The sequence below is a fragment of the Taurulus bubalis genome (genome assembly GCF_910589615.1).
Source record: "Taurulus bubalis genome assembly, chromosome: 6".
Taxonomy (NCBI): domain Eukaryota; kingdom Metazoa; phylum Chordata; class Actinopteri; order Perciformes; family Cottidae; genus Taurulus; species Taurulus bubalis.
In genome coordinates, this window is record NC_136594.1 from 28580345 (window position 1) to 28724523 (window position 144179).

The window sequence follows — 144179 nt, forward strand, 5'->3', positions numbered from 1 at the left end:
GTCCTAGTACTCTGAACTCTGTAGTAGTACTCTGTCCTAGTACTCTGAACTCTGTGTACTAGTACTCTGTCCTAGTACTCTGAACTCTGTGTACTAGTATTCTGTCCTAGTACTCTGAACTGAATTCAGATTAAACTTTATGGTCATTGCACAGTGAATGAATGTGTGTGAATGTGTAAATGATGACATGCGGGTCGGTTAAAGTGGTCGGAAGACTAGAAAAGAAATGTACAGTCCATAATCAATTATCTATGATATATTTATGATGCTTTTATGGCACACTATGACTATGACATACTGCGACTTTTTTTACTTTAATGTAAAAAAAGAGTTTAATAAGAGTTTTATGGCATAGTATACTATGAAATTATTTTAGGACATAGTATACTTGGTCAAAACAAAGTCATAGTTTACTATGCTATAAGGGTCATACAAATGTCAAACATTTTATTGCATACTATACGAACATCTTTTATGATGATTTTTGTAATGACCTTTTTAAAGGCATACAATGTTGATTTCATGATCTTTTTTATGGAATACTACACTGACTTCTTCGACCTACAATAACAAAAAAATACTATATTTTTATAAACAGTTATTTGTGTCAGAGATGTTGATGGCATGAGAAACTGACAAATGTCATTGAAAATATAGTATAATCTATACTATATTTTCAATGACATTTCTTAACACAAACAGGGATTTATTTGATAACTTATGGTTTACTATACTATTATATTTAAAGCATATTTTATTGCATACTACATACACTATGATATTGTTTGCCTCTTATTAGATTTTTTACTTTGTTATGATTTTATTGGCATACAATATATATTATGATATTTTTGGGAGATTTTTTGACACTAAATGACACACCATACTATACTATGACGTACATCTAATGAGACTCTTATGGCATATAGCTATGATGTTTTTAATGACTCTTTGATTGCAGAAAGTCTTCATCCAGGAAGTGTACACCTCCGAGTCAGGAGACAGGCAGGAAACATCACTGCAGACCCTTCGCACCCCGGACACAACCGGCTTGAACATGTCCACTATGAACACTATGAAAACAACACAACCAGACACACAAACGGCTTCTTTCCACACACATCTCTGAGAAACCCTGAACATCAGCCCGTAATGTCAGGACCAATCCCTGTGCAATAACACTAAACATCCACGGTAGCTGTCTATAAACTATTTCATAGTTTAAATACACAGTTTTAACATGTTAATATCAATGCTCAATGCATATTGTATAATCTGAATACTGTCTCATGCACATAAACCAAGCTGTTACATTAATGCCATATTTATTCAAGCACATTTTGCAACATTACCCTACTGTTTACAAAATTCTTTGTTTTAAACTTTACAATCTGTACACATAGACTTCCTCTGTCGGGTCAGGAAAAACTCCCCAAAAAACCTTTAACAGGGAGAAGAAACCTCCAGGAGAGCATCCGAGGAGGATCCTCTATCAGGATGACAGAAGCAATAGATGTCATGTGACCAGAATGACCAACGTAATTACAGCACATTCAATGCACATGACAGAAATTATTCATACAATGAGGAGTAGGCATGATGAAAAACTACCAAAAATAACAGCAGCAGTGGATGTAATAGAATAATAATGATAATAAAAGCAGTATCTTTCTTTATGTTGCTGAATGTCTTTCTGTGTAAGTACATTGAAAGCCACATAAATTCCATGCACGTCTTCACACAATTGTGATACTGACTTGATGCACCTAGTGCTGACAATAGATATATAAGGAGATGTTTACTTGTTGGTTTGAGGAAGATTGAAATGTCTGTTTGAGAAAAGGGTTCTGTGGTCCAAATCTCTTCAGACTGAAGTTCATTATCTTTGCCATTCTTTCTATTGGGAACATTTAACCATTTAATGTGATACCTTGGAGGATACAGTTGATCATTCTGCTTACATTATGACCAGCTGTGATCTGTACCACGTGTGCTCCTGTACTCGTTTTACCCATTCAGGGATCCAACCAGCAGCCGTCCTGTAACAAGTGCCCGGCTCCCCCAGGCCACTGCTGTTCTCAATGCAGTCGGAGAAACCGTGACATGGAGGGAGAACATTTCTGCATAAATGATCTCATGTGAATCCAACTCATCGTCTGAGTGAAAGAATATCCTTGTTGACATAACCTAAATGACTCGTCAGTGTGATGTAACTGAGAAAAGAACGCTGCAGAGAGCACACAAGTCTCATCCTGAATCAGTGAGTTCAAGTTCAAGCAAGAACGAGAGAACCGAACAGAAAGAGCGGAGCTGAGAAACCTCTCTTCTATCATTTGTGCTGCACGAGAGCTCAATACAGATTCTTCAATTACTTCTGCTCCACCCAGATATACCAGTCCAATCCAAACACATGTAGCACAGCAGCTTCCCTGTGTGTGTCTGTGGCTGAACGACACGTTGAGGCATTTAACCTGCATCCTGGTCCACAGACCTGCAGGTGGTCGACTGCTGCCTGCTGGCCAATCACTGATCATCAGCTGGTCCGAGTGACTAGTCTCTGCCCTAACTCTGCCAAGCGTTTTGGAATTATGGTCCCATTTGGAGTAAAATACCAGTGAATGCTTTAGGGCGGGGCTTCCTTGTGATTGACAGGTCACTACCAGACATAGGCAGTCAGAATGTCACTTCAATTCACTGGTTGTTAAAAACCAAGATGGCGGCGGACACAATTCCAAACTCAAGACTTCAAAAACGCAGTCACCTTGTTATGTACAGTCTCTGTATGTGACGCGTAGAGATATACAATAAATATAACCAAAAGAGATTCATTGTATTTTATTATCGTACAAAAAAAAATACAATACATTTTTCTCCTCAAAGCTTCCTCGCACACTTCAAACTCCAATTAAAACCGTCTTTCCAACCATCACCAGCTCGGGTTTGAGAGTTTGAAAGAGAAACTGGATTAATAACGAATATAAAAAAGAAGTAACCACCATATTAGCGTTTACCTGTTACTCACCAGGTAAATCATCCAGCAAGGCGATGGCATCGCCTACCGGAGGTTTCCTGTGTTTTATGAAACCTGCATGTGGGTGCTCATTTGAGCGGAAAATGTGTATCAGATGAGACACTCGGAGTAAATTAAGCCTTTTCAATTTAATTTGTGTTTTGCAAACTATTTTATATCTGTACTCAATAACAATATCACAAAGCTGCACTTCAGCTTTTCATTCTGTTTGCAGATGTACGACACAGTAAAAAAAACACAATAGTTTCAAGGAGTTTTATTCTTTACCGTAGAAACACTGTACATAAATTACTTTCTCTGAGACTAATATCGATGTACGGATAAGTGGAATATCTCAACCTTCAAATAAAAAAAGATAACCCATGAAACATTGTCAACTCGTCTGAAAAAAGATTGGTAGCATATGACGTTAACTCTCTGTGTAAAGTTCCTGATCTTTCCTTTAAAATGATTTAAGATGCCTTCCCAACCTTGTAAACACACATAGACACAAAGAAAACTCCTCTATGAGTACAGAGACCCACAATCAATGAGAAAACATCCACATCGATGTTTGATCTAGCACTGTTACTCATTAAAGTCACTGATGGCGATGCACTGTCCCTTTAAGGAGAAACGAGCAATAAAACGAGGAGAGAAGCAACGATTAGTTACTACTCACAGCAAACCCCCAAAGCCATGACAACAAGTTTCTATTGCAAGCAATACTACTACCTTTGACCAATTAAAGCACATGGTCTATGCATTATGAGTCACATTTTGCAGAAGTGAAGGGCTCCTGGGCCGATGGGACCAGTGTAACCGGGCCGTGGCACCGCGGTCACCCCGTTTCATCACAGAACGCTTATGATTGTAGTCTGACACTGTACAATGTTAAAGACCTTGTAGGAGGACGGGGATGAGAAGGAGTGGTTTTAGAACTGACCAAACAGATAATAGATAAGAAGGAAATGAAAACACAACTCAAAGTTTTGTTTAGTTCCGATCATGGTCCATTCCGGTGGTGGTGTAATAATAGTAGTAATAGTGGTATAGGTAATAGTATGTAAATGTTCATTTTTTATCCCCTTTTTGTCTGAAGCAAATGCAAGTTCATATATAAAAACAAAACAAAAAATCCAAACAGAAAATAAAGTCTTTTTTTGTGTCCCTCGTACAAATTGTAGTCCTTTTTTGTGCCTGTCCCTCTTAGAGAGAGTCCACAGCAGCTCCAGTTCCTTCAGCCATGGAGACAAAAGATCCGATTGCTCATGAGGTCTATGACCCAGAGGGACGGGTCACACCTGGACCCGCACAGATATGATACCTGCAACATCTGTGAGGGATCCGCTCTGACAGTTACAACTGTCTAAATGCTTGGGGGCTCATCTCGTCGTGATGGATGAAATGCTGTGTCGGCGGTTTGAACGAGTCTCTCCACCCCACTGGTTCACAGCCAGATCATAGCACTCAGGTTAGCCCCACCTACCACAGAGAGGGGGAGGGGCATGCGTGCAGGCTGTTTAAAGGCAGACGACGGGGTGAAAGAAGGAAAGTACGGATAGAAAAGAGAGAGAGAGAGAAAAGGCATCGGTCCAAAGACTAAACCTTGTTGCAGGCGCATGAAGATTGTTTTTAACTATCACAACTGCAGTTTGTGTTTCGGGTCATTTGTCAGTTGAAGTGATCGTTCACTATAAATCCTACATCTCAGAATAAAACTAATTTGCAAACATTGGGTCTTTTCAGTGGCTACTTTTGAATCGCAGGACAGTTCAGTCTGTGACATCCGCTTTGTGTTAAAACTGAACTTTGTGTTAGTCTCTGACAGTCACACAGGGTAGAGATGAGCCGTTGGTGGATGGTGTTACCTCCTCCCTATCTCGCTCTGCCGTAGGAACTGCATGTTGTTAGCGCTGTCGGCTAGCTCGGGATACTGCTCTATGGACAACACGTAGTAGCCATCGTAACCCAAAACCTTCCCGCTGCTCAGCAGCTGCCTTTTCTCTCCCTCCGTCCACAGCCGAACACCTTCTTCTCCGTCTCTCACCCGCTGCTGCTCGCGGGCCCAGGCGCTCGCCAGCGCCCTCTGCCTGGCGTGCTCCAGGATTCGCGCCTTCTCTTCATCCAGAGTCGTCCCGTATCGCACGTGCAGCGCCAGGGCGCCGTACTGCAGCTCCACGTCGGCGAAGCGCCGCGTTCTCCCGTTCATCACGGTCGTCGACTGGGACACGGTGACGTTCACACCGTTCTCCAGAGACTTCCTTCCCGAGGTGAGCCGCAGCGCGCTGAGGTCGTTCTCCGGCAGGCTGGTCTTGATGAAGGAGTGCGTGTCTCGTCCCTCCACTGTGTAATGTAGGTCTTCAAGGTAAAAGGCATTGTTTAACACTGCAGCCACTTTGATGCAGTCCTCATTGGCAATGTTCAGGGCGTTGGTCACCACGCGGCCTTGGATCACGGCGAGCATCACTCCCTTGCCAATCAGAGACTTGACCGTGGAGAACCACAGCCAGGGTTTGCCGTGGTCTGAATGCTGCCGGCTGAGCTGGATCTCTGGCATGCGCTCAAAGGACAGGAAGGCCTGAGACTGACGAGTCACCTCCTGCTGCACACCTGAGATAGACTGAGGGCGAGAGGAGCAACGTTTGACTTCCTGTGCTGCATCAACACATAACACGTTCACTACGCAGCTTTAAGGAACATTGCATGACAAGAATGACACAGTGTTTGGTTTAGAGGCGCTCAATTTGATACTCAGAGTGTTTCCAACAACGGCGTCAGCTGGAGCAGATTGTGAGCTCTGACTACACCAGAGAATGGAAAGCAAGAGTGTGCCGTCTATGAGGCGCTTTGGGTTTCATGTTTCAGATGGTAGGGTTGTGGCAAGCAGGCTAATCATTTCATCCATCAAATCTATGTGAGTGATTTTATGATGTTTGAGTTGAGAAAGCTCCAGAATATCACCACCTGTCGGGGTCCGAACCTTTTCTACACCATGGACTGTTTGTTTTTGTGGATATTATTATGTGTTGCAGAACAAGTTCAAGGTAATTATCTCAAGAATAGTCCATAACGTTCTATAATTATTATGCTTTCCTTCTTGCCAAATCGTGTTGGATTCCAGTAGGAAGTTAGGGAAGGATTAGATGCACTGAAGAAGAACAATGAAGACGTGCCATCGTGGTAAAGTGCTGGATATTCTTATGTATTTTAGAGACTGTTTGCTCTGTATTACTTTTCATACTACCGGTCAATATTGTTATGTGATTATTTGGACAATGCAGCACTCGACTGACGCTGGGGTCTTTTTACATTTTAATATTGCTTTTGCTCACTGTTTTGATATTTCTAAACCCACACAAAAAAGTGATACATGTATGTATGTGTCTCTATGTATAGTATTTTATAACTGTGGGCCTGGCCGGCCCACATGCAGTAATGGTCTGTAATGAAGACAATAGCACTCCAAGTCTCTCTCCTTTCGCTCCTCCTTTTCTGTCCTTCCTTTCGGAATCTGCCGCATCTATTTGTGTCTCTGTCTTCATCAGGCGTTCATGTTGCCGTCTTTATTTCACTGAATATCAGCAGTCTCTCTATCTTGGTGAAAGAAGAGTGACTTCCTGATAACCTTGTTATAAACAAGTTATACACAAGTGTATTAATAGCAACCGTCACAGTGGACGTACTGAAGAGGAAGGAGCAGAGGAGCGATGTATGACTCTTTATTGTCTCCTCCTCTTATTCTCACTCCATGTCCTCCTCTTTTCCTTCCTTTCCGCATTTTCTTTTCTCTATGAAATCAGGTTGTATATCTCACCTTTCACTCTCTCGTTTTAACTGCTTTGTTTATTTAGTTATGTCACTTGTTCCATGACTTTTCTTCTCCATTGTTTTTAATGTATAAAATGTACTTTTCTTTCCTGATGTTATTCTCTTAATAGTGTAGTATACATTTATGATATCTGTAAAATATATGTGTAGGGCCTTTTAAAAACAAATTGATGTCATTTTAAGTATTCCTCTTTTTCTCTTTATGGAGCTACACTATTGTAGGTGAAATTAAAATAGTTAAAATCTATTCAAATACTAGTAATAGTGTTAGAATAATACAGTCATGATCCCATCGGCCATGATGAGTTCAGTGCTGCTAGTACAGCAGGCTGCTCTTAACCTCCTAGCCTTTCTCTCTAACAGCCTCAGGTACGTACAGGCAGGTCGTCCCACAGCTGGCTCTTCTTCATCTCCAGGGACGGCTGCGTCAGGTCAAACTTGGGAATGGGGAATCCTGGGATGGCGTTGTGGAGATGGAAGCCAAATGTGACCAACCAGATATTGACATCTACAGAGCAAAGAGAAACAGAAAAGAAGTTGATGAGCATGTTGCTTAGAGGATCCTCTGCCTGGCTTTCCTCTTTTCCTGTGTTCATGTTGCCGTTCAGGACGTTCCTGTGTCAGCAAATAGCCGACAGTGCAGTAACATCACTCAGGGTTTCGGCCCGTTCAGGTTGACGTGCCACGCTTGGAGTCTGAGAGCGATGCACCTTTACGTCTATGATAGAAAACTCAAACTCTGGATCGCTTCATATCTCCGTGTTAAGTCTACGTTCCACCGCACCAGACTCATCTCACCACACTGTTCACTTTCACCAGACCTCAGATAGTGTTGGGCAATGAAGCAAAAGTATAGTGTGTGTTATAGCCTGCATTTCTAAGAATTCATAAAATCCTTCACTTCACTGTTCAGGCTGATGAAATACAAAATAAAACCCCATATACGTTGGCAAACATCATCCACTGGAGTAATGAAGTAATGCTGTTGTCACAGTTTCTTCCACAAACAAATGAAAGAAAACAGCTTTGACAATAGAAATATGTTTGGTTTGGGTGAGAGAGAAGCCCGGGTCGGCCTGCTGAACCTGCTGCCACCGCGACCCGAAGTGGTTGAAAATGGATGGATGGTTAAAAATGTTTTTAGTTCCTACATGTACTGTATTTACATATATTAAAAGTACTAACCATATTGAATAGAACTTTACAGGACAGTTGTTCTTTTCTAGCACCTGGTTTGAAAGCTACAAAGTACATTCCCTCTCCTGAGCGCTAACTTCCTGTTTCCTCGTACCTGTGACATATTCTTTGACCTGATGAATCTTGCTGATGGGGTTGTTGCCTCGGAACATGTAGAGGTTGAAGGGCTGCGGGTCTTTACCGACACGGGTCCATGTGCTGATGTCAGGAGTGGTCCACCTTGGCAAAGAAACACACACACACACTTATCAGATGTGACAATGACAAAGAGAATAGCCCCTCCCACTCAGACTGTAGAAGGAGTGAATACCTTCCAGCTGGGATGTCGTAGTCTCGGTCTCCAAAGTGCAGCAGTCGTGTCAGAGGATCATACAAGCCTCCATGGAAACCAATCACCAGCACAAAGTCTGGGTTGGAATCAAAGTAAACCTCCCCGTACGCCGTGTACTGCACCTACACACACACACACACACACACACACACACACACACACACACACACACACACACAGATGTATGATCTGATTTGGAAACACAAAACCAATGGACACACACAATACACTCACACACACACACCTGTTTGAGCAACAGTCCGTTGTTGCTGAAGACAGCCAGAGGGGTCCCGGTGTTGTCACATGCAATATAAAACTCCTCTCCACTGCTGATCTCCATAGCAAACACATGGCCCTGTGCAACAATAAACACATTATGAATATATATATATCGGTTAATGGACTTGCTGTTATTAGAACTCCACGTGGCAACAGGAGGGCTATAAATAATGGCGTCACCATTATTATGAATTATTGTAGGTGTGGGGAACTGTATTAATAACAATAAAACACTGTTCCAGGTTCCCTAACCTGTGAAGCATTCAAAGCACTTCCATGTGATAAAGTGGTGCTGCTACAGAGAGAACCATCACCTCCTCTCTAATTGAGATGCTGCACATTCACAGAGTTTTCCCTCCGGTCACTGGAGGGAAACCTGCGCCACACGGACCGTCATGAATCAAAAGTGACTCATAAATAGCAGTGAGTGGGAGGTCTGCTCAAAGAAAACAAGACTCCTCCACATGCTGCATAACTTGCCCGCCTGTAGCTAGAAACACTGGAGCACATTTGAGTTTGGTAAAATAAATTGTGTGTACTTTCCGTGTCAAATTTACATTACATTTCAGTTAGCTGACGCTGTACTCTATGCACCGTAGACACAGCAACGGGGAGCAATTCGGCGTGAAGTAGGACACATCGACATGGACCGGGGCTCAAACCACCGATCCTCTGATTGAAAGACGGGCATGCTAACCACTGAGCCACAGTCACCCAAATCCAGTATAAATTTGACCAAATACAGTATTCCAGCAATAATATCACCACATTCAGAATGATGCAGCTACCTGCAGGTCGTAGTAAAAGGACGTGATCTCGGAGCTGGAGTGGTTGTAGACGTGGGTGATCCTGGTCGGGTAGTTCAGGTCAGCGTAGAAGAACTGCAGGTGTTGGCCCAGGCTGTTTCTAGAAGCCACACGCCGACCCAACCCGTCGTAACGGTACTGGATGGTCCAGCTGGCCGCTTTACTGTAGACACGAACTAGAAGACCTGAATCACAGACGGTAGAACGGAAGAAAGATGGATGTAAGAATAATGAGACATGAGAAGTATTCATTTCAGTGGGAGCAAGGCTACACCAGTATTTAAAAGGAATTTAATTGGAATCACCTCGATCACAGGCCAAAGAAGCTTTGAGTTTGTGCTGCTGACCAATAGCACGCTGTCTTGGTCATTATGAATACCACTGCTCTTCTTGGCATCGAGTGCTAGGATTGGCCAGACGCTCGCCAAGGTAACCTGACTCAGATCCTATGCCGACCAATAGGCTATTGACCATAGCTACTCAAGGTCAATGGTCATTAACCAATCGTCTCTGCCTCAACCAGCTACACAGGGCGGGTCTTGGGAAGAAGCGCAGTGGGATTCATAATAACGCCGTCTGTCTCAACAGTGCTCACCTTGGATGAAAATGGAGAGTCAGAGTCAAAATGACAGTCAGCAAGCTAGCTCCCTCGAGGACCATGGCTATAACTGACTATCTGTGGCAAGTTCCCAGCTGGTACATATCCCCCAAAAAGCCGTCACCAAGCTTCTAGCCCAGCTCGTCTTCAGGACACACATATACACTTCTCTGTGTCACTTTCTGGTGTGACCAGGCTTTTTTATTACCATAATTACTCTCACCTTTGGAGTTGTATTCAAATATCTCGGCTCCTCTCTGTCTCAGGAAACCGTCTTCATCCAGTCTGTACTGAACGTCTCCCAGACGAGTGATTCTGTCCCTCAGGTCGTAGCGTAGAGGGGTCAACCGACCACTGTTGCCCGGGTTCAGCAAATGCAGATTCCCATTCAGGTCATAATTATACCTGGAAGGCCAGAACATTATACTATTAACTTCTGACGTCATCAAACGATGGGCTTTTCTCCGTTTACTCTTAGACCCTACCTCCACATCATCTTCTCATTGAGGGAGACCGTCTGCAGCTGTCCGTCAACGTCATACTCGTAACCATATTTGGTTGTGTTGGCGAACGGTCCGATCTTGATCTCCCGCTTGGTGACTCGGCCCATGTTGTCGTACTGAATGGTGATCCAGTACATCAGAGACCTGAAGATCTCATACTGGATCTCCTTGATGCGGCCGTGCTGGTCGAAGTGTTTGGTGTAGGTCATCACTGCAGTGGAGATGATCTGAGACAGAAACTACACATGACTGACCAGACAAGACATGAACACTAAGCAAGTGCCATTCAGGGTTGGTTAGACACACACGCACATTGACAACCAGCATTTGAGGAATTGGAGCCTTTTCATCAAGCATCTCAGATTCACTAAGACACCAGATTTGAATGCTGTGAGCCGACTGAACGGTTCAGCTGTTGTGCTTCTGCTGCACCGTTTAGTGGGAAGGCTGCTATCATCTCATGGTCCATCCCAATATGAATACAAGAAGACGACGTGGACCTCTAGTGTCGTAGTGATGCGAGCAAAGGAGGAAGTCAGGAGACATGTTATAAATGGGGTGTCCGTTGGGGAGACGGATGGCTCAAACAAACACATGACTTTCCTGTTCATGTCCCATGTGAAACCAAAGGTTCAGTTGACTTGATAAAAAGTGGGCTTATTTGAACCAAACAGGATCCTTTCCTAAATCTGACAAAGTCCTTTGTTGCCTGAACATAACCATGTTGTTTCTATTCCCAACGTTAACTTTTACTTTCACAGGTTGACAGGTGCAGCCTGAAGCATTAGTGATGATAAACACTGGTAACACCATTTCCATTGGTTGATCATATTCCAGTCCAGGAACTACATTGGACTTAAAAGACACTTATTTGAGATTTCTACACCAACTCTGTGAAAAGTGGGAGATTTCCTTTGAGCCATATTTACTTTGTGGTGGAAAAGAGATTTCCCCACAGCCTGCTGACCGTGTTATTCAACCACTACCTCAGCGACGAGAACATGTTCTGCTGCTACTGCAAAAAAAGTAAAGATTTTAATTTGAGTTTTTTTGCTTGTAATTTAAAGATAACATGGAAGTCACCGCTACAATTTTTTCTACCTTCTCACGGTTCAGTGTTTAGATTTCAAAACATTTGATTTATTAAGGCCTTAGACATATTTAGTTAACTATCTGAACAAAGTAGTTACATTTACTGTTCTTAATAATAATAATGTCAAATAATACGATCGGTCATGTCATCAGTGACGTAGAAAATGTTATGTTGTTCTTGCCATATCAGTCCAGTCCTCCTTGAAAGGATGTGGAGGATGAAAAACAGAGTCACACAATTAAGGCTTTAGCCTGTGATGTCACTATGTGTGACCACACTCCAGTCAGGAGGAGGACCATTGAGGATGTATGATGTTCTGTGCCTTCAAATTCCATATTAATATTGAAGTATCACCTCTAACTGCAACGACTTATCCACCTTATCAAGATTCATACGGTACTTTTTCTTACTTATCTATCATTTAAGGACAATTCAAATGAATGCAACCAATCCCGACTTACCTGATTGATATCATAATAGATGACTCCAAACTTCCCAAACTGCTCCACCTTCCCAGATATGTCATCAAACTGGTAGAGGTCGATTGGCAGCGGCGTCTCGTTGATCACAGCCTGCATGCTGGTGACTCTGAAGCTGTTGTCGTAGGTGTAGTCAAAGCGTGCGTTCACCATGCCGTCCTCGCTGAAGCGGAAGATTTGCCGGTCGACAAGAGGGCCGATCTGGCGATACCGGATGGAGCAGATGAAGCCTTCGCTCTGCAGGTTGACGGTCTTAAGCACACCGGCGGTCTCATCGTACGTGAAACTGACCCGCGTTGAGTCGTAGAGGATCTCTGCCAGCTTGTTCTGGAGACACGAACAAGAAGGAGCTGTATGAGTTCACCATCATGGCTTTGTATAATATCAGACCCTATTCATCCAGGATCAGCAACAACATCCGTTACATCTAATGGCTGCCATCAACTGACTGGAGTGGTCTATTCAAGCTGTCACAGTCCCTGCTCAATCTCTGCTGCAGCACCCTGGGGTGCACCTGACTCTGTCTCCTCACGGTCCAGCTGGAGATGAGCTCTCCCTGCCTGACTGTCAAGTATGTGATGCAGAAGTAGATCTTCTTTCCATCTATCATATATATCAATTATATATCTGATGATCCTGTTCAGGATCTTGGGGAGAAATGAATCTTCTTCAAATGTATTGCGTAACTATTCATATACGGGTTGACTGAATATGAAAATAATGATATACAACTTAAAAACAAATTATACATTATTTGAATAGTCCAAATTATGCAATAAATATTCAATTCTTATTTAAATGACTTAAAATGATTCATTGTAATAATAATTTGCATTGCAAAGAAGGATGAAGTATAGGAATATAGAGCATTGTATATATTAGTTATGTACTTGAACATTAACATATGTAAAAGCAGAAAGTACCTACCTGTCTACGATATTTGTAGAGGATGCGGCGGCCAGTGCCCAGATGTGCGACTCTGAGGAGCTGGAGACAGGAAACAGAACATCAGCTTTAGGGACGCATCGTGCTCATTTCAGGTTCAGGCTTGTGCTTACAGTTTCTACCACAACATGTTTACATGCTTTAATGTTCAAAGAACATTCTTTTTCTCATCCTGTCTTTCTATGAATATACCTGTATTCACCCTGTCTGGAACACTCCGCTTTAGCGCCTGTCTCTTTAAGGCCACATCCCCAAAAAAGCACAATATGCTCTGATTGGCTTGTGGGAAAAATATGGCGCACCTTTGTAAAAGTAGTTGTCAAGCTGTGGATGGTATATATTCTAATGACATGCATGAGACAGAGGAAGGGTCCAATTGCAATGGCTCGTTGAATCACATGTTTTCTTATCTTAATACCATGAACATGATATCCTTAAGAGATCAACGAGTCATCATGAATAAGCCAACCTGTCAGAATTGACCATGGTGGGAGTTACAGTCAAAAACAATATACTGTAGAGCCACAATGTCTGCAGAAATATAACGAGAAGCTGTAAAGAAAAAGGAAACAGAAAGGAGGAAAACTAAAGAATACTACTAAGTAATGCATTGCATTTTTAACACACACACACACACACACACACACACCTGTCCATCCTCAGAGTAGTCCACAGTGACGGAGGCGTTGCTCTCCGGCGGGCTGTAGATGTTCCGGTAGTATCCTATGGACCTGATAGTCTGCATGGTGTGTCGAGCCACGCTGGGCATCGTGACGGCTGACAGCCGGTCCCCAGAGTCGTAGTCAAAGATGTACTGGTGCTGGCTGTGCAGCAGCAAGACCATGGACTGTTAGAGAGAGCAGGACAAACGTCCTCAGAGCATTAAAGACATGAGAAGAGCACAAGGAGACCCTTTTCACTGACTGGGAATGGCAGTGAGCATGGCTCCACGTCTCTAACAGTATCCGATGCACGGCAGTGGCAAGGACAGAAGAAACAAAGCGCCGCACTCACAGATAAACAGCCTTTTGTTTTTGTTTACTGTGGGCAAATAAATGAATGTGTTAAGCTAGAAGCCATTTTCAGCATGCTCTAGCGGCAATGTAATACACAGGTGAGACACATTTACACAACGTTGTGGAACATCCTATATACAAATCCATGAATGAATAAATATAAAACTAATGATATACATATTGAGTGGTCGGGCAGAGAGGAGCCTCCATCATACCAGGAGAGCATAGTTGTGTTGTGTATGTCGTTTATACCCCATGGCATGTGGCTTGTGTGGCCAGAAAGCCGCTTGAGGCCGAGTATCATTCTCCGAAGTTTATGCACAACATGACGGCTCAATCTTGACAATGTATGAAAGTCGGTCTCCATCATCTCGTCACGAGGGAGTTCCTCTCCTCTCAGGAAGAGAGGAGGAAAACTATGACTGGAGCTCATCTGAGACCTGCTGTCTGAGTCCTGTTCAATTATTGATGAACTCAACATTCCCTGATTTTGCGTCTTCAAAATAAAAGGTGTTCAGTAACACACAGGACTTGTATTGTGAGGAATTTATAGGATCATGTGTTTTGGAGGCTGCTGGGTTCAGACATAGAGCGGGTCGTCTTCCAACAGGAGGTCAGCGCTTCATCCCGGCTGCTCCAGTCCATCCAGGGGTCCTGCATGGAAGCCCTACCATCCGTGTATGAACATGGGTGTGAATGGGTGAATGATGACATGGTTTGTAAAGCACTTTGAGTAGACTGGCAGGCAGAGGTGTCAAGTAACGAAGTACAAATACTTCGTTACCTTACTTAAGTAGAAATGTTGGGTATCTATACTTTACTGGAGTATTTATATTTCAGACGACTTTTTACTTCTACTTCTTACATTTTCACGCAAATATCTGTACATTCTACTCACTACATTTTAAAAATAGCCTCGTTAATATTTCATTTTGGTTTGTTTTCACTCCGGCTTGTCATCGTTCAAAAACACACACACAAAAAAACCTCTCCGCCCCGTTGCCCACAGACACGTGCTCAGCGCACACAGGTGAGCGCTGAGCACACACACACACACACACACACACACACACACACACACACACACACACACACACACACACACACACACACACACCAGCGGACACAGAGCGTCCGCTGGTGATATATAAAAATATGTCGCATGAAAAGTAGACCGCTATATCTGTGTTTTAAACGCTCCCAGGGTGAAGATGCAACAGCAGCTCTCCTGTGAGGAGCAACCGGAGTTCTCCTCGCACCGGAGCAGCTCTCTGAACCCGGAGCAGCTCTCTGAACCCGGAGCAGCTCTCTGAACCCGGAGCGGCTCTCTGAACCCGGAGCGGCTCTCTGAACCCGGAGCAGCTCTCTGAACCCGGAGCGGCTCTCTGAACCCGGAGCGGCTCTCTGAACCCGGAGCATTCTGTTTTGTTTGGCAAAAAAATGAAAAGCTTATAGTTTTCCACAATGAGCTATTTAGTAGTAACTAAATATGAGTATTTTTTTGCACAGATAGAACTTACACACAACATTGTCTGATGGGGCAATCTGATTTACTTGCAAGTGATTGCAATTGTCTTTATTCTGTTATTTCACACAATTATGTTATTTACAGAAAAAGTTTGAGAACCACAGCTTTAAGTGTTTGTGTCGGAGTCGCCGCCGCCGCCTATTTTGCACATTGCTATTACAATACTTATAGGCAACTAGTTATCATGTCTTCCGCTCCATGAAACGCATGTTAATGCTCAGTAGTACACATATGGTACTTTAATGTATTTGCATTGTAATAAAATGTGATCATTTTAAATGGGCATATATGCAGCTGAAACGGGTAGCCAAGTGCATCCCACATTTTTCAACATAACATTTTAAAACATTATAGACATTATGGCCTTTATAAAAATGATTGTTTTGGGGGAGGTGGGGTAGTGCACTATAGGCCCCTGAGACGCGGCTTAAGAGTTTGTCCTTAATGAAAAAAAAACATTCCCCTTACATTACTTTTACTTGTATACTTTTAAGTAGTTTTGAAACCAGTACTTTTACTTAAGTTAAAAGCTTGAGTTGATACTTCAACTTTTACAGAAGTATTTTTAAACCCTAGTATCTATACTTCTACTTGAGTAATGAATGTGAATACTTTTGACACCTCTGCTGGCAGGTCACACTGAAGTCAGACGGAGCGGAGTATCCATCTGGCACATCTTATCACTAAAGCCACATTAGTGTAGCCACGGCCTTTGGGGGGTTGAGACCAACTAAGCCGAGACCAAACCAGACCAGTGTGAGTGCCACACTGAGCCAACATGCAGACCATAGGCCCTCCTCTGCATCAATCTGAAGGATGCAAATAAATAAAATAATAATAAATAAAAACCCCACAGTAAACAAGAGGAGGAGGGGCAGCTGTCAACGTATTCTTTTTAAATGAGTCAAGTTATTGGTTGTATATGAAGGACATTTTACATCATTAACAATGATTGTCACATGTGACATCAATCCGACAATGCAAGTGATATCTCTTGTCCTGAAATAACTTCCCAGTCATCTGTTGGAAGACCACTCGACAGCTCATGGCGCTCGTCATAAATTATAGTATTATATTCATATTCAATCATATTATTATAATGTTGCTTCCATACGGATGCAGTTATGATGTTGAATGTGTGTCACTGTGTGCATGATGAGTTCTGCTTTTTGACACACAGCAAGTCTTCCAGCAAGGAGAGAAAGTGACAGCTGGAGGAATGAATGAAAAACAAGTGAAGAGAAGAGGAGCGTGTGCACGGAGTGACACCTGCAGCAATAGGATATGGCTCCCTTGCATTTTGGTGAGGCATATTTGTCACGCTCCCGTTGTGTAAAGGCCTACAACTCAACAATATGGGCTTTTTATTATGAGAAGACCATGTATATCATCAAATGTCTATTTCAACTAGTCCCATGCTGTCATATTAATTCACTATTTCTACATATCATTTGAATTAGAATGTTGTTTTTGTATCTTCTGTGAAAGGCATTAAGACAACGCTATACACCGGCTTACTCTTTGTTCATCTGACCCTGTTATTCATTGATCTCTCTCTCCTTATCTCTCAGACTGCATCGCTCCTGTTCCTTACTATGGTTCATGTTCTCTTCATCCCCAATAGATTGTGTTTCTTCCCCGTTTCAGTCTCTCTCTCTGCAGCGTTGACTGAGCTCCCAGCATCCTCGGCTCTTGTTTCCACAGTAGTAACGCTGTCTTTGCAGACTCCTGAAATATTCCTCTCTGTCTCTCTTCATCCATCTCTCTCTACCATTCCTTTCTCTCAGCTCGCAGCAACAAGGCCCGTTGCTGTTTAGTGTCTCTGCCTGTCTGCCCTCTGTCTTCCTGAGCACAGCCACAGAAAGGGTGTGATTTATCCTCACGTCTCCTCCTGCTCGTACGTATACTTTTTATCTCCTCTCTGTTGTCCTCCTCATGAGACAACGTGGGCGCTTGTCTGTTTTCCTTCACCTCCTTTCCTCACGTATCCTCTTCTCTTTGGCTGACAATTTGAGTGCATTATTTTCAGAGAGTTGCCAGGTCATCCTCAGCAGCTTAAGAAACCAAGTCAGTCATCTATTCCAGTGATGTTCAACCAGTGTGCCGTGAGACATCGTCAGTGTGCCGTGAGACATCGTCAGTGTGCCGTGAGACATCGTCAGTGTGTCGTGAGACATCGTCAGTGTGCCGTGAGACATCGTCAGTGTGTCGTGAGAGATCATCAATGTGTCGTGGGAAAATGTCCAATTTTAATCAGTCCAAAGAAATATTATTTAGTTGCCGCAATTCCATTGCTGAGCGTCTGAGCTGCAATATAGTGGCTGGCCTAGTGGTGAAATACTCTTCCATGCCAGTAAGTAGTGCAATAAGTACCTACATAACTTTTTTTGGTTGTTGATGTGCAGTGAACAGTGAAACAGATTGAAAAACACAGACCTATTCATTACCATTCAATGCCACTGGTTTGAATGGTACTGCTTGCCGATTTGAAACTACACAGATTATTGACTTGATTTTGAATCTGTGTTTTCAACCTGTAAATTCCATTCGTATGGAAACGTATTGAAAAGAGTCCATGCCAAGAGTCTACATATAATATATATATATATATATATATATATATATATATATATATATATATATATATATATATATATATATATATGCTGGTTCATCTCTGGCCTTGGGTTCCTGACCTGTAAACTAATGAGCCGTGCAGCTTCGACCTGCGATGCTCCAACCGGCTGAAGATTTATTCCAGCGACTATTGAGAGCAAGAGACTCTAAGAGAAATACCTCTGAGATTAAAGACTGGTGCCATAATGACCTTTGCTGCTACGGAGGAGGGTGATCGCAGCATCCTGCTGAAAGAGAGGAAGACGAGGAAGACGAACCTCAACAAAGAAGACCAACAGGTTTCGAAACAATACCGTTCCCATAAGTAAATGAGTTTGATGTTCTTAGGCCAAATCAAGTCAAATAATACAATAATCTTCGACAAGATCCAGTCTCCACGCATTGAGAGTAAATGAAGTGTAACCACGGCCGGATCTCCAGTCTCTTAGAAGGAAAGCAACACACATCTTTGTTTGACCAGAATGCATTGCAACACAGCAACCCTACTTTGAATGTGGAAAAAAACAGAACTGTGTGTGTGTGTAAGTACTCTGCTAGTTGAGTAGCATCTATCACAGTACCTCCTTGTGTGTCTGTGAGCATGTGTGTGTGTGTGTGTGTGTAAGTACTCTGCTAGTTGAGTAGCATCTATCACAGTACCTCCTTGTGTGTCTGTGAGCATGTGTGTGTGTGTGTGAGCATGTGTGTGTGTGTAAGTACTCTGCTAGTTGAGTAGCATCTATCACAGTACCTCCTTGTGTGTCTGTGAGCATGTGTGTGTGTGTAAGTACTCTGCTAGTTGAGTAGCATCTATCACAGTACCTCCTTGTGTGTGGTATTTGATTCTCTTAGAGTATTCTGTAAGAACACTTTTTTGTCTCATCCTTCATTAAATAAAAACTGACATTCACACTGTGACGATGATACATTCACACATCTGTTCATAATTAGTTTGAAGTAAAAGAAGTAAAGGTCAGTCACGTTGTTCCTCCTGCAGCTAGTGATGTGTACATGTGTGAGATGGACTCATTGGGTCAGCTGTACCTTGTCCAAGTAGCTGTAGCTCCACGTCTTTCCGTCAGCAAACACTCGGGAAATGATTCTTCCCTGACTGTCGTACTCCCACCTCTCTGTGGTCGGACCCCTCTGGAGGCCCGTCACCTGCCCCGTACTGACACACACACACACACACACACACACACACACACACACACGTCATAAACAAGCCATGTGTTTCCAGGTTAAATTGAAATGATGAATTTCCTATGTTAGTGGATTAATGCCGTAGTTACTTTTAAAATGTTAACGGGTCTTAGAGGCTGTTTTAAAGTCACATGTTCCATAATCCCATTTTTTAAGATGATCTTTTAGGCCTTCATTGCATAGATAGAACAGTTAGCTGCATGTCACCCTCTCGCTGTGAAGAGCTCACACTTGTTACACCTGAGAGTGGCCGGACACCTTCATTCATACAGTTTATTAAAATGCTAATCCTAGTGTGAACACAAGGTGTCACTATCACCATATGGGCAGACACTTCTTATATACCAAAGAAACTTTGTCAGTCACGATTCTTATACTTTTAGAAACACCATTCCATACAATTGAACATGCACAGACACACACACACACACACACACACACACACACACACACACACACACACACTATGACCTCAATAACAGAGATAGATAGATAAATACTTTATAGAATTATCACCACTATAACAGTGTCAACATAAACTGAAAATGTATAAGCTGTGGAAGAGTGTAATTAATGGCAGAGCTGTTGTACTGGATTGACTTAGACTATACAGGGTACCTAATAAAGTGGCCAGTGAGTGTACCTGTGACCCTGGGGAAATGAGTGACGGTGCTCACATCACTGATTACAGAAGGATTGACCAATACAAAGCTTTCTTTCTCCCCTCAACAGAATCTGCTGCATATGAGGGAACCTTTTGTTTTCTTGGTTCATTGGTGACAATGTAGTGCTGGGCCAAACCTTCCCTCCCTTAATGAAGTCAGGGTCAACAAGGTTGTTTCCAAGTACGTAATGTGTACAAACAAGTGCTGCTGAGGTCCAAAGTCATATGAAGCTATGCCTTTTAACTCCGGGCTTTTGGACATTTCTTCAGACACTGGCTTATAGTCTTTACCCTTCACGTCCAAGCTTTCTGTATTTGAGTGAAGAAAATACTAAATACCCCACAATAGAAGCACTTACCTGGAGTAGGTCAGGTTAACTGACAGTAGCTTGCTGCTGGGAACCCACAGTGTGGGATGGCCTTGGGTGTCATAGATGATCTTCAGCAGGAACTTCCTGTGGTCATCGTAGATTTTCTCTGTTCGCAGTGAGCGATCGTAGTCCACAGACAGCAGGTTCCTCCCGTTCACCTGGAGGGGTGCACACAAGCAAACAGCCACTGAATACAGGAAACATGACATGCTCAGTATCTGAACCTGATTAGATTACAAGCAGCTACGCTGAACCCCTGCTCTGCTCCTTCATGGTGTTAGTGAACATGAATAAAAGCCTAACACTATTCAAAGGCACGAATAATTTTGATTTCATCCCACAATACAAAATAGACCAAACCACGAAGGATTAAAATAGATTGGTGTGTTTATCCTCCTGGGAGCATGAATATACCAGAGCCATCGGCCTGTTATGTGAGGATGTGTCTGTGTAGATGAAGGCTCATGGAGTGTGCACATGGAGAGCCTCTGGGTTCAGGAAGATTTGCCCATTCGATGTGGACATTAATGCTGGAGCAAAGGTTGTACTGTATATCGTTACCAAGTAGGAAAGGAACCAAGCAGCATATTCCATCACCATCTGCACGGACAAACGTCTGTGTTTCTGTTTTTAGCTTAAAGATAATATATATATATATATAATAATATAACGAAAAGATGCTATAAGCCGCTTTGCTGTAGGAGGAGGCAGAATAATTCCCTGAACACATTAGCTACCGCTAATTTTTTGTTGGCTTGTTTTGTTTTTAAAATGGCTGAAGTTTCAAGACTGAGTTTCTCAACATGTACAGTCATGTACATTCACTCTCCTCTTCAAACCTTCATGCATATGACGAGCTGTCACGTTGCACATCCAGCGTGAGCACAAGTCAAGGGTCATTGGGTCATCCTATACAAAACATTGACTTGAACGTTCAAGTAAACTGACCACAGACAAACAAGAAGCCCTGGCGTTTAGTTCTTGTTCTCAACCTCCTGCTCAACTTTACATATTCCAACAAGCTTCTGATCCAGGAACCATAAAACACTGCAGCACCACGGCTCCTGCTCGACGCTCTTTATCGCTTTCTAAATGACTCGCTGTTTGTTCAAACACCAATTTACGAAGACAGATAACCCAGGATCTGAGCTCACCTGATGGATCCTTGAAGCAAGGGGAAATGCTAAGAATGGATTGTTTTACAGACCTGTTTCATTAAAGATAGAGTCTTGCTGGAAAACGTTCAAGTCATTTTTCTCCTCTTTTCATTCGGCCTCTCTCTCATTGGTGAATTAGCACCAGTTGAATGCAGAGAGGTGAATGAAGGGTATTGGGAGGTGGCTAGAGGCCAGCTGGATGAGACACAAGACGGGATAACAGCCAACAGCCGTGCTGAGTGTGAGACACCACATCAGATTAAACAAAGCATGTTGCCCATTGGCATGGTGTCACGTTCATAATGGATCAGAGCACTCTGTGACTTTATTTCAGCCAAACAGGACCTCAGATGGTCCCGTCTTCCCTTCAGCCTCGACCTGGACACAAGTATATGTACCTTTATACACAGAGAGAAGGGATTTCTGGGGTCTGTGTGCTGTACCACTGTTTTCAAACAGCGATCATAGCTATTCCTCCAGCAGCAGATTGTTTTTGTGCCGCGTGTGAAACGAGAACAGTGACTTGTTCTCCACGTATCTGCGGTGCCACTTCCCAAGATATTTTAACCCAAATAATGATCCTAAACCTAGCAGAGTGTTGTTCCCTCAACCCAACTACGGTGTTTCCTGTGAAGACGGAAGTTTATTTTGAAAAGAGTTTATGCAAATTATATCGTGTTGCTGGAAAACGCAACTTAAGTTGTAACTTCTTCCTTAGCTATACATGTATGATAGTTTCATGAGGATATGTTGCATCATCAACCAGCATACAGGGGTTTCTCCCTGTGATACTGGGTCCTCACAGTTTGAATGTGAACTATCCATTGATCTTATATCATAGTTTGATTGAATCCACGATGTGTCTCTCAGCCATACATTATTGACACAAATAACAGTGGAAGTCAAATATATCATGAATACACCATGAAGGAATACATATGGGATAACGATCCCATCACCAACTGTCCCACATTCATTCATTCATCTGTCAAAACATACCAGCGTTGACGTTCTGTGTCTGACAGCAGCTGCTTCATTATTTCAAGCTGCTAAAGCATGCAGCTTCACATTAGCTCACACGCTCAACGCACTCCCTCAGTCGGATTAGCACAGCACATAAAAACAGTATGAATATTAGCATTTAGCAGAAAGGCAGATCTCAGGTTCCCTGCTGTTCATCCACCCCATCATCATTACCGCCTTACATTGTCATCTGCTGCTGCGGGACAGCTGGACGTCATGGTGATCGTGAAGACACACACACACACACACACACACACACACACACACACACACACACACACACACACACACACACACACACACACACACACATCACTAATGTGTGGCTGACATGTACAGTGTACACACTGTATTCATGCTCACCTTTGCACTCCGGTTTACTGAAACACACCTACCTGCAAGTCCTTACTGCCAGCTCACGACACAACACTCCCATTCCCACTAGTGGACCACACATGCTGCTGCACTCATTAGGGCGTATTGGACCACGCTGAGAATGGCACCATTGTATGGATCAAACTCTCCAGAGGCCACATGACTGCAGAGTTTCTCCTATTAGGCTGGGCTAGTTAGAGAGCACTTCATGTAATATTCAGGCACTGCAGACACATCAATGTCCCTTCCTTCTCTCCTAATAGCGTGTAACAACAGACACATCAGAAACAGAAGCCCCTATGTAACCCACATCAAGCGGCTCAGAGGGACACAAGGATCTGACTGGTCGCTGAGCACGTTGCCTTCTAGCAAGAAGGTGCTGGACTTACATCTGATGCCCAGCTGGTTCCAGTCTGTGTCACCTGCATGTTCTCCTTGCATGTGTGTGGGTTCCTCCCTCTAACAGTTCACAGCAGGTGCATTTGAAACTCTGTAATATCTCCAGGTGTTAAGGTGCTGCTCTGTTCAGCATGTGATATCCCTCTGGTACTCCTATATGTATACACTAACTACATGATTAATACACTGACCCCTGCATTGGACCACATGGACCTTATGTTCTCTTTCAGTTCAGAACAGATGCCCATGTGTGTCGATCTGGAGTCACTCACCCTGAGCTTCCTCCCAAAGACGATGACCTTTCCGCGTGTCTGTTCCTTCCTGAACCTCCACTCCACCAGGTTCTGGCCGTTCTCTCCCGGCAGTGTCATGTTGCGTCGGGCTATAGTTGGGTTAGCAGCACCTCAAAATGGATATGAAAAAGACATGAATACCAACATCATCTTATGCTGAAACTACAATTACCGCCTCACAGTTCAGCCACCAGCCAGTCAAGTGTCTGTCCAAAACGTCCTCACTACATCATTTTATCCCATTAGACATTTGTATGAAATTCTCATATTATGACCATCAAATTCTAATAAATGTGTAATATTTATCGAGGTGGACGTTTTTGCCAAATGTATAGCGGTTCCCTGGAGGCGTTCCTGAGATATTGTGTCATGAGAATGAAAGGAGGGACAGCAATGCTGACGCCAGACGGGAAAAACGGACTAAACTCAATGTGCAAAAGAAGCAGTGAGTGATGTGCACACATGTTGCAGTTAAATCACTCCCAGTAAATTCATAGAACAATTGCTCGCTCCAGATTGTTCCAAACTGCATTGCAGTATCCTGGGTATCTTTTTATACTGCACTAATACCGCAAGCACTGAAATGCTACTGAGCAACTTTCTTTATCAAGTAAAACATATTGCTCATATCGCAGCACATGCCAGTCTGGATGTTGATCAGTTACAGAAGCCTCTCAGGAAGGTTTAACGTCCCCCATCCAGACTTTTAATGATTTTACCTCAAGGTGGGCTTTGTGTGTGGCTTGACTCTTCTAATGTAGCCCATTGGATGTGAGTCACATATCATATCCATTCAATTTAATTGCTACTAACCATGTTGCAAAGTCTGCTGCAGTGTTTTAGACCATCAAATGAAAATCAGCCTGCAGAGACCTGACACTTGAGTTGGTCATTAATCACAGCGAGCATCACTTGTGTATTTATTGGTGTGTTGTATTAAGTTATATTGCTGCAGTTCGGCAGGTCGGCTGCTAATGCAGGCTTGTAAGCCCAAATGTCTGCACTACATCACCATGCAATGATGAACAATGACATGAGGAAAAGCAGGCGTATTTATTATGACGGATCACCTACAGTACGTGCAGCACATGTCAAGCTGATTATTATTCTTATTAAGATGTAATACACAGAGTGGCTTTTAAAAAGTCAAAAGAACATGATGTATTTGAGTCTTTTAAACTGCTGCTTAAGAAAGTGGTCAGCAACACAGTTAAATACAGAAGATTCAGATATGATATTTCATGATACTGTATTACTATATTTCATGATTTTGTGTTGGAAAGAGGTCCTCTGACAGCGCATGCCACACAACAACTCTTAGATGAAAAGCATTTACATGGAAATCTGATACTGCGAGTGTAATTTGTAACTCATAAGCATTCAGCATGAATACAGCCTCCACCTTTACATATACTGCATGGTGGTAAGCAGGATAGAGTCATTTAACATGCGGCAAGGACTGTATTGTATTCATGCTTCAACATTCATCAAAGTGGTTTCCTTTGTGAACAACAGCCTAAACGTTTGTTTGCCACAGAGATTGTTTTCTGCAATAATCTAAAATCCAGTGGAAAAATCTAATAGTTTTTTGTGGAGGGAACCAGTGTGATGCTGAGTTCTGGGGCGTCCTCCACAAATGTGTCATCCCTGCTCCACTCACTATCAAACATTCAGGGTGATGTGCTCTCACTGCATACCTGCCAGGATATGAGGCTCCGTCTGGTAGTGTGTGTCCATCCCATTGGCATAGATGACCCGCAGTGAATGGTCATTTCCCACCTGGTAGCTGTTACGAAGCTGGTCTGAGAGACGGAGAGACGGGAGACCATTACCATGAAGGATCATTTCAATACTAACAGGGCTTTTATGTGTGTTTTCCATGTGGCAGATTTCAAGGGATCTCTTCAAAAACACTATCGATGCTAAACTGAGAGAGGAGAGCAAGACAATGCACGTGTGTGCGTGTGTGTGTGTGTGTGTGTGTGTGTGTGTGTGTGTGTGTGTGTGTGTGTGTGTGTGTGTGTGTGTGTGGTTGAATGTAAAGTACAATTCATTTCCGTCGGCGGTGTTTGAACCTGCTAATGGAGCACAGAGCAGGTATTAACATCGCCAGCCTCTTTTAATTAGGTTCCCCTGACCTCGCCGGACTAATGGCTGTGTGTGCGTATGTGTGTGTGTGTGTGTGTGTGTGTGTGTGTGTGCGTATGTGTGCGTGTGTGTGTGTGTGTGTGTGTGTGTGTGTGAGTGTGTGTGAGTAAGGGAGGTCGGCTCTCGCCTGGAGACATTTGTTCGTCTCCTCCCTCCTTCTGATCCTTCATTCATCAGGTAAATGATTCCTGTTTGACTGATTGTCAAATTAAAAGAAAAAAGAAGATATCTACTATTTGACGCATCAGTAATTCACCAATTTGACACAGCGATAAGTGTGCAGTGTTTCTTTTGTGACACATTATCTGTTCCAATTATTTTAAAATGTTCTTACCTTCTAATCAAACTATAATAAAACCTTTTTTCACTTCTTTTAAAATAGTTTTCCTCTTGATTTGAGAGCAACTACAAAAGTCTTTATTTTTCCCTCTTTAGATTCACTGGGAATCTTTTCGATTTGGAACTTTACCAAATGTTATTTCACATTAACACGGATGAAAAACACACAGCATTGGTTGTCTATATTACATCATTTGGGGTCAAGTAATTCAAAGATAGTTTAACCTTTCAAATCCGTACAAAATGCGTTTCCTGCAAACAGCGACTGGCCGCTGTGTTATTTTTCGATGCTGATGTTTTGGTTTATTATTGTGTTGGATCTGACCCTTCACTCCCACATCAATGCAGCTATAAAGCAATACAGCTCAAAAGAGAGGCTTGGTACAACATGTTTTTAATGGGGACAGTCAGCACACAGCTTTTTAGAGCCATGATGATGCATCGGTGTAAATGCTAAAATACAGCAGCTGATGAGCTTGTTTACCATGATAAACCTGATGTGATTTCACATAACCTGGGCCGCTTGCACATTGCACAGTTTAGATGACAGCGAAGGCAAAAGGATAAATAATGCACATGAATTGATGGAGAGGAATGCTACACTTGTCGATGGCTTTGAATAACTTATTACGTTGGGATCAATACTGCTCTGCCGCGAGGGAGACGCTGCTCTGTTTCCCTCTCATGTAGCTCGCTCTCAAACAAATCACTGCCGGCCACTCGAGGCTCGCTTCAACCGGCTCATTAGTTCAGATTTAACAAGGGCATCACAGCAAAGTTACTGTTTTCCCTCGTCGTTCAGGCCGAATGTCTGACATGAAGGATGAGGCAACTTCTGTTTTCCTTTTGCAGCTTCCCTCAAATCAAGAATCATCATTGACAGATCTCTCAGGTCTTTTCTTAAACGGTATAAAGGTGGAACATACGAGATTAGGAGCGATTCTATTGCCTCTAAATGGCTCAACATGCAGCGGCGGAGCTTTAGTGGGCGACTGTGGCTCAGCGGTAGAGCGGGGTCGTCCTTCAATCTGAGGATCCGCTAGTCCCTGTCTCCTTGGGCAAGACACTTAACCCCCAGGTGGCACCTTGCATCCTAGCCCCTCCCATCAGGGTGTGAATGGGTGAATGACGACATGTAGTGTTAAATAGCTTTGAGTGGCCCAAAGACTAGGAAAGAGATGTCCAGTCCATTTAGCTAGCGGCTTGTGGCAAACAGTGCTAACGCTTAAAATGAAAAATACAGCAAGAGTGCTCACAGTGTTTACCTGAGGGGGAAACTGCAGGGCGGCCATTGAGCTTCCGCTGTGTTTTCTTTTTTTTCTTTCAGTTATTAAGTAGTTAATGGTTATGGATTAGAACAAAAGCAGATCTTGCGGATGAATCAAAGGCATTAACATACTCTATCAATACTGTTAACTGTGGCTCAGCACACACAGTGGTCCCGTGAGGCCTTCACCGGAGCCAGAGGTAATATTGTGGAAAGCAATGACCATAAAACATTTTACAACATGGGTCAGAGAAATATAGTTTTACTGATTTTTAGGGGTGGGGGAAAAATTGATTCTTAGATTATTATTATTATGACTCTCAGCATTATGATTGCCTGTAACAATTCTGTGACGCCGGGCTGTTGGAGTGCAACAGACGTAACACACACTAGCTGAGCTCGGCTAAATGCTAGCAGAGCTTTGGTGACGGAGACAATCTGACGGCACCGCCTGGCTTCAAAGCTAAGGAAGCATTTCACCTCTTCTTCTTCTGCGCAACTCAGAGGAGGAGAAGTGAATCAACTTGTTTTGACAAGGATCTGCTGACAACAAGGCTCTCTGCTATGTTGCACGCTTTGGACCCGAGATACTACTTTCATCTCAGGTCACTGAGGAAAGAAGCTCGTAACATGCTATAGTGTCACTTCATCACTGCATGAGTATAGTCACATGTTCTCAGGGGCTCTTTGCCTTTAAGGAGGATGTGTTTGAAGAGAAGTCTTTATTATTTATTAGCTTGTTATGTCACATGACTCAGACCAGCTCAGTGCTGTGTCTTTACCACGAGAAAGCTGCTACAGGCCCAATATGTATATATATATATAGGTATGTTCCCGTTGGTTCTCTTTGCAGTGCTGGAAATGTACATCTCTTCTATTTATTACTAATATGGAATTAATAAAAGATAATGGAAGTAAATCTGTTTTTTAACCATGAATCATTACAAATACGAGAGTGAGAAACAATAAATCGTGTATATAAAAATGTTGATGCATCAAGAAGAATCAATAATAATCACTGAATCCTAGCCTCTGAATGGGAATCGAACCGGCGTCTACAGGAAGACCTATTCCACGATAGTGTGTCTGTCTGAGGATGTTTGCACATGACACCCTCTGATGACACCCTTTACAACAGGACCAGGCATCAGATAATAACAGGGAGCATAAAATAAGGAAGCAATAGATGTAATGTGAACAGAATGAACAACAACATGAAATCACAGCAATCCATATGACAGAAATGATGCTAGCAACAGTGGATGTAATAGAATAATAATGATAATAGAAGCAGTAATAGAAATGTGAATACGCACACACACACACACACACACACACACGCGCACACACACACACACACACACACACACACACACACACACATAAACCCTTACCCTGCACCAGCGTGTAGAAGGAGTCTATCGATGACAGGTTGGTTGTGATGGAAACATCCTCATCCCTCCCTGACGTCTCGATGTCCACAGCAACGGCCCCTGACGACATGTCGCCATGGAGATTGGTCACCACGCCGGTGGGGAAGGTCACATTAGTCAGACGACCCTCGCTGTCATAGCTACAAGGGCAAGGAGGGGATTTGGGGGGGACATTAATGTCTATTACTGTAGTGTGCTTTATGGAACCCTGTGACTACATGGACTCTACTACACACTCACACACACACTCAGACACACGCACACTCAGACACACACACACACACGCACACACACACACACACACACACACACACACACTCACACACACTCAGACACAAACACACACACACACACTCAGACACACACACACTCAGACACACTCAGACACACGCACACACTCACACACACACACACACACACTCACACACACGCACACACACTAGTAGAGACAGTGGAGTAGTTATGTTATGAATCTTAGTTCAGGTCATAGTGGGTCATAACATATAATATATAGATTTTGAAATACAGAAATCTAACTTTTGGCTTTTTGAATTGCAGCTTCGTGGACAGAGCGGCTCAGACGTGCAAGACATATAAACACAGTGATGCTGCTCACTCGTAGAAGGTGGTCCAGCCTATTTGGAGGCTTTTGGTGGCAAGCAAGCCACTGTTGCCGTGGTAACTAAACAAGACCAGTTCCTGACCCTGAGCCGTGAGAGTCTTCAGACCGCCGTTGGTCCCGATGGTCAGCCAGATGACCTACACACACACACACACACACACACACACACACACACACACACACACACACACACGGCAAACATCCCAGTTGGCTTCATTTGGATAAATACTGTGTTTTAGGGTCTTTCTTGAAACTTTAGTGAGATCCAAAAACAATATCTGGTTTATTTGCAAAAAGACTTGCTCATCTCACCTGGTTGTCAGGGGCGACCACACGTACAGGCATCCTGTTGGTATCTCTACGGATACGGAGGGTATTCCCACTGCTGTCTGTCACCGCGGTTACGTCCTCCTCATTGCTGGGAGGAGGGAGTGGAGGGAAATGACAAGTGAAGTGTTTGAAAAGGAAGACAACGAAGAGAGTGCCGAACAAAATATATTTCCACACAAACCAACCTGTAGCTGAAGTTGTATTTGTAGTCTCCAGTGACCAGAGACATGGTGAACTGGTGAGTCCCATTCCCATCAAACACGTAGAGCTCTTGGGAGGCTGGAGAGGCCACTTCATAGGAGCTGGGACCTGAAGCCAGAGAGCCTGAAGAACCAGACAAGCAGATGCTGTATCAGTTACTATATTTAATATATTCATCTATAGACGTTGGGACAGTTCTGCTGTCCAGCAGTCAGAGCCTCACGAGCTTCTTGAGTGTGAAGCCTCAGTTACTGTGTGGTGCTTCATCTTCTTTTTTCTATTATTTGATTGGGAAACACACGTGTGTTACACAGTATAGCACACTAGAAAAGTATTGCAGACTCTCAGAGAGAAATATGTCACTGAAGTACTGTAGCCCAGGTTTATGAATCATGCCTGTGCTTATGAAGGGACACAACAATAACAGAGAGGCTGCGGCGTCTGAAACAAGACAGAAACATCTGTGTTGCGCCCACCATGTCATTGTAGCAGTGGCCCATTACAGACTCTCTTAGTCAGGTCTGACCTTTCACAATAAAAGCCTGAGACATAGAGTACACAGACACAGAAAAATTAAGGTGCCATCTGGAACCGAAAATGGTTCTTCAGAGTGATGCCATAGAGCAGCGGTTCCCAAACTTTTTAGGCCACGCACCCCCTTCTACATCCCGACCGGGTTCACGCACCCCCAATCCCCCACACCTTAAAAAAAACGCAACAGAGCCTATTTATAGCCGCATAAAATCGGACCAATGCGAGAACTGTTTGCTCGCGCGTGGCGTTTGTTACAAGATGTAGTCCCCTGTATACATTTCAGTTTCACAAGGCGTCACTTTTAAAGAGCAATAAGGATGGCGAGGACACACGCACAGGCTCAGAGGCAGATTGCATTTCACATGTATTTACTTAAACACAGTAAGCCACGTAAAGAACAAAGAGTGGCTCATGATAGGCTCAGAAACAGATATAAATAAAAAAAAAGGAGGCTCCAGGGGTTCACACCACACTTTGGGAATAGACCCAACACATGAATGAGACTGCAATTGTTTTTGGCTGTTTTGTAACTCTTCCAATTTTGATCTAAAAAATGTAAGGGGCTTCTGACTTGCACTGGCATGCTGGTGTTCAGGTGGCGGCGCAAATAAGAGGCTTCAGACAGCTGTTAGCCAGAACCTCACTGCACAACACGCACTGTGGCTTCGGGCAATCTGCATTGCCAATCCAAGTGAAGCCCAGACCCAGAGAATTGTCATCATGTTTCCTCTTGTTTTTCCCAGTCTGATGCTCACTCTCGTCTCCTCTTTTTTCACCTTGACTCCGCGATGAGCCTCTGTGCTCCCGGTTTGTCTGTGATGTCTCTTCCTCGCTCTCGTCTCCTCTTTCTCAGACTCCCGGTCGGTTTCTTCTCCCGGTCTCTCCCCAGCACCTCTCCGTTTCTCTCCCTCCGGTTCCTCACTCTCTCTCTGTCCCTCTCCTCTTTTATTACTGATAGCTTCAGATGTCCCACCTGACAGCTTCCTGATTTCAGCCAGTTTAACATATTTTCATGGATGTTGCTGAATGAATGAAATGACGTTAGGTGCACAAGCTAGGCTAGCTAGTGTGTAGTAAAAGACAGTCTGGCGGCGGACCGGAAGTGCATCTATTTATTAAATTGTACGTTTTTAATTGTAATTAAATGTAAATCTTACAAAGGGAATTTTTATAATTAAAAAATCCTACTTAATTTTTTAAAAATTATGTTTAATATTAATTATTACACCATTAGACCACCATTACATTTTTCCTCCCGCACACCCCCTAGAGGCAACACTTTGGGAATCCCTGCCATAGAGGAACCATTTCTGGTTCCACAAAGAACCTTTCAAACCAGGGTTCTTTAAAGAACCATTTCCTTAAATAGTTCTTCAAAGAACCTATAAAGGTGCCTTCAAAAAATGGTTCTTTAAGGCACCATTTCTGGTTCTTTAAAGAACCTAAAGAAAAAAAGGTTCAATAAAGAACCATTTTCAAATGGTTCTTCAGCTAAATGATGGTTCTTTGAGTAACCAATTCATGGAAAAGATGATTTTCTTTTTTTTTAATTCTTAAATAGCATAACAAGATCAGTTTCCAGGATATTTTCCTAGAAAAAGAACAACATGCACAGAAATTCGGGCAAATTAATCATAAAATAATACAAACAGTTGTACTGCATTTCACTTTATTATTGTCAAAAAAAATGTTTAGACAATATAAAACATATACATATAAAACAAAATATATATAAAACAATATATATATACATAAAAAAACATCTCAGAAACTATTCTTGCACCTTCACCCTCTTTCTCCACACACACACTTATATATATAACAACATATATATAAAAATAACAAAATGTATATAAACAATACATATATATATATATATATATATATATATATATATATATATATATATATATAACACTTTCTCCATCTCCTTCTTGACTCCCTCCTCCTTCTCTCCTACTCTCCTCTCTCCCGTCCTGCTGTGCTGTCTATGAAATGTTTAGAGCATTTGCCACTCTCTGCACAGCTATAGGTACCCGTGTGTCTAGCTTCAAGATGAATGCCTCCAAAAAAGGAAAATGTTTTTTTCAGCTGACTGGGGTATTCAACATCATAGACTTTATAGAGGGCCAGCACAACGCCCATGGCCAAGGAAATGTCTGCCTCTTCATTGTCCACCAGCAGTTTCTGTCCATCCATTGTCACAGCAACTTCTGTGCTGTGACCCAGGGGCTTGCCATTGCTGTTGCTCAACACAATGGTGGGGTTGGGCTAAGTGGCTCCTGAAAACCAAACATTTGAGACTTAAAGCTGTATTCTGTAAATTTGTAATGTTTACCAATCAAAGCATTCTGCTATGCTTAGTTGCACATTAAATTATAGTTTGTTGACAATATTAAATGACTTGATCCAATTCATGTCATATTTTTTAAATATGCACGTAATTGTAATTTAGTCCTAAAGATATATTTCATATATTAAAATCCAGAATCAGGCAATGCATTTTTTGTACACATTTCCCTTTTTTTAAATAAACAAATTCAAGTTGACCCACACAAACATGCATGACTAACCTTATCTATTGCAAACAACAGTGATGCATTTTCCTTTAAGACTGATGGTAGGAGGAGTATGGCAGCATTCACCAACTGGCCTGTAAATGACAAATCATGTTTCAATAAAAGTCAACACTCTATTTAAGCCCCTCCCTTCCAAAAAAGTTCAGTCTGCTCTTATTAGTTAGCATTTCCAGGGCTAACTGTAAATCTGTAGCCATCTACACAGCATCACTGGCTGCAGCCGTAGACTAGGAACTGTTGCTTTCTAAATTTAGTTGTACTTGGTCATAAGACCTCCAATTTTATGAACATAACATGGCACTTAAACCTCAAAACTAGTACTCAAAAGAAGGGTTGACCAAATATATAGGGATAAACAAAGTCTTAGACTTTCAACAGTTCCCTGAGATAAGACATACTCTGCTTTGGCATCTTTGTCTGCCTCATGGTATTTGATTAAGACCTTCATGATATCATAAGAGACTTGCGTGGCTTACCATTTCGTTCAGCATCAGTCTTACTCTCATCAACAGAATGCAGACAAAGGCTTTTCAGATGGCTTTTTGGGGCCATGGACACAAGCTGGCTTGACAGCTTTTTAAATCCTCTCATGGCCAGCTTGTCCACATCGTCAACCTTAAGAACTAATGAGGCCTCTTCACAGAGCTATACAAAAAACATGCCAATTAAATGATTGAATGCCATCAGCATTCAGAAGCAAATATGAAATACTGATATTTTTTTCTATTCAAGCATTGATATTATAAATAGTATAATTCAACCTTAACATTAGTATAACTACTATTTACATGTGTTCAGGAGGACAAAACATTCACCTTAAATAAAGAAAAGTCTGTCTAGAGCCCATAATTGTTGAGACCCAAGGTCTCAACAATTATGTTAATATGATGCAGCATTTACACATTGGGAAATATGATCAGGACAAAACAAACATTCACCTTAAATAAAAAAAAGTCACACAGCCATAGGACCTAAAAATGAGAGGAACACCACCATAAATACGAATTCCAATGTTTTATCGTGAACATGAGCTACGCTCTCTCAAAGACAGAGAAGCTATCCTCGAACTTGTGATGGCATCAGGATTTTGTTTTCTTTTTTATACCAAAATGAGCTTTATTCTTTTGTAGTGTTCCCAGTTCTCAGATTGCCTCTCGACTCCCCCAAAGGATCTGAGGTCCACCCACCAGTCTCACAAAATCACATTATTCACATTATCATTATATATTGGATAAAACACTCACCAAGATTGGAAAAGAGAAGCAAGGGAATTCTTTAAAGACCTCTGCAGTGGTGTGTTGTTGAATATAGTTCTTTCTGTAGGCATTGGCGAATGATGTCCAAGTTGGGCCTCATCTTTTGGCACTCCTGCTTTATTGTTGCAATATGGTGGCTCGTACTTCTTTCATCCTCCCCAGCATCCAGTGTATCCGTTTGCTGATAAAGTTATAAACAATGACACAATTAGGGCTGAGCTGGAGCATTTGAAATCAGATATAACATGCTTGGCCTCATTAACCAAAATGTAAAGATGCCATTAGATGGTATTATCAGCTATTTGCTAAAACATTTATTAAACTTCTATAGATGAAAACTGTTTATCTTCACAAGGACACAGGGCTGGACATCTGAAGATCTCTTTCTCCCTGTGTTTGATGCCGAGTATTTCTCCCTCATTTTATCTATCTCGTCCATGTTCACCAGCGGCTTCCTCCATCCATTATCCATCCATTCACAAACATTGTTTACATGGATATTTAATGATTGGTGACAGTTGTCTGCCGCTACACCCTGGTAACCCAATCACCATGGTAACCAGTGACCTGTGTCTATGAAGCAATGGCTGCTCTCAAGTAAATCACAAATACAGAAATGACACCTCAATAACCTAAATAATACATCTTACTACTGGTAATGTCGGAGTATGTATATTTATAAATATTTTGCGATGTCTTACGGCAGTAATCGCAATATATATATTTAGCGCGCTTTCAAGGCTAATGATGTTGGCCGAAGCTAACTAGCGTTAGCTAGCATTAGCTCCGGCCAACTAGCAGACTAACAAAGGCAATTAACTAGCTAGCTAACATTACCTCCACAAATCAATGTTAGCGAAATCCACAAAAATAGGCAAATATGGTGCTTCCAGCTACTACAGGTACCAATAATATATTAGATGTATTCAAACACTGAGATATTACAAAAACGAGCAATAATTAGCCAGTAGCAACCTATACCATCCAACACTTACCTAGTTAACACAACTCTTCATTGGGACTTCTGGCGAAGAGATGTGAACGTCAGTTGGAAGTCGGCGGTTGGAAGTCAGCGGTTGACGGACACATAATTCATGAACCTGATTGGTGGTTTGAGTTGGAAGTAGGCAGGGCAGACACATAATTCATGAACCTGATTGGTGGTTTGAGTTGGAAGTAGGCAGGGCAGACACATAATTCATGAACCTGATTGGTGGTTTGAGTTGGAAGTAGGCAGGGCAGACACATAATTCATGAACCTGATTGGTGGTTTGAGTTGTCATCTATGGCTTTCCCCATAGAATGTTCTGGAACACAGCTATTGATATGGAAGAGGCTATTTTTTATCAGTATTTTTTATTTAAATGGTTTATATATTTAAATAAAAAATAAAATACTTAGTTTCATTGCTTATTTTATATATATATATATATATATATATATATATATATATATATATATATAATATATATATATATATATGAATGCATTGCATATATATAAATATATATGCAATGCATTCACGGTGTGTAAACAAATGTAATACAGTACAATTATACAGTGTAATATACACTATTATTTTTTCATACTGTAATCCTGCACATTTTCCCACTGCGGGACTAATGAAGGATTATCTTATTTTTTTGAACACATCATTTATATGTATTCTTTTCTTTTTTTTTAAATAAAAATAACTAAATATATACAAATATATCAAATATAACCTTGCAGCTAACTACCCCACCTCCAGATCGTGACAAGTTAGGGTTTCTTCCAAATGTATACCATCCCCCACTGTCAAATAACTCAAACATGAATTAAGAACCCTTTAATATCCCAAAGAACCACATGACAAGCATGTAGAACCATCCGATAGATACAATGGTTCTTCAGTAGGTGATGGTTCTTCATAGAACCACAAAGCCTTTTAAAGAACCATTTAAGAACCATTATTTTTCTGTGTGCACTGCATCACTGCTTACAGAAGGCTACTTAAATTCACGCAGAGCATTTCACAAACTAACGCACACAATGACTTGCAGTCCTGCTCCTTCTCCCTGTGAGGATCTCCACTGATATGAGTAGCAGTGGAGAGGTGTGGACATGTAGCGGCTTCACCTCTCCTGTTCGTGGCTTATCTTCACACCCTCCCCTCCATGCAATGTCAAAATATGTTTGTTTTTTATTTATGGGAAAAATGATAATTCTAAGTTCCATTGTCATCTTCAGTTTTTTGCCGCGCTATCGTTCAGTAACAGTTTGAGACGCTGGAGGCAGATATGGCTTCAGAGTCATCATTTTGGTATTGTAACACATAGACATACCAGTAGGGGGTTGGTTGCAGCGTACAGCTCGAATCCGGATGTTGCCCAGATCAGCCATGTACAGCGTCCCATCCGGAGACACCACCAGAGACGAAGGGCAATTGAGCCTAGCGTCTTTAGCATAGCCATCTCCAGTTTGATAGCAGTCACAGTTAGCATCGTTCTGCAAGACAGATGGAGGTCGGGAGTGAGTGAGTGAGTGAGTGAGTGAGTGAGTGAGTGAGTGAGTGAGCGAGTGAGTGAGTGAGTGAGTAAGCGTGTGTGTGTGTGTGTGTGGCAGGCAGAGAGAAAGAGGTAGTGAGACATAAACAACGACATTACATGAACAATTCAACTTGACTTGTGTCACTGCTATTGTTTTAGAATTAAATGACATATATTCTATACGTCATTTAATCCATTCTGTGACTGCTACACATTCATTGTGGGTTTGTTGACCTGAACTGAACTGAAATTACTGTAAGATATGAAACCAAAGAAGGACATAGGATGCTTCTCGATGTCAGCTCATCTGTATGTGAGTAGCTGTGTGCAGGACAGTACCTTGCAGTCACAGTCAGACGGCTCTCCAGCTAGATGGGTCATTTCTCCATCAGTCGACACCTGGTGAGGGGAAGCCACGAAGAGACATTTTACAACAGGGCTCTTTCACAGAAAAGAAAAGCACCCGGTTCATCGTCTTCATGTGTCTAATGTTCCTGCATCTGGGTTTTACATCAGACCTACCGGTGTGTTACTACTGTAACTACTGACTTAGACAGATATTCAAAGATTGTTCCTCTGATATTCAGGAACGTACTGACATGAGTGTACCGCTGACTGTATATTGCTGAAGATACCTGTCGGATGCGGTGGATCTTCTTCTCGTCCGTCTCTGCGATGTAGAGGACCCCGCTGTAGGACAAGGCGATGGCTGTAGCTCCCTCTAGCATGGTCTGGACCGCTCTCTTTCCCATCGTATATTCTATACCAGGAACCTGGCAGTGCATGGGGCGACCTGCCACGATGCGAACCTGAACACGTGCATTTGAAAGGTTTTGACAAGCTTCTAGCAATAGTTGATTTATTAACTTTCATGAGAAAAGGCACATGTAACAGGACATGTGTAAAACATGGACTGTGGTTGATGTGGGTACCTGTCTATTTTCAGTGATCTGCAACACAACGTTGTTGTCCAGGACGTAGATGGAGTTATCCATGGGATTGATGGCTAGATCTGTGGGCCATTCTAACCGAACCTGGATGTAGAAACAGAGTTTCACTTCACATGCGACTCTGACCGGAGACTTACACTAAACTATACTGGATTTTGCTTTCTGATCCTATGGATTATAATACTGATATACAGTGTAGCTGGTTTACAAATGATGTACTGTGTATAAATCAAAGCCTTCATGATCTCGAGGTCTGCTGCCTCAGTGAAGAGAAAACAAGGAGAGCAATTGCCTCAAAGAAAAGTTGCTCACAGTTCAACTGGACTTGTTCAAACTACAGAGGACTGAGGACAAGGTGTACATGACATGAAAAGTTATTTTAAAGTATGACAACTTTGAATCTATCAATAAATCTGAACACGTTGTTTATATTTAATAAACTATGTATACCACAACATGGGCTGTTTATCAGTTCACATATGGTGAAGTAAATGTCCCCTTTGTTAAACGCTGCATTCAGCTACGTATTAAAGTGACTGTACGCGTAACTGGAAAAAGAACAACATGAATCTACAGAAAGCTGCAGTTGAACATGTGTGGGCTGCCAGTTCCCCAAGTGAACTCAATAGGTCAACTAGATAACAGCCAGGAGTCAAACTGAGCTGAAGTCTGCAGCGGAGAACACACGGTCAGAGTTCAGATAACTGCAACTCTGCAAGGAAAGCAAGAAAAGCCCCAAATCACAGCCCTGAGCCCACCAAACAAAGAGCTCGACACACACTCTCCCTCTATCGCCAACACACACAGGGGCAAGTATTAGACCTGGAGGAAAACAGTTTAAACAAGGCACAATGTGTGTGTGTGTGTGTGTGTGTGTGTGTGTGTGTGTGTGTGTGTGTGTGTGTGTGTGTGTGTGTGTGTGGCTGTACGTAGGTGTTTTTTTCCCATTCTGAAGTCCATACCATGTATGTAAAATTGTATATTCTCACTAGAAATAAGCAGAAATAAGCTGTAAAAACCAAAATAACTAAATTAAACTAAATAACTAAATAAACTAAAATGAATTCAGGAAAGGTCAGTAACCAGATCATAATCACTGCAGGACCGCATATCACCTGCATTGAATCTCAGCAAGAGAGACCTGCAACTCATTTACTGGACACACATATTTCCAATGCAAGTGTGATATGGTATTATGTATATATATATATATATATATATATATATATATATATATATATATATATATATATATATATATACACTGTATATATGTACACACATATACAGAGCATACTTAGGTACTCTGATTGTCACCTGTCTGATGTGCATGCTAGTGTCGCAGGTCAAAGGTCGTGCAGAGGTCAGGTCGTTGCTGCCCAGCATTGTGGAGATGATTCCATTACGATCCACTTTCCTGATCATAGTCCCGTCCACAAAGTAGATCAAACCGTTTCTATCAACTGCGATGCCTGTCAGGAACACAAACACACTTCATATATAGTGATCCAGTTGATCATCAAGACACCAACTCCCTGATGATAGTGAGGTATTCTCCTGTGGGGAAAACAACAGCAGCTGGTAATGAGTAGACGAGGTACACAGCAAAGATCAGGACCCAAACTATTCACAGAGGATAGCCTGTTGTTTGAACATTGAGGTTTCAGGAGATAAATGCAGTGCTGGATGTAGGTCAGGAGGCCTATTGAATAAATGTGAACAGAAACGCACTGTAACAACCTAAAACGTGTCAAATAAACACGTCATCGTGGCTACAACACACGGTTCATGCTTGAATAAACAATTATTGTGTTTTCATGCAGTGATATTGACTCGCTTAGAAAATATCCTCATCCACACTTTCACAATGATGTTATGCCAACCATTAGTGACACTTGCAAATGGAGGGGAGCCTCAATTTGCATAAAATCTTTATTCAGCCACATTTATTGTCTGGGACATTGATGCTGTTGAGCTTTGAGGTGCAATCAACACAGACCCAGTTGTGAAGGAGCTATATCATCACTGTGGTATTCCCATGTTGCCAATGAAGCAGGAGATGGAGTAATGTATGTGCGCCCCACCTCCAGTCAAGCTCTTATAGCCACGTTACCATTACTATCAGTAACTGCACTCTCTGAAGAAATCTAATCTAATCTAATTTTTGGGGGAAACAAAAACTAAAAACTAGAAGCAGACAGAAGGGTCTACAACAACATGTGTTTGAAGGATATATCCAGGGTGTCAACCTGATGTGTAAAGATGTTATAAAGATAAACGCTAAAGCTACACTGCACAGTGCAGACGTGAAACAGTACATAACCTGTGATCCAGACTATTAGTCATGTTTCTATCTTTATTAATAGCTGTTGTGCGATTATTGTCTCAGATGGCAGATGGCCGCCCACCCAGGGCTTCTTTCTACCCGTCACTTCTTCCCAGTGAATGTTGGGTTCCTGTAGATTACAGTCCTCCTCGAGTATCTTGAGATAAGTTCTGTTATGATTTGACACTATATAAATACATGTAGGTCTTTATTTCCTAAACATAAAAGCAGCATGTGTACACATTCAGTATACCTTCAGTAGCTAGCGTAGCATAGAGGTGCCAGGACTAGTTAATGATGCGCTAAAGCAATCTGCTAACCGAGATCTTGACTTAGAAATGTAAAGTTTTAGAAATGTTAATCTCCTTCAACCTCTACGTATCACTATGACACATCGTTTAAACACGACTAGCTCCAACATGAAGACAATCTAAAGCGACTCCATCAGTCTCTGGTGCACGGCGGATAGTTGTCAGAACCCGGTCACAACTGGCCGAAGCAGCGCAATGATTGGCCTGTGTGCAATCAAGGGGCGGGACTTAGCAAAGGGACTTACAACACATTTAGTCATTAAAGGTTTATTCCAATAAATATCTTTGAATAGCTCCTAGATCCTATATTAGTATATATATATATATATATATATATATATATATATATATATATATATATATATATATATATATATATATATTTAGTTATTAGACATGGAACACAACTGTGTTCATCTCTTGTGTTTTGTGAGCGTGTTGTGTGTGTACCTTTTGGTCCCATTAGTTGTGCCTCTGTAGCTTTTCTTCCATCTCCACATCGTGCTTCATCAAATGGAGGGCATTGTTCACCTGTACCAGCCACTACTTCTCCATTACCTGAACACACACACACACACACACATACACATACACACACACACACACACACACACACACACACACACACACACACACACACACACACAGCTCTTATCCATTTTCCTTTTCCTTGCTATGTTAGCAGTATTTCAATCGTTGTGGATGAGTCTAGTCTAAATAACTGATTGTTTTCATTTAGTCGACATGGTGTTCTACTGGTGAAATGAAGTGCACGCTTACTGATGAGGTCACGGGCGCCGCTGAGCATCTTGGGTCGGTAGATTCGTCGAGAGTTGGTGTCCGACACATACAGCTGCCCTGTTACCGGGTCGGTGGCTAAATAGTAGCGGTGAGCAGGGTTGTTGCTATGGAGGAGGGGACAAGAACAGATGGTTTAGTTGCGCTGTATCTTTAACAACGTTAGTATCTCTGACACCAGGGATCGAACACTCAAACAATTAAATAAATACACCCAGTTTTGAACAACAGCCCCCCATGTGTCCTTGATGGATTGTTTCCTTTAAACCACCCTGCTGACACAGGATCTGTGGAAGCACCATCACAGAGCAGGTTTCCTGTTTGGCTCCATGTCATTATGATGGACATGAAGGAGACTTTCTGGAGCTGATGATAACGAAGAAGTAATGAATACAAGGAGGGGAAAGACAAGAAACTGGTGTATATTTACTTCCAGTGGAGTACGAGGTGGTTGAAGGGTGTGTGTGTGTGTGTGTGTGTGTGTTTGACACAGGGGGAATGAAAGGCAGGCCCAGTGTGAGCGTGTGTGTTGCTATTTCTGCGTACATGTTTTTGATTAATTTCTCTATAGAAGTAGAGAAAACTATAGTGTAGTGTGTGTGTGTGTGTGTGTCGACAGTTGGTTGGTTCCCCTGTGTCAGTCTGAACAGACCTGCGTGGGTGAGATGGGCCTCAACTTGTCTGTGACACACTCTTAATGATGCCTGCCACACTGTCAAGTGAAATCCATCACACACGCTCACACGCACACACACACACACACACACACACACACACACACACACACACACACACACACACACACACACACACACACACAGCAAGTGTCAAGCATCAGACCTCAACACACTTATATACATATGCACTCGCCTCTAGCCATGAGTCTCAGTGGTTGGTGATAATCAGCAGATGATCACAGGCTGTTAATTAAGACAGCTAAAAATAGACAGACTGTGTGTGAGAGACACAGGCAGTCTGTGCTTATCTGTACTTGTGAGGCCCCAGCGTCATGCATTCCCTTTTGTTTTCATTTATCCTTTATACAAGCAGAAACCCCACTTAGAAAGAAGAAGAAAGTATCCTTTATTAATCCCCTTGGGGAAATTCTTCTCTGCATTTGACCCATCCCTGGATGGGGGGCGGTGGGCAGCCCTGGGGGGCGCCCGGGGAGCAGTTGGGGGTTGGGTGTCTTGCTCAGGGACACTTCGACATGTGAGCTATGGGGGGACTGGGGATCGAGCCGGCTACCTTGTGGTTGCGAGACGACCACTCAGCCCCCTGAGCTACAGCTGCCCCTAAAATTGACACGTTTTCAAGATTCAGGATAGGCAGCACCACAGTCAAAACCATGGTACCAGCCAGACAAGAAACAGGAGAAGGGGTGAGGATTGATGGATGTGACGCTTGAATGAGGAAAGGATGCAGAGGACTGGAGAAGAGGAAGACTGAGGGAGAGAATACAACGTCTGACTGAGGGAGAGAAGGAATGAACAAAAGTGTGTCTGAAATAAAGTAAGAATGAGGAAAAGAAGGAAACAAAAGAAGGAATGAAGAATGTAGTGGATGGCTAAAGGAGAGAGAAGAGACAAGAACTCAAACAAGAGAGGAGGATGAAATAATTACAAATAATGAAACAGTCAAGATGGCGTGAGTAAGTAAACATGAAGGAAGGGCAATAGGTTGGAAAAAACTCAGTGACTTGAAATTGTGTTTTAATGAAAGTTGATTTGAATTGAAACTCCATTTGGATGAGTAGAAAAAAAAATCCCCTTTGGTGATTGACTGTGACTCTTTAACCTGGCTACAGGTGAATGTAAAGCAATACATGCAGACTAGCAGGGGGTATAGCCTGAAGGTAGGACAGATTGAAGATTCAAAATGTCTTCTTCACTTTTACATTAACAGGGCTTTTACCCAACGCTTTGACAGCAGAGAAGTCGGCCTCAAGAACATGTCTGTTATTACCGCAGACGGTGCCCAGAGGGCCGCCAGGGCTTGTGACAATAACTGAAAATGTGACCGCTCACCCTGCCATGAGGCTTTACTGTTAGTCTCCAGGAAAACTCAAGTGTCAAAGTCAGATTTCCCTCTGTAATGGACAAAGTAGTTAAAATTGTTAATCTTCTCGTTGCTCCTCACTCACTCAATCATCGCCACTTCCAATCGCTCCTGAAGGAGATGACAGTGCCTACAAAGAGTTGCCTCTCCACTGCCCGGTGGGTGGCTTAGTGGTTAGGGAGACATTTGCGGAGTGCATTGATGGGATCAAAGACACAGGCGAAAACCAGGCCAGCTCGTTTGATGCATGGAAAGCATTTGAGTCAAATGGGAGCCTTTGGCTTCTTCAAACACCAATGGGAGATGTCATCACCCAAGCCTGTCAACTCGGAGGACATCAGAGGGTACATTCAAGAGCTTTAGTGGGAATTCTCCACCAGGTTTCAAGATCTTTGGCAGTATTGGACCAGTGTTCTTTGTTGGTCAACCCAAGGTGAGGTGAACAATCTGGCTTTGGCTCCATTTAAATGGATTGTGATTGGATCTTGAAAAGCAGCACAAGTCCCTTTTTGAACACTGGACCTTCAACCAGGGACTAGGAGCCCTTTGAGGAACTCATTGTGCTCAGACCTCAGGGACCAGGGTCTACATTAAGATCCGGGGGCATTTTAGCCCCCCAAAAGGCCCTGGGGGGTTTCTGAAAGTGCAGGACAGATCGGGTTGGGGTTGCAGAGATGACCGTCGCTGATTGGATCATTTTAAGACACAGAAAGTTTATTCGATGACTCCTTTGAAAAAAGATTGTGAGAGAGAAAGTTATTTTATGAGTCTTTCATGGCGGTTTTCTTCTAAAGGACAAATAAATAGCCATCAAAAATGCAACAGATGATTCACTGTGGAGACAGACGCTCCTCTGCATTTCATTCATCCACTGTGCATCAGTAAATACGATGCAGCAGTGAGACAAACCCAAGCTGGATTGAGCTCTCTTGACCACTGTACAAGTGACAAGAATGGGCTCAGAGGACCTTTTAGTTCCTTGAAAAGTTGACAGGCCAGATGTCTGCCAGGAACCAAGGAGCTCACATTGCAGCATTATGGGAGAGCTTACCAGACAAGTTTGCATGTTGGATAAAGGAGGTGGCGTTTTACATTAATCTCCACTTTTGGATTTTTCACACTGTGAGACTGTGTTGAATCCAGCCCGCCGTACATTACATGCTTATTAACCAATGGCACACTGGCAACTGTTTTCCTCTACTGCAAGAATCAACTTCATACTTTAAGTTGCTCATGCACAGGTTACTGCCTGAAACTATTTCTTGTTTTTGCTTTGCCTGGATGAGAACTTTCACGACCTTGCATGAATTTGAAAAGGACAGCGAGACAGAGAGATAAAAGAAGAGCAGTAACCACGGCCAACATCTCCAACCGCACGTCTCTCCTGGCTAGGGGCTGCTGCTAAAGCGATGACTTCATCTGAGCTGACAACACAAGAATAGGCTTGATTTCATGTGAACACTTGTCAACATTAGAGAGGGAAAGAGAATGAGACTGAGGGAGACAAAAAAGAGACAAGGGAAAAAACTAAATGAGTGGGTTTCATTTCCATCAGGGCTACTTTCCTCTGACTCTTTGCTTTACTCTGCTCGTTAGATTAATAACTGAATGGATAATTCAATATTTCCCGATGATACTAGTTACTTTGAATGAGGGCCAAACCAACCAAACTCAGACCCAATCCGAGTGATCCTGTGAGCTAATTTACTAGCTGCTGTGTATGTCTGTCTGGTCCAACATCATCTTTTTGTCTGACCTTTTTTGACAGCTTCTCTCCATGATTCATTCTGCAGCTTTAAAGCATTAATGGACTTCAGGAAGAAATTATAAATGCTAAATTAGCCTGCTAACAGCTTGATCCAGCTCACTGTCTCCTTGATGCACCTTGGGCTAAAGACATCAGTGTAATCAGGTCTGAAAGCTGCCAGTGATTGTTTTTATTTCATAAGGAGATAAGAAGGATGAAAGAAATGTGCAGACTAGAGTCTGGTGCGTAAGCAGCGGAAATGGACAGTGGAATGAAAAGAAGTTAAAGGTTGGAAAGGATTAGTCACTCTTACCTATGTCTGAAATCTTTGTTTCTTTAATACAGCACAAGTAAGGAAGGAAGAAAAGAGCAAACAAGAGTTAGTAGACAGATTGGTTTCTAAAAGGTAATATATAAAATATACTGGAAAACCAGAAAAAACAGTTAGAAGTTGCATCATGCATCAGAATCAATAGGAACACGATTTCAGTGTTAGAATAGGAGTTAGAGAAATGAGCACTCAACAGTGAGCCAGATTCAAAGCACTAAAACACTGATCTTTTCTCTTTTAGCACTTTGGCTAAAGAGTAAGTACTTGAATGTTAATCAGTAGCAAAGTGTCCAATCTGGCCACGCATCTATTGCTCTCTTCCTTTATGTGTTCAAGTACTGTTCAAAGTCATCCGAGACCGATGATGTGGAGTTGAACAGTTGAGTGCAGGAAGGAAAGCGGAGGCAGAGATGAATTCAGATGCGAGGGTTTAATTAAAAACCAAGGGCTCTCAAGTCAATCAGTTCATTTTTCACAAATGTGTACACTGTAGGTCATATTTAGTTTCCCTAAAATCCACCAACATTCATACATTTGCAGAGACCCTGGGAATCCGTTGGCAGAGCTTTACTATTAAATGGGTCCTGAGTTCTCTGAGTGAGACCTTTATCTCTGTGACCCTCAGGGATGTGTTCTGGAGTAGGTTCAGATCCCCGATCTGGCACCAGCTATCCTCCCTCCCCTCTTACCTCAGCTCCATGACACTGGTAACATTCCCGGAGGGGAAGATCCTCCTGATGTAGTTGAAGTCTCCAACGAAGATGCTGCCGTCTGCGCCGCAGGCCAGAGCCAGGGGCGCCAGCAGCTTGTTGCCCTCTGCCTGCCCGTTACAGCTGGGGCAGGAGATGCTGCGGCGACGTCCGTTCCCTGGGACAGGACATTGAATACATGTTTCCTGACTGAAGCATTTGGTTTCTGTTCTGTACACAAAACAGACTGTCCAGTTGGGCGCTTATGTCAAATTCATTATATCCAGCCAGGTTGTTGAACATTGTTGTGGACCAAGCATCTATTTAACATGTCAAGCCAAAGAAAGACTTAAACATGTGGGATCGATGACCGTGCACCATCTCAAAGACCCAGGCTCTATTCCCTGTAACTTCAGAACAGTTAGACAAGGACTGCAGTGCAACTAACATTCCTAATTGGGAAAACCATGTGAATAAGTTGCACTTCCTCTGACACTAGATGGTGTTCACCTTTACTGAGTCCATGCAATCTACATTTACAGTCATCAGTTCTATAAAACACAAAGCCAACTCCGAACTATTAACTTGACCAAAGTGCTGCAACTATGAGAGCCTTTCAAAACAACACTGCTGTCTTAAGAATCCATTTAATAAGCAGAGGGTGAGATGCAGCCATAACAGTGTGCTCTGCTATTTGCACCTTTTTAAATGAGGTAATATGCAGACGTTTGGCACAACATTAGCCCCTATCTATGCAAATGAGCCTCATTGCAAAAACCGTCCAATTTCCAAAGATCAGCGCTAAAAGCCACGTGCAGTTACAGTGTGAACTAATTAGCATCCTCAGAGAGTTGGTGGTAACTGAAGGGCATTCATAAGAGGTGTCTGATCAAACTCATTTATTTTGGCATTCAGTGACAGGATGCAATGACAGTTGTGTCATGAACAATAAATGAACAAAGCTTCCCAACATGTCAATTTGAAAGTAAACAAGAAAGAAAAATAAACGAGGAACAATTTAAATAGGTTCATGATATAAAAGAATAAACACAGAACGTCTTCCCTCTCCCTCATGCATGTTTCCCTTCCCCTCTCTTGGTTTGGCCCTCTGGCCAGATCCTCCTGGCAGGACCTCTGGCTTTGGCTGACTCTCAAAACCGACTCATTTATACTTTGCCACATGAATACTTGCAATTACATGCAAAAATGGGCAAATTGCACTCAGCTGCAAACCTTTATGGACGTGTTTGCGCTGTGAGAAAGCAGTTACAAGTGATGGTGTAGCTCAGCGGCCGCAAGCCATTCTCTGGGAATTCACCCCTCAGTTTTATTTAAACAAAGATTTCCCAGCATTCATATAGTTTGGTAGTAGCAAGAGAGCAACTAGCACAAGACAATTATGTCCCATGAGATTCCTGTGGCTCTCACACTTAAACCATGAGAGCAAAGTGACTGACCGTCATGTCATGTCATAATTAACCCTGATCACAAACATGCAGCTTCAAACAAGTCAATTATACTTCAATCTGTATTTACCCATGATGCTGCTGATGACCGGGGGCTGCTGGGATATGAATATGTTCTCACCGGTGCCCTTGTACAGTATACCTGGAGGAGAGAAGACATCACGAAGAGTTAGAGAGCGCAGAGAGGAAATGCAGCCAGACCAATTCTACTTTGTATTAACGTCTGTTCTGTGATTAGAAGTTCCGGTACGTTGGAGTTGAGATTTCATTAACACAGCTGTCATTACAAAATGCTCTGAAATATGGCATAGATATCGTCCCCTTATTAAAACTCAGATCTGGCCTGTTATTGGGATTCTCAATGATGTGATAGTATATCCACTTGTTCATTGGACTCTGAAAGTGAGACTGATGTTATGAGAGTTCATGTTCATGACCAGTCAAGTTTTACTACAGGAAAACAAATGTATATTACAAATGGCAAAAGAAAAAAAAGAAGTGCAATTCGAGAAGCAATATTTATGCTCATTTCATGACATATTATGGATTATGGCTCAGTGATGAGCAGGGTCGTCCTTCAATCAGAGGATCGGCGGTTCGATCCCTGGCTCCCCTAGTCCATGTCGATGTGTCCTTGGGCGAGACACTTAGTTAGTCCTGATGGACAGGTGGTACCTTCATGGTAGCTCCTCCCATCAGTGTGTGAATGGGTGAATGATGTCATGTAATGTTAAAGAGCTTTGAGTGGTCGGAAGACTAGAAAAGATCTCTACAAGTACAGTCCATTTAAACTTGTTTGTACTCCCCACATGAACTAAAACAATGTTTAAAAGAGCACCGCTTCTCCCTCATCTTCAATATCGTAGAGAGTTTCAGCTAAAACCCGAAACTTGAAATGGAGGAATTCTATTAACGGTGCCTACATGGAGGAAAGTGTATGCATAAGTGTGTGCATGTACTGTATGTGTCTCTCCTCCCTATGTTGTTGTATACACCCTGGTCCCAAAGAAGCCCAGATGCACACAGATGTGTGGATGTGCTTGTGTTGGAACACGTGACAGCGCCTCTCTCCTGCACCACGGGGGTCCCAGAGCATCACACAGCATGGAAGATTAAAGCTGCTGCTGCTGTTGAGTTTCACTTTTAAGCTTAGAAAAACACATCACGGAAATCAGCTGTAGTGTAATGACCATGAAACTGTATTTAGATGAGAATCAGCCATCAGCTAGACGTGGTTCAATGCATTCCTCAGTATTTACTTAATGTATCTTCTACATTTACTGAACTTAAACAACGTAAACAAAGATTACTCTGCCTGAAGCGGAATCAAAGTACGAGTCAAGAGGATCCATTGTTTGGGCGACATCTTCTGGTGACACCACGCATACTTTAAACGACAGTGATTTTCAGATTTGGTAAGAAAGTACAATACGTAAAGTTGACTGAGGGAAAGCTCTAGAACTTCACAAAGAGAAAGGCTGATGTGAGAGCAGGCCACTGGGAACAATGGGGCTCAAGCATTGACCAACAATTTTAGATGAATAATTATATCACAGTGCACTTTTCCTTATTAATGTAGTAGGCTGGAATGTTGTGCCGTTGTTCTGGATGGGAGGTACGGAGGCAGCCAGCGGCTGCTTGTGCGCCTTAACCACCGAGAGATTTTTACAAACGCTAGCAGCAGTCCATCCGGGGAGAGGGATCCTCCTCTGTTGCTCTCCCTCAGGTTTTCTTCCCTTTTTTTTTTTTTTTTCTTTATTGGGGGAGTTTTTCCTGATCTGATGTGAGGTCCTGGGACAGGGATGTCATGTGTACAGATTGTAAAGCCCTCCGAGGCAAACTTGTATTTGTGATGTTGGGCTATACAAAATAAACTGAATTGAATAGAATGAAGCATATGGTTTAAAATATGTAAAGTAACCACTAAGTTTAATTATTTACGTAAACGCCGTAACTTGCCGCGGCGATCATAACGTTTCACGAAATCCTACATAAGTACCCCTTACAATGTCGGATTTCACTAAAGAACACATCCCACATCCCCGTAACCCTACGGGCTTGTGGGAGTCTAACAAAGCAATCACAATCATTATAAACCCCCTATTAGGACCTGTAAAGTCACAAAACGGCCAGAGTCTTTTTCCGGCGGACGTTTATGAGTCTTGGTCCGCCCACATTTCTAAAACCACGTCATACAGCACATGCGGAAGCTAATGAACGTTTCAATACCCAGCATGCCTGAATCGAACAATGTTTTGCCATAAAAAAATGTTACCGAGCGACACGTTTTTTTGACTGAAAGTCCTTTCTAACATGTCAATTCTTTGTTGGATTGTGCTTTTTGTTGCATACTTAGATGCTTTATGTCGTAGTCTTTCTGAAGATGTACAGCATAAGCATGTGGGTTCTTTTTAAGGCATTGAACCCTACATTTAAAAAAACTCGGAAAGCTCCTGATGAGTCATTTTGGGGGAATCTTGCTCAGACTCTTGACTTTTAATCATATTTATGCTGAAAATACATCACACTACAACTCACACCTTTCTAGTTCCTGTGATGCCGGGTGCTATCTAGAAGGAGGAGGACGAGGGGCAGGTTAGCTGACTCGTGAGGAGGTTTATGTGAATGAGTTGTGAGAGGATGAACAGAGGAAAAGAGAGGGATGCACTCGTTCTTCAAAGTGAGACATCAAAGAGGAACCTCCTGTGGTGAGCTGAATTATTAAAGCTCTGCTGCCATCTTGGAAAACCGGCCCACATTACGCTGCGTCCGTCTCCAGCTCCACGTTCTGCTCTCTATATGGATGCATACCATACACCCTACAATTTACAAGTCCTTCAAACCCAGCAGGGCACATCGCTATCGGCGCTTAAATCCCATATCAGTCGGTTCCCTTCCCATCAGGCTCCCTCTACATCCCTCTCCTTCCCTTTCCTCTATCCTCCTCTGCCTCTTTCATCTCTCCCTCCATTGGTAGATGTTGATTGATCAACAGAGGCCAAGCTGGCAGGGGTCCTCCCATGCTGTGCTGTGGTCGACTCACAGGCAACCAACTATTTGCCTGACTGGAAGAAATGTGTGTGTGTGTGTGTGTGTGTGTGTGTGTGTGTGTGTGTGTGTGTGTGTGTGTGTGTGTGTGTGTGAGAGGGAGGGCAAAGAGAGAGAGGGTGTGAGTAAAGATCCGTAGAAAGAGAGAAACACATCAAATTGTCCTGCTGTGTTAAAAGAGGGCAGTGAGGCTTTTTCACACAGCTTTCTAGATACGTGTGTGTGTGTGTGTGTGTGTGTGCGTGCGTGCATATCTGTGTGTGTGCGTGGGTATCTGTGTGCGTGTGTGTCTGTGTGTAAATGAGCACATTTGGCCTTGATCTCAAAACTTTTAATCTCAAAACCTTAATTGCTACATTCTTAGCACACCTGCTGAGGGCTGCTCGCTGATCTGATCTCAACCTGAAGCCCACAAGGTCACAATGATTTGGCTCAGGACTTTGGTGAAAGCTTCACTTCAACACACGATGTCCATAATCCAAATAATCCAAAACAGCTTGGAGGAGGAATTGAGAAAATGTGTTTTTCAGGACATGGTTCTTCTGCTTGTTCACTGAATAAAAGAAGGTGTGGAGGAGAAACACGAGGGCACTAGAATGGTGAAGTCACTGATTGGTTAGTCTCTCCGTCACTGGATGCTGCTGCTTCAACAGGAAGCGTCTGAGCAGCTGCTGATAAGAGACGCTGCTGTGCTGCAAGAGCTTCAGTGTGGTCAGCCACACAGTGACCCAGCTACCTGCTACTACAGTGGATGGACGATAGGTCTGCAGTCACACACACATAATACAGAAGGGTGGAAGGCAGTTAAATACTGACACACATGCACACAGCACATATAATGCATGAAGCACATTGAATAATGACTGGAGGTTGTCGGCACAGGAAATCAGTATAAAGAACGGCCTTGAGCCAATCAGTGGAATAGCTTCCTAATGGCCAAGGGCGCATGTAGGTCTGAAACCATTTCCTCCTCATTCAGGACCAGTGAATGCTCTCATCTTCTTCTCTGCTGAGGACAAATGCTACATCTGAAATGCACTTGAAAGAAAAGTCTGTTCTGAATATTTTGTTTATCAACTATTTGGGAAAAAATTATGCTTGATGGAAATCTCAGAATCTCTGTTGAAGGAGATGTTTTCATAACTAAAGCGTGTTCTGGAGAAGAGAGCAGAGTTCTGTCACGAGACACAGAAGCAACTCCACCGTTGTTGTTATTGTCTGCGCTCACATTGACGTACGGTACACCTGCTCTTTTTCTATTCATGCTTTTGGTTACGGTGGCAAATTAAAAGCACTTTCCTTCATCGATCGTCGGTAACATTGGTAACAATACAAAATGATATTTTCTTAATCAAAGGGGACTTTTTTTGCCAAGATTGATTTGAGTAAATTATAGATGTTTTGATGATTTTGAGATAGTAATGTACTTATTTGGTTTCGTTCACAATAGTTTTACACTTCTTAAGGCCATTTTGTTTTTAAGTTTACTGTCATAAAATCAACTTACTTAACACTTTTAAATGTGCGATTCTGTCACGATAAAAACCACACAAATGGAAACTCGTCTTAAGTTCAGTTATTTCAAAAGCAACACTTCCTCATGTTCTCTGGAGCAAAGCGTAAAGCACCCTGACTGTGGCTGAGCTGCTTAGTGGCAGAATAATAGAGTGCAGCGCTTCACGGGGCAGCTCACACACTCACACACTCACACTCACACACACCGGTGTATGAACACATAGACACACATGGACCTGCACACACTCACAAGGACACACAGAAAACACCCCTTTCAAAGCATGCACAAGGAGCCCAAGCAGCCCCAAAACACACACACACACACACACACACACACACACACACTTTCTCTCTTTCATCCTGTCTTATCTGAGTTGTTCAGCAGTGCTCACTACTCAGTGCTTACAGATCACACAACACCAGGTGTGTGTCTGTGCGTGTGTGTGTGTGTGTGACAAGCAAACACACACACACACACACACACACACACACACACACACACACACACAGTGTGTCTCTTTTCCGCTGTTCTTCTCGCTAACGGCCGATTCATTAGTTCATGTTGTTCAGTTAGAATCATCTCTCCCTTTGATTTGGTACAGCTATATGAAGAAGAACAAAGAACAAAGTATTGTAAAAACACAAGAACAAAGAACTCTATAAGAGGCGCTGCTGTTTATACGGTTTGGCTGAATCAAATGAAACAGAAATGTTCTGACTCATCACTCCTCCCTGCAGGGCTTCATTACGTCCTCCACGGGAAGTTGATTGGTGTTTAAAAGCTAAAGTGATTATAGATTTTAATTAACATGACATTTGCAGAAATGATAGATTAGCAACAAACAGGATTACTGCATAATGGAAACCACAGACTGACTGATATAATATTGGTTTTGTCCGAAATCCCTCACTCATTCATAATGCTACTCACTATCTATGGAGTAGTGAGTTACGTTGTGTGTGGACGGTATGAAAGCCGTCCACCGTTTTAAATATCCATCATATTCTGTTCGCCTGAATCAGACTGAAATTGATACTTTTGGTTAATTTCGGTTTAGCCTTTAGAGCAAATGCATCTTTTCTGTCTCAAGAACTTCTACAAAGGGAATCTTAGGTTTGAAATATTGCTGTTGAAGTTTTTTCCCTTTCCCTTTTGTTTAATCAATGATTTACCATATTCTGTATGTCAGCACTGCAGGCCGCCTGCTTTTTGGTTCACTTCATGCAATTGAGCCTTTAAGTCCCGCCCCTTGAACACAAACCATCCAATCGCAGCTGCTTTTGCTATTGAAGATTGTAAAGGTGAATACATCCAGACAGCTTTACAGGAACAATGTGGGTTCTCAAGTCTTCTGTATTTGTCACCAGACGATGTGGCGGGTCACTTTTAAACTGTGATATGTACGCTTTGACCTCTATCTTTTTAACCTGTTTTCAGCACCTGTTTGATATCCTGAATGTGTCTTGTATTGTACGCAGAGCAGTGAGAGTGAGGGAGGAGCAGCGGGCGGTTTAGAGAAGATTGTGAGCACGAGGGTTGGCTTGGGAACGGTTCTAGACCAGCTCTAAATGAATGGTTCAGTAAACAAAAGCAAATCAATAAAAAGAGAAAAAAGCAGCTTCACTCTCATCTTCATCTAAATATGAATATGAAGATAAAACTTTAATTTGACCAGAATAAATTCAGTTAATAGGAACGTAGCTGATCTTCCCTGTCAAAACAAGAAAACACAGAACAAGGAACAATGACATCGCTGCCCGACGTCAACACTCACGGTACAGTGTGATACATCTCACCATCCCGTGCACATCATTAGTGGAGCTACAAGGCAGAGTACAGAGAACGCACAGCAGCAGTGTTTGATGCTCTCTCCCTCTCTCAAACACACACAGACATGCTTATTCTCGTCCATGTGGTGTCTTGTTGTCTCAAAAGGACACACACACACGTTGTGTGTTGCAGTGTTGTCCCTTCAAGACACAAAATCACACCCACAGAGACCAGTACGCATATAGACAGGAAATCACAAATCACACCTGCATTTTAAACGCACACACTCACACAGACACACACGCACTGAATCGGGTGACAAGGTGTTGAAAGCCCAAGAGGACTGCAGGGAGAGAGAGATGAATAGCAATGTGATGGATGAGGTGACAGATAGAGGACAGCAAGGAAGGGAGGAGGGAGGAGGAGGAGGAGGAGGAGGAGAAAGAGGGGGGGGGGGGGGGGGGGGAGGGAGGAGGAGGAGGAGGAGGAAGGAGGAGGAGGAGGGAGGAGGGAGGAGGAGGAGGAGGCTTTATCAAGTCAAAGTGCCTTCAAAGCGGCTAAATGAATTTTTCTAAATATGTATCGTTCTTCCATGGAACAGTTCTTGAAAGGTGGGCTATCTGAAGGAAAGTAATCTCTCTTGAGATAAAGGATCATATGACTGTAAACAGCAGGAGACAGTGATGTATCCTTCACACAGCAGTACAACACACAGTCAGAGAACTGAAACAAGGAAAGGTCCAGTCACACTGCTGTCTGCTCCACATTCATATGGAAATGAATAAAGGTGACCTTCATTGAAGCAGAACTTTTGGATTTCATTTGTGTGAAGAATTGCTGAACTATCTCAATCGGTGTGTGCAGATTTGCAAAATAATCTCTAAATGTGGACTGACTTTTGTGAATGTGTGTTTGAAAGTGTTTTGAGATTTGTTCATGTGTAAAGAAACTGTAAATGCTTACAAAGATATTACCGACTGAAAAGTCAAAGCATTTTGATCCTGGAAATACAGACAACTCATCAAGTACAACTCTCATCTGACCCTTCACTAAGTCCCGCCTTTCAAACCTCAGCCTGGCCAATCAGGAGCTCGTCGTGGCACAGTGGGAAAGAGATGCACGTCTCTACAATCTTACTCTTCTACGTAAAATCTCTGAGCGAACATTAGCAGAGTACGCCTGCACATCATTCACTTGTGTTAGCACTATGCTACGCTAGCTACTGATTGCATTATCTCAATATAGTAAAAATTATAAAGGAAATTCAAATAATAATAAAGGAAGATAAAATGACAATACACAAAAACAGGCAGGCAAAGAGAGGAGACGAGGAGGGACTGGCGGCGGTCTGAACTGACTGTGTGAGAAAGCCAAATTGTGTGTGTGTGCGTACATTTGTGTGTGTGTGTGCATGTGTGTGTGAGTGAGAGAGAGAAAGGAAAGAGATGAAAGGCTGGAAAAATACCACTGGGCAGCTGGAACAAATCCAAGACGCCGAGGACCTCTCTCACACACACACACACACACACACACACACACACACACACACACACACACACACCACACTCTTCCGCCGCTCCGTCGACCACAGCCTGCATGATAACAATGGTTTTGACAAGAGCTGAGATTAACATACTTTTAAACTGCTATTAGCGTCGTCTCTTTCTTCCACATAACGACTGACGTGGAGAGAGAGGGAGCGAGAATAAGGAAGGATATGTTTTCTACTTTGAGATTCACATTTATGTAGAAAAGAAAAGTCTTCAACTCAGCTGTCACATATCAAACTTAGTTTTAGCAGAAGTGTTTGATGCAGTATCGGGTGTCATCATCTTGCAGCGTGGACATTGTGTGTGTGTGTGTGTGTGTGTGTGTGTGTGTGTGTGCACCTCCACTCAGGCCGGGTCAGGGGAGGTGCTGTCTGAAGGTACAGGAACCTCCAGGCTGGGGTTTGCAGGGATGATGTTCAACTCGTGTACCACTTCATTCATAAAACAAGTACTCTGGTATCGATTCAGGACCATTTTAGTTAAGCTTTGCTTTCACTTTCTGACACATTTAAAGAGAGATCGCGTGATCGCTACAAGAGAGACGGAGCGACAGAGCTGTTAGAGAATATAAAAGCTGTTTTCTGATTGTTGCATGGCAGCTTTGTTCTAACACCCAACAGACGGTTTACTGTGGAGACAGACACTAGTGTGCATTTCATTCATTTTCATATTGGATGGCGGTCACACAGAAATACAGGTGTGTTCACTACCGCGACCACCAGCAGCCCTCCAATCTCAAGGTATTCAGACCGCCATGGAAACGCAGACAACAACTGGCTGAAGGAAGGTTGTAGTGCTGATGTGAAGCTAACGTGAAGCTAACGTGAAGCTAGCTGCAGCGCGACAGTGTAGGCTGTGGTTCTTGTTAAGGCACCTACCGTTTTGTACGTCCAGGATGTGATGTTTATCCAGCGTCCATCCTCCCATGTTGGAAGCATCCAGCTCGTAGCCTTGCAAGATGGCCGTTCTCTTCTCCCAGAGGATGAGGTCCAGGCAGGACTCGTATTCAAAGCCCACCGACACTATTAGACACACAAAGCGCAAGGCCGGTTACTCCCTCTGCCCTTTGTCTGTGCACATGTTCAAACCAAATGGGAAAGTGGTCTGCTTTTGTAACATCCACTGACACTGCTGCTGGATCAATGAGGGCCTTCGTTCTCACAACTCGACTTCCTCTTCTGCGCTGAGAAGGTTTTTGTCTGTCTTTCTTTGTGAGGTACAACACTGTAGGATGGGACATTTGACACACACACACACCCCCCCACACACACACACACACCCACCCACACAATGCTGTGCTCTCTCCATTGCATTGTGTGAAGAGATGTGTGTGCATTCAATTAGAAGAAACAAAGATCTTCAGAGTGGAGGAAAGCTAAAACTGGTGATGTCTTTATCGGGTCATTTTGAGCCAATATGGAATTAGCAAATATCCTACGAGCAAATACTGAGCTGAGAGGAAGGGCTGGCGTGTTCTGGTCTAAATCAGTTTATAGATCGTATTTGATGCGCAGTTCTTCCAATGAATTCAACCTTGGTAACAACTTGGTTTTAACAGTTACCAGACCAACTATTCTTGTGGTTAAGCTTCCTTATTATAACTTATGAGCACCAAGTGTTACAAAACATAGCAGTAAATCATCTTTATGGTTTAATCACCATTAAGCCGGGCTACCATAAGCAATAACTCAGCGAGGAGTGCGCATGCTGGACGTGTCCCTCATAAAGGTGTCAGAGGGGTTAGCATACCATTATGTCCAAGCCAGTTAAAGCCTTTCTGCAGACGCTTTTTGAACTTAGCTGTAATTGTGCAGCTTTATGTGTGTTCAGGAGAAAATCCTTCCTCTCCACAGGAACTGTGTACAGAACGTTGTCATACTTTAATCGTGACTGCAGACCAGGAGTTATTTCCTGTTGAATGGGTGCAATTTAATTGTTGAATACATTTCCTCTCCATCTGTGATATTTTCTCCTCATTTCACTGGACATTTGTAGCCAGGATTATCTCAATCAATTCATATAACATGAACATGTTTGCACAGAAGGCTACAATGCAAGCAGCATTGATGGTGCACTTGCCTGCTTCACATCCAGGAGACACACACACCAATGCGGTAGTGCCTTAAACATGCATTCTCTCTACTGGCCAGCAGGGGGAGACTCCTCTGGTTGTATAGAAGACAAAGAGAAAATGACTCTACTTCTCACTTGATTTGTTACCTCAGTAAACTAATGATGTTCAGTTCGTAAAGATGGCCCATTTAGAGTCAAATCGCCCCAAAACAGGGTATGCTTTAGGGCGGGGCTACCTTGTGATTGACAGGTCTCTGCCATGACTTTGTCTGAGAGTTGTCTGTGTTTTCATCTCAGAAATCTGACCCTCTTACAGGGTTTTTTCAGACATGAATGTCCGCTTATGTCCACTTTTTCTATACGCGCTTAGTTCACATTCTGATGTACTGCATTACCCCGCTGCCTGTGTGTCATTCCATCTTGCAGACCGGTAACCTTAATCACACACAACCAATGCTCCAAATGAAGGAGAGAGAGAGAGAGAGAGAGAGAGAGAGAGAGAGAGAGGGATACTCATTTACTTTCTTTAGCCATATTATTGTACCAAGGCCAGGCACTCGAACCAGTGACCTTCAGGTCATAACTATACTTAACCTCCAGGCTTCTGCTCCCATTATTTCATAAAAAAGACAGCACAAAGTGAGTTAATTGTAAATCATGTGGGAAACTATAGTTGTCATTTCATTTCCCTTCTCTGTTGTGAACAGAGAGCTGGCATACAGAAGTCTGCTGGGAGGCTTTTCACACAGACGTGTTTCAGATCACACATTTTAGTTAATTAGCTTGGCTCGCCATCACCTTCAGGAGTGGTTTAAAGATGTCACTCTCTCATGTCAGGCCCTTGTGTGCTAACATCACGTTGACAGAGGAAAAGAGGAGCCTCAGGTTCTCAGAGCAGGGGCCTCTGGCTGCTCCAAGTCAAGGTTGAGCATCCAAGGTGATCATGCTTTTGTTGTTGTTTTGGAACAGCCTTTCACAAAGTCTCAGAGAGGTCAAACCAGTTTTAAAAGGTTCATGCTATTTTCTTTTAACTTTGGGTTGGCAGCAAACTCACCAACTGCCTCGGATAGTCCATAGACGCGTTGGCCATAGGCATCCGTCTTGTCCCAGATGAAGGTGTAGAAGAGATTTGGTTGGGCAGGGAACCATTTCTGGAAAAGGCGTCCCACCACTGCCACCATCAGGTGAACCTGGATGACCAGCACCAGACACAAAGGTCACTGAATGCTAGATCAGGTTAGGGTCCACTGGTATGGGACACTGAAGCTGCTAAAGGGAACATGCACTATTTTTCAACCTGGATCCTATTTTCCCATCTTTTTGTGTCAAAGGAAAGGGTGATTTTTTTTAAATGTATCCAATACTTAGGGAGAACACAGCAGATGTGTATTACATATCTCACCTTCATCAGGTTGAACGGTATTGATGACTGCGTCATGGTGACTTTGAGGATCGGTTTGTACCCCGCTGCCCTGGAGCTCAGGTAGATCAGGTTGAGATCGCTGCCTGGGATTGATGTGTCTTCCTGTAAAACCTGCAAAGGGATAAAATAACACAAAACACATCAGCACCCAACACTACCTTGCTGTCACGAAGCATCATATTTGTAAGGGATGGACTGCTAATTGGCTCTCAGCTCAGAGGAGAGAAAAACAAGCAACCATCTGGGACCATGACAGGTGTGCATATTTAAGAGCGTGGCTACTGTTCCACTCAATACAGTCAAGTGCGTGTGGTAGAGCCGGGTGATATGGTTATCAGAAACAGGTTCAAGCAGGATTTGGCCTTTCAAACAATTTTTCCTATCAGAACCATAATGCGTCCCCAATTCCCCCTTTTTAATTACTACTGAGAAAACACGCTGTAATACTTGATCAAAGTGATCAAAAATACCTGGACTGGCACTGTTTTTCTTCTACAGCAGCGTAATGCTAACTGTGTATTAAAGTCAACTGGACCACATAGAGGTTTACAATAAGTTAAATTCACTCTGATGCTGACAAGAATAGTCAAATTCCATGTATCATCAGACAATATATATATATATACAAGGCCAATGAAGCTGATTCTGATTCTAAAAGCCGAATGTTGCATCTCCAACAAAATAATGAAGAATACTGTTTGAACAGTCGGTATATGGTGCTGCCGGTAGTGGCATCACATAGATGGTATTGAGTCTGTGAAAAAATCATATTGGATCAAAATTGATCTTCCGACAAGGCGGATGAAAGGCTGCAGTGTGCTCTGACATGGTCTACCATTGAGCGAGTGAATGATTACACTTGACACTGGTTCGGCCACGAGCTACAGCTCACACCATGGCAAAGAATAACACAAATAATCAAAGGTGTCTCAGATGGCGGTGTCCTAGTCACTGCTGTGTGAGAACATGGTAAACCAGCTGCTAACGGAGTCTGGCTGCACATGAAACACTCTTTCAAGTGACGTCTCCAAACCTGAGGGGGTGCTTACGCATCTAAAAGTGCACATCGCCTCTCTGCCACCTTTGGAGGACATCATCTTAATGTGCATATTCTAGTGGGAAGACTTGCAGGTGAAGGACGAGCAGGACTGCTCTGATTCAGATCTAAACACACAGACATGCATATTGACACCTCCACGACCTTCTTATACCCGCGGTGAGACACCGTCTTTTAGTTTCACTTCCACTTCGGTCCCTGCTCACTCTCAAAGGACACATAACCGCTGCTTGTTGGGGAGAAGAGAGAACAAACGACGGATTCATTTACAGCCGTACGTGTGTTTGAGTATGCATATCATCTGCACATGAATGCGTGTGTGTTTTGATCTATTTCATCCATCTACGTGTCCTTGTGTTAAACCTGAGCAAGGTGAGCCCGTCTTAATCACCGCTCTCTCGCATAAAGCAGAGGACGCGTGACATGCCTCAACATTACTGATGACCACTGAGTGTCAACAGGGATGGAGCCGCCGGAGGAGAGGAGGGTAGCAGCATGGCATCACACTGGCAAAGTCACAGAGAGAGCAAGAAAGACATTTCATCTGGAGAATTCATCAAGTATGAAGTATGAAGAGCTTCTTTGGGAATTATTTTCATAGATTTGGCCATCACTTCTATCAGTTATGATAGCAATGTACATCATTGCACAGGGAAACGATGTGCATGCACACCTACGGCAAGCACAGTAGGTCAAAGTTGAAGCAGTGAGTCAGTTCTCACCCCTTTTTAAATGGCCTGCTGGGACTATTTAAAAATAAACTAGATTATGGCTTCAGCAGGGCCTATTCCTAACAAATCCCAAATATGTACATTGAGCTTCTTACTTGGATGCCTCTGACATTATCAACAAATACTTGACTTATGTTGATAAATGGTCAATGAAAACTTTGAATATGGCAGAAACCAAAAGCCTTTAGAAGTTAGAAGTCACTATGAATAAACATCAGTACTTCATACTCTGGCACACGAGGTGTTCTGGCCTCCAAACACTGATCTTCTTGCAGTCTAACTGGTTGAAAACCGTTCTGATATTTTCTTTGTACGGCCCACACTCAGAAAAGTGTGTCCAACCCTTCAGGGGAAATGTTTGACGCCGCCTTCCAAAGGGGTTCAACAACCTGGCTGATCACCTCCTGTAGACGTTGTGTTTCTTGCCCCTTGAGTTGGGTCCATTTCCGGTTACACTGGTTGGGCCAGGAGCACGAGCTCAAACGGGTTTCATGTCATGCTGAACCAGCATATGTCCTAATGACACAATTTGACAAATGAAAAGGAAACCTACATCAGCTTCTCAGTGCTACTTCCTCCGTGTAATGCACTAGTTTGAAGCAATTGTCAGGCCTGGACTGAAAGGAGGACCCAGATGCAGGGGATATCCGTACAGGCGCACTTTATTATTTCCTTAGATCCTCTTCGACGAGTGAAAAGACCATTAGACTGTGAACACAACTTTCTTACAAAAACTTCAAACATAAAACGCTCCCGAAGGAGGGAAGAAAAACAGGGAAAAAAACAACTTACGCACAAAAACATTCGGGAAAACTCTAACTAGGACTGTGAACGCTGGCTTTGGTGCACGGGCAAGGACAAACACTTTGGCACGGGACAGAAGGAAGACGCAGACTATAAGCACATGAGGGCAATGGGGAACAGGTGGGACCACTCAGGGATCAGGGGAGACAATCAGACCGGTGACACATGAGGAAGGGCAAGTGACCTGAAACGAGAGGAGAGTCAGGCTTCAAAATAAAACAGGAAGTTACGAGACAAAACCCCAGACAAGACAACCCTGTGTGACAGCAATAAGACAATGAGATTAACGTAATGTCGTGTTTGTTTATGAACAGACGGATGGAGCCACTGGTGTCTGGAGGCCGAGGCCAGCAACTTGAAGGAGATGTCAGTTCAGGGGAGGTGGGCGGGAGAAGAGGTGCACGGTGCACGTTGTGTTCGTCTACTAGGGTTACAGACGGACTTCTTTTTAGAGACGGCCCTGTGCTTCCATATCTCAGCAATTAACCTCTTGAGTGCAATACCATTATTACTCATATAAATGATGGCTAAAACTACTCCAAATGGGTTTATGATACAAAAGAACAACCAGGGTTGCAGTGTGTCATTGGTGGCTCGTCGCCTTAGAGCAACAAAGTGTTTAAGTGCTCGTACGGATTTCTTTTTTTCAGGTATTCCCAGGTTCTTTAGTTTCCTTTCCCACTACCCACATATCTGTTTGAAGGTTTGCTTATTCCACCAATGGTTTGGCTGGAGAAAAAATACACACATTTGAAGTTAAAAAACTAAAATACATCTTCATTTATTCCCATTTTAGACGCATTGAAAGGATAAGGAGACCTGTGATGAATTGAGTGGACTCCAAAAAAGAGAAGATTGGGAAGAAATATCAAAATGAAGCATAAAAACAAAGCTCCTCAGGGAATGATCCATTTGGAGTGTTCCTGTGTTATATTTTTCAACTGCACTATTGCCTTTTCATTAGCCGGGCATTTAGTGTTCATTACAGATCCATTACATCCCCTTTAAGACTGCCCTTTTCCCTGCCCTCCTCACTAATGGACTCCAAAAGCTAAGTAGCGGCTTTCCATTCATTTGCTTTTGATCTGCACTCAGACACACACACACACACACACACACACACACACACACACACACACACACACACACACACACACACACACACACACACACACACACACACACGTCACAAAGTTTCCTTAAGCCACACACTCTTTCCCTTCACTGCAGATAGTCAGGCCCATACGCTTGTCAAATAAAAAATAATAATAGAGCCCTGGTTCAAGGTTGTAAAAATATAAAAACACACATGGAGTTCTGTCATCTGTTTAATTTCCATGTAGGACTGGTGAAAGCAATGTGACGATAAAGAACCACACAGATGTGCTATTAGGCTTATAGAAAGTTAGAAGCAGGACACAGGCTGGGGCTGTGTGTGTGTGTGTGTGTGTGTGTGTGTGTGTGTGTGTGTGTGTGTGTGTGTCCAGGACAAAAGCTGTTAAATGTGTTAGCAGTTTCTCTGACAGTTAGCCTTCATATCATGGTAATGTGTTGGCTGTGCTAGTGTAAGTGTTATACAGAGAGTAGATTGTCATTAGCAGCTCTATTTTGCTCACTATCACGGGGGAAAAAAGATTATTCTCAAGCAAGTTGTGGATTAATCAGGAGCATCTTTTTTGATGATTTGTGATTGGACGTATGAACATCGTGTGTGATGGACCCAGCATGTGTATGTCACACTGGATTCTAAAATATGTCTATTTTGTCTGCATGTTCAGATCTGAGTTATGTCTGCAGAAGAAAGAGGCCTTGAACTAATTAAATGTCTCAATTATTGATACTTTGGGATTTCGGCTGATACCTCATGTATGCTGATACTTTCCCATTACTTTTTTTAATTCCCATGACAGAATGATTCACTGAGCATTCAAACAGCCTGAGATCATATTGTTATCAACAGCAGACACATTGGCTTTGGATATTGTTCTACTTACTTAAAAGCCTCCTCTGGGATTTCTTACCTGTGTTTCAGGTATGATGGGTCCGTACTCCGTTGAACTTCTGTAAAACGTAGAAAGAGGAGACGCAACGATGACAGGACTGGGTCTGATGAAGCCACTCAGGTCACAGCTGGGAATGTCATTCTCCTCCTGAAACAATAACGTGTGTATTTAGTCCTTTCACTTCCATCACTGCATTGAGAAACAAAGAGCTCATTAGTCACATACATCGTCTGTCGTTTTGTGTTTACGTCATCAAAAAAGCACGGCCAGGAATGTGCTCTTGCTTCATATAGTAATCAAATAATTATGTCAGTAACACTTCAATAACTGTGTGATCAGTCAGTGAAACAACAAAACGTCAGAGACGAAAGCTTCAAAATGTTTTTAAAGTAGCTGAAAATGATAACGTGTTGTTTCTGTCAGGCACTCATCAGTCCATGTGGTGATGACATCTCTAGACACAGTGGCACCGCTCACCTTCTTCATGACCAGCGTGTCCATTACATAGAAGACGTTCCACGGCACCCACACCGTTCTGTACTGAGTGATGAAGGGAGCGCGCTCAAAACTCAATGTTAGGGATGCGCCGCCATTGGCCAGGAGATCGAACCTGCATCACATTAAAAAAATGTAAAAAAACTAAATTCAAGTCAATGTATTTTGTATAGCCCCAAATCACAAATTATCCTCATAGTGCTTTACAATCTGTACACATAGACTTCCTCTGTCCTGGGACCTCACATCGATTCAGGAAAAACTCCCCAAAAACCTTTAACAGAAAAAAATGAAGAAACCTTCGGGAGAGCAACAGAGAGGCAGTACTGCATCGTCAATCATGTACAGTTTAAGGTGTTAAACCCTTGAAGAGGCACACACACACACACACACACACACACACACACACACGAGAGAGAGAGAGAGAGAGAGTCTGTGATTTACTAACCAGGCCGGTTGAAAGCAGGGTGCCTCGGAAATTAATTATCTCTCACTGGAAATCATCACGATTTTGTGATCAAACCCTTTTCATTCCTCATCTTAGTTGCCGGTTTTACGCACTTGCTCCCCGCTAACTAGTCTATCGCTCAGAGCGTTAACTAGTCTCTCTCAAAGCGTTAACTAGTCTCTCTCAGAGCAGTAACTAGTCTCTCTCAGAGCGCTAACTAGTCTACCTCTCAGAGTGTTCACTAGTCTACCTCTCAGAGTGTTCACTAGTCTACCTCTCAGAGTGTTAACTAGTCTCTCTCAGAGCGCTAACTAGTCTACCTCTCAGAGTGTTAACTAGTCTCTCTCAGAGCGCTAACTAGTCTACCTCTCAGAGTGTTAACTAGTCTGCTCTCAGAGCGTTAACTAGTCTACCTCTCAGAGTGTTAACTAGTCTGCTCTCAGAGTGTTAACTAGTCTACCTCTCAGAGTGTTAACTAGTCTGCTCTCAGAGTGTTAACTAGTCTACCTCTCAGAGTGTTAACTAGTCTCTCTCTCTCAGAGTGTTAACTAGTCTCTCTCAGAGTCTCTTTCAGAGCGTTAACTAGTCTCTCTCAGAGCGTTAACTAGTCTCTCTCAGAGTGTTAACTAGTCTCTCTCAGAGCGTTAACTAGTCTTTCTCAGAGTCTCTTTCAGAGCGTTAACTAGTCTCTCTCAGAGCGTTAACTAGTCTCTCTCAGAGTATTAACTAGTCTCTCTCTCTCAGAGCGTTAACTAGTCTCTCTCAGAGTATTAACTAGTCTCTCTCTCTCAGAGCGTTAACTAGTCTCTCTCTCTCTCAGAGCGTTAACTAGTCTCTTTCAGAGCGTTAACTAGTCTCTCTTAGAGTGTTAACTAGTCTCTTTCAGAGCGTTAACTAGTCTCTCTCAGAGTGTTAACTAGTCTCTCTCTCTCAGAGTGTTAACTAGTCTCTTTCAGAGCGTTAAGTAGTCTCTCTCAGAGTGTTAACTAGTCTCTCTCAGAGTGTTAACTAGTCTCTTTCAGCGCGTTAACTAGTCTCTCTCTCTATCAGAGTGTTAACTAGTCTCTTTCAGAGCGTTAACTAGTCTCTCTCGGAGTCTCTTTCAGAGTGTTAACTAGTCTCTCTCAGAGCGTTAACTAGTCTCTTTCAGAGCGTTAACTAGTCTCTCTCGGAGTCTCTTTCAGAGCGTTAACTAGTCTCTTTCAGAGCGTTAACTAGTCTCTCTCAGAGCGTTAACTAGTCTCTCTTTTTTTTTTTTTGTTTGAAATGAAACTAACAGTTGTGTAAAACCTATCTGTTATTTTGAGTGCTCACTGATATGGAGCACTCTGGTAAATGTAAACATACAGGACATTATGGATCAATACAGTACGCCCTGTCAACCAATCAGAATGCTAGATTTCATCTACCTGTATTATAAATATAATTTTGACACTTCATGTTAATCTTGTTATATTTTTGCCCATTTTGTTATATACATTTTATATATATATGTATATATATATATAGTTGTACTCTTTCTTGCTTTGTACTGCAACTGCTGCATAATGATTTCCCTTGGGATGAATATAGGTCTGTCTTATCCATATGCGTGGGTGAGCAAGTCTTTGCATGTCTTATGTTCTGTGTGCTTCTGTGTGTGTGTGTGTGTGTGTGTGTGTGTGTGTGTGTGTGTGTGTGTTTGTACTGGAGTGTGTGTCCTGCAAGAGTCGTATATTTCCACTCCTGCACAGATTCACACCTCTTCAGCTTGAGGATGAGGATGGAGCCTGCAGCCGAGCAGAAGATACAGAAGATGTGATCTAAGTACTTCCCCTTTGTTTTGTTGGACTAGTTTCTTATCAAGGGTTTAGTGATATATAAATATAAGGTAACCGCAGAATTTTCTTCAAAGGTTGAATAATGCATTTGTTGATTATTGGTTTATTTTTGTTTGCCCAAACAATGATGGAAATATGTTAATGAAATAGAAGGTTTTGCTACAAAAAGTTTGTCAATTTCTAATTGCTGCTCTACTTAAGTTATAATTCATGATGTATTATTATATCATGATTGTTAGGACAATTTAAGCTTCTCAGAAATACCATCAATTATTTTTTTGGCTTGTATATGAATGTTTAGAGAAGATCATCAGTGTTGCAGGGATATAAGAACCATGTTTTGTTATAAGAATTGTCTCATTTTCAACATACATATAAAACAGAATGTTACAAATATCCATATAAATAATAAATCAATACACACATGCCATCCTTGCGCGTTAAGGTGTATCCATGTTCAGCATAGTGGACAAACGTCACGTTGACTCCAATCAGAGGCGTCCCGTCAGCTGTCAACACCTGGCCTCGAATTATGGACACCAAGCTGGAGAGAGAGAGAGAGAGCGAGAGAGAGAGAGAGAGAGAGAGAGATGGTAGAGAGAAGTTATCTTTATTAAAGCTGCAATATTCATCATTCATAATTGTTGCATTTGAGTGTAACATTGAGCACACTGAGCCATCATGGGGAGGGAATACCCGCAGGTGTCTTTGAGGCGAGACCCTGTGGTCGGGCTAAGCCAGTGCTGGAACACTGTCTGGGACCAGACAGACCATAATCTCACTCTAACACTCAGACACCACCTGGGTTCTCCTCCTCTTGGTGTGCTGCTCCTGTGAGAGCAAGGCAGAGAGCAGTGAGGCATCACGTGAAACAACACCTGTGTCCGTGGCTGCGGAGCAGTGGGAGCGGCAGCCCTGTAACGGGACTGCTGCACTCACCCCCTCAACCTGAAGTGCATATTTACACCACAGCTCTGCCCTCAGCAGCCACATGCAAGTGAACTCAACTTGAGTTACCTTTCTTCTTCTGCTTATTACATATGATGGTTCTTCCACTTTTCCTTTAGCCTGTGGGAGTTCCACTGAGAGCAACGCTTTCTCTTCCAGGACGCCCTGTCAGATACACGGTGCTCAACCTCAGGTTTATCTGTTGAGAGGTTTGGGGATCAATCCTGTCAGCCCAGGGCATTTAACCGACAACCTTCTGTCACAAGCTTGCTGCCCTAACCTTTAGGCCTGCACTGCCCGTGTTAAACGTATGTTATAATGTTTACAATATATAACAATATCTTTTCTTTTTAATCAATACCTTCAGAACCATTCACCCTCAAAACCTTTCCTCACTAGATTCCATGGGTCAGGAAACACATTCCTGTTGCGGTCACATCCAGTTCTGGAAGGTATTTAAAAAGATCTGTCATGACTCTTTAACGTGAACTAAAACATATATATTTTGGTGTTTATTAGGCTTCAAGCTTGTGTTGAGCTTTAAATCTGACCAGTTCACAGAAGTCATATTATTCAGTATCCATGAGGAAGAAAACTCCTCAGAAACAGTATTTAGTTCATCATCAATCCGTGAAACACCAAACAAACGAAACATGGGATTAATGAAATGAAGTCATCCAGAATCTATTGCTGGTTCTACAGCCTGTGGAGTAAAGTCTTCTAAAGAGACAAAGGGATTATTTCTGTCGGCAGAGATCTAACATCTAAAATAAAGATGACAACATCACAGAAATGTAGACATATTGATTCAGGAAGAGAGTCTCATCCCATCAGATTCAGACTTCCCTAACTGGATCTCGTTAGTTTAAACCAGAATCTGCCTCATCTACCAGAACCATGAAGCAGTTTACACAATCGGGCTGTGCAACTTTGTGACTGTTTTCCAATGACACTGCAGTTGTGGTTTAACTTTCTCAGACCATCTAATCCCCCACACACACACACACACACACACACACACACACACACACACACACACACACACACACGATCATTTCTTTGTCTTTTAAAGGGAGAAACACCTGTAATCCCCTAACACACACACTGCTGTTTAAAACACATCTGTTTTATTATAAGGTTGCATTCCATTACAGGACATGTTTACTACAGGGCTGTGGCCCCCTGCTGTGGCCCCCTGCTCTATGAAACATTCAGGCTAGCATACAAAATGTGACAAAAGACAAATGTCTGAACAGAGGTGCGTCTTGCTTCTTCCCTTCCCTTTGCTCTGCCTGTCTGTATTTTGCAGATAGCCACCCGTTCTTTTCCTCTGATCATAATTAATGAATGTAATGTCTGAGGCAGACGTGGGGAAAAATGGCTTTTGGCAAGTAAAAAAAAATGCAAACCAGTTGTGAACTCTGTCTCACTGACACTGTTTCTGTTCTGTTCATCCGGACAGGAAGCAGTGGACTGCTCAGACTATGGTAAATACTAGGAGGGTGAGCTATGACCTGCAGTGGAAGAATTGTGAGCATATGCGTGCACACAGGTGTCTGTTTGAGAGACACTTAAGTACAGCAGGAATTGAGGGTGGCGACGTTAACTGATAACAGTTAAGGTTCTACTTCTGTGGATTCAGATGAAACGCAATCTACAAATAATGTTGTTCGCTGGACTGTAATAAAGCTTTTATTCTTTTATGCCATATATGCATCGTATCTTAATTACTTAAAATATAGGGGGCAGATGGGAAAGCAAAGAAGAACACATTGAAAACGTGAGCACAGGATGTAGCTCTGCAGAAGCTACCAGATGTCTTTTGTCTGATGGTTTGAGATGCATGACCACTGTACTGCTACTGTATGACAGAAGAAAACCACACACAGAGAGAGACGCGCTACCTTCTATTGAACGGACTGTCTCCAGTGATGACGTGAGTGGATTCAGGTCCAACTAAGAAATGGATGCGCTGGTAGAAAGACCTGGCAGCCTGAGGAAAACAAAGAGGACACGCATAGATAGACAGACGCTGCTTCCTTTGGTAACAGGAAATAACAGTTGCGTTTTTATTTTGACTTCATTTCTGATTGGAGCTCCTTACTTGCTGAGGAGCCAATGAGGACGGAGACTGGCTGATGACCTCCCCCGGGTCAGGTGACCCTTGGCAGTATAACTGGTTCTGACAGGAGGGCTGCAAACAGCAGTCTGGATCCATGCAGTCAGCCAAGCCATCTGAAACACACAACAGTATTATATTCAGAACACAACATGAATGATGGAAAGGTGACAGGTGGATGACAGAAGGGCAGAGGGATGCAAACAGGATCAGGATGGATGGATGAACGCAGGGACAAGCACCAACAGAGGGATTAAGAAGCAATGAAGGATGATGAAGGGATTACGAATAATTAGCAATGCAAGCATATGGTGAGGACAGAGGAATCAATGGGTAATGATGGAGGCATGAACAAGAGATAAAGATGGTGATAGATGAGAGGATGGTTACATACACCATGGAGAATTGGGGAAGGAGAGAAGAAGTGAGATACTGTATTGTCTAAATAAGATAAGTCAAACATTAATAAAAAATAAAGGCAGAAACGGAGAAAATGAAAGGATAAAAAAGTGTGGAAAAAGTGGATGGATCGATGGATTTTCTGATGTGGCAGGAAAAAGAAGAAATTGATGAATGAGGGAAACATGGAGCGATGCAGTAGGATTAGCATGTGAGCCGTATGTGTTTATTAGGATCTGCCAAGAGAAATAAAGTCAAGGAGGAGGAGGGAAGCAAGAAGGATGGAGGGCTGCAATGAAAATAAGCTGGGATGGAATGATGGAAAAAGAGAGATTAGGGAGGGAGGGATAAGTGAAGGACAGGGAGGAGGAAGTGTGGAGCAGAGGGACAGATGGAGAGATGGAAGGATAGAAGGAGGTATGTAAGGTAATAAAATATGGGCAGCCATTTGTCTCTGTTAGTTTATAAAAGCCAGTTGTACATCTGGCGAACAGGCACCAGAGACTCCATCACACACACACACACACACACACACACACACACACACACACACACACACACACACACACACACACACACACACACCTTTCCAGTCACCTCCCTGCTCTCATCACTCGAGCTGATAGCTGAAGTTTTGAGCCGTTAAGGCCGGCGTTGGCTTCGTATCTTTTCCCCCACAGTAATCAACAAATCCAATTCTGAGACAAAACAATCCGGTATCTAAATGTGGAATGACATGCTAAGATTGTCGTGCAGGAAGATATTGGGTTGGCCACAATAACAGTAATAACAATGCAACACTGTGTTCAGTGTATTTCCCTTCTAAGAAGGAGTCAGAGAACAAAGTGATGCCTGAGCTCTGGGATAAACACATCAGGACTTAAGATGAACCTCCAGTCTCATCTTAAAACTCCCCATGTAACAGAACACGCAACCGGCTCCATCCACTTAGACTTTATTACTTTGTTATATTACATACATGAAATCCATATCAATGTGGGAGCCGTGGGCTGCTAGAGGCACCCGGGGAGCAACTGGGGCTTCAGTGTCTTGCTCAAGGACACGTCTATGCGACCTATGGGGAGACCGGGGATCGAACCGGCGACCTTGTGGTTGCAGGACGACCACTCACCTATGTCCTCTTTCTTCTGCTTTTGTTGGTAACATGTTGGTATCTCAGTTTCAGCTGTGAGTACTTACACTACTTCATGTCCTTTGTTTGAGTCCATAATGATCGTTTTGGGGGCGTGGCTTTAGAGGAGGCATGAAGGGGCGGGCTGTTAAACATTGTTGGGTTGGCGACTTTCCTCGTTAAATTTAGCCACTCTTGGAGCTGCTAGCTTCTTTCATTTTTCAATTCCAAGGTTCCAGTATTCCTCCAAGGATTTACGACAGCAGAGTTTTATTCATGCTTCTAGTTTTCTCTACAGCTTATTTTTAAAACATCTACAGGTGCCTTTTGAACACTACCGATAATGTACTCCACATCAAAGAGCCACAGAGCCAGTCCCGATTGGTGTTTAGCAGTCTTTCCACCCCAATGCCACATGGAGGTTGATCCTACATGTTCTGCATCCTGCAGTGTGTCCGTACAGAAGGAGAACACCACTACAGCTGCACATCAATGTGCAGCTCAGCAGGTGGTGGATTTGTTACTAAATCATTTAGATTTATGCGTTTTATTCCTTTTAGATAATCAACAGTAGAGCCATGCTTCTGGATTGAAATTGTATTTAATTCGTCAAAAACAAGGGGAATTAAGTGTAGACTTGCTGGGAACGAATCGCGTTAACATGGGTGGATTCAGGACATGAATGAACACACATATACCTCCTTCGTTGTCCTTGCCGTCGGTACAGAGGGTTTCCATGGCCACGTGACATCCCGCCCCTCTCCATCCTGATTGGCAGATGCAGTGCCAGCCGCTGGCCTCCAGAGTGCACCGTCCGTTGTTGTTGCAGAGACCTGGACAGCCCTCTGGGCACAGGAGACAGACCTCGGTTAGACGAGTTAGAGCGTGGGGCGTCACGGCTGGCACCAGGGGGGGAAACAGGCTTCAACCAATACACGTGTTTGAAGGTAGGCGATGATAGTTTTGTACTGGAGCTTTGATGGATGAGATTAATCAGTATTTTTCACATTGCAACATATTCAGTGATTCCCTCTCAGCTTGGAGAAATGTCTGAAACAGCACTAAGACCTTCACAGGAAAAGAAAGAGCTGTGACACCACACTGACGTATTCCTCACTTCCCCCGTCTGACAAAATGACAACACATATATATTGTGTGGTCCAGAAATAACTGGACTCACACAGAGAGTGTGTAAATGTATCAATTTCCCAAAGAGGTAGAATCAACTATCTTAAGTATGGGTGATTTGTCCAATTTGGGTTGAAATAAAAGACTTTGATATGATGGCTTCTATGCACTGAGGCTGCCCAGTACTGCTGTGCATAGAAGCGATTCATTCCTTAGAAATGTCAGCGTTAGAAATACCCCAACACAAGTATCACCTTTGAGACAAGATTGCCATTGCGAGTAGGCTACTATCATAGATTGTTACCATGGAAACAGGTTGTGAGGGGTGTCTTTACTGTGACGGAGACCAATTGAATTTTACAAGTGGTGCGATTGCACACAAAGTCAATAGATAGAGACACATATTTGCAGTACGATGTTAAGTCCTGTGCAAATTCAAAATGTTTCAAGTTGACGGAAAAATTCGCCAGAATCACCGGGACTTTATGAATTAAATAAAGGAACAATGATGAGGAGAGAGTTGACATAAACAATGAACTGAAGCTGAGTTCAGTCCAGGTGGCAACAGAAGAGCTGTTAAAGGTGCATTCTCCTCTGGTTGCGAAAACAAGTCTGGTTGTATAGAAGTCTATATAAATGACTGGTTGTATAGAAGTCTATATAAATGACTCTACTCCTCTGGTTGTATAGAAGTATATATAAATGACTCTACTCCTCTGGTTGTATAGAAGTATATATAAATGACTCTACTCCTCTGGTTGTATAGAAGTATATATAAATGACTCTACTCCTCTGGTTGTATAGAAGTATATATAAATGACTCTACTTGTCTCTTGATTTATTCCCTCAGTAAACATTGAGTTTATGTTTCAATCTCTAGTTTCAAGTCTTCTTCAATACAGCATGATGTTCATTTAGTACATTATGGTCATTTAGAGTCCAACAGACCATAAAGCAGGGGACGCTTTAGGGCGGGGCTTGTGTGATTGACAGGTCTCTACCAGAGATATATACGGCGTCTCTACATAACTATCCCACAGTCCTAATATGGTCACTTCCATTCACTGGTTGCAAAAAGTCAAGGCGGCAATGGCCCCTTCACCGAACGTGAGGCTTCACAAGGCCGTCCACAAACCAATGAGTGACGTCATGACGACCACGTCCACTTCTTACAGTCTACGGTTCATCAGAGGCTAAACACAAACAGGCACGGTCGCCGTGTCCGATGCTAGCTATCCAACAGCTATCCAACTGTCTCTGTCGTTTTTTAAACCGGAGCCGTGTGAATGTATACTGGCTGTCTGCCGTCCAGTCTGTGCCAAACAATACTGCGTATGCCGTCAGTGGTATGTGAATGTGTGGCTTAAGTTCAGAGTGATTTGATATTAAAATGCTGTTAGTTAATAGTCTGATCTCTAGTTACTTGAATACCTATAATAATCTCTTTAAGGGTTATCTGCATATGAATGTCAAGTCTTTAGCAAACAGGACAAGATCTTAAGTGTTCTGGTTTCTGACCTTCACATTGAGTGGACTTTGTTGAATGCAGGTAAACAGTCTTGCGTAGAGCAAAAGAAGAAGAAAAAGTGGGAATGAAGATCTAGTTGTTTATTGGTTTAGAACTAGCTTATAATGGCTACTTGTGAAACAATCCGGTCACATGTTGCTAACCGGACTGTAGACAGCGAGCAGCTCACAGGAGAGGAAGTCTTGGCACTGGAACCCAGAACAACACCTCCGTAACAACCGTTTACACATCCTGCCCCATGAAGGTCTGCATGCTGTTTCAGAAGCGTTGCTCATCTCACAAGACTTCTCAAGGAAACTCAATTCTTTCTTTTTTTAATTCAAACATATTTCATGTCAACACAGATTGCTAGCTTCAGTCCAAAAATAGCTTCAAAAGACATCAAAGACCCATATTGGTTAAAGCCTGGTGTGCATGAAGGCGGTTGGCCCTGTGTGAGGAGCCTTTCTCCAGCAAATGGAGTGACAGACTGAAAGACAGATTGACAAATAAGACAGATAAATACATGAACCCACATGTGAGGGACACAGACTGACAGACAGACACACAGTCAGCCTTTGGTGAAATGCACTGAAGTTGTAGTTTCACATGAACCACTAAGATTGCCTACAGCCAAAAGGACTACTGTGTGCTGCATGGCTTCAATCGGAAATAAATTCAAAATAATATAATTTTTTTCGCATCTGTAAACCAAGAAAGAAGGTGTTATTGTTGCATAAGATGATGATAAAAAACAGGGCATACAAACAAACAAAACAACAACAAATCAAAGTTGAAACGAAACATTCTGAGGATGTTGGAATGTTTTAGATTATCTGTCCAAGGGAAGTCTAAATCTGAGGGGCGTTTGACACCCAGCCAGTTGACAAAGACGGCAGCTTCTCTATTTTTTTGCTCCGGAAATATGGATTCCTTTGGACTTGTCAGTGAAAAAAACAACAACATCACGGGTTAAATCCATGTGAAAACACAACAGGTAGACAGATACACAGCGCACAAAGTAAAGGCAGCACAGGGTGGTGTGGACTCTATGCCTCCATCACAGAAATACAGTGAGGCTGGCAATCAGATTACTTAAAGGTGAGAATCAGAACCAAGCCAAGCCCAGCTGGACAGACAGAACGAGGGATGGAGGTAAAGATGGAAGGTGAGGACAGGAAAGGGAGAACAAGATAGAGAGAGACAGGAAGGGGAGGATGAGATAGATGGAGGACAGAGGAACGGCAGCTGGCTGAATTCACACATACATACATCAGGCTTGTGGATGCAAGACAAAACAGGAATCACACACCTTGGGCTTGTGTGTGTGTGTGTGTGTGTGTGAGCATTTCCATTTAGCATGAGCTTGCGTGCATCTTCAGCTGTATAGTCTGTGTTTTGTGTGTGAAAATCAGAGACAGGGGCAATAATGATGTGACAGAAAAACAAACAAGATTGATAAAAAAAGCTGAAATAACGGTAGGACGGTAACGGTATAACGATAAAAATATAAAAAAACACGTATGCCGTGCGTTTTATGAAGACTGAAAGACAGAGAAAAGGACAGGAAAAAAGGAAAAGACAGGAAAGATCCAATGAAATGGAGTAAATCAGAATCAAAAGGACGTTAACAAAGCAAAGTGGAGGTGTTCTGGGACAGTAAGGCCTTCATTAAGTCTTTGGCATGAATTACCTTTATATCCTGAGAATAGGAGAGGGCACGAGGGAGAGAGGGAGGAAAATTAGGGAAAAAAAGTAAATCGAAACAAAAGCAGCACTGCCAAATATACTCTCTGTGATGGACAGATGGAAATGGCAGCCAGAGGAAGAGGAGGAGAGGAAGAAAGAGTTGGATCACGGGAGTGCAGTAACACAGAGAGACACAGCAGCACCTCAACAGTCAAAAAGATCCCTTCTCTCAAACCTGTCTTCAGTCACGTTTAGATCACACAAGAGGAAGAAAGACAAAAGCCAGAGTAAAACATGTTTCACTTATTTTCAAAATAAAATCCAGAAGAAGAGTCTCAAACAACGACTTCTCCCCTGATTGTGTTCGACCACCTTTCAGAATACAAAGTGGGTGGAGAATCATACAGTTGCTGTCAAACACACAGTGTTACATTGATATACTGGTAAATGTAGTACGCATTAGCATGTTGAAGAAGAGTTGAGTAGAAGCTGCAGTTCCTCTGATGGCCACTAGGTGCTGACTCCAAGAAATACGTCTAACTCCGAATAACTCTGAATGATGGTGGAGCTCTAAAGACGTGGTGATTAAATCACATTAGAGAGCAAAATGAGCCTTTGAGTTGCATTATGGGAAGTGTAGGATCCATCATTTGTGGAGCTCGACATACATTAGAAGTCAGGATCGGTGCAGCTACCATTAACCACACCCTGTAACATCCGACAATGTAAAAGACTTGGTCGATATTTTACGGGCTATTCTTAGTGTTTCTTAGATTTTAAATTGGACTATTTTTGTTTTAGTTACCGATCCTGAACTGAAAGGATTATAATTAAACTACAAATGTAAAAACCTCAGCCATCCTGTACGCAGATGAGACATAATCCTTTGTAGACTTCTCCAATAGAAAAGACTGGTCACATGACTGGTCACATGACGCGGTGTTGTATTGAGAGTGGAAGTCATCTGGACTCATGATGTCAGTGTTTCTAAAGTCCTGGCTGTCCCTATATCCACATCGATACAATGAACTGGATGCAATACCATGCAATATTGGACATTACATAAGAAGTCGTTGGCCAACTGATATGACTGCAACCATAAGATTCAGTACATGATGTGGGCCACCTGTTTATTTTCCATTGCCCCTGAGCAAGTATTATGAAGCCCCTTATCTAGAATAGTCCAATGAGGCTTAAATCAGCTAAATTGATTCAACACTGTCACAGTCCAATAGCCATTTGCTTTGCAATTGTGCAAATATGACTTACTTAAATAATTACACACATGTCCTGTCTACCGTATGACTGCCGTCTTTAGCTCAACAGTCGTAGAGCGAGTCAGATTATGACTTCACACACATGTGGAGTCTGGGGACAGGAAACCTAAGACTAAAGCAGAGCCAGGATTTAACGCTCTCTACTTTCACTATCGTCTGTGCTTCCCCTGAGCGTGTCTTCTAAAAGACAACGCGTGTCTTCACCATCCAGAGCCACTAAGAATGTCAAACATACAAGGGAATAAGTGGAACGTTAACGACGCAATATCTTTTCTTTTTGGAAACAGTTCTGATTTGTGTTACATTTACCATTTGTTTGTGACCCAGCTTCAACATGACAGAAACTGGATCGCTACATTGTTTATAGATGTTCACTGCAGCCGTACAGAAACCTAAAATATAAGTCATCAATGTAAAACTAATTCGCAATTGTAATTTGTCATTCTGAGCTGTACAAAATAAACTGAATTGAATAATGAAATGAGAAAAAGCCAGAAAGCTCATGTTGGAGGTGAGCACTCAAGAGATGCAGCGCTCCAACACTGACGTTGGATCAGTCGCCCCTACAAACTGCTCATGTGTTCAAGACCTGATGAGGATGAACCACTTCAGATGCATCTCTTTGTCCCGGAATTGGAAAACTAAAAAAGTCAAGCAGCTTCTGAGGAACCAGTGGACAACATACAGAGAGAAATCAATTCATCCCATTCAACAAGCTGCAAAGTAATTCATCCATGAATGTAAGTGTGCAATCCAATATGCAAAATAAAATAAAGCCAATGTATTTTGCTCAGGACATTACTAAAATCCTGAAATGTTGCGAGCAACAGTAGAAGTACATTTATCAGAGCTGGCAAAATGATAGAGGGGGAAACATAATACATTCAAGATATTCAAAGCCAAAAGGTCTGAATAGGTAAGTACATAAAATAAGCACTGACACAGCCACAGCTCCACAGAACAGGAAGAGAAAAGCCAAAGAAGAGGGGATGATGAAGAACAGCTGGTGATGAGCAGAAGAAGAGAAAAGAGCACAGTACCTTTTACTCTAATGTCCGGGTTGTGAGCTTTGAGAAGAAAGGACAAAAGCAAAGGAAGAAAAGAGATGGACAGGAAGAGCATTTAGTCCAGAAGAACAGGCAGTAGAACGGTCAACACATCTAGCATCAGGGTCACAACCAAGCCAACCCATGAAGGAAGGCAGAGGTACATCAGAGCAAAGAGAGGAAGAGGAAGAGAGACAGAAACAAACTCAACGTCATACTCTGAGAAGCTCAGTAACACAAGTTTTCTGTTAGTTTCCTCTTAAACGTGGAACTGCTCTGTCTTTACGGGGAAAACAACATACACATGATGTAAGCTGGGATATTCCATGCTGAAATATAAATACATGAATGAATATGGAAATCTACAATGTGGTGACAGTGAATGTGTGTAAATGTGATGTTGGATAGAGGACAGTGTGAATCCTCTCTCCAGCCGGCCAAGCCTTCCTCATCTCACTGCTGAACTGTGACCACACAACAGGAAGTCCATACTGTAGTACCAAGCAAAATAAGTATGTGTGTATATATTTTATTTGATTTCTCAGTTTATTTGTATTGTACAGATTGGTTTCATTGTTAACTGGTACCTTCTTGCGGTGTTGGGCTCACTGTTCAGCTTTCTCTTGTTTTATTGCCGACATGAGATGATCAGCTATGACGGAAATGGTAACATAGATGTGCCAGGGGAATTTCAAAATAAAAGCGTATCTTAAATATGATGATATGACTATTTTTTCACTTTGCATGGATGCCATTGGATACTTGATCATTTAATCGACATATCAATCCAGATCAATGTTATTGTTATCGTATAACTATTCTTAATAATTGTTTCATTATTCTGTAAAAATCTTCTCTGGGCAAAATCTATTTCAATATGATCATGTGAAACATCAATCTCCTTTTTGTGCGTCTGTGAGCATCCCACTGACACTCCATGCTCAGCAGCAAACAGCCCAGACTGAAAGGGTTCACTTGAGAGACCAGCATGCACCTTGTCTGCCTGCACGAGACACACCCACTCCCCCTACCAGCAGGGGGCAGTAGTCCGTTTGCTCGTGTACAAGGCCTTGTGATAATACATGAAGCCAAGCAGCGGGGCATTTTCACACCACTCTCCCTCGCCACTGAGTTTCATTGCCGATGTCTGTGTCGTGGACATGTTTGCGTATTGAGATGATCAGATGAGATGAGCTTTCTGTTCCAGTGGGGCAGAAACTTGGGCCACAGCGCTCACCACCGGCCCAGCAATGGCTGCCGGAGGTTTGTCCAACGCACTGGAAGCGTATGACGCACATGTTTTAAACTACAACTATTGTTTTAATGCCAAACACACACCAACAGCACCATGAGGCGAGCCAAACTGCTGCTCCATTGTTGTTGCTGTCTGCAGGAAGGTGTCTTCAGCCAAAGATTGTTCATGAGTAAAAGAAGTCTGTGACGTATATTTCACATTATCCAGTTAGATATGCATCTAGTATTCATCATATCAATAATTTAATCTTATCTACTTTGTAGTTTTAAATCAGGACATTCATTATTCAGTTCAAGTAAAACAAATTAAGGGGTTTTATAACATTCCAAATATTGCCTAAGTTGGGACTTGTTCTCATTTCCAATGCCTGCAGGTCACCTAAGGAGCATCGCTCCTCTTTCAGTGCGATTGGGCCTCAAGAGTCAGATATTCTCCTCAAGAGTCAGATATTCTCCTCAGGAGTCAGATATTCTACTCAAGACTAAACCAAGCTAAAGAGAGTGACTATGGGACTCCAAATGCATGTCATGTTAGTCTTTATTAGAATCACAATGTATTGATCACAGCAACCTGCATACAGGCTCTCATCCCTACATACATTGATACGTATGAACAAGGACTGGAATGTCCTCCCGGCAGCGTGGCTGACCGAGCTCGTGGTCTCATAACAACACAAATGGACATCCGTATAATTAGCAGCAACAGCTGTGAAGACAAGAGAGCCGCCCACCCACCAACTCTTCTTCTGTGTCGTGATGTGTGACTGTTTCACTGCGTCCTACTGGGAACCTTGTAAGTAAGTCATGAAGTCATGCCAGATTACTGGAGAACGTTACAGTCTTTTCACCAAATGTACTCTCATGTCTGCACAGAGAACATGTGTATGTGCTTCTCCAGACATGTGAAACCAGTGACCAGCAAAACGCCTGCATGTGGAAGTATGAATCCCATGTTTGTGCATCTGAGGAACGTCTTAGTCTTCACGTTCCCTTCTTACACTTTTCCTGTAATGTGTGTGTGTGTGTGTGTGTTGTGTGTGTGTGTGTGTGTGTGTGTGATCCACTCACCTATATTGCAGTGCTCCCCTGTCCATCCCTGGTCACACTCACACTTGCCCTCCTTGCACACCCCGTTCTTGCTGCACAGAGGGTGGCAGGCCTTCTGGTCGCACAGCGTTCCCGTCCAGCCCTCCTCGCAGCGACACACCCCGCCGTAGCAGACGCCATGGCTGCCGCAGTTCACCTCACACACCTCTGTTGGAGAGACACAAAGACATATTAATACGTGGACTCACAATGCTGACCGCTTTTATACTGCATTTGTTCGTGGCACGTCAATAATGTACTTCAGCAAATGTGGTTTAAGGCACTAAGAATTATCATAAAAAATACAGTTAGAATGCATTCAGTGAATATGTGTCTGGTTTGTACCGATCTGTGTTGTGAGTGTGTTCAAAGGTCAAGAACATGCCAGAGCCAACGGTGTATTTGTGTGTGTTTCCTCAAGCGACAGCACTTAATTGGAGGTGTGTTTAATGGTTTTAACGAGACGATACTCTGCGTAACAGCCGACGGCAACACAAACAGAGACAACGTGAACTCACACACATCGTCTTTGTTTTTCATGTCAAGCCATCTGTTCCTGATCGGCATTCCTCCTCCAGCTTTTACTATCTTACCTCTTTGTCTGCATCCTCTCTCCCTCTCTCTCTCTCTCCCTCCCTCTCTCTCATTCTCCCTCTCTCTCTCTCTCTCTTTACAGCACCATCAAATCGGAGCCTGTCTTCACCAGAAAAAGGACGACATTGGTATATTTATCAAAAAGACAAAATAACATCTTCTGCTTGTGTAGATTATGACTCGTGTCTGTTAGGAGCCAAGACAATAATATTAATACTAATAAAAGCATGTTATTGTATATTACATATTGTAAAAAGTAAATGTGTCCTGTTTCATGCTTTAAGTCAGCATTGACCACAATATGTTCACAACCTAAATAAAGTTCCTAAATATGATCATAATCATCCTCATTGCTTTAGCTGCCAGACGCAGATCTTGTAGGGGAAACAACTCATTTTAGAAATCTATGTTTTGCAAGTAACATTCAATATGATTGTTTCCTATTTAAAGAAATGTGATTCAGGTCTAATGTTTCCCACGAAGCTGTTTGCTTTTCCCAGTGCGGAGAGACGGGTCGTGCGTTGGGAGCAGAGCAGAACACTTGAGTCTCCAAGAGGACGTTCCCTTTTGGTTCCTCCTCTCTCTCAGTGATTGAGTCAACATGTGTCTGGTTTTATCTTCCTCACTTATCCACAAAGACCATGAAAAATGTGTCTGTGCTACTTTTTCCCAGATTGCCCAGATTCTTGTACTCTGACTCCTTCCACTGTCAAGAGACGGCTCTTTTATGTGCAGCTACTGCAAACCCCCGCTGCAGGGTGTCCAGCACTCTGCAAGTCATCTTGAGACCATCGCTCTTCTATTCCAGTTTCTCTTCATTGGCCGCCAAAGAATTGATTTGGAGATGCTGCTGATTTCACTGGCCTGAATGCGGTTTAGCCTCCAGCTATGCCATGACCTCGCTCCTCCTCTCAAGTCCATGAGTGATATCCTCAGGCAAGCTCCTGGCTCTTTCAAACTCCTGGCTAACTCCTAAAGGTGAACATGTTTTTGCCATCAGGGTAGCCGAGCTGCAGAAGAGTACACTGCCTCCTAAACTAATGCGTGAAATCACTCCTCAGAATTATGTTTGCAGGTACTGGTTATGCATATCCATCTTATTCACCTTTTGCCTTGCTGGTTGTTTTACAGAATATGTATCCCATCTTTTTCACCTGTTCCTAGGGGCTCACATCTCTAACACTGTTATCTTAATTATGTTCTGCTCTGTAATTGCTTTTTTGTTTTAATTTGATGCAGATCAAGCTCATCTTTATCTTCCCTGAATGATTCCGCAGAGCACTTTATTAACTCTGTAAAGCTTGGTGAGATGCTGCTTTCACAAATGAAGTCTATTCTTTTTGTAGCTTGTGTAAGTGATGAGGCGGGAAAGATGGACAGAAACATTTACATCCGACAGATTGTCTAACCGCGGGACATTAAACGTGACACACACCTAAGGAGCAGTCGGCCCCGGTCCAGTTCTTGTCGCAGGTACAGGTGCTGGTCTCTGCGTTGTGGGTGCCGTGACCCGAACACTGGTCGGGACACATGGCCTTTGCGATCTCGCAGCTGGCTCCGCCCCAGCCGAGCTGACAGTGACACTCCCCATGAATACACACGCCATGGGCCGAACAGCTGGGGTCGATGCAGTCCACTGGAGAGACACAGAGGGGCGGTGAATACCATATAGTCAACACATGTTTACGTTTTCTACAGTTTTGTAGACTTTAGGGAATCAAACCTATCAAGGACTGTTGTCAAGACCACTTAAAGGGACAGTTCAGCTATTTTGAAGTGGGGTTGTATGAGGTATGCATCCATGGTCAGTATTACCTGCAGTAGATGACAGGTGTTACCGCATGGAGCGAAGCAAAGTGCTGCTGCGGACCGGGTCAGCAGCAGCACTTATTTTAGACACCTATACAAATAAATATTTGTTTAAGTATGCACTATATTTAGAATATTTTGCCATTTCAACTTGCCGTCAGACAGCTGTTTCCGTTGTATCCATCTATCCTCTCGCCAAAGCCACCAGACACCATTGAAAAAGAACTGCTTTGGCAAGAGCATAGGTAATGGACTCAGCTCCCCGTCATCAACATAGATCGCATAGCTGCAGTGTCTCACGGCAAGGAAGACCAGCGAAAACATTTTAAATAGCAGACACTTAAACTGATATTGCTTTTTTCCCTTGAGGCGTCATAATGATGTCATGTTGCTTCCCTCGTCCACAGCCGTGACTCCGTCTGTTTCTCCAAACCGGGTGCTTCCCCCTGACGATGGATACGCGCCTCATCAAACCCACTTCCAAACATCCAGACTGGCCCTTTAAGACCAAGAGGGTTTAGTATGGCTCCACTGGAATTCTATTATATGCAGTACGGTTACAGCTTTGAAACCATAGAGCATAATGATGTCATTAATCTGTTGAAAATGAATGAGGGAAACATTTAATGGAAATGTTTACATCCTTGTGTCAGCTAGCTACTCCTTACTTAAGGGGATTGCACTAAGTCCCTTTAGACCACAGTATTTCTATAATAAAATAAATAAATAAAACCTTCCTCCGGCCCTGTGTGTCTGATACAACTGGACGAAGATCTGATTCAAAACAAGATGAAATCACAACAACATCTGTGGTCAGTCAGACAGATTTCAGCCGCCTTCACAGGGTTAAAGAAACAGCTCCAGTCTGTTAGATCCGACCTCTAGTTTACCTCCTTTGGTTTATGTGTTTGTAGAAACGTGTGTGTATCTGCATTGTATGCTATCCTTTGTCAAATAGGCTAAGCCTTTATAACTATAATTCAGACACAATATCGTGTCTTCTGATATTGGTGTCAATCTGTTAAAACATAGATAAAATAATAAAGCCATCCATCCAGATCCATTGAAAGTGCCACTTGAAGGTTACCTTAGAGTCTAGACATTACCAGTACCATAGGGAGTGGGGAGCTGCATATTCTATAACATTATATTAATAGAACAACATATAATATAACGTGTTCTGACTTTGTTCATCAGCTTGTTGCTGCCTGCCTGCTGTCTGGTGCAGTGCAGGTTGCAGCCAGTGTTTATAATATCATCACCTTCCTAAAATGATGGCCGAAGTCATTTCTTGACAAAAAATATTTTCTTGCCTAAATCATCTCCTCGTGATACACCTCTGGTAAAATCTTCTACATGCTCAGGTGAACAGGTCATGTGATTCTACCCCTGTAGTATAGCTGTGTCAAGAGTGTGACTCAAAACATTTTATTTTGCCTAAGTCACAAGACAATGGGACTTTTTACAACTGTACAAGCTTTTCAAGATGGCATTTTGAAGCTAGCATTTAAGCTAGCAATTTAGTTAACATTTCTGTCAATGAAAATCTCACTGGAACATAATACTAGTAATCATAACATAACTTGACCGGTATTACAGTATGCCTGTGGTTCAGTGTCTAGAGGCAGCTTGTGCACTTCATTACATTTGGTCAAGTTTTTTGTGTTTTCTGTTTTTATTATTTTAGGAAGGGGACGATATGCATTTGTTTCAGGGAGCCTGCAGATGAACTGCAGCCAAACAAAGTCATCATTGTTCTGACGCTGACTCGGACCTGGACCGTCCTCCTGCATAGGCTGCCCACCAGCGCCTCACACACACACACACACACACACACACACACACACACACACACACACACACACACACACACACACACACACACACACTCACTCTTTACAGCTATTTGACTGTAATATGTCATCATGGAAATCCGTTGTTCAGGGGAAATTCTCTCACTCTCTCCTTCGTTGTACTCACTCACAAAGGATTAGTGTGATGGATGATTGAACTAATCTGAAACTAATCTGGTTACCGTCCCTTGTAATTTGTATTTGCATTTTTTAATGAGTGTGTATGTATATGCAGCGTGTGCAGTGCACACCTTTGGGTTTACATTTGTACACACTGGATGTGAAAGTGTGTGCCCGTGTGTGTGTGTGTGTGTGTGTGTGTGTGTGTGTGTGTGTGTGTGTGTGTGTCAAACCAGCGAATAGTAGATTAGTATTGATCAATTCAGATTAAATTAGTGTCCAGCTCGTAGCCTACTTTAGCCAACTACCTGTCAGCAGCTTGACAGTAGCCATGCATGTGTATCTGTGTGCGAAAAAGAGATTAGAGTAAATTAATTGAACCTTGTGGTCGTGCTGTTTTAACAAACTAGCTGTCAGCAGCTGCACTTCAGGGACTCTTAGCTCACACCTACATGTGGGATTATTAGATTGCAAACCTACAGAACATGGCATGTACCTGTGACAGGTAAATGTTATACATGGAAAGATCATTACATGAGGTGGATTACAAAACCTGCAGGTTTTTTTGCCTCACTTGCCTCATTATTCATCCAGATATGGAAACATGTTCATATTTCACAGAGAGCATGTTACATATAAACATGGAGAACGAACACATGTGATATTTTGGCACAGCAGCTGCACTAACGAAGGAACAATCACGTGTCTTCTTTACATCTTCCAAAATACTGCTATTACATATATAAATGTTAATGTTTAATTATCCACTTAATAAAAAATGGCATTCATTTAGTGTCCTCTCAATAATGTCGGTTAAATAGATGTGAAAACGGATTATTATTCTATTATAACAAATTGCATGGATGTTTCTATTTCAAAAATAAATGTCATTGTAGCAATAAATGTGTGGTAAATCAATTATTTATGTTGACATTTAATTATGTAGTAATGTCTTCACCAAATTCCAGCATGCCAAAGATGGAAAACCATGCAGAGCAGTGTCAAAATGTCCCAGAGCAAGAACCAATGACATCACATGTAACTAGTGTACCTTTTGGGTTTGTCCTTGTTGGAAATTAGTCTTACCTTCCTCACAGTTGTCTCCCTTATAACCAGTGTTGCAGATGCAGGCGCCCATGATGCAGATGCCGTGTCCTCCACAGTGGATGTCGATGCACTGGTTGGCTGGCACGTCGCACTCAGTGCCTTTCCAGCCGCTGTAGCACTGGCAGCGGCCACGCGAGTACTGGCCATTGCCGCTGCACAGCACCGGGCAGGCAGCTGCAGAGCAGGCCAGGGATCATGAGACATGCCGGCTCATAGACCCGTAAAGTCAGACACCGAGTGCACTGGAGCTCACACATTTGTGCAGAGTCTTAACATTTCACAAATAACTATGACCACGCTCATTGATTCTATCTCCCAACAATTACTGGCTCTCTATGGGTGGCTGAGTATTTGTATTTGTGTGTGTCTGTTTACCTCGAGAGCAGTCAGGCCCCAGGAACCCTGGGAAACAGTGGCATACTCCTGAGAGACAATCTCCGTTTCCATGGCAATTCTGAGGACACTCCATAATCGACTCTGATTGAGAAAGAGAGAGGTGGTTTAAAGGTGTAAGTTAATTGGGTGGCTGGATATGCAACTGTACATCTTTAAACATAAACACACATACTGTACATTTCTCACACACACACACACACACACACCGTTGCTGGCTCTCTGCCGTACCTAACTGGCCCATTTCCTGCACATTCTCACACGCAGAAAAAAAGAAGAAGAAACATTGGCAGAAATTTCAAATGTTTCCAGAATTTCCTATTTTAACGATAACTAGCGAATACAATTATAGAAATGATTGTATTTGAATCATGTATGATGATCTGAATACTACTACTAGAAGCCTTCCAGCCCCTGACTCAAGCATGCTCTCTTTGTGTGAGTCTCTCACCTATGACGATGGTGTTGTAACAGACTTGCTCTGTGTTGCGTCCGTCGTTGTAAAACGCCAGGTGCCAGATCCCCGTGTCCAGGTACTGGATGAAGCCGGCCTCGTGCACGTTCACGGAGCGCGTGCGCCGGGCTCCTCCTCCAGACTCCTCCTCGTGTCCGGCGTCCGCGTCACTGAGCGCTCGTTTGTCTTTGGAGATGAGGCGACTACCGTCCAGTAGCTCCACGAAGTCGTACTGGAAGACAACAAAATATATTTTTCTCAGTACAAGAATATTTAACATAATTCCTAGAATTCTTGATGTTTTAGAAAAGGCAAAGCTTCTGTTAGCTACGTCTTTCATTTGACATACATGACATGGATGATACTTAATTGATTCAGTCTACGTGTTGATAGTTTGCCTCTGTTTGAATCTTCTAATCACAAACTTAGATTAATACACAGGTCACAGTGACCTTTGGTCCTTGTCCGCCTAATTCTTATCCGTTCATCTTTGAGTCCAAGCGGACCGGTGGAACAAATCCCTTCTAGCGTTCCTGAGGAATCTCCTTCACGTTTGGGGAAAGGGGTCGGCCTTGAGGTCACAGTGACCTCCATCTTTGGTCTTTTACTTCATCTTTGAGTCCAAGTGGACATTAGTGTCAAATCTGAAAAACATCCTTCCAGGCGTTCCAGAGAGATCACGTTCATGAGAGGTGCGGACGGACAGACGACCTTAAAACATAATGCCGGCGTGGAGCCATAAAAGAGAGAACTTAGATGGATTAAGGTTATGACAAGGACACACACACACACACACACACACACACACACAGTCGATTATCTGAGTGCTAACATTGAGCTGTGATAGGGGTGGCATTGTATGAAGCTGTCTTTTACAGATAAGTGGATTAGTCCCTTGATAGAAGACTTGATTCATCAAACAGAGATGTAAGTGTAGTCAAAGGGTAGTTTAGGTTTGTAAGAAGCTTATCTGCTTCATTATTAACCAAGAATCCATGAAACACTTGACCTAGACTCACTGCAAAAGGGATTAATGTTTTTGACATTTTGGGAGGCAGAGTGTTATGTATCACTTATGGTATTTGTTAAAAGTAGAAAGGCCAGAGTGTTCTGGGTGATTGGGGCAGACGTTCTTAAACACTATGTCAGCGGCACCAAATAATGGTGGCTACTGATCTGATGAGATAAGATTTCTTTCTGGGGACACAGATGAAAACACATCCTGCTGCTGGTTAATCCCATCTTCAACACAGGGTTGTGTTCAGCAGTGGACTATCATACTGTTCTCCATGTGGTTATGTTCTTGTTTGCTGTATGTAAAGCACTTTGCTAGATATTCATTTATTCATCCATGTTGAGTTCATTTAGAAAAGACGCTAGGCCTGTTACAAGTGTACATTGCCACGTCTGACACTAGCGGGGTAACTAGAACATGATATTTGAAGCGTGGGCTCGTTGACTTAGCACATGATTGTATGTGCATGCACATGAATGTGTTTGTGTAACCAACCTGTGTGTGTGAGGCCGGCAGGCCTTTGCGTCCGTACACTCCGACAAGAGCGTCTTTCTGGACGGAGATGTTGAATTTCAAAAACTGCGGTTGGTCAATATATAGCTGAGACCTCCAAAACACACCTTGAATAAAGAACAACAACAAACCAGCTTTAAATATTTAAACACTTCTTCATACGTGTTCAGAAAATACCGTCTGCATACCACATACATCAATATGAACACAACAATACAATATACAAGTCATGGATACCCTTTCATTATCATTATATCATCAATTATTATTATCAACATGTCCTTCTTTGCCGCTGTGTTGACCTTATTTTATATTTTTCTTATACTATTAGCATTTATCTCCTTTTTTGTATTCTTAATTTTAATTACAATTTGTACCTTAAGTTTAAGTTATTGTAATTCTGTGTGGAAGGAGGACCTAGCAAAGTAACTGTCCGTTAACTGTGCATATGACAATAAAATATCTTGCATAAATTATTCATCTCCTGGAACTGCTCACATGATGCAGTACACTGACTCAGAGTTATTTAGAAGTACAGGACGCCCCATGCTTAAAAACATTAGAATGAATTCTATTGCAATTAGCTAAATATTTAATCTTTAAAACCACTTAATGATTATTTAGAGAGGCTCAAAAAGTATGTAAACGATAATGACATAATAAGTAAGGGATAATGTACGGCCAGCTGGTCATTATTGCAAAAGGAAGCCCGACAGGATGAGCAGGACCCTGATGGCTACTTACTAAAGAAATCAATAATTTGTCTAAACATATTGATCAAAAAATGTTCATTCATTGCTCCCAACAAAAAAAGCCCTGTAGCTTAAACTGCATCCATAGCAACGGCCTGTTATCCATAGCAGCTGTTTGCTGTAGAAACACAACAGACCGTCGAATGCTGCAATCGGCTAATCAGAAGTGAATGTTTCACTAAGCGGTGTATTAGAAAACAATAGTCAGCCTCCAACATGCTTTAAATGTCCAGGATGAACTGGTTGGCGCTATAGAATAGCCTCCCTTCATTTCCACCTTTTTAATGATCCGGAAATATGGTTTTGTTTACAATATGTCCAACCATACCAAATTATGAACTATCTTAATACAAAAATGTGTTTGAGGATTGTAGTTAACATTTATGGTAGCCCAATATTCAATTAACACATTCAGACTAATGTAAATGAGGGAGACACAAGAAGTGTAACACAATACAACTCAACAACCTGCAGCCTCAAAGGGATCATGCAGTGAATGACACCTATTGCAGGACTGTGGGATTCAACTGAATTAGCTTTAAACACTGGAAGTTTAGTGTGTTATGCGTTCGTGAGTGCATCTTGTTGTGTGTGATTTTACATGTTGATCACGACATGTGTGTGTGAGCCTTACCTGGTGGGACATCTTGTATGGCTCGTCTCCCCACATCCACCTCCCCTGTGTCTATGGTACTGTTCTCTAGAAGAAACATTTTACCTGCAGAGAAAAAACAAACAAATGTAAACCACAGTCTTGAGACAAGTGTCCTTCAACTAAAACCTGCCCCTTGGTGCTACTCCGTCAAGCTGTCAGCGCTAACGTTACCGTGGAGCCCACACTGTCACTAACTTCACTTCCGGAAGAAATGTCATCCATTTGTTGGGAAAATGTAAAAGCGATTTCAAAGAGAGGACAGAAGGGTCCACATATGTGTGTGAAGGATATATGCAGGATGACACACTGATTGAGCAGTGCAAACACGTTTAAAAGATGAAGACAGAAGTGAAGCTGCAGATCAAGATGCAGACAGAAGACAATGAACTGAAGGAACAGCCTTGTTCCGTAAAGCCAGGTCTTATTTCATTAAAAAGCGAAAGCAGCATTCATTCATTTGGTGAATGTGACTCAGAAGTTAGAGCGGGTTGTTCCTCAATCAGAAGATCTGTGGTCCAATTTCCCACTTGTGAATTTTTAAGCGTTTATGTGTGTTTATCGTGTGTGTGTTTAAAAAACAAACATGTATACCTTGTTTACTACAGAGCAAATCTTCTGCAATAATCCAAAATGCAATCGAGAGAATCTCATTGGCCTTTGTCGATGGAACCAATTAGATGGCGACACAAATCCAATATCCCTGCACCGTGCTTTAACCACGACTCTGAATCCACAACACTAGCCTGAAAATGAACATCTGAAACCATCGCATGTGTCTTTGGAGCGGAGCAGGACAGATGTCAGACCCTGGTCCGAGCTGGATGATGCTACGCTAGCATGGGCCAGTCTGCGTTCTTGGGGTAGATTTAGTCAGGGTCAGTTGAAATCATCCCTCAGTGTGTATCCACTCTTATCATGGAATAAGCTTTAGTCTGAGTTGTACCTCTTCAACATGTCGTCATGCAACATGACTTGTGAAAAGGCTACTAACCCATCAACTTTAAATTGGCTAAAGTTCGGGTAAAGTTTTGGTCATGGTAAGTAGATCACTTCATACAGTCTGAGTTGGGATCCAGACCTCCCTCAATGTAATTGAATGTAAATATTGTGCACTATGGAGCTGGAATGGTTCCAGCTCTGTTCAAAGTTTGTAATTCTAAAGAACATTATACTTTAACAGCTTAAGTCATGACATCTGGGCAAGTAAACCAACACTGACCCAAATCTGTGTGCGTGTGTGTGTGTGTGTGTGAGACAGTCTAGACGTTAAGCGCATTCGCTACACTAACATGAGCTTCAACATGACACAAGTCTTCAAGGCCACCTTGAAGCGCACTCGTCCGTCTTTATCTCTAACACACCACACTCCCTCTCTCTGTCGGCCAGAGCAGACCTCCTGTTTGTACGTTTTGCAGAAGCAATTGAGGACAAACTTAGTTCAAGAACTTGACTTCATTTCAATGGTGAAGGGGTTTTTAATTAAAAAAAGTTTTGAAAAAGTTGACATGTCTATTTGGCTGGGGTGTTTTCCGCACTAGACCGTCAGCAGAGTCTGACAGTCAGCCCACGCAGTCCTGGTCCTGGTTCTGGTCCTGGTCCTGGTCCTGGTTCTGGTCCTGGCTCTGGTCCTGGTCCTCGTCCTGGCTCTGGTCCTGGTCCTGGCTCTGGTCCTGGTTCTGGTCCTGGCTCTGGTCCTGGCTCTGGTCCTGGCTTTGGTTCTGGTCCTGGTCCTGGTCCTGGTCCTGGCTCTGGTCCTGGTCCTGGCTCTGGTTCTGGTCCTGGTCCTGGCTCTGGTTCTGGTCCTGGTCCTGGCTCTGGTCCTGGTCCTGGCTTTGGTCCTGATTCTGGTCCTGGCTCTGGTTCTGGTCCTTGCTCTGGTCCTGGTCCTGGTCCTGGCTCTGGCTCTGGTCCTTGTCCTGGCTCTGGTCCTGGTTCTGGTCCAGGTCCTGGTTCTGGTCCTGGTTCTGGTCCTGGTTCTGGTCCTGGTTCTGGTCCTGGTCCTGGCTCTGGTTCTGGTCCTGGCTCTGGTTCTGGTCGTGGTTCTGGTCCTGGCTCTGGTTCTGGTCCTGGTCCTGGTCCTGGCTCTGGCTCTGGTCCTTGTCCTGGCTCTGGTCCTGGTTCTGGTCCAGGTCCTGGCTCTGGTCCTGGTTCTGGTCCAGGTCCTGGCTCTGGTTCTGGTCCAGGTCCTGGCTCTGGTCCTGGTCCTGGTCCTGGCTCTGGTCCTGGTTCTGGTCCAGGTCCTGGCTCTGGTCCTTGTTCTGGTCCAGGTCCTGGTTCTGGTCCAGGTCCTGGCTCTGGTTCTGGTCCTGGTCCTGGTGCTCCCCTCCCTCCAGCACGACCGGCTGAACCGGCTGGTTTTGTTTAATTCAAGGCGGAATCGGAGCCGGCGGCAACAATGACGAGCGTTCATAATTTCTTTATAGAAAGCCAATCTTCTTGCTGATGGGTTCATTCACTTATGTAGGTCACATAGAGGCATCTGTATGCCATAGAGACTATTTCAATGTTTCAAGTCCCACAGTAACTTAAAAAAAGGCAACTGCATTGTAACTGTAAATAATATCAAGTGTAACAAATCCGGTGCCATAGCGTGCATCCTCACCATGAAAGACAGACCTCAGCCAATTATACTGGGCCACGCCTGCATACCCGTATGTATAAATACTCCAGTTCAATCAGACTGCTAAGGTGAAAGCAGTGAAGCCCAGGAGAAAACTGCACAAGTGGAAGCAGATTACATAACAATGAGGTTCACTAGAAAATAGAATCGGCTGCAACCAGAGTATGTGAAAGAATGGATTTGTGTCTTTGAATGAATTACAGTATACTTGAAATAATAATAAGCATTCATGGAGGAATTAGAGCAGGATTAGTAGGGCTGGATGTTTTAATGGACTTCATTATGTGGAGGCCTGTTGCTCTGGACGCTCCCCAGAACGTCCCCGTGGTCACACCTGGTGACTCAGGATACAAGTCTAACATGTAACTGGTGCTGTAAGACATGCATCTGTCATGTAATAGTACACAAATAAAACCCATTCCCAATGTTTAAATAGATAGAAAACCACGTTATTTAAACTCATGAAGATATGAAGTGAATGTCAACAACATAATAGACAATAATATAAATAAGTGTGAAGTGTGTGTACGAGAGAGATATATAGAACAATACCTTTTTAAATACATGTCTGAAATGTGTTTCATAGATATTCACTGATTTTAAGTACATTTGTTTCCCACTTGCAAAAGTCCTTTTTAATTTAATTGAAAAGAGAAGCCATATAAACCAAGAAAACCCTTTCACATTTTGATTTCTACATTAATGCTAAATGTATTGTATCATGTACGTAGAGTAGTCATTTTCAGTAGCGTCTAGGTTCATTAAAACAAGTTGCTGTTGCTACAAGATGCCCAATAACCCAGTTGGAAATATCCAATCATTGTTAAAACAACCTGTTTTCATATGCTGGTCACAGCTATACCTACTGTATATGAAAGGTGATGCACTATAATTCATGAATTACCCACGTAACTGTGACTCAGGACCGACGTCCATGTAAGGAAGAGGTGGGGTGAACGCAGGGTCAAACCAGCGGACAGGCACCCAGGAGACTGCTGCAAGTAGTGGTAGGTAGCGTTGATGTATTTGTCACGTAACTTGTATACTTCATTAGAGCCACTCCAGGTGTGTCACTTACAAGCTACTTTCCACTCTTCCATTTGGTCTGAGAACGACTCTCAGAAGTTCACGTCTCAGGAAGACAAAGCAAGTCAGAATGGAGCGGCAGATGGTAACACCAGGTAAACACTGCAGGCTACACTGTGAAAGGATGTGTTCATTATGTTCAAATTACCTGACAGCATGGCGGGAGGGACTGTTTACTGGCAACCATTTCCACCCAGAATTACATTCAAATACACAGATTATGCAAAAACCCTTCTGCAGGAAACATAATGCCACTTACACCATGTTTTCTAAATCCACATATCAGACAACGTACATTAACTGCAAGATGTTCTGTGCCAATGCATTGTATATGTTGGTACTGAATGGACCTTCCACTATATACGTGAACGCAGCAGCCTCCACTATCAGTCAAACTCTATCCACCTCTGTGACCTCTGCACTCCTACATCTGCACCACACTACTTGCTGCATTGCCACTGGACATAACATCACAATTGCATATTGTTGCATATTGATTTAATTATGAAAAGACAAAGGGTTGTCTGCAGTGCTGCAATATGAGGATATGTAACATTTAAAGTCTACAGCAGGCGGAGCTTTCCCTCTGGCACCTCTAATGATTTCTGTTTGAGGCTAGTTGGCCTTCTCCTCACTGCGTCTGGGTATCGTTTGTAAAAAACGTATTTCAATCGGCTCAGGCGTTGCGTTTCAGTCCGGTAGGCTCCGGCCATATTGGCACCGGTTTTCGGTACCCAGCCGTCGTCACGAGACTGTCACCGGAGCAAACCTTTCACATCCTTTGGTGCTTTCCTTGTCAGAAGAAAGGATGAAAAAGAGTTAGACTCACCGTTGTCTGTGGACACCATGAAGGTGTTGGGAGTTGTATCTCTTCCCCCTCCTCCGTTTTCAAACGCTCCGTAGCCCTCACTCTCCTGAAGCTGCCAGTTCAGACCAAACAGGTGCATGGCTAGAGATGAGGAGGGAAGAGAGCACACAGGAGGGGAACAGGTAGGTCAGTACAGGGTGCCGCATTCAAAAGAAGATCGAAGGGAAGAAGAGATGGAAAGAGAGGACAGGAAAGACAAAGAGAAGATAAAAACTAAATGGCGTCTTAGTCACTAACAGACAAAAGAACAATATGCATATATGTGTGTGTGTGAGGGGGGGGGGGGGGGGGGGGGGGCTGTGTTAAGCATACTGAGCACTAGCAGTATGTTTTTGGAAACATGAATAACAACTAAAATGCTCTCAGGCTAGATACAAAAATGAAATGGGCACCTGCACACACACACACACACACACACACACACACACACACACACACACACACACACACACACACACACACGCACACACACACACACACACGCCCAACCAATTTCCCTCATTCTCTCCACATACACCAGTACCCAGGGAAAGATACAGTGGAGTGAGTTAGCATCAAAGAACGCCTCCAGCAGCTAATCTGACACAATATAACACTCACCTCTACCACCTACATGTTCCTCTCTGTCTCTATCTGTGCGTGTGTGTGTGTGTGTGTGTGTGTGTGTGTGTGTGTGTGTATGCCCGCCCTTGGGCTCATAAATCATCTGCTCACCACCTATCTCCCTCCTCCTCCCTGCATCTCAATTGAGATGTAACCAGATCTTCCGGAGGCCAAAAAACAGTCAAATTGGTGCAAACCTAAGAGGAGGACGCATCCTGCTCTCTCCCCATCACAGTCCCTCCTGAACGGCTTCACTGTGTGTTCTGCATGTCTGCTCAGCGGAGCTGACTGTCCATTAAGAGCTGCAGCGCTGACGTCTTTTAAAAACTGAATTTGGTTTTCTGCTTTTCCTTGTCAAGCCAACAAAATGACACCACAATGCAGTAGGATGCTGTCTGAGGTTGCACTGACGTGTCTATGTGACACAGCACATCCCCTGTTTCCAGTCTCATTCTGCTGGAGTCAGGCTAACATTTAGAAAGTATCTTTAATATAAAGACAAATACTGTTTATTCACCAAAACTGTCTGTGAACCAGATTTCTACTGATTACTATCAGACAGAGGATTATGTCTTCAGTCCCTAAGGAATCACACATGAATGTCTCTGGTCAGTAAATGGTGACGTATTTTGATATTTCCCACTTTCATCACACATTTCAGGATAGATTCCAGTTGCTTTGGGACCTCAACAACTAAATGTTCACCATAAACAACATTTTCTTTTTTTATTTTGTGCAGCTGAGTTCTTTGTAATTTAAAACAGTGAAGGCATTTTATGACAACCTGCATATAAATCAAGGCATTTCATCTATCTATCTATCTATCTATCTATCTATCTATCTATCTATCTATCTATCTATCTATCTATCTATCTATCTATCTATCTATCTATCTATCTATCTATCTATCTATCTATCTATCTATCTATCTATCTATCCATCCATCCATCCATCCATCCATCCATCCATCCATCCATCCAAGGCCTGCTTGGTCCCTCCTTATTACTTCACACCCTAATAGCACCTTTCAGTGTCCCTTACAGGTCAATAATCTGAAATAACACTAAACCTTAAAAGACCCTGGAGAAGGCGCTGCTTAATGACTTTGATATGTAGTAATCCTGGAGCTGTTATGTGCCAATAGTTAATACCCTTAAATTAGATCACTTTCACACTAGCCAAGACAATCAAACACACAGACTGCCGTGGGACACGACAATCAAACAAACAAGTCCCCTGGTATTTTACCTTGAGAGAAGTTGGGCCCGTGTCCCGTGTCCCGTGTCCCGTGACACGGGACACGGGACACGTGAGACGCTCTCACCTGCGTGTGCTGCTGAACATGGAGGACACAGGAGGAGTCTGGATTCCTCACATCTTAGAGAGAGCCGTGTCAAGGACCAATTACTGATTCAACTTGGGAACATTTAGTGAGAGGACCAACGTGCGCACGAACACACACACTGATTCCACACACACAACTACACCTCGATGCCTCATTAAATTAGAGCCGTGCTGTGCCAGCACGTTATCCACAACCCCTCCTGGTGAGGACAGGAGCAAAGGGTCATGGGAGAGTGCTGGCTAATCGACAGGAGCCCGCGCATGTGTGTGTGTGTGTGTGTGTGTGTGTGTGTGTGTGTGTGTGTGTGGAAGATTAATGGCCACGGTTACCAGTCATACAATACTGGTTCCCTCTAAAGGAACCTTTTGAGGACATTTTTGGAATTAACAGAACATTTCAGAGAAATGGTAATTTTACATCTACAATACATCCAACTACGCTAGAAGTAAGGTGAGCAAAACACCTGTTGTTAAGTTGTGATCAACTATACAGTATTTCTTATTCTTTATAAATATGAACTGCTTTGTGATTTGAAGCTGTGAGGAGAAGTCAGCCCTGGAAACCATCCTGTGGAAGCTTTTGTGTGAAAGGAAATCAATGCAGCAGAACTATTTGGATCGATGGAAGACGTCCCACTGTGTTCAAAGGAGGACTGGAATCAACAACGTCAGCCTTTGCAAACTGATCCCAGTTCAGCCCTGATGATCTGCCACACGGAGAGGGACTTCAACCCATTAATGAAAAGAAGTGTAAGAAGGCGCCAGAGGAAACTGTTTCGCTTGTTCTTATGTTTTAGTAATAGTGCTGTGTTCACAGGTGTAGCTTTTAAAATGACTCATCCCCTGAAGAATGTGAAGCAACTATATAAATGCTGACAGAGGAAGAAATGCTCCCATCACAGCTGTAGTCTACCCACTGTTTCCACTTATGTTCTCTGATTAGACTTCACCTCAGGACTGTGTCAGGGTGCTCAGACTCTCCTCAATAGACCTGTATCACAGCAGGCATTTTGACTTGACCTAGGAGGAAAAGCACAGGTGGAACTAGGAACATTAATAATGGCTCCGTCCCATTTAAAGGGATGTATCGTGCTCATTTCAGATTCATGCTTGTATTTTGGGTTTCTATCAGAACATCATGTTTACATCCTTTAATGTTCAAAGAACACATTATTTTTCTCATCCTGTCTGTCTGTATATACCTGTATTCACCCTCTGTCTGGAACGCTCCGTTTTAGCACCCGTCTCTTTAAGGCCACATCCCAACAAAGCACAATCTGCTCCGATTTATTTTTTTCCTGATGAAGAAAATGATGGTGCAACCATACAAAGTAAGTTCTAAAGTCTTGGGTGACATATTCTAAGTGACATAGGAAGGAGAGTCAAATCTGAAATGCTTGTTTTTTCCTCAAATCCAGGCAGTCCACAAACAACGTATTTCACCGTTTGTGGGTTGGTAGGCACTCCAGATACCAAATGTACGTCCAGAGTTAACAGGAGTTGTTCATGATATGTCCAATGAGGAAGTGTGCCTAATAGCAGGGAACACCAAACTGGATAACCATTAGTTACAGCAGTTCATTTTTTGCTTTGATAAGTCCCCTGTGTGTGCTGTTGTTGCACCTTTATCATTATGATTTGTTACATGGAAAGTGACGACTTACTCCAGGCCAGTATCCCGAGGAATTGCATCCATATTGGATGATTCTGCACCACATGATGTATGTCCACTGGCGAATGCCAGTGCAGGAAGTATTATGCTGCTTTATAGTGAGGCTGAAACTAAGGCGTGGGGGCCGGGGCGCTCGGTGGATGTGTGGCTATGTGGCTATGTGGCTATGTGGCTATATGGCTATGTGGCTATGTGGCTATATGTCTATGTGGCTATATGGCTATATGGCTATATGGCTATGTGGCTATGTGGCTATATGGCTATGTGGCTATGTGGCTGCGTGGCTATGTGGCTATGTGGCTATGTGGCTATATGGCTATGTGGCTATGTGGCTGCGTGGCTATGTGGCTATATGGCTATGTGGCTGCGTGGCTATGTGGCTATATGGCTATGTGGCTACATGGCTACGTGGCTACATGGCTATGTTGCTATATGGCTATGTGGCTACATGGCTACGTGGCTACATGGCTATGTGGCTATGTGTCAACGTGGCTATGTGGCTATATGGCTATGTGGCTATGTGTCAACGTGGCTATGTGGCTATGTGTCAACGTGGCTATGTGGCTACATTGCTACGTGGCTATATTGCTATATGGCTATGTGGCTATGTGTCAACGTGGCTATGTGGCTATATGGCTATGTGGCTATGTGGCTATATGGCTATGTGGCTATGTGGCTATATGGCTATGTGGCTATATGGCTACGTGGCTATGTGGCTATATTGCTATATGGCTACGTGGCTATATTGTTATATGGCTACGTGGCTATGTGTCAACGTGGCTATGTGGCTATATGGCTATGTGGCTATGTGGCTATATTGCTATATGGCTACGTGGCTATATTGTTATATGGCTACGTGGCTATGTGTCAACGTGGCTATGTGGCTATATGGCTATGTGGCTATGTGGCTATATGGCTATGTGGCTATGTGGCTATATGGCTACGTGGCTATGTGTCAACGTGGCTATGTGGCTATATGGCTATATGGCTATGTGGCTATATGGCTATGTGGCTATGCGGCTATATGGCTATGTGGCTATGTGGCTGTATGGCTATGTGGCTGTATGGCTATGTGGCTATGTGGCTATGTGGCTATGTGGCTATATGGCTGTATGGCTGCATGGCTATGTGGCTATGTGGCTATATGGCTATGTGGCTATGTGGCTGTATGGCTATGTGGCTGTATGGCTATGTGGCTATGTGGCTATGTGGCTATGTGGCTATATGGCTATGTGGCTATGTGGCTGTATGGCTATGTGGCTATGTGGCTATGTGGCTATATGGCTATGTGGCTATGTGGCTGTATGGCTATGTGGCTATGTGGCTATATGGCTATGTGGCTATGTGGCTGTATGGCTATGTGGCTATGTAGCTATGTGGCTATATGGCTATGTGGCTATGTGGCTATGTGGCTATATGGCTAACCTAAACCTACCTAAAACCTAAAATATAGTCTCATGTAGCTGAACCTAAAACATATCTTAACTATGAATGAATGTTTCATCTAGTTCAAATTGATAATGTGATGTGACAGAATGCAATTTTCAAATTGCAAAAGCTACGATTATAAGAAAGAAAGTTTGTATTTTTAATGCTACAAGTTAACTTGTGACATCTTAACAACCATGCTTGGAGTGTTGTGAATGTTCACGCCAGGCTTGTTGATGTCATGTCATGATGAATATATTACATGTTAACAATGCTTGAAGTTTCAAGTTATATCATTTCACAGTTATACTGAAGGTTTTTACATTTGGAGAGCTACATGTTATTCAGATCCATTCATGCATCAGTTTATCTCTCTTCATCAGAACATTTTGGCCTGGCCTAAATGAAAGAGCAGTTTATATGTTGTGTTGGCCATCCTATAGAAGGATGTATTGCTTGTGTATAATGACATAATGTGTATAAATCATATGCTAAATTGAACCTCAGTGAGTGGAAACATCTCCTGTATGTAGTGGGTGTGCACATCCTTTCAAACATTGTATTTTACATTTCTAATAATTTCTCATCATATACATTATTCATTATTATGATGTAATTAATTGACCCCTTGCTTCATGAGACAGCCCTGACTTTTGAGGATAACGTATGTAGGAGACAACAGACATTGGGCTGCTGAATTAATAATCTGCAGGAAGGGGAATTCTAGCATATCAGCTGACCATGAAACAAGTGGCATCGCTACCTAAATGTCCACATATGTCCATGCAGCTCTTTGTGTGCACAGGTAAGATGATATGCTATGGAAGGCAGTAGAATAAAGTGCTTTTATATTTAAGTTAAATAATAATAAATACATCACAAGTTAAATATAGCTGATGTTCTGCACACAGCAGAATTAAAGATATAATAGGCTACTACTGCGAAAGCAGGAACATCTTCCATAATTGAAATGAACTCATTCTAAACATGGATGCCTTTGAGCTATGTTTTGGACATAAATGCTGAGCAACGTGTGACGTCGTGTCCTTGTTGTTTCACAAACTACCGTCCTGGCAGATTCACAAGAGATTAAAATCAGCCTCTGTTAATTATTACAAATCATTATGCTGTGGCTACCAGAATGATACTAGGTAATAAAGCTTAGGCCTGCATGCAAATGTTGCAAATGCAAGAGTACAAGCTGATTCATGGAAGGATTGAGATGAAGCGGTGAATCCTCACTGAAACGTATTTTGACTAAATGGAATAATCAGATGAACTGGTTTTAGACCAGAGTGGGTGAGGGCAACATATCTTTGTGAGAGATTTAGGGACCAGAAAAGACTTGAATGAATGGATTTCACAGAATCATTAAAACCCAGCAAACCCCAGTGGGAGTCACAAAGAGACATTGGTGGTAATGGGTTTACTGAGTGGGAGTGTAACAGTGTTTTATGGGGCACACCTTGGCTCAGTTAGTAACAGGGAAAGCGTTGTGTGTGTGTTTGTTATGCCAGCACATAAACTCAATGACTAGAAAAAAACAGTCCCTTTATATTTGCATATGTGTTGCTAAAGATGCATGCATGCAGCAGCTGGTCCATTTCCATGCGCTTTGCATGCAAACGCTTCATTCTAACAGACTTTTGAAGAGGAGCAGTGGTGGGTGCCGGGAGGGAGTGTCTGAGCAGCAGGGCCAAAGAATGCTTCTAAAGGTTTCTCTCGTCCCTTCTGGACATTCACTTCTCTGTGTAAATGTGCTGCTTACATGTTGGTGCCATTGAAAAGAACCCACACTCATTTCCTCATGACTACAGACGAGAGAAGACTTTCTGCACCACATATCCACCACCTGAACACGATGCACCTTCATGCACAGTCCTGGAAGAGGATTTATTTTAAATAGACATTTTGACAAAATGAGTGATGGGTCTTGGTCTGCCTCCTTCATACACCACTATAACACACACTATATGTGTAAATATGTATATATATATATATGTGTGTGTGTGTGTGTGTGTGTGTGTGTGTGTTGTTAAGTCTTAAATATGCTTTGTATGAAACAAGTCAAACAATGCTGCGTTGGGGAGCTCATGATAGACACACACACACACACACACACACACACACACACACACACACACACACACACACACACACACACACACACACACACACACACACACACACAGGTTTGCCTGTGGCAAAGAGATCTCCAAGTCCAAGGACCATCTGAGCTCCAATCATAATTGCTTCTGTTCATTGTGGGATTCAATGACCTTTAGAAAAAAATACCACTCTTCCTCCCCTTTGACTCTTTTTTTTCTAACACTCCTTCCCCTCTCTTCCTCTCAAGGCTTTTCAAAAACAATATCATTCACACAGTCTAACAAGGGGCAAACTGCCCTGACAGTTCAAAAGCGAAGTCGGGAGAAGAAAAAGCAGTTCAATGTGAGTGCCCAGAAACAATGTTCATTTCATCGTCTCAGCCTCTCGACCTCCAGTGCCCTCCCCATGGGTCACTACTTTATGTAAATGCTATCGCCTGTTGGTATAAGCTGTTAGCCAGACGCCTCCAGTGAGTCCAGCAAGGTTGAAGAGTTAATGACTTCAGTGGCACGCTCTTAAAATTAGTGTGCCTGAGGTCACAGTCAGGTCTATCGCAAAGGTTCGGTTTGAGGGGATGTTTTACACAAAAAGGGAAAAGATATCTGTGATAATTATTAAATATGTGAGGATAACACATTACAGCACTGGCTTTGTCAGATTGATCTAAACCTAAATAAACCTGACAATCAACTCTTTGAGTTATTACTCTGAGAAGATTCCTGCCTTTCATCAGCACCCTGAAGGAACGTGAACAAAGCATTCCTGCAATTTGACAAACTACATATTTGTCTGTCATCACCGTTATGCAGAGTTTTTTCTGATAAAGACAAGGATTGAGGTCTTAAATCAGTATTTTATTGTGGCTACATGTAAATACAAATGTAAAGGAAACATGATCATGTGAACCATTTATTGACTCTAGCTTGCCAACAATTCATCATGGCTCACTGTATTATCAAAACCATGTTTCCAAAGAGGATTCCAGCTACAATTTGCCATAAAATCTGCCCGACATATTAGCCCACACATCACCTCCAGCACATCCTGGAACGCGGTGGAGAGCGAGGGGGAGGAATGAGGCCTGCAGAAAGGAAAACCTGGCAGTCTGCTTATCTGATGGGCTCAGACCACAGAGGGGAAGCCGACACATGCAGCAACAAGGGAACAAGAGCGGCTGATACAGGGAGCGCCAGAGAGGCCAGGAAGCTGGACAAGACTGGAGGAGAAAAGAGGTGGGAAATATCTTTGGACAAAGCAGAAATAAAAGTCCCATCCGTCATGCTGCACCTGGGCCGAACCCTTCAGACCAATGTGTGCGCATGTATCCACAGCACTGCTTAGTGTGTGTCTGTGTGTGAGAGAGACAAACAGAACAACGGTGTGTGTGTGTGTGTGTGTGTGTGTGTGATCTTACCTATGCAATAACAGAGCAGGACAGAGAGCAGTACAGAGAGTCCTACTGCACTGAGGGCTGTACACCTGAGGGAAACCAAACAAAAAGCAGGTTGTTGTGTTGCTGTCACCTTCAACAGTATCGGTTTTGTCTGAAATAACCTTCACAAAATAAAAGACATATGTTCTAGATCCACTGCTGTAGCTTCACAATTGCTTCATTTGATCATGATCAACTTCCATAACTGTGACTGTGGTTCAGAAGATAGATAGAGCTCCTCCAGTCCATGTTGATGTGTCCTTGGCCAAGACACTTAACCCCACATTCACAAAGGTTCTTAGGCTCTTAGGTACCACCTGTCCTGATAGACAGGTGGTACCTTCATGGTAGCTCCTCCCATCAGGGTGTGAATGGGTGAATGATGTTGTGTAGTGTTAAAGAGCTTTGAGTAGTCAGAAGACTAGAAAGCGCTGTGCAGTGCGTTTAGCATTTAGCATCTGTAAACGATTGCAATGCTTCCCCCTGACTACCCAGGCTCCAGCGACATGCCAGAACTACACAACAACGGGCCTGAGGTTAGCGGAAAGACATTTTAGTCGCGGGGAAATTTGCAAACATAATGTTGCATGCAATATTGTACAAAGGTGCAGGTGGACAAAAGAAACAGCTAGGATTATGTAAAATGTAATATTTTAGAGTGATAATACAGTTATACAAACAATTACAACAAACACACCCTGGATGCTCTTGTCTGCAAGCTAGCAAAGTCTCACAGCCAATTAGATGCCAGCTGGCCGCTGCTTTTATGCTCCAGTTGCTGCCAGGAGTCAGCCGACTGCTAAATGTAACTCAAACCTTCAATATCGGTTGCGTTTGATGTCACACGTCCGTGTAACCTGTGTGTGTGACATTGATTGGCAGGTTGGTTGGGGACTGAGTCCCTCTGGGGCGTTCAGGGTGCCAGCAGGTGCCTGGGGTTCAGTAAGCTACAGCTCAGGGTGCCTGTTCATGCAGCGTTACAAGGGTGCCTCTCTTCCGTTGCTCATAGTTACCAGGAATATCAATTCTGTCCAAAACACCAAAGCCATGTTAATCTAACTTAATGCCACATACAACTGCTTCTACCCAGTTTAACACAGAGCTGTGTTGCCGTGTAGAATAGACAGATAATCCTGAAACACAAAATCTCCATTTCCGAGGATGTTTGCCTAACTCGGTAAATACTGATTTCCTACGTGATTATATTGTGTTCAGACCCCTGGCTGTATGACGCCAAGAGGTACAGGCTGCTCATTAGAAGCACCGGAGAAAGGTGTACGTGTTGAAAAGATTATTCAAATTACAAACAGTTATATGAAGAACCTTTTTAGCTGAAAAAAAGACATACTTTGATGGTTGGTAAAATAGTGACTCTATAGTGACCCTCTGTGTGTGTTTGTTCTCCTTGATTCAAGCTGCCTGGTGGCATCTGACCCCCGGGGGCCCAGAGGCCATGTCAGCCAGAAGGGACGAGTTGGACTGGCAGGTAGCCACACTGTCATGGTGAGGAACACGTGTCTTTCTGAGCAGACGCGTCCCATTCCAAACACTTACATTGAGATAAGCCTTAAATCCACAATCTGGGAGCAATTTATTTGAACTTCGCCAGCCTTTGTGAGGGGAGAGAAGTCTTCTGTTAGTCAGTGCTGTGAGCTTCTAATGCCGAGCCAGAGGAGCAGAGGGCAGCACCACTTCCACTGAGCTCTCTTCTTGCATCTCACCTCCATGAGCAGTACTTGGAGGACTTCTTGAACTTGAAGGCCGAGCGGGACAGGGTGTTCCTCGGCAGCGGCCTGGTGGGCGGGGAATACACGGAGCCGGTTGCCATGGTGTAGCCAGGAGTTGCCGTGGAGAAGAGGGGGGTGGTGCCTGTACCTGTCTTAAAGAGGAAGTGCCTGGAGGCGAGAGAAGAAAAGAGGGAGAGAGATTAGTTGCGGTACATTAGCAGGGAACGCTTCCTTTGTTTACAGGCACAGACGATGATCTGCTGCTCACAGTCTACACAGTGTTGCCCCCGGCGACAGCGCCAGGTAACCGTCTCTAGTTATATGAGGTTGTCCCTTCTAAGCGGTACTCCGGACAAACAGCAACACACAAACAAGCAAACATTAAAATGGTTGAACTATTTTATTGTAAATCTGCAAAAGTTATGAAAATGCGGTGGGAACATATTGTCATGAATGTCAAGGTTATTGCGATACATTTTTCTTGCTGAAAAATAAATAAATGGTATAATTGTTAATTATTGACTGTATGAGCTGTGCTCGAACAGCATTTTGAATAAATTTGGTTTCAAACTACAACATCATACATCATAAAACCTAATAGAAGTTGTTCTTTTGCCAACCAGATTTAATTACAACCAATAACTGGAGATGGATTTTTGCTGTCATGTTTCATGCAAAGTAGCCTATTATTACACTGCACTTTACATCAGAACTCACTCTGGACAGCATGTTATTATTCTTGTTATTGTTGTGCTGTAGCCTCCAGACAACGTTTACAGCATTACAAGTCCAGTTATGAGCAACATGGATATGCGGCTGCATTCAAGTTGTTAAAATACTTCACGCCTGTTAATGACATCGCCCTAACGCCCACGTATATCCTGGGTGGGTTTAATAATAATAACAATAATAATAATAATAATACATTGCATTTGTAATGCACTTTATATTTAAACAATCTCAAAGTGCTACAGAACAGAATAAAACAAGAACATTTTGAAGATATATCTAAAAGCAAAGCCCAAAAAAGATATTTTAGCAGTACGCTTTCTTAAAAATGTGAGTTTTCAGGTCACGTTTAAAAGCCTCTGCAGTCTGTGGGGCCCTCAGATGGTCGGGGAGGGAATTCCACAGCCTCGGAGCTGCAGAGGAAAAGGCCCGATCGCCCGGTTTATGTAATCGCGGCTCGTCAAGCTGTCGAGTGACCGGACGCAGCTGAGTTTGGTGGAATATCGATCCACCGGCAAAAATAACAACTACCACTGCCATTGATTGGCTTCATGTCTCCTAGCAACTTCCTTTATTCAACACAGATGTGTGAGGACGTACAGGCAGGCTGGCCCTGACCACTCATCATCATGTTTACCAGTACTTATCTGTGTGACGTTGATATTTTTGGGGTAGAATTTCCATAAGCACTAATTCACCAAAACTGTATTTCTGTCAATGCATATGCATGGCTGTTAGGCTTTAAGAATAATGGCACAGTAACTCATGTAAGCCATGTTGAGTTACTGGCATTTCCTAGCCAATAGAAATGATGTCCATGAACTGAATCTGTTCTCAGATCTGTTCTGACTTGGAGGCTGTTGGTTTGTGTTTTCTGAAACTAGAGAGAAAGCTCATTGCTAACGTCTCCCACGACTTCTTCAACCTGAGTCCCTGTGGTTTGGACTTCTGTCAGCGTTCCTGTTTGCTTTCATACGTCAGCCTCACTTAACTTTAGCGTTGATGCAAACCAAACCTTTATCGTTGCTGCTGCTTCACAATAACAGCTTTCTACCAGGATGGCTTTTATTGTGAAGAACTAATAGGGAACACTATGTGTTAGCGGGGCTTCATTAGTGGTGCTATTCTTCGATAAAAACAGGTTGAAACAACACATATTCTGTGCTATTTAGTGGCAACAAATGACCGACGCTTGGTCAGTGGCCTTAAGCTTCACACTGTGTCCAAACCTCCTCCATACGCTGACTTTGTTCAGCTTTACTTCGGTCATAAAGACCTAGAGGTGGTGGCCTAACTAGTCTGGATCTGTCTAGCAGACAGATAGAGGATAACTTACTGAGCTAATGAGGAGATAGAGTCCTCAAATCTACGCTGCTGATGACAACTGATGACGGCCACTTAAAGCGCCGCTGCAGTGACACGGTATCGCCCACTCTGACACACAACACCCATACAGACCAGTGTTTTGTCCTTGTGTCGACACAATGGCTGTGCCTCTCATACGTCCGTCACAGTGTGCTCTCAAACTGTGTGCAGTGAAGAAAGCGTCATTATGCTCATTAACTTGATTAATGAAGCCTGAGACATGGATCTTTTGTCTCATCTCTTAACTCAAGCACAACCACCTTCTGCCAACTGTCCTGAACTCATTTATGAACCATAAATCATCCACTATTAATCCTCCTGAACAGTCAAATACAACTACAATGTTGTCAATGTTCCTCAGGAAACGCTGACATGCTTGAGATGAGTTGTGATTGCTTTAACATCAGAGGGGAAGTTGGAGAGCTTCGTTCTCAATGAGAAGATGCTTTCCGCGTTATCAGCCAACTGGAACAAGCCAAGCAGGTGACAACGGTCTCAAGCCAGGCTGTTCCTTCTTCATTTGCAAAAGGACCGTCTTTAGTTTTCCACAGGAACATTTCCATGAAAAAGAATCACCGGCGCTGTGCATGTATGGCTGCAGTAATTACCAAGGTCACAATGTCTAATTAATAACAGAACCCGGCTAACGAGCATCTGTAATTACAATCAGACTGCTCTCTAAATAGGCTGTGTGATTAACAATTAGAACCTATTAAAACAAGGGTCCTTCAATTAATACCTGGCTTCAGGCAAGAGAGACAGGAGTTTAAGAGACTGAACAAATGAAGAGAGACACTGTGACTTCTGCAGCAGCAGTTAAAGCACATGTTGTTGAGCATTAATGAAAAGCAGGAGATGTACTCAGTCACACGACAACAAGAGGAGATGACGTGACGAGTCAAAGGCATAAACTCTGTTCTTCATATCAATGTTCATTAAATCAAATCAGGCAACATTAAAGCATTGCTTTATAGACACATTCAACTTCCACATGAAGTCGCTAATTAAAAACACATTTATTCTATGAATGTATCAATCTGACATGAAGCTGTGGTAGATTAACAAGTATCTACTTGATGATCAGCAGCAAAGGTCAGACTAAACCCATCAGGTACGCTGTTTCTTTAAGAGGAGCGCTGTGAATGAGTCAAATGAGCCCTGCTCCTCAGGACCCACAGCACTGCTGCTGCCCGTTCATGTCCTCTCTGATGGAGGGATGAGGGGCGAGACCAGGATGGATGGAGGGATGATGGTGATGCCAGGATGGATGGAGGGATGATGGTGATGCCAGGTTTTAATAATTCCATGATACAAAGAGTTGATGTTGCTGTATTCTATCAGCGGTGGAAAGCAGTAACCTGAGCAGACAGATGTCTTGTTACTCTGAACCATGTGAGAAGCGGTCATTGGAAACTGCATGGGAAAGGGAGGGCACTTAAAAAAATACTTGGCAGATGACCAGATGAACCACCTGTCAATCAAACTCTTGCCAAATCCATTCAGAAGAGGAGCGAACAGGCTTTCACTTCTAATGTTATTAGGTTTGATATTGGGAGAGAAAATCTCTTAAATTATTATCTCTTGCAACTGCATCGCATTATGAATCTCACTCCCAGTGGTTTTAAATAATTCTGATTCTTTGCTTTTAGTTTTAGTTTTAGTTTGTGAGAACAATCTTAATGTTTGTTTAAATGCAAAACTACAAATACTTCTGACACTGAAGTGTGATCTCTCTCTGACAAGGTATTAGATAGAGCTCTGTGTGTGTGTGTGTGAGTGTGTGTGTGAGTGCGTGAGTGTGTGTGTGTGTGTGTGTGTGTGTGTGTGTGTGTGTGTGTGTGTGTGTGTGTACAGGCAAAGTGTTTTGCCTGCCTGTTCAAACTGCTCATCCTTCTGTGGAGTGTGAATGAAAATAGTCACATTTAATTATGCGTTCATTCAGAGTGAGAGAGGAGAGACACAGAGGCCAGGCGTGGACACACACACACACACACACACACACACACACACACACACACACACACACACACACACACACACACACACACAGGATGAGAAATGTCAGATGATGTTTGAGAATAAAGTGAAATTCAGGAATGTAAAACTTTGCACTTTTTACAAGTTTATGTATCAAAAAGAGAACTCAAACTAAAAGACATTATCTCTCACTGATCAGCTGAATTGAAAATAGACTAATTATAATACAATCTAACTACAATGGTGGTCTTTCTTGAGAAACTAAAATGATTTATTTTTGCTTTTATTTTTATATTTTTGTACCACTTTCTTTCATAACCAACCAATTTCATATCAATTAATTCTGAAGTTATTATCTTGGGTTGTGAGGCTGAAAGATTGAAATAAACATGGAAAATATTGATACCAAGAAACCACAAATGAATATCTGAAAATATATCTTTAAATGTAACCTGCAGACAATGAGCCCAAACAGAACGGTTCCTGGCAGACATGTTGAGCTGCTTCTAAAGCGGCGAGGTGGGAGGGACACACACTTTCACCCAGGAGATCTTTGTTCTTGTCACGAGTGAAACTAAAAGTCAACGTTGAGGCTCTGTGTCATGTCAGTTGTTGGTGACGTGACTCGCCAGTCGTCTCCGTTTGGATGACTCAAGACGTCACGTGGGAGAGTCAAGTTAACGTCGAGGGTCATCTTTTATAAACCTAAACTTCCCGTGACATTAATGCCATTATTTTAATCACTTATTTAATTGTATTTAAGTTGTACAATTGTACTCTATTTGATCATTATTTTATTAATATTTTATTGCATGTAAATTGTAAAATGTTATTCTATTTTATTGTTTCTTTTATTCATATGCTTTTGCATTTAGATGTATGCTTTTATTTATCATTATTTTAGCTTTTATTTCAAGTTTTTTACTGTTATTGTTGTAGTTTTTAATTATATTTGATGACATGTTCATCATCTTATTTTTAAACACAGATGAAATGGTTAAACCGGTTCTCACGGTCCACGTTGGTTCCGTCTTACTTTGGGCTCGTCGTCATCTGAAGTATTGTGAACCGCACTAACCTGCATGGAAGGTGCCATGCGATATACAGCGTGATTGATTGAGCCGCTAGTCGTTTGTCATGCTGGGAAAGCTGAGCATGATGGAATTTATTCTGGATTGATGGCTATGTTCATCAGTTTCTTCTTGTGATACAGAGAAACAGACACATGCATCATGCTTAGCTGAAATTACAGGGACAGGAATAAGATTTGTTTTTACTAAATCTGTCACCAAGAAGAATTACAGTTTACCCATACTCTCATACTGTATATTTATGAGTCACAAATAAATATAGGAGTGAAGCCTTAGTTTTCCCACTGTGGTTTAGATTCTACTCGGATATGATACAGCTGGATCCTTGCATTTCTTTTAATTTCTAGAAACCTTTAAGGGCCTGATCAAAGAAGAGTAGTCCTGGTCTTTACTTCATCTCCAATGCAAGTTATTATGAAATCCATCCAGCCATAGTTGGCGGTTGAATGTGGGCTGGAGACAGGGCTTCTTGTGAGATGAGAGGCATGAGGTCCATGAAGCTGCTGCACGGGGACATAAAGAGGACCAGTACGGCTGCAGAGAGCAGACCAACTGGTCTATACGTCTTTTATGAGTCTTTAAGTGCAAGTCAATTACAGCAGACAGACAGAGCGAGGATAATCGAGTGTAAAATGACTGTAACCGCAGTGCGCTTAGCTGAGAGCATTGTCAACCATAACTAATCTGCTAGTCCGCTCATAATAGCAGCCCTTCAAATGCCCCATTCCATAACCTGCTTTTACATTACATTACACTATTTACACCGGGCCGTTACGTGTCTTTAACAATAGGAGCGACACAATCAGGCTGAGCTTGTGTGTGTTTAAGTGTGGCATAAAGTAACAAAAGCGAAAAGGCAGATCCTCTGGGAAGAAAATGACTGTAACTAATGTGCGGAGAGCAGATGTTGTCTCTACAGTAGCCGAGCTGGCGTGTCTAACACCGGGACAATAGCCACAGAACAACAGACGTCACGCACACAGCACTGCCGACAGTATGGGGATAAAAGAAGAATGTAATTCACATGTCACCGTTTAATAGCTCTTTCTCTTCCTGACCTGTGAGATGGATGCCTCTGTGTGAGCCTAGTGTGGCCCGAGTCCTCATGGCAAGAGAACAGCTTACCGTGTACCAGAGGAGCCGGACCTTTAGGCCTGCACAGAACAACTCAACGGGCACACAGTAGTCAGTGCATTGTTCAAAAGCAGTGCTCTAGCCATAGCACATGTATTCACCAGTAAACACTTTAACACTGGACATTACAGTCTGACTGGTGTGCCAACATTTTACAAAAGTAGTTCTGCATCTGCTGCTCTTACAGTTCATTTACATTCATTCAATACTTTTAAACTCTAATACATCGCATGGCCTAAGTGCCCACTTAAAATAAAAGGAAGCACCACCCTGCCTGAAGCTAGCAGTGCAGAGACAAGAAATAATAAATTCATTAAAAATGTATTATTTAATGGTGACAAGTTGCTATTGAAGGGACCTTAAGGTTTCTTTTGTTTGCCAAGGACATTAAACCCTTAAGGACAGGAGTTAAGTCAAATAAGTGCTAAGAAAATGCCAGAGAAACACATTTATACATGTTCATTAAAACAATAATATAAATAATCAGCAAAGCTCATCGGGTTTCCCATACTTTTCCCATACTATCTTCACAGTATAATACTGCAGCTGTGTGTGTGTGTGTGTGTGTGTGTGTGTGTGTGTGTGTGTGTGTGTGTGTCTGAAGAGAGATTGACGATCAACACCTGCTCAATCCAGTGACCAGTTGTGTCGGGTGTCCCTTGAAATAACAAGTGCCCATGAGTGTGTGTGTGTGTGTGTGTGTGTGTGTGTGTGTGTGTGTGTGTGTGTGTGTGTGTGTGTGTGTGAGAATGGAGGGATTACCACCTGTAAATGAGGACATTCACACCCTCCTGGCATGTGTCAGCCCATTCTCTCCTCGGTACATAACTCATGTCCATAACTCAGCTCTTTACTGTCTGTGTCGATCTACTCGTTCATGTTGCGTCTCACACAATCAGCTGCAGCTGATAGACAATGTAACACATTCATCCTACACTATGTGTGTGTGTCCACGACTTCACAGGTACACACACTGCATCATACTCATCATATCCATATGCACGCATCCTATATTCTGTATGTTATCTATCTGTTTAGACAGCAATGCGTTCACATACTTGACCGTTTAAGATGATTCTTTATGAACACTTTATAAAAACCATCATTCAAAAATAGTACATTGAATGTCATTGAAATCATTAATGGAACTTGAGTTATTAATAGTTATTTTGCTGTTGACAATGACATGATAATTCATATTGTTTACTAATTATAAGTAATGTTAAAGTATGTGATTTTTTCATAGTTTGTGAAATATGAAATAATGTTTTTTAAATAATTACACTTTAGTAAACTATTATTATTAAGAGTTTATTGTTGCACACATCATACCATTTTATAAACTATTCATACATTGTAACTAAGTATTTGTTAATGATTACTAAATGACTTGCAAACCTTTATGAATTTGTTTGAAAAACATCTATGAACATGATAAATAGATTAGAAACAAAGCAAATGAACCGTTTATGAACTAAAACCAATCTATATAAATAATGGATGAACCATTTACCAAGATATTTATTATAACAAGAACTAACAATTAAACTTAATATTCGTGTCAATTAATTAGTGTAAATATATATATATATATATATATATATATATATATATATTTATATATATATTAATTCTTATTATTATATATTATTATTATATTATTATTTATATTTTTGTGCAATGCTGTTATATCTTTTATATGTTGTGCCTTATTTTTATTTGTTTTTTACCTGAAGTTTATTCTAATTCTGTGTGTTAGGAGGACCCTGCAAAATAAGAATAAGAATAACTCTGTTATCTGTGCATATGACAGTAAAAACATCTTGAATCTTGAATTACTTATTATTGTACATAAACTGTTATATAATAATGTGTGCAACAATAAACTCTTTATATAATATAAATTATAACGTGATAATTAGTAAACATTGTTAATTATCTGTGTTAATAGTCAAATAACTACTACATGCAATCAACTATCTATATTGTTCAATTCTGAGTTACACATTTAAAAAGTGAAGCTGAATCTGCTTCAGAGTTTCACATATATTTCCATTTTCCTCTTTTCGACTCTAAACGAATATCATTATTTAAAGAACATCTCCAGTCCTCTGGCTGTAAAGATGTGGTCAACACATCTGCTGTTTTGTCAGCAAATCATTTCAATACATTCTATTTCCAAAGTTTCTGTATTGTGTCTATTCTCACTGAGCATGAACCCAGATATCCATGTGGATATGTGGATATGGAACACTGTCTCTATGTCTATATGTCTTTCCTTAAGTGATACAATATTCCTTGAACTATACTGTGTATGCAGAAGATATACTTTATATAATATCATTTGACGGGTTCATTTGCATGTCAATTTTTTTTAACTAACTACGTTGTGTGGATCAGACATATCAAAAGCAGGACAACAACACGGAGGCTTCGCAGTCACAACCAAGAGGCCGACCTTTATTACTCCTTTCACAACCCTTAACCGCACGGACTCACGCTCACTTCAACATGTTGCTCAAAGGAAACTCCATGAAATGTCTTCCAGCAGCTGAGCAGCCCCTCAATGCTCAGTATGAGGAGTTTTCATGCAAAATATTCACAGACAAGGAAAGAGCGGGGGACAGGAAAGACACAGTCAAGGTATCACGTTGTGTGTGTGTGTGTGTGTGTGTGTGTGTGTGTGTGTGTGTGTGTGTAAAAGAGGGCCAGAGAGAACAGTATATCGGGTAAAGGTATGTGGCACTTGGTGAGTGTTTTGTCTGTGAGAAGATTAACTATTGGGTCTATATGATACCATGTCTGTTTGACCCACACGCACACACACACACACACACACACACACACGCACACACGCACACACACACACACACACACAGGTCTATCTGATACCGTGTCAGCTGACAGGAATGTTGAGGAGAGAAGCAGCCAGTGTTGGACCAGACGGCTGTGTGTGATATTGATCTTTACATCAGCGCTGGTATGGTCAGCATGTCAAACTCTGAAATGAAGACCATGATGGAGTTTCATGGATTACATATTGACTGTAGATACGTTATCTGTGATACATGTGTTGTGTATGGGACACTCTTAATGCTACAGCTTCCAAAAAGTATTTGCATCACCACTGATTTGTATACTTTGACTTACTAAAGCACTTCGTCATATTAAGAAGGGGACAGAGAAAGCTTTGACATTTTCTCATCTTTTTCTTCTTGAAAAAGGAAAAAATTCAAAAAGATGGAGCGACACTGACTGAAGATTTGAATGTGAAACTTGAGTCGCTGATGAAATGCTGCTCTTTCAAAGTGATCTGGTGGTTTATACTTGAAAGGATGACACAGGTTTGAACTTGTGTTTTAGGACAAATTGATGATGAAATTGGACTGAGAAGAGACATAATTTGGAATAAAAAGTGGAGGATCTTGAGAGCCCAGTGGAAGTGACTATCAACAGTCAGTGGGCAGCAAGGCACCAGCATGTGTGTGAGTAACTGTTCACCCTGGACATGCTGATGAAAGGGTTCTGCTACCAAAGGGGTTACTCAGTGTGAGCTCCTTATGAACACGGACGGACATTAGACACCTTATGTTCGCATACACTGTGGATATAAGACTGTTGGTCACCTATCACCTATCTTACAATAAGGATTCATACTGAAGTCATTTTGAAATGACAACATGTTCTCATGCTTGACTAGCTTCAGCACCCAGAACCAGCTACAGAACCCAGGACCAGCTTCAGCACCTTCAGCTTTGAAGATGTTGGACTTGAGTGCTGACTGCTGAATGTGTGTGATGTGCCTGCAGGTCACACAGCATTTAAGTCTGTCTGAGAGAGTGTGTGTGTGTGTGTGTGTGTGTGTGTGAGAAAGAGAGAGAGAAGTACTATTGTGTACACACACCCTCATACATACGACACTCACAGGGGCTGTCTTTTCAGTGGGGGGTTGGGCTCAGATTTGAAAGATGATGCTCTGAACTCTGCGTGCATATGTGTGTGTGTGTGTGTGTGTGTGTGTGTGTGTGTGTGTGTGTGTGTGTGTGTGTGTGTGTTCGCCTTTCATATGAATATATAGCTGAGCCAGGGACATGGTTTGGCTGTCCCAGAGGTCCAAACATTCTCCAACACACACATGCAGCCAAAGTGCTGGCGGTTGCTAAGATCTTAGAGACAGACAGTTCCCCTCTATCAATCTATCAGCATCCCTTCTTCTCTCTCAGGGAATGAGACAAAAGAGAGCGAGACGAAAGAGAAGAAAGAAGGAAAGAGTTGGCTACAAATTGTCTGGTGAAATAAAGGTGAAGGTTAAAGTTACCCTCATAAATTGTGTGTGTGTGTGTGTACTAGGCCTTCATAAGGATATACAACCCCCTCCCCCCCCCCCCCCCCCCCCACCACCACACCACACCCCCCACCCGCCCCCCCACCACCCCACACACACACACACACACACACACACACACACACACACACACACACACACACACACACACACAGAGCCCAAATACAATGGCAGACATTTCTCCATCTATCAATCTGTCACCCTTCTCTTCTCTCTGGGTGAAAGGCATTAACGAGAGCGGGACAGAAAAAGGAAGACAGAGTGAAAGAGGGAGTGGGCAACACATTTCCGGGTGAACAGAGGGTCAAGGTTGCACCCATAAATTGTGTGTGTGTGTGTGTGTATGGCCAGCTTGGGTGCAATAGGCCCTTACACTCGCCAGCGTGATGTTTCACTCTGCTGGAGAGAACTGAGGTTTTTAAAATATCAGAGGCTTAGAGAGTTTGTGTTCACCAAAGACAAGAGGAGAGAGCTACACATCGTTCAGTGAACAGGATTCAGGGTTCAAATGATCCAATGCAACCCGTGTCGGGGTGCTGCCTAGTGCTTTGAAAGGACTGCCATTAGAACTGCAATGCTGTGGGAGCAACACGCTACAAGTTATGTTCAACGGAAACCAGTGACATGAAGCTACAAACTGATTATTTTTGCACTCCAATAATGTGGTTTCGTCTACAATACCCTTAGCCAAATGCAAGTGCTATGTATTGGTATTACTTCATCAATGAGCGCTTGAGCATCATTTTGACAGTGACTCGGCCAGCAACTGGGCCAGCGACTGGGCCATCGACTCGGCCAGCAACTGGGCCAGCGACTGGGCCATCGACTCGGCCAGTGACTGGGCCATCGACTGGGCCAGTGACTAGGCCAGTGACTGGGCCATCGACTGGGCCAGTGACTGGGCCATCGACTGGGCCAGTGACTGGGCCAGTGACTGGGCCATCGACTCGGCCAGTGACTGGGCCATCGACTCGGTCAGTGACTGGGCCATCGACTCGGCCAGTGACTGGGCCATCGACTCGGTCAGTGACTGGGCCATCGACTCGGCCAGTGACTGGGCCAGTGACTGGGCCATCGACTCGGCCAGTGACTGGGCCATCGACTCGGCCAGTGACTGGGCCATCGACTCGGTCATCGACTCGGCCAGTGACTGGGCCATCGACTCGGTCATCGACTCGGCCAGTGACTCGGTCAGTGACTCGGTCAGTGACTGGGCCATCAACTCGGCCAGCGACTCGGTCAGTGACTGGGCCATCGACTCGGCCAGCGACTCGGCCAGTGACTCGGTCAGTGACTGGGCCATCGACTCGGCCAGCGACTCGGCCAGTGACTCGGTCAGTGACTGGGCCAGTGACTCGGTCAGTGACTGGGCCATCGACTCGGCCTGTGACTCGGTCAGTGACTGGGCCATCGACTCGGCCAGTGACTCGGTCAGTGACTCGGCCAGTGACTCGGTCAGTGACTCTGCCAGCGACTATTAAGAGATGTGAAGAGGGAACTTATTCAGTCGTGCGTCTGATACACAGGAAATGTTTCACAAAAATAAAAGCACGGAGAAGAAATAAACACAACTTCATTCTCCATAGTTCTTCATCACAAGCTGCTGGTGCAGTGACCTTTGTTGGCTGAAGGTCATGAACGTGTTTCACGTCTTTTTCCACTGGTGTTCCCCACAACAGCAAAACCATTGGGCTGTCAGTCCATTCCACTTCGTCCCACAGTCAAGTTCAAAGCAATGCCTCTTCCTTTAAATCTTTTATCCTGCCAAGATCTCCTATGAATAAGTGATGGGGTAAACTGTATTTCCTTTTCCTTTTAATTAAACAAGGGTCTGGCTCTACTCTGTTCATTTGGGAAGATCTCCACGGCACCGATGATAAAGTGGCGATGCTGTTTCATATTTAATACTGGTGTCACTCTCCATGATGTTCATAATACATCACACGGTGGGCCTCGCACAATGACACTGAAGGCTTGGGGTTTCACAGGAAATGAGATTCAGCTTTTGATAAAAGAATACAGAATAATAAATAAACACATTTGGATTCTTCTTAAATCACTTGAATTAAACATATTATTAGTCTGCTCCTCGAGAGTAATGTATTTTGACATATCTGAAATGATTTTTAATGACCCTTAATTAAAATTAGAATAAATCAATTTGCACTTTTTCGTGACATTTTCTAAGTTCGAACAAAAATAATGTTGTTCAGGATGAAAAAGACCAGATCAGGATTGGCCCTGTTGCTGATCTCATCTCATTATTCATTATCTCATCATTATTATTATTATTATTAATATTATTATCAACCAGGCCAAAAAGTAGAGGGACATTTAAGTTGTAATGTATTTTTGTGTGGAAAAAAACATAATCGATCTAGTTTTAGTTTGATTGGCTGTTAGTGTTGGTTTCCAGTGTGAGAAGCTGTTCCACTTGTGTGTGATGTGACACAACATTCGTATTCATCTGTGTCAGACTGTAGGTTAAGTGTGCTGCTCGAGGACACTTGTATTGGTGTTAACTTCCTAAAAAGTTTATATTCTGGAAAGCTATTGGTGTTAAACTTCCTAAAAAGTTTACATTCTGGAAAGCCCACAGAGCATGAGTCAGTGACATACCTCCATCACCATAAACAGCTGACCCCGCTGACCCCAGCTACGGCTCTTTAGTTGGATACAGAGTAAGATAGTAAGACGTCGGGTTACCTGGTTTCCAGCGGCACATTGCTACCCAGCACCCAGCTGTCTTGCAGCGGGACGCTCTCGGGGGGCGTGGTCTGCAGCTCGGCTGGTGATTGGCCGGCCACAAGGGCCGGGTTTCCAGTAGGAGGGGTTTGCTGCCGAGTGGAATTCAGCGAATGGCCGGCGTGGTGCGTGGATCCCAGGGCCTGGTTGAGAGCCGTCACTAAGGGCTGCTGGCGGTGAGGGGGAGGGGCCGGAGGCAGGGTGCAGCCGTGGTGATTGGATGGTTGCTCTGTGAAAAACAGAGGGGAAGCATGATGGTCATTATGATGTATATTAAATCCAACACACACAGGTACGCATGGTTCGCTTCCTACTCAGTTGGGCCCTTTCTTCACATTGCCAGGTATGAGCTGTAACTTGTTACTAAACGTTTCAGCATTGGTTTCAGGGGCTGTGAGAGGACCTGACTTATGATTTCAGGTCCCCTCAAGTCATAAACAGACATCTGCAAAGTTTACAAGAGCCATTCCTTCAGATCCCGCATCATCACCCTGTCTCACCTGAAAGAAAACAAATCTCCACCGGAGAGACAGAGAGATACATCTTTGAAAAACTTTTACTGGTCATCAAAGTAAATATGAATTCCTGTGATACAGTAATTGGCAAAAATCTGACTATGGTGCCTGCAGCAGTTCAACCTAATGAGACGATTCCGACGGTGATCTTTCTTCGAGTCAGACAGCTCCTCTAAATAAATATATATATAAAAAAATATATATCAGACCTGAGGCTACAGATGGAGGATTGAAGATCAGTGGCAGAACTTTACTTTTATGAAGGTAGTGGCCATGAAATTAAATGCAAAATTAAACATTCACCTCCACATAGTTTTCTGTGTGTACAATAGGATTCATTTAAAGCGCTCTCTGGTTCCATGACACAGGATGGACATGCATGTCTCCTTTTATTGGGGTGGTGATATGTTGAAGCTTCAAAACTAAAACTGAAATGAATTTACATGATTCTTATTATTTCTTTAACTGGGCAATATTGCTATGTTGCTTTTATTTAGTTTCACTTTACGACAATGTTTCCACGTCTTTTTCAATCACCCTGGTTCACAGTTCTCATGTGCTGTTCTATGATAAAACCTCAGCACAGTCAGGGCTTCAGTACTATCTATTCCTTTACTGTAAATGCCCGAGGAGATTTAAATCAAACGTTTCATGGTGATGAAGAAATTCAACGAACATGTGATGACTATCTGCTGATGTCTTCTAGAAGCTCGTAGCGTTCCCGCTCAGCGTGCGTCTCTGTGGGCTTGCATGTGTAAAGTCCCGTGTGGTCGAGGCTGATTGTGACCCAGTGCTGAGCTCAGCCCGGCTGAATACGGATCTGTGACTGGCCTTCACAAAGCCCTGCTACGTTTTCCTAAAAATATTTGTTGAAAGTTGACCTGGCATCCACTTTTCCCTGCTGTTTTCTTTCCCTGTGCGTTTTGGCTTCTCTTCTGTCCTCGGGGTGCTCTGAAGAAAATGAATGGCAATGCTGGTATTTGATTTGCATAAAGAGCATCACGTCTCCATTTCCCAGCCCTGCTGTTATTCATTCTCCGCTGCCCGCACTGGAGAAAATAGAAAGCAAAGAGAGAAAAGGAGGGCTGTGTGCAGGAGCAGGCGGGTGGACGAGGGAGAGCTTTTTGTTTGACGAGAACGAGCAACCCCCTCTGTCTCTTGTCTCTCTCACTCTTTCTGTTTCTCTCCATATGCTGTTTTGCCAGCTTAGTAATTGCTCCACTTATGCAAACCTTCAAGGCTAAATGCTGAAAGTCTCTCTCTCTTTCTCTCTCTCTCTCTCTCTCTCTCTCACACGCACACACACACACACACACACACACACACACACACACACACACACCCCCACACACACACACAGTCAGGATTTCAGGATGAGTGTACAGGCATCATTAACAAGTCTGTATCTGAGTGTCATCACTGCAAATGTTTATCTAAACATCTTTTATTCACTTGAATGCTGAAACACACACACGCACGCACGCACACACACACACACACACACACACACACACACACTATTGCCAAATAAAAAAAATCCTGTGAAGATGGAAGTTTATTTTGAAAGGACACGATGCATAATGAGCGTATATTGACGGGCCGTCCCGAGGGGCACCAAGCGTTGGTATTTGAAGAGTTGGGAGTGAGAACGTGTTGTTTCATGTTGTTGTCATGCAACTGACATCCTGTTGTGTGTGGGTATGAGGACTCCTGCAGGACAGCTACTGTGCCCCACCAAGTGACACCCGCCTGGGACACGAGGCTCTAAAGAGAGCCGCAGGCAGCGTTTCACACAAATACAGCAGGCATCGCTCAGCCTGCTCTATCAGCTGCCAGCAAACATCACTGTGTTGATGCCTTTTCTGGTTGGTAAACATGTTGTCCTCTTTTACCTGGACCTGCATCACATGCAGGTATTACTTCTAGGACTGTCTTTTGACTAAGACCAAAACGACCGATTAGTCTACTAATGGACTGAGAGGGGCAGCCCCAATATCATCTGTACACAGTCCAGTGATGCATGAAGACATGCAGCTTTCTAGAGATGTTCCAATGCCATCCATGACCTATACCAGTGCATTTATATATATATATATATACACACACTGTATATACATACTGATTAGAATAATTAGGGGATTTGTATTTATTTAAGTATTTGCTTTCTATTATTTGCTTTCTATTATTTATTATTATTTATTTAAGTCTCTCAACAAAAACCCATTTTCCAAGATTGCACTTGGAACACATTGTGATGACATTTGGCTACAATTGTTTATAACTCAATGTTAGCTTTGTTTATGTTAGCTGTTAGCTTGGTTGTTTAGCCAATCAGGGCTCTTCTGCCCATCGGCTGTTAAGAGCTAATGCTAACTAGCTCTCCTCTTGCTGTGGGTTGTTCACCATGTTGCATCATCTGCAAAATAGGGTGCACGCAAGAGTTTTACCACAGGTGTGTACTAATAGATTGCACATGTGCAGTCAGAGTATACTTCAGGATTTACTCTATAAAAGTAGAGCTGACACAGATGTTATTTTTAGGATTTCCCCTTTGACCAGCCAGCGAAGAGCTCCTCACAGCCTTCGTATGTTTTGTGAAAATGGTCCCAGAAGTCTTCCATAAATCATTCATCGCTGTTTGCCAAAACAAATTGGCATGGACTCTAAATAGTCTGATTTGATTCCAAGATCTTCCTCTAGCTTCAAGCAATCGTTGGTCAGTTTCCAAAGTCATCGCTCATGCAATTTCTACCACGGCTGTCAATGTAGTTATTGATGACACATGTAACTGCAGCTCGGAGGATCTTCTGTCGTGGAGGAGGAATGGATCTCCAGTCAATAAACTGCATATGTTGAGGAGGAAGCAAATAAAAGATGCGAGGGCAATGGAAACACAGTTCATTCTTAGCAGTCAAATATGAACGTGATGTGACTCAGACAACCTGTGGTTCTTTGGTTCTACCACAAACATGCTCATTAAAAAGGTTTTTTCCTCCCCTGCAGCTCTGCCAGGGACAAAGGATTTATGTAACTCAAAATCAGGTCAGTTACACAAATGGACTTCACTACCCAATACCACCTCCATATGTTGGCCGACTAAAATAAGATGGGACAGAGTGGAGTTAGCTGAGTTCAAATCAATTTCCCCATGCTCTTAAAAAACACCAAGGAGGAAACAGTCAATCGTTAAATACTCCTTGTACTGCAAATCAGAAAATAAGTCTCACACACACGCATGCACACTCACACGCACGCACACGCTCACACACACACACACACACACACACACACACACACACACACACACACACACACACACACACACACACACACGTTCTTTAATACGCAGTGCATTTTCAGTTGCTTTGGAGCGAGTTTGTTTCAGCAAAAAGAGCGAGGCCGAGTGAAGCGGAGACGAGGGCAGCGGAAAAAGTTGCTTCATGATCTGTATATATTTTATATTTGATCTTTTTACACAACTCAACACATGTGTTGAGTAAACAAACAAAGTGATGGCATCGATGCAACCTCTTAATGTTATTTAAAGTTGTCTAGAAGTGACAGTTTCAGTTTGACAGTTAGGTTTAGAAGACTTTTCTATAATATAATCCACTTGTAGCAGGATTTAGATTTGTGAAGTTCATGCTTCTTAAATCCACTTGAAAAACGTTCTAAATATGTCTTTGTCATATATATATATATATATATATATATATATATATATATATATATATATATATAAATAATGTTGCTTTTTAATTAATGTTCAATTAAAAGTTGCGTGTCTTCTTCTTTCATAAAGTTTTAACAATAGGCAGCTGGAACCGACATTGTTAACGACCCTCTATAATCATGGCCCATGCACACACACACACACACGCACGCACGTACACACACACACACACACACACACACACACACACACACACACACACGCACACGCACACGCACACACACACAGGTCACTTCCACCTAGATTAATTTGGCCCAAAATCCATCACCTGAAGGTATTTGCTCAAATGAGCATTAAAATGCATTCCTTTAAAAAAAAAACACCATCAGTGTTGAGGAGCTGCAGTCTTCTGCTTCAGCTCCTCAACACAAATCACAGTGTTGAGGAAAATAATGGACGCAACCACTTTACTTCAATTTGCTGATTATAAAAGCGTCTCATTTATTAAACATGAGGTTTAAATTGCGTTCAGTCTTTGAAAGATATAGTGTTCAGTGTTTCTCCCAGACTTTCTGTTGACTCAACCAAAAATATGAAGCAACTCAACTAAATAATAAAACACACCTGATCATATTAACACATATATATATAACACATTTAATTCTGTGGAATGACATTATACGGTCTCGTTAAGTATAGGTATAAGACTTTCATGTTTGAGAGGCAGTACCTCCAGATCACTACTCCATCTCTCAGCACGCCTCTCCTCACCTTCACACCTGTAATCTAGTCCGACCAACGACCTCCATGCAGACACACTTCCCTCAACAGCACTTACCGCTTATCTTCCTGGGGAAAATAAATGATAAGTGTCAGATCTATTGGCTCTCTGAATGAGTCTCAATCAGCGTCGATGGTGTTTAATTCAATCAATGGCTTAACACAAAGCCGAGGACCGCAGCTGTCAGACCGGCGTCCTGCATGTGCAGAAGCAGCTCAGCTCCTCCTGCAATGCACCGGCAGACACGACTACAGCTGCAGGGGAGCCGACGTAGATGGACGAGACGCGTTTCCTTCCTGATACAGATTCTGATACCTGAACCTGCGTACCGACAGATACAGAGCATCGTAAAACATGTATACATACTGTATATATATATATATATATATATATATATATATATATATATATATATATATATATATATATATACAGAGCCAGCCATCCTGCTTCTTCTTCATCTTTGTTGAGTGTGCAGTGATGAGCAGGATGTACAGATCGGGTTATGAGTGACACATGTTGTTGCTGCTGTGTAGCAAAAGAGCTGATAAATGATGATGTCATTCTACCAAAAGGTGTCTTGCAGCAGCCATATATCAGCCGTAGTAAAACGATGTTCCACTGGGACTGTGCCACTGCCTTTGGATATAGACATACCACAGCACACCAGAGCCAACATCCCATAGTCTAGCCCTCCTTCTCATCGCTTAATTACCTCCCAGAGGGACTTTGCTGGGCGCTTGAATTGTGAAGTGAAGAAACATACTGTAAGATGAGCTGACGGGAAATGTGATAAAAGAGGGAACAAAGAAAGCCTGATTCACGGTGAGCGCCGAGCCTCTGTGACGCTGCTGACCGGCTGTGCATGAGTCACCGTGCTGTAGCTACAGTGTGTGACCCTCAGGCAGGGTTCTACTGCAGTGTGTGAGTGTGTGAGTGTGTAGTTGTCCATCGGTGTGATGGACTGATGCACGGTAAATCGCCGTGTCGGGAGCGGTGAGGAGAGGTGCTGTTGAGGTCAGAGGTTATCTGTCAAAGGTAGAGCGATGACAAGCTCCACTGTGTGTGCGTCTCACTGTGTGTGTGTGTGTGTGTCTCAATGTGTGTGTGTGTCTCACTGTGTGTGTGTGTGTCTGTGTGTCTCAATGTGTGTGTCTCACTGTGTGTGTGTGTGTGTCTCACTGTGTGTGTGTCTCACTGTGTGTGTGTGTGTATGTGTCTCACTGTGTGTGTCTCACTGTGTGTGTCTCACTGTGTGTGTCTCAATGTGTGTGTGTGTGTCTCACTGTGTGTGTGTGTGTGTGTGTGTCTCACTGTGTGTGTCTCACTGTGTGTGTGTCTCACTGTGTGTGTGTCACTGTGTGTGTGTCTCACTGTGTGTGTGTCTCACTGTGTGTGTGTCTCACTGTGTGTGTGTGTGTATGTGTCTCACTGTGTGTGTGTCTCACTGTGTGTGTCTCACTGTGTGTGTCTCAATGTGTGTGTGTGTGTCTCACTGTGTGTGTGTGTGTGTGTGTGTGTCTCACTGTGTGTGTCTCACTGTGTGTGTGTCTCACTGTGTGTGTCTCACTGTGTGTGTGTCTCACTGTGTGTGTCTCACTGTGTGTGTGTCTCACTGTGTGTGTGTCTCACTGTGTGTGTGTCTCACTGTGTGTGTGTCTCACAGCACGTATGGGGTCAGGGTTGTTCCAACTCTGTCTCGTAAACACAACATATACATATCTGTGGTCACTGTTTCCAGGGTTTCAGTCAGAATTTAAAGCAGCTCTCTTTTCTAAAATGATCATTTACAGACCATATGTCTTATGCAAAGGAACACAGAGCCATGGAGAACTCAAACAGCTTTTAAAGAAAGATTAAAACAGATCTGAATAACTCTTCTTGGTGAGCGTAGGCAAGAGAGTGATTATGACGAGCAGCAACACAATATACAACCTTAGAGTATACAAGTAGAGTATACAAGTAGAGTATATAAGTAGAGTATACAAGTAGAGTATACAAGTAGAGTATACAAGTAGAGTATATAAGTAGAGTATACAAGTAGAGTATACAAGTAGAGTATACAAGTAGAGTATATAAGTAGAGTATATAAGTAGAGTATACAAGTAGAGTATACAAGTAGAGTATACAAGTAGAGTATATAAGTAGAGTATACAAGTAGAGTATACAAGTAGAGTATATAAGTAGAGTATACAAGTAGAGTATACAAGTAGAGTATACAAGTAGAGTATATAAGTAGAGTATACAAGTAGAGTATATAAGTAGAGTATACAAGTAGAGTATATAAGTAGAGTATATAAGTAGAGTATACAAGTAGAGTATATAAGTAGAGTATACAAGTAGAGTATACAAGTAGAGTATAAGTAGAGTATATAAGAAGAGTATAAGTAGAGTATACAAGTAGAGTATATAAGTAGAGTATAAGTAGAGTATAAGTAGAGTATACAAGTAGAGTATAAGTAGAGTATACAAGTAGTGTATATAAGTAGAGTATAAGTAGAGTATAAGTAGAGTATACAAGTAGAGTATAAGTAGAGTATATAAGAAGAGTATAAGTAGAGTATACAAGTAGAGTATACAAGTAGAGCATATAAGTAGAGTACATAAGTAGAGTACATAAGTAGAGTATAAGTAGAGTATATAAGTAGAGTATATAAGTAGAGTATAAGTAGAGTATACAAGTAGAGTATATAAGTAGAGTATAAGTAGAGTATAAGTAGAGTATAAGTAGAGTATACAAGTAAAGTATAAGTAGAGTATAAGTAGAGTATACAAGTAAAGTATAAGTAGAGTATAAGTAGAGTATACAAGTAGAGTATATAAGTAGAGTATAAGTAGAGTATACAAGTAGAGTATACAAGTAGAGTATACAAGTAGAGTATAAGTAGAGTATAAGTAGAGTATATAAGTAGAGTATATAAGTAGAGTATAAGTAAAGTATACAAGTAGAGTATACAAGTAGAGTATAAGTAGAGTATAAGTAGAGTATAAGTAGAGTATACAAGTAAAGTATAAGTAGAGTATAAGTAGAGTATACAAGTAAAGTATAAGTAGAGTATAAGTAGAGTATACAAGTAGAGTATACAAGTAGAGTACAAGTAGAGTATAAGTAGAGTATATAAGTAGAGTATATAAGTAGAGTATAAGTAGAGTATACAAGTAGAGTATATAAGTAGAGTATAAGTAGAGTATAAGTAGAGTATACAAGTAAAGTATAAGTAGAGTATAAGTAGAGTATACAAGTAAAGTATAAGTAGAGTATAAGTAGAGTATACAAGTAGAGTATATAAGTAGAGTATAAGTAGAGTATACAAGTAGAGTATACAAGTAGAGTATACAAGTAGAGTATAAGTAGAGTATAAGTAGAGTATATAAGTAGAGTATATAAGTAGAGTATAAGTAAAGTATACAAGTAGAGTATACAAGTAGAGTATAAGTAGAGTATAAGTAGAGTATAAGTAGAGTATATAAGTAGAGTATACAAGTAGAGTATAAGTAGAGTATACAAGTAGAGTATAAGTAGAGTATAAGTAGAGTATACAAGTAGAGTATACAAGTAGAGTACAAGTAGAGTATAAGTAGAGTATACAAGTAGAGTATAAGTAGAGTATAAGTAGAGTATAAGTAGAGTATACAAGTAAAGTATAAGTAGAGTATAAGTAGAGTATACAAGTAGAGTATATAAGTAGAGTATAAGTAGAGTATATAAGTAGAGTATAAGTAGAGTATACAAGTAGAGTATACAAGTAGAGCATATAAGTAGAGTACATAAGTAGAGTATAAGTAGAGTATAAGTAGAGTATATAAGAAGAGTATATAAGTAATAGAATAAGTGCTGACGTGGACGTGGTCCTCTGTCCTCCTCCAGCCCACGCTGACTTATCTCTCCTGTATGACCTCAGCTGCTCTGACCTCTGCCATGGAAAACTACATCTTATCGGAAAAAATAAATATTGGTGAAAATAAATGATAAAACAATAAAAGGAAGGAAGGCCAACTGACGCTCAGGTCAGGGTTTGAGTTAAACTCCATCACGGGGAGAAGAAAGGAGGGACAGAGAGAACAGGAGGAACAACAAGACAATTAAAAGTTTCAGAAGCACAACAATGGTCAACAGTTTAGACGAGGTTGAGAGAACAACACGGACTGAGAGGGGACCAGCAAGAGGAAGAAAGAAGGGAAGAGGGGGCAGAGAGAGAAGAGAAGAGAAGAGAGAATAGATCCTGTAAAAAGTAAAAGGCTCATCAACATCGAGAAAGAGGTCAGAGAAAGAGGTAAGACTCGTAGTTTTTGAAGCATGAAAACTCATTTCACCTCTGGACTCACAGCAAGGGAGGAAGGCCTCTGAGCCCAGAGACAGGGACAGAGGGACACAGGGACACAGGGACAGAGAGACACAGGGACAGAGGGACAGAGGGACACAGGGACAGAGGGACACAGGGACAGAAAGATACAGGGACAGAGGGACACAGGGACAGAGGGACAGAAAGACACAGGGACAGAGGGACACAGGGACAGAGGGACACAGGGACAGAGGGACACAGGGACAGAAAGACACAGGGACAGAGGGACAGAGAGACAGAAAGACACAGGGACAGAAAGACACAGGGACAGAGGGACACAGGGACAGAAAGACACAGGGACAGAGGGACACAGGGACAGAAAGACACAGGGACAGAGAGACACAGGGACAGAGGGACACAGGGACAGAAAGACACAGGGACAGAAAGACACAGGGACAGAGGGACACAGGGACAGAGAGACACAGGGACAGAGGGACAGAAAGACACAGGGACAGAGGGACACAGGGACAGAAAGATACAGGGACAGAGGGACACAGGGACAGAGGGACACAGGGACAGAAAGACACAGGGACACAGGGACAGAGGGACAGAAAGACACAGGGACAGAAAGACACAGGGACAGAGGGACACAGGGACAGAAAGACACAGGGACAGAGGGACACAGGGACAGAAAGACACAGGGACAGAGAGACACAGGGACAGAGGGACACAGGGACAGAGGGACACAGGGACAGAAAGATACAGGGGCAGAGGGACACAGGGACAGAGGGACACAGGGACAGAGGGACAGAAAGACACAGGGACACAGGGACAGAGGGACAGAAAGACACAGGGACAGAAAGACACAGGGACAGAAAGACACAGGGACAGAGGGACACAGGGACAGAAAGACACAGGGACAGAGGGACACAGGGACAGAAAGACACAGGGACAGAGAGACACAGGGACAGAGGGACACAGGGACATAAAGACACAGGGACAGAGGGACACAGGGACACAGGGACAGAAAGACACAGGGACAGAGGGACACAGGGACAGAGGGACACAGGGACACAGGGACAGAAAGACACAGGGACAGAGGGACACAGGGACAGAAAGACACAGGGACAGAGGGACACAGGGACACAGGGACAGAAAGACACAGGGACAGAGAGACACAGGGACAGAGGGACAGAAAGACACAGGGACAGAGGGACAAAGAGACAGAGAAACAGAGGGACGCAGGGCCAGAGGGACACATGGACAGAGGGACAGAGGGACACAGGGACAGAGGGACAGAGGGACACATGGACACAGGGACAGAGGGACACAGGGACAGAGGGACAGAAAGACACAGGGACAGAGAGACACAGGGACAGAGGGACAGAAAGACACAGAGACAGAGGGACAGAGGGACACAGGGACAGAAAGACACAGGGACACAGGGACAGAAAGACACAGGGACAGAGGGACACAGGGACAGAAAGACACAGGGACAGAGAGACACAGGGACATAAAGACACAGGGACAGAGGGACATAAAGACACAGGGACAGAGGGACACAGGGACAGAAAGACACAGGGACAGAGGGACACAGGGACATAAAGACACAGGGACAGAAAGACACAGGGACAGAGGGACACAGGGACAGAAAGACACAGGGACAGAGGGACACAGGGACAAAGAGACAGAGGGACAGAGGGACACAGGGACAGAGGGACAGAGGGACACAGGGACAGAAAGACACAGGGACAGAGAGACACAGGGACAGAAAGACACAGGGACAGAGAGACACAGGGACATAAAGACACAGGGACAGAGGGACACAGGGACATAAAGACACAGGGACAGAGGGACAGAGGGACACAGGGACAGAAAGACAGAGGGACAGAGGGACACAGGGACAGAAAGACACAGGGACAGAGAGACACAGGGACAGAAAGACACAGGGACAAAGAGACAGAGGGACAGAGGGACACAGGGACAGAGGGACACAGGGACAGAGAGACACAGGGACAGAGAGACACAGGGGACAGAGGGACACAGGGACATAAAGACACAGGGACAGAGGGACAGAAAGACACAGGGACAGAGGGACAAAGAGACAGAGGGACAGAGAAACAGAGGGACGCAGGGCCAGAGGGACACATGGACAGAGGGACACAGGGACAGAGGGACAGAAGGACACAGGGACAGAGGGACAGAGGGACACAGGGACACATGGACACAGGGACACAGGGACAGAGGGACACAGGGACAGAGGGACACAGGGACAGAGGGACAGATGGACACAGGGGCAGAGGGACACAGGGACAGAGAGACACAGGGACAGAGGGACAGAGGGACACAGGCTGTGGAAGGTGGGATCGTTCCATGAGACAGGCTTAGTGTTGCAGTGCAACACAGATCAAGAACACCATTTTACTTCAGAGGTTTTCAGCCAGAGACACATGACAGAAAGAGGACGGTCTCCGGAGGTCGGCTCTGAGCGAGAGGTCAGGAGGTCATTTCTAAGTGTATGAATTATTTTGAACAGTTCACAATCAGACTGAAAACCCGGAGGGCCAGAAAGTAAAGGTGTGCATTGGGCACACTGACATATGTGCTCAATAAAGATAATATTCTCGTAAAAAGCAAGATATATTCCTTTTAGCACAGCCAGAAGACATTTAGAGAGATGAACTGCCATGGGTTCTGTCTGATTGACCTTTCTGAGAGGATTCTTCTTCTGAACACAAAACACCACTCAGGCTCTTCTTCCCCAGAAGACATAACGCTCTGCTGCCTGCATCCCGCATGACAACCGGAAGTTACTGTTGCATCTCTAAATCTGCACAACAAAAGCTGCTGTTAGTTGACATGGATTTAATATGCATGTCTGATGGAAATAGCTTCTATTAATTATAAAATATATTGGCAGACTAATTATACAACTATTTAAAAAAAATGCACCATTTTTTCAAGCAGACTGAACTTAAGTCTCTCATTGATTATCCTCCTCAACATATGAAGACATCTGCACCCTGACTTTTAATTGAAAAAGAAGGGAGTGGATCAGATTAGGCTCTGGCTGTATTTCACTGGATAACTTTTAGAATGTAAAATAGTTTTGAGCTCTTAACGGATTAGTTCAGGCCTTCACAGCGATGCTCTGCTCAGGCCTGCGGGCCTCTGGTGCTGATGTCACTTACAACCACATCAGAAAGGATGTGTGATGCTGCGCTCATTAACTTCAGCCTGGAACGCCCTCTGTGAAGATACTGCAGCCTGCAGATACCTTTATTTGATGGAATATATCTTTGTATTGTTTGTCTGTCTTTTTAACTTGGTGCACTGTGACCACCATGAGCTATATTTCATGTATAAAACGTACCTTAACATTATTAATACATGGGAAGCACAAGTTGGCAGAACACGAGGGATTGAACCACCGGGGAAACTCCCTGAGAAATGTGAGGCCATTCAATACCTTCATTGTCAAGTGGATGGGTTGTGAGACCTGCATTGATGAAGTTAAGCCCCATGTGAGCATCTAGCTGGGAGAGCAGCTCTGATGCTCTGGCACTCGGGTCATCTGCAGAAGAGCTAGAACCCAGATGGTTCTCTCTCGACAAGGCTTGAAATAGCAAACTGTGCATGAGAGTGGTAATGAGCAGAGACTCATGCTGAGGCTCAGCGGAAAAGTCACTGATGATGGTTGCTCACGACAAATGACTGAAGCCATAATTCTGCTCGGTACCCAACAAAAACAAATCCCATTGCAGTCGGCTAATGGGGCATCAGTGTGACGTCCTGAGAGTCAGACCAATCTCATCTACATTGTTATCCCTCATGTCTCTTGTTAGGAAACGGTAACGGATCAAATGTTTGCCCACCTGTTTCATGGATGAAAAGTAAATAAATGAGACAAATAATATCCTCATAAACATCATAAACACGGAAATAAAACTATTCAGATCAGATTTAGAAAAAGGATCAACAATGTTTTATTCTCACTTGCTCATCTGCTTAAGATTTGATGCGATTTTTATTATTTATTTATTTTTTGGGGCGGCTGTAGCTCTGGGCTACAGAGTGGTCGTCCCGTAGCCAAGAGGTCGCCGGTTCTCCACACAGCTCACATGTCTCATGTCCTTAAGCAAGACACTGAGCCCTAGCTGCTCCTCAGGCAGCACCTCCTTCCCTGAGGATGGGTCAAAGGCAGAGAAGAATCTCCAAGGGGATTAATAAAGGATACATTATTATTATTATCATTATTATTTCCATTCATTACATACTGAATGAAAAGGGGTGTGGTGAAGACTGGGGTTTGGGGCAAGATGGTAGCCAAACAGTTCAGTAAATGAGGCCTGAAATGCATCTTAATACAAACGTTGTTAAAGCGTTACGTGTGTGTGTGTGTGTGTGTGTGTGTGTGTGTGTGTTATGGTGGTGTTCTTTCTCCCCACTCCTTCCCAGTAACTCCTGTTCCTGAATTCCTTTGCTGTATAATTGGTGTTTTCATGGCCACTGCATCTGACAATACACATCACCTTTTAAAGAGAAAGAGACGTGGAGAGAAAGAGAGAGGGGGTGAAGGAGGGAGGGGAAGACCCGGAGAAAGAAACAAAAAGTGACACATGTGAAGGTATTAAAGCAAAGTGAAAGGAGAAGGAAGAGGGGAAGGGAAAGCATGAAATGAAAACATAATGGGATGCAGAAAGAAGGGAAGGGAAGTGCGTGAGAGGGAAGTGGAAGCAAGTCACAGTGCTTTACAACAACAGGTCGCAGAGTAATCCTCTTAGACACAAGCGCATCCTCTTTGACACGCGGGATTTCACTTCATGTCATTAAAGAGTTCATTTGAGCTACAGGATCCCCATTTCTAAACAAGTAAAGTGGGGCCACATTGTACTTTCTAAGTATTTACCTCCTGGAAATGAATTTCTGGTTCTATTTCCACAGGAATCAGTGACTCTGAACTCTGTTGTCAACCGTGACCTCCTTGCAAATACATTATGGAGCATTACAGTGGTTTCTATACAGAAAACAGAGCTCTGGCAGCTGGATAGCTGACCTCACTAAATCACAAAATACTTCCATTTCCAAAAGGAAAGAAAGTGTCCAAACTAAACACAACCATATCTTTTTGGGAAATAATAATTCAGAACTCAGATCTACTACTGATATTATAACCAATTTACTTATTAAACTATTCACTGTATTTTAATGCTGATATTTGTATACAAACTACATCCGCTTAAGTTGGTGTCAATTCTGTTGTTTGTAGCCTATAACCTCTCACACGTGAGAAAAGAGGTCACCTTTGTAGCCAATCACACTTTGACCTTTCAGGAATGAAATGCAACCGCATGTCCTCTATTGTAAAGGTGAGGACATCCCTCCAAAGACAGCTGGACCAATAACAGCTGAACGTCTCCACTAAGCCTTCCTCACACACTGAGACCAGACCACAGGCTTTATGGGTAATACAGTTCGCAACACTATCTGACAGACCCTCGCCTTTGCTAACTACATCACGAGGCTCAATTGCAGCCGGAAATCAGGATTATCTCTTTGTATACCAACCATGTATAAGTGATGGGAAATAAGGTGAATGAATGAGGCCATGCCTGGTACCAGTGACAGGTAGGTGTACATGTGGAGTATCAGCAGAGCTTAGCTATTAGTATTAGTACAGTGCAGGCTGACTTGGTCTGTACCTTTATGGTATCGTCAGGATTGGGCATGATCTTTGCCAAACACAATACACCGTTAGAATGAAGTCCAACACAGACTTTTCAAATGCCCCCTTAATTGGTTGACTTGAATCTTATCAAGGACTTTTCTGCTGTGCTAATATGGCTGACTAGCACTTGTGCCAATGAAGCTCATTTGTTGAGATCGGAGCAGCAAAGAGAAAGAAGGGACCAGATGAATGATATGAAGGAAGGGAGAGACAAACCATAGATAGAGGAGGACATCACTATCTGTTCTTTTCCTCTCCTTCAATTGATTTGGACAAAATACAGGAGAAACTCGCCTTCGCTCCAACGACGGCTCGATTTCCATCTTTTCTTTCTCTCCCTCCACATCTTCACCTCCCTCCTCTTCATCTGACCCCCTCTCTTGCTCTCCTATCCTCTCAGTTATTTAGTGTAGGCAGCTGCAGCCTTTTCAGAGCCTCTCATCAGTCCACATTTCTCAGTCCTTATTGTAGCACCAGTGCACTGACCCCTCATCCACCCGCCCTTCCCTCTCTGTCTCGCTCGCCCTCATTCCCTCATTCATTTTCTCCTGCCAAGTCAGCTCTCGGTGCCCCCGTCTCTCTCCCTCCCTCTATCCGTTCTTTTACTCTCTAGCTCCTGCCAAGTCGTTAATATGGACGACTGTGTTCCTCTAAGCCACTGGGTCTTCCGTTGCTTTCTCTATTTTACTTTCATCTGTTTTCTATCCTTTTTTTGTCACAGCCACCAGGATTTGTTTGAACGTATGTCCCACTCTTTGTTTCCATATTTCCAAAAATATTCCTCTTTTTGTCTTACCCTCAACATATATTTTTTGGGGTTGTGAGTATGCGATAAAAAAAAATGACTGAAAAATATGACTGAGATACAATTGAATCTCAATAACATGCAGAGTAAAATCCCCTGGAGACTACAAGGTTGACTACATGAAGGTTGCTGGATGGAGCGCACATGCTGACACTTTTGCTATTGTTAGAGTTTTACCAGCAGAAGGGCCGAAACAGACGTTTGTCATGAGGATGTGGGAACCATTTAAATGAAATGGGGTTTCCCCATGCGACCATGTCCTCACCAGAAAAACCACTACATCACTTGTGTTTTCAAAGTGCTTAAAAAAAGACAAGGGTTGCATTTTCTGACAAGCGCCCTCTGGTAGTCATGAGAAAAGCAAAAATGATGGTCATTTGATGGCACAACAGAGAATTACAATCACTGTTTCCCTAAACTTAACCAAGTAGTTTCAGTTGCTGAAGCGTAATGACACAATAACCATAGAGGTGTGAGATCAGGAACCACAAATGTGTTGCATGGTTTATGAGGCTTCTCTTGGACTGCAATAGAGTATTGCCATTGTTGGCAAACCACCAAAAGAAAACGAAGACTGCATATAAATCTACCATATTTCTTTTTGAGAGACAAAACCATTATCTTAGTCAAATTAAACTCGGTCCTGCTGTTAGCAATTGAGTCAGGGATTGTGTTCAAGACAAACGTATAAAAGAGCTTTTACTGTGTCTCCTCCTCAATTTGAACATTCAGGGCATCATTTATATTGAGAAATGTCCAGGTGAATCACACACACTATAGACAAACTTGTTTGTAATTGCTCTGCTTCCATTAGATGTGTGCTGGGAGGTTTGTTTGGACCTATTTTATTCATAGCAGTATGTCTGTCTTCTTCCAGACAGACGAGGAAAGGCTTTCCATACAGACCCTGGGAACAGAGATTTATTGGTCGATATCAACGCTAATTGACAGGACTAGTGCTGAAATCTATTCTTCTGCATTCCATCAAGAACAAATACATTTAAAAGAAGTGAAAATAATACAATTATACACTGGCCAAGGTTCCATTTATTCTGGCCCATACATGACATTTTTAACTGACAGGGTGGTTAGGGTTTCAACTGCTCCATGCTCTACAATGTGCACGAGCGTCTGCAGGCGTGAGCTCGCTGCTTATTCAGCAGATGTGTGTAAATTGGCGTCCTCGGGCCAACTCTGCGGTTGTAACCCACTAATCCACACAGCGGAAGCGAAGCCAACGTTAATCTGGAGTGAGGTATTTATATATGGATATGATGTATAAAAGCACTTTCGAACGATAAAAAAGATGCATCTGGAAAATACATCAAGAAAGCAAGAGGGACATTAATACGAGGGACATTATCTCAATGTGGTCTACATGGCTAGCAATATTAGTTATTCAGCATTACTATCTTTAACCATGTTGTAGCATAATGTTGCACATTTAAGAATGTTTTTTTTAAAGGACACCAACAACTTCCTTTAAATTAGTTTTAATACTCCTATTAGCCTGCTTATATTATACAGATGTCAGTTCTAAAGTTTTTCCAACCTATGTCATCACAAACCTACAGCACCTAGTGAAATAGTACAAGCAAAACATGTGCGTCTTGAAATCGACGTATAACCCACCCTAAAGAGCACAGAGTCTTCAGCCAGCTCCGAGGTAAACCTGCTCTGGTCTTCAGGGCAGTGGACGTACCTTCAGAGCAAGAGGAAGTCTGCTTGATGGATGGCTCAAACAAACCCAGGGAACTCAGTTGTTTTGCTTAAACTAGGGTTGTCACAAGAACCAATGATTCGGTACCAACTCCATGTCAGAATTCTGAAAACAGGACGGTACTCATCCCTCTACAGTAGTATTGCATGTACCTACAGTACAGTACTACTGGAGATCAGGGCTCAAGACTGCCAGCGTCCCGGTGTCCATAGAATATTTCCCTGCTAATTCTAACGCGATACTGTGAACTGTTGAAATCGGTTTGTTAGCAGCCGGTGGGCAACTAAGTCCTGCATAAAGGATTTAAGAGCTAACATATCAAGGCTGCATGGCGTTACATTATGATGCCTTCAAGCTGTATTCCCTAAACATTACTAAAGGGCCAAGTTCAATTATAAAATGACCATGATGTGTTCAAATGTAATATTGTAAAATAACATTTTTGATGAGAAATTTGATTGGATCATATGGGATTTATTGTTCAGTTTTTCCCTTAATATTATGATAATTCTGGAATTTCATTGTTATTGGTATCAACTACGTCATTTTTGGTATTGTGACATCCCTACCTAAACCTAACCGCCACCGGTTCACAGTGTTTACCACATGTTACAATGTTAACCACCACCGGTTCACAGTGTTTACCACGTGTTACAATGTTAACCACCACCAGTTCACAGTGTTTACCACATGTTACAATGTTAACCACCACCAGTTCACAGTGTTTACCACGTGTTACAATGTTAACCACCACCAGTTCACAGTGTTTACCACGTGTTACAATGTTAACCACCACCAGTTCACAGTGTTTACCACGTGTTACAACAATAACCACCACCAGTTCACAGTGTTTACCACGTGTTACAATGTTAACCACCACCGGTTCACAGTGTTTACCACGTGTTACAATGTTAACCACCACCGGTTCATAGTGTTTACCACGTGTTACAACATTAACCACCACCGGTTCACAGTGTTTACCACGTGTTACAACATTAACCACCACCAGTTCACAGTGTTTACCACGTGTTACAACATTAACCACCACCAGTTCACAGTGTTTACCACGTGTTACAACATTAACCACCACCAGTTCACAGTGTTTACCACGTGTTACAACATTAACCACCACCAGTTCACAGTGTTTACCACGTGTTACAACATTAACCACCACCGGTTCACAGTGTTTACCACGTGTTACAACATTAACCACCACCAGTTCACAGTGTTTACCACGTGTTACAATGTTAACCACCACCAGTTCACAGTGTTTACCACATGTTACAACATTAACCACCACCAGTTCACAGTGTTTACCACGTGTTACAACATTAACCACCACCAGTTCACAGTGTTTACCACATGTTACAATGTTAACCACCACCAGTTCACAGTGTTTACCACATGTTACAATGTTAACCACCACCGGTTCATAGTGTTTACCACGTGTTACAATGTTAACCACCACCGGTTCACAGTGTTTACCACGTGTTACAACATTAACCACCACCGGTTCACAGTGTTTACAACGTGTTACAACATTAACCACCACCGGTTCACAGTGTTTACCACATGCTACAATGTTAACCACCACCAGTTCACAGTGTTTACCACATGTTACAATGTTAACCACCACCGGTTCACAGTGTTTACCACATGTTACAATGTTAACCACCACCGGTTCACAGTGTTTACCACATGTTACAATGTTAACCACCACCGGTTCACAGTGTTTACCACATGTTACAATGTTAACCACCACCGGTTCACACACGTTACCTGTCACCGTTTTACATCTTTAACCATATGTTACGTTAACCACGTGTTACAACATCAGCCGCCATCATTTCATAATTTGACCAACTCTTACAATGTTAACCACCACCGGTTCACATCGTTAACCATATGTTACAGAGTGAACTGCTACTGTTTCACAGCGTTAACTATGTCTTACAATGGTAACCACCAAGCAAAATACCCGGGACTTGGGAAAAGACCAACCATTCACCTTAAAACCTGCAAATCTTTGAGAGCAGTGCAAGGCTGAAAAACAATCAAAGATTAGCGCCAAGGACGTGGACAAATCACAACCGAAATGAAAAAAAAAGAACTTTAACGCATAAACTGGACTAAACTCAAACAAGACAAATGGCTTGTAGTATATCTCTCTCACACACACACACACACACACACACACACACACCCTTCCACTCCATCTCTTTGTCTGCATCTCTCTCCGTCTCTCTGTCTCCTGGAGTCTGCTACAACATTTTGATTTACTTAAGTGACTCCATTCTGCAATCAGCCGCAGACGTGAGCAGTGTGTTTGTGCCTTTTACGTTGTGTGTGTGTGTTTGAGGCTTAAATACCAGCCACTAGCCACTAGCCTGGGGTTCATTAGCCTGATCAATGATTGACTCTCTGCTCGTTCTCTCCCCTCTAACAATTTTCTTTCAAATATCTTTTCTGCAGTTTGACCCCGCTCTCTGCCTTTCTCCATTGATTCTTTCTCATGTCAAGAAGGGTCCTTTCTTTCTCTCCATCCCTTCCTCCCATCGCCATCATTGATCAGATCTGGTGTTGAGGAGAAATATGTTTTTCTCTCTCTCTCTCTCCTTTCTCCCTCCTTCCTCTCTGCCATTCAATGGTCCATTGATTAGTTCTGGTGTTGAGGAGAATTGCCTACTTGGTTCCAAAGTAAAAAGCACTAAGTGTTATTCGTGTTTCTCTCTCCGCCTCGGTCTTTTGCTTTCAGCACAGACGCTGTCAATATGCCCTGGCGTCACCCCCCTGTTTGCAAAGACACTTGTCTGTTTTCTGTTGCGTGTTCCGCTTTGAGCTGATAGCCTTGGCGTCTCTGAGGCATCTAAAGGCTGGATGATGGAGGGTTTTGGCGTCTTTTCACTCTCGGGGGGATCTGAGGAGTGGCATGCTATTACACCGTCTTTCTTCACTTGCTTTAAAACCAATGCCACTGCTGGGTCTGAATACTTACTTCATTTATTAATCAATACCACATTGTTTATCTATAGAAGACGGTAACCTGCACGGAATCTAATCGCTGGGACATTTTATATCCTGTCTTTGAATATACCATTTTAATTTGGTGGCTAATTATTGTTTGTAAGTTATTACTACGCAACACATGGCTAAATAAAACTAATATATTATATAACCTGACATGCGAAATATGTGCACATTATAGCTGAATGTAAATATAATAAGACAGTAAATCACAATTAAAGTCATGTGACAGCACTTTGTGACTTTGATGTTCATTGTATTGTTAGAGGATCATACAGAAAGAGTCTATTGTCCATCTATAACTTTGTGGTACGTAAATAATGAGAGAAATAACCATTTCCATTCTGAGAGACGGACATGCATCACATGAATGGGTTGACACTGATCAAGCAAATCTGCTCCACTCAAACTAATTCAGACACAGCGGTTACAGGGAATAAGAGGAAGCCTTCGCCGGAGGCAGCAGTGTGAATGAATGATAGCGTGTCCGTGTCCCACCCTGTGTTACACTGTGAGGGACAAACGAAGGAACAGCTCACTGTTCAGCCTGCTCTTGTCAACACAGTAAAAGAACAAAGAAAGCTGTGCAAGTGTGGGAGATACACATCCAGCTCAGACTCTAATGTCATCAGGAACATCTGGCTTCCACTGCGGAGACGTCCAGAGAGAACAACGCTGTCATCCTATGCTCTAAAGTCTGCTCTATTCAAACTACTCCCTCATCTGCATATCTTTCTTCTACTCTAAAAAGGTGTCAGTTTCAACACTATTGACAAGCAAGCCACCACACCTTTTCAGAGCCTTAAGTGACACATCTGAGCCATATGATAATATAGGCTCTGTTTGATGAATACATTGACGATAGCACAAAAACTGCCTATTTCCATTTTAGACTTATCTCAAGAGTCAATCGATCAATTCTGAATAGAACAAAACGGTCCGATAGTTGTAGGGCGACTGTGGCTCAGTGGTGAGCAGGGTCATCCCTCAATGAGAGGATCGGCGGTTCGATCCCCGGCTCCGCTAGCCCATGTCGATGTGTCCTTGAGCGAGACACTTAACCCTACATGTCTCCTGTAGATGTTCTACGGTGTATGAATGGTTGATAATCCTGATGGGGCTCCTTCATGGTAGCTCCTCCCATCAGTGTGTGAATGATGTCATGTAGTGTTAAAGCGCTTTGAGTGGTCGGAAGACTAGAAAAGCGCTGTACAGGTCCACCACATGCTCACTGGTCTAGTGTACGAGACAAGAAGAGAACGTGTTGCATGGGATTCTGACTTGATTCATTGGTTGTATGTTCTTTGTTTTTTAACATGCCCTATTCATCATAGGAGAGGAGGACACTGAAGAAATGATTGTCCACATTCTACTCTATCTATAGATACCTTACATTTCTAAGAGTGATTCTCACCGATCTGTTCTCAGTTTCCCTTTTTTAACATAAATACTGTTTTTTTCCCACTATTTATTTTTAATCACTTCTACTTTGCCTGTTTTTTCTAATAGTCGTTAATTTACCTTCATGAACCTTCCTGTATCCCATGTTTCACATTAAAAGCCAAAGCAGGAAAGGGATTAGAGGATGTCCTTTGAGCTGGGAGGCTTTTAATGAGAAACACCTGTGGTTCTTATTTCCTCTCTGGAGTTGAGGGAAATAAAGGCCATTATTTTAGGATTTAAGGTCGCCACTACTATATAGCGTTATCGTAATTACATAAACCAGCAACCAGAGATGAACACACATAGTGGCTAAAGCTGCTGTTACGCTATTACACCAAATAAAAAGCTGCGGTTAAGACAAACAAATACAATCTGTGCTGTGAGGCAAGCACCAAGCAAAGAGTGTTGAGATGGCTGCAGTGCACTCAGCTCTAAATACCCCAAAACTAATATCACATTGATTTGCTAATAAAGAAATGACACTCCTGTTGTAAGGCAGTGTAAAGTTATTTCTCATTTAAATAAATGAGTCATCAGCAGCAGTTTTTTTGCAGCGATTGCACAGTGGGCAACCAGACTCATGATAATTGACCCTCTGTTGAATATAGTAGTGGGACTGTTGTGAACATGCATATGACTAATGCAACCCTTTAAAATATACGATTACAAACAATTACTCAACATATGTTGTGTTGATGAAGATGCAGCCGTTATTGTTTTTAAAACCACTGAAAGAGTTTCAGACTCTCCGGAAATTCAACATCATCTGCTGATAAATCAATATTTGGGATACACGCACACAGGCACGGACACAGCTTTACATTTTCAGAGAAGTATTTTCTTCTTTTGGGGTCTGATTTGTGGTTTTGCGGTATCACTGACAGCCATAATGTGATATTCATTATTGATATTTCCTTATACTTGCTAGTGCTAGCTGTAGGGGTGAGATAATGTAGTCAGTTATTTTTCTTCCTTCTAGTTTAGCTACGTTACCTGGAAGCAAATTGGCAGATTTGTCAATGATATAATATTCATATTGAGTGCTGCACATTAGTGACAATGCTCTTTTTAAGGAGGTGACAGAGACAGAGGAGACATCTGAAGGAGGCAGCAAAGGGAAGTCTGCTTTCAAAGCCTGAAATATCAAACCTCCAGCGCTCACCTCCTTAAAGTGTGTTTGTCTCCATGCCTTTAGTTAATGTGAAGCTATGGACAAAAGGTATACTTTTAATTGGTATTCTATGTTCATCAAGAAATGTGTCCTTTTGTATATTTAGTGTCCCAACATCAGAGGGAGACATGGCGGTATCTTTTTTAAATCTCAAAATATGCATATTCCAGCTATGACTTCATTTTATAAGGTCACTCCACACATACAGTAGGATAAATCCATCAAGTATTGATGACTGCCAACCAGGGCTGCAACTAACGCTTATTTTAATAATCGATTAATCGGTTGATTATTTTTTCTATTAATCGATGAATCAGATAAAAAAACAAAAAAGCATTCATTTCCAACGCTTTATTCAAAAACAGAACTGACAGTGCAAAACATCTTCAGAAAGTAACGGAGCATAGAGTAACTTTAACGACAATACACAACCCAAACACGCTAGCTAACGTGATAGCAAGCTGACTAGCTTGCTATCACATTGCTATTCCATTAAAAACAAGTTTGAGGGAAATGAAGACGCTGTAGACATCTTAACGGCCAAGACTCGACACGTCACATCAAAGATGTTTTATTGCAAAGATCAGCTTTTCTCCGTGTCTCACTCCCATCTCAGAAACGCTGGCAGGCCAGTTGCTCTGCTCCGCTCTTTGTTTTCTTCTCTGCGACTTATTGACTGCTGTAATAATCGCGCGACACAACAAATCGCTAATGAAATTCATTACCGACTCTTTTGATAATCAAATTTTATCGATTTGTTGTTGCAGCCCTACAGCCAACATTACTGCAACAACACGCTCCTGTAGGTCCATGCTACACTACATCCTGTAGGTCCATGCTACACTACATCCTGTAGGTCCATGCTACACTACATCCTGTAGGTCCATGCTACACTACATCCTGTAGGTCCATGCTACACTACATCCTGTATGTCCATGCTACACTACATCCTGTATGTCCATGCTACACTACATCCTGTAGGTCCATGCTACACTACATCCTGTAGGTCCATGCTACACTACATCCTGTAGGTCCATGCTACACAACATCCTGTAGGTCCATGCTACACTACATCCTGTAGGTCCATGCTACACTACATCCTGTATGTCCATGCTACACTACATCCTGTAGGTCCATGCTACACTACATCCTGTATGTCCATGCTACACTACATCCTGTAGGTCCATGCTACACTACATCCTGTAGGTCCATGCTACACTACATCCTGTAGGTCCATGCTGTACAACATCAGGAGAATACGTCTCCTTCTCACTCAGAAGGCGGCTCAGGTTCTGGTCCAGGCTCTGATCACCTTGACTACTGTAGCTCCCTCCTGCAGGTCTACCTGCTAGTGCCATCTGACCTCTGCAGCTCATCCAGAATGCAGCAGCTCGACTGGTCTTTAACCGAAATTCACCCACACGACTCCACTGCTCGCGACCTTCACTGGTTACCATGGGTGCAGCATCCGCTTCAAAACATCAGGTCCGGTCTACATCCAGGACATGGTGAAACCGTACACCCGTTCGCTCCGCTCGGCTTCTGCCAATCAGCTTGTAGCTCCGTCACTGCGAGCTAAACACTCAACGAAGTCAGACTGTTTGTGTCCTGGCTCCTCAATGGTGGAATGAGCTCCCCATTGACATCAGGACAGCAGGAAGTCTCTACATCTTCCGTCGCAAACTAAAAACACATCTTTTTCGACTTCACCTTGAATAAGGAAGGTAGCACCTAGTAGCACTTTAGTAGCATTTTAATGTAACTTACTAATAGCACTTTGTAGTTTAACTTTGTTGAAGAAATTGTACTTTCTTGATTCTTGTTGTTCTGAGTTTGTCCTCATGGTTGAATGCACTTATTGTAAGTCGCTTTGGATAAAAGTGTTAGCTAAATGAAATGTAAAAGTATTGATAGCAATGATCAGTTATCGAGACAGTGATCAAGCTCATTGCATTATTTGATAAAAATGCAACTTTTAATTTGGATAACAAACTGATTGCTGACGCTACTATTGATAATAATGATAAACATACAATTGTATTTCTATTGTGTGTAAATGAGTTTCCTCCAACAATCCAGCAGCCTGGAGCCACTCCTGGTAGCTCTTCTCTGCGCTCATGAGATATTAAGTTTCAGGTTTGAGATGGCTTATATCTTTAACAATAGAAATGTGTCATGTTCATGTAATGTGCTGCAACTCATTCTGGTCACATGACATCTATTTCTTCTGTCATCCTCATAGAGGATCCTCCTGTTGCTCTCATGAAGGTTTCTTCCTTGTTTCTCCCCTTAAAGGGGTTTTGGGGAGTTGTTCCTGATCCGATGTGAGGTCCTGGGACAGAAGATGTCTATGTGTACAGATTGTAAAGCCCTCTGAGGATACTTCATATTTGTGATTACATTAAAATTAATATTGAAATAGTAACAAATGTTTTGAAATGAATTTCTCATAGTTATGGCTATCAAGTAGACACACAAATAAGACTGCTGGTTTGACTGTTCATGATAAAGAGAATATATAAGTGCAAAGTAGCGTGTGATATGAAGTTAAAATAAATGAGAGACCTCTTATACGTGTAATGACCAACATGACACTGTCCTGTTTGTTCCCCGAGATGCAGACAGGCACACGACTGAGCCCCTGAGGCAGCGCTGCCAAACTGCCCACCGGCTCAAAGAAAGTGATGTTCCAGCACAATGTCGATTGATACAATATGTCCTCGGTCTGCAATTAATGTCTCTTGCACATCCCTGTCCCAATAGTTTGTAAGAATGGGCCTGCTGTGAAATCCTCTAACCTAAAACCCATTTCCCATGTAGCACACTTTCAGGAAGGGCCTTTATGTGCGGAAAAGGTACCATTTGCCGCTGTCTGTGATGCTTCACAAAGTACTTGGCTGTCCCAATCAATAGCCAATGAAGACACGTGTTCTGAGGGAAGAAGGGAATAGAAGAGCCTGGATTCTCTCTTTCGTTCTCACACTCTGTTTTTCCCCTGTAAACAAGGATTTAAAAAACACTCTGCATTCATGTGCGTTCATCTTCATGTGCAAAAGGAAATAAGCTGAGGGCCTCTAGTTTACTTTGCCTCAGTGCTTGACTTCGCACAAAATCACTGGTGCAAAGAAAAGAGAGCTGGAGGGAAGGATACGGAGTGATATGAGCAAATAAAGAAACAAAGCATGTCTAAAGAGGGCAGGAAGTGGTGAGAGAGATATTTTAGATGTTTGGCTGAACATTGCTTGGTTAGGTCAGGCTGGGACTGCTTTGGGAGAAGAGGACCACACGCATATCCACAAACACCCACACATGCACAACCTTTTAGCCATTTGGAGACTATTCCAGAGCTGGTTCTGATTATGTTCAGAGGGCAATGTATATACACGAAGAGACGTCTGTCTGTCTCTCTATTTCCATCACTCCATGCAGCTAACTGTCTGTTTCTCTCTCTCCTTCCTCTGAAGACTCCTCCCTCTTTATTCCTCCTTTCATGCCCCTCTCCTGATGCAGCCTGCCTCTAATTGTGGGTGTTTTAGTTCCTTT

At 42.7% G+C, this 144179-nt stretch overlaps 1 protein-coding gene across 3 annotated transcripts; it reads right to left on the reverse strand.

Moving 5' to 3' along the window:
* Positions 1-4530: 4530 nt before the first annotated feature.
* On the reverse strand, positions 4531-104223 carry tenm3 (teneurin transmembrane protein 3). 3 transcript variants are annotated; one of them, XM_079219283.1, is made up of 48 exons: positions 104102-104223; positions 102363-102427; positions 93754-93873; positions 89198-89281; positions 87794-87918; positions 86281-86515; positions 85812-85913; positions 85416-85610; positions 81983-82183; positions 79936-80121; positions 71665-71811; positions 69421-69551; positions 69221-69309; positions 66793-66912; positions 64083-64215; positions 63624-63752; positions 58990-59121; positions 58642-58777; positions 56393-56536; positions 47701-47772; positions 46165-46342; positions 45458-45478; positions 41322-41446; positions 40992-41099; positions 39222-39376; positions 37887-37988; positions 37590-37763; positions 37294-37353; positions 36741-36913; positions 30042-30158; positions 29839-29944; positions 29521-29663; positions 28866-29044; positions 25415-25519; positions 23697-23827; positions 20459-20628; positions 19277-19403; positions 13722-13919; positions 13055-13114; positions 12110-12454; positions 10538-10782; positions 10276-10457; positions 9437-9639; positions 8614-8724; positions 8349-8491; positions 8133-8257; positions 7219-7349; positions 4531-5633 (listed from the first exon to the last, which is right to left on the reverse strand). In XM_079219283.1, exons 1-48 carry the CDS (start codon positions 104206-104208, stop codon positions 4878-4880), a joined length of 7326 nt encoding a protein of 2441 aa, XP_079075409.1. In that variant the 5' UTR covers positions 104209-104223; the 3' UTR covers positions 4531-4877. The 3 variants fall into 3 exon arrangements, with proteins under 3 accessions (XP_079075409.1, XP_079075407.1, XP_079075408.1); XM_079219281.1 differs by having other exon boundaries at positions 71665-71865; XM_079219282.1 differs by lacking the exon at positions 45458-45478.
* Positions 104224-144179: the final 39956 nt, after the last annotated feature.

Coding starts and splice junctions, on each gene's coding strand:
- tenm3 (XM_079219281.1), bottom strand. CDS start 104,208: ATGGCAACCGGCTCCGTGTATTCCCCGCCCACCAGGCCGCTGCCGAGG. Junction 20,629..23,696: donor TCTTTGGGAGGAAGCTCAGG/GTGAGTGACTCC, acceptor GCACCCCTCCAG/GTGAACGGGAGGAACCTGCT. Junction 13,920..19,276: donor GCTACAGCTACTTGGACAAG/GTACAGCTGACC, acceptor TCTCTCTAACAG/TCCATGGTCTTGCTGCTGCA.